The sequence below is a fragment of the Nelumbo lutea genome, chromosome 1 (assembly GCF_056320005.1).
Source record: "Nelumbo lutea isolate HS-2025 chromosome 1, American lotus-T2T, whole genome shotgun sequence".
In the NCBI taxonomy this organism is placed as follows: Eukaryota; Viridiplantae; Streptophyta; class Magnoliopsida; order Proteales; family Nelumbonaceae; genus Nelumbo; species Nelumbo lutea.
In genome coordinates, this window is record NC_142684.1 from 65,889,797 (window position 1) to 65,995,396 (window position 105,600).

At 37.1% G+C, this 105,600-nt stretch overlaps 3 protein-coding genes, 2 long non-coding RNA genes and 2 pseudogenes across 13 annotated transcripts in view; 3 read left to right on the forward strand and 4 right to left on the reverse strand.

The window, feature by feature from the left end:
* Positions 1–29,679: 29,679 nt before the first annotated feature.
* Positions 29,680–30,626, reverse strand: LOC148875001 (uncharacterized). Its single transcript, XR_016105129.1, has 2 exons — positions 30,447–30,626; positions 29,680–30,335 (listed from the first exon to the last, which is right to left on the reverse strand). It is a non-coding gene; the product is annotated as an uncharacterized LOC148875001 (long non-coding RNA).
* A 14,232-nt stretch (positions 30,627–44,858) lies between these two features.
* On the reverse strand, positions 44,859–49,379 carry LOC148875002 (uncharacterized). The gene is made up of 2 exons (XR_016104854.1): positions 49,274–49,379; positions 44,859–45,014 (listed from the first exon to the last, which is right to left on the reverse strand). It is a non-coding gene; the product is annotated as an uncharacterized LOC148875002 (long non-coding RNA).
* A 147-nt stretch (positions 49,380–49,526) lies between these two features.
* LOC148875003 (period circadian protein) lies at positions 49,527–56,966 on the reverse strand. Its single transcript, XM_088963996.1, has 4 exons — positions 56,703–56,966; positions 56,442–56,541; positions 54,050–54,442; positions 49,527–49,879 (listed from the first exon to the last, which is right to left on the reverse strand). The coding sequence occupies exons 1-4, from the start codon at positions 56,807–56,809 to the stop codon at positions 49,751–49,753; spliced, it is 729 nt and encodes a 242-aa protein (XP_088820122.1). The 5' UTR covers positions 56,810–56,966; the 3' UTR covers positions 49,527–49,750.
* A 7,294-nt stretch (positions 56,967–64,260) lies between these two features.
* ERV1 (Erv1/Alr family protein) lies at positions 64,261–84,558 on the forward strand. Of its 6 annotated transcripts, none has more exons than XR_016104855.1 (8): positions 64,267–64,704; positions 65,094–65,168; positions 66,874–66,921; positions 68,780–68,844; positions 75,436–75,513; positions 82,617–82,895; positions 83,393–83,572; positions 84,025–84,558. XR_016104855.1 is itself a non-coding variant. In XM_088963997.1 (6 exons), exons 1-6 carry the CDS (start codon positions 64,489–64,491, stop codon positions 75,907–75,909), a joined length of 591 nt encoding a protein of 196 aa, XP_088820123.1. In that variant the 5' UTR covers positions 64,261–64,488; the 3' UTR covers positions 75,910–76,167. The 6 variants fall into 6 exon arrangements, 4 of the variants coding, with proteins under 4 accessions (XP_088820123.1, XP_088820125.1, XP_088820124.1 ...); XR_016104856.1 differs by having other exon boundaries at positions 83,396–83,572; XM_088963997.1 differs by lacking the exons at positions 82,617–82,895; positions 83,393–83,572; positions 84,025–84,558 and adding an exon at positions 75,801–76,167 and having other exon boundaries at positions 64,261–64,704.
* On the reverse strand, positions 72,212–73,552 carry LOC148875005 (zinc finger BED domain-containing protein RICESLEEPER 2-like; annotated as a pseudogene).
* On the forward strand, positions 84,302–90,487 carry LOC148875006 (replication factor C subunit 1 pseudogene; annotated as a pseudogene).
* A 6,645-nt stretch (positions 90,488–97,132) lies between these two features.
* RNEE/G (RNAse E/G-like protein) overlaps positions 97,133–105,600 on the forward strand; it is a 16,642-nt gene continuing 8,174 nt past the window's right edge. The window contains exons 1-8 of one of the 4 annotated variants that reach the window (XM_088966855.1): positions 97,133–97,387; positions 98,618–98,721; positions 100,355–100,539; positions 101,711–101,954; positions 102,032–103,184; positions 103,271–103,588; positions 103,727–103,768; positions 105,228–105,352. In XM_088966855.1, coding sequence (XP_088822981.1) covers positions 101,851–101,954; positions 102,032–103,184; positions 103,271–103,588; positions 103,727–103,768; positions 105,228–105,352 — 1,742 coding nt within the window. In that variant the 5' untranslated portion in view covers positions 97,133–97,387; positions 98,618–98,721; positions 100,355–100,539; positions 101,711–101,850. Of the gene's footprint in view, positions 97,388–98,617; positions 98,722–100,339; positions 100,540–101,710; positions 101,955–102,031; positions 103,185–103,270; positions 103,589–103,726; positions 103,769–105,227; positions 105,353–105,600 lie in introns of all 4 variants that reach the window. The other 3 variants (XM_088966852.1, XM_088966851.1, XM_088966854.1) reach the window with 3 other exon arrangements.

Sequence of the window (105,600 nt, forward strand, 5' to 3'; positions counted from 1 at the left end):
CATCAAGTAGCAATTTGAGATGTTTCCTTAGCTCCTTTGGCTCTAGTGGGGCCATATGATAAGAGCCCATGGCTGGTGGCTTAGCCCCTGGATCCAACTCAATCTTATGATCAACCTCCCTCTTAGGCGGTAGTCTCTTGGGCAGTTCTAGTGGCATGATGTCTTGGAACTCCTTTATGACTTGCTCTACTTCAGATGGTAGGCTATCCTTAGCTCTATCATTGCTCTCCACAAGAGAAGCCATGTAGGTGTCATTGCCTTTCATCAAGCCTTTGGGTAGCTACAAGGCTGAAATCATCTTGGTCGTAGGCTTATCTCCTCAAATTGTAGGCACCAGGCAAAGAGAGGTTTCCTCTAGGATACACATAGTGTTCACAAATGGCATAGACACGATCTTGACTTGGCTTAGGGAAAGTCTATCCCAAGGACTACTTGAAAGTCGTCCATGGGCACTACTGACAGATCAATAGTCTCGCGCTAGTTGCCAATCTTTATGCTAACTCCCTTAGTAGTGCCATGGATAGCCTTGGCTTGAGAGTTGACAACTTTGAGCTAGCCCTTGTCCTCAGTTATGGGCAGACTTAACCTCTAAGCTTCTCCCAAGGACACAAAGTTATGAGTGGCCCAGTGACCACCATGGCCCATGTCATCCTCCCATTGATTCAAGCCTCAATATAAATGAGCCCCTTGCTCATGGTCTTGGGATGTGTGGGCTGCTTCTTGAGGGCATTAAGAAGTTGGAGAGAACCCACCCTAGCCTCTTTGTCGGTGTAGACATCCCATTTTTATGGCATTTAGTCTTTTTTGCAACACTTCAAACTTAAACCATGCTTTAACTAACCTCTCAACTGATCTAGGGGTATTTTGAGAATTTAATAAAAGTTTGAACTCTAGAATCCAACACATTAGGTACATAGAGTCCAAAATCCCAAATCCAATGATACCAAGATCACTCCAATCCAGCACTATTTATCCCTTCATCTTAAGACCCGAAATCGGAACTAATTCCAATCGTCCGATTGGGATCATTTTTTATCCTGAACTATATGTCACATGAAATAAAAATCTAACATTTTAGATGAATATAACTCCAAGTCCAATAATACCAAGATCATCCAATTCCGACACCATTAACCCCTCCATCTTGAGATTCGAAACTAGACTCAATCTAGACCCACACGACCAGATCTTTCTCCAAGCCTCTAGAACCATTTAAAATTTAAAATTTGATCAGCTAAGGAGCCTCCAATCAATCAAGCCAATCACCTAAACTTAGAATTTTCAGTTTAGGTAAATTGGTGAAATTTTCCATTTATTGTCTTGATTGATTGAGAGGATATCTCCCAAAGTTGTTTTGACAGCCCCTTCTCTCAATCAATCTCCCTCTAAAAATCCTTTAAACCTTAGTCATTTATCTCCTTATTCTTCATATCTCAGCCTTCTATTTTGTTTTGCATAATAATAAATCATTCATGTTTGTTAAAAATTTCTTACTTTTAGACTCATCATACCTGGACATATGGCTTGCATTTAATTACTTCCCTTTGCCACGTTAGTTAGTTTTGTATGCATGCTTTCATGATTTTATGATTTTCTTTACTATCATTTTGTTATTTTTGAAGTAGTCAAGTAGTATTGACTTTCCAACTAACTAAAGACGAATTTTACCTATTGTTAGAATTACTTCCGCTGTCTTGAAAAAGTAGTTGTTATATCTCATTTTAGTTTTTTTTTTCTTTTTTTCTGCAACACCTTAGTTATTGGTTTATTTAGTGCAAGTACTTTGATTATTGACTTGCTAGTTCGATTTCATATTTTGTTTAATAAGTCTTACTTAGATTTCATCAAAAGATTTTCAGCCTCCACTCATTTTCATAGCATTTCATCTCCATGCTTTAATAAGCCACTAGTGTAAATTTCTTCCAGTTGATTAGGGTCACTAGGTGTTAGCAAACAATTTGAGTTTGTAATTGTTAGTTTGACACATACATGTTCACATTCCCTTAGATGTTAGCCTTAGTTAACATTTGGCACATTCACTCCATTTATTACCTATTTATATTATTCGTGTGTTTACATATGATAAGAAAATCCATTGCCTTTAGCACTTTTAGCTTAAAAGACTCACTGGCTTATAGATAAGATTATTCGTTTAAGTATCCTAGATAATTAGTTCTACTGGAAGGGTTACGATCCATCATTTGGATGGTTGAACCATGCTAGATGGTTGGATGAAATTTCAAAAATTTTCTTATCCTTGTACGAATCAAATATCATATGTTTTGAAAAGTGCATTTTTAAAGAACGGTCTTATATTAAACTGGACCAGATTTGAAACCAAACAAAGAAGGAGATGTGTACCTAACACAGATACCACAAACGAAAATTTCAAGGTAAAAGTTCACACACAAATCAGTCCTAGCATTCATTGAAAATGGCATAATTTATGGGTGAAACTGATTCAGCAAAACAACAACACAACTGCTTTGGTTGAATCGGGGTAGGTGAGCCTAATATCCCTTGAATTTTTCTTGCAAAAATCAAAGGAAAAACTTATCTAAATCAGTCCTAGATAGAAGATGTCGCACTGGCAAAAAAACTAGGAGACAAAAGAGTGTAGCGAGAACTAGAAAACTGCAAAATTATGAAATTGTATTGGATTGGTCCGCTCCCTCCTCGTTTATAATCTCTTATGGAGCTATCTACTAATCTAATTAGGAGACAATCCAAATCTAAATCAGATATAGACTCTAATTAGAGATATACCTTACATTTTTATAAGATTAGGTACTCCATACCTAGATCCAAATTGAGATTTGCCCCATGTCACATGACAACTTAAACTGTCATTTGACAACTTAATTAATCATATTAATTATGGGGCTTAGACCCATTAGCTATAAGGATCACGACCCAAGGATATTGCATGGCCAACTTAGGTCTGATTTGTATAGCTTAGGACCCCACAATGACCTCACATAAGTCCACATGGGTTTGGCCCAGCCTCTATGAAAAAACTTGGCCGAATTCACTATTAAACATAGTGAACCCCTAAGCACATCACTATGGGCCCATCGTTTACACTTAAATGATCCATGAATTTAGCCTTCCTATGAAGATCCAAGGATATTGGACTTAAGTAAGATAAAACCCATCAAGTAATCAGCCCTGTAATGATCTCTTACACTTAACCTCTTGGCTCATAATAATCAAAAACTATCTGACAGAGAATGACCTCTCCCCTAGTTGCAAGGTGTAGTGTCACACTCTTTATTCAGATGGATCCCGGGAATTAAAACATTTTGCAAATATTTATTTATAAAACATTAATAATATATCATATAAATAAATTTTGCAAAACTAAATTCTCAAACATAGTTGAAATCCACTACTAACAATTTAGGTTTCTATCAGAGAGAATATATACTATGATCACTCACTCAAGTGAATTCTCATACTGTTTTAACATACATAGGATTTGACCCTTGATGGATCTCACTGATTGGCATATCAAAGACAATCCAATCCAAAACCTGATGCAATATCATAATCAAGTATAGGGGTTATGTGTAACTTTTCAGTTTTGTCCATCAATCTCTAAGGTTTAGGAAACAATTGAAAAATGGTTCGGGTTTAGTGTTCATCCAAACACACACAACATGTGCTTTGGGTCTGACCCTAATAGCTGAGACAAGTTGCCCCAACTTCTTTGGTAGTACATCAGTGTTAGCCTTGGTAAAATAAACTCCCCAAGTCTATCCAATGGTTGAGAACACTCAAAATTAACACAAGTCTAATAAGTGTTCAGTTTAAGGGGTAATTTCATAGAAATATACCAATATCAACATGAAACAACAATTTACTTTTATTCATTTACAATAAATGTATCTATACATCAATCTGATTGGAGATAAAGACATACACTGTCTAACAACTTCCACTTGCACTTAAGTCCAATCAAATATAAGCCTCAGTCCCATACTGCCCACTAGACCTGTTCACGGGCCGGGTGGCCCGACGGGCCGGCCCGGCCCGGCCCAACCCCCAAACGAGCTTGAACAAGCTTTTTGACCCGCGTGCTTAACCTCAGGCCAAAAATCCTAGATCCCATAAAATTCAAGCCGGGCTCAGGTTTTGCCAAAATAGCCCGGCCCGGCCCGACCTATAGTTAAACATAAGTAAAAACCCTATGTGATGTCTATTTGAATAAATTTTTTGATTTGAGAATGTTGTTGATTCACTTGTAGGCCCATTGTTCATTTAAATAGGGGAAAAAACATCTAAATTAAAATAGAAAATGTCCATTTGAATAAGGAAAATTTCGAATTTCTTTTATTAGATCAGGCTTCGGGCTCGGGCTTCAAGCTTTTTATTAGGGCCGGTCTCAGGCCTAACATTTTTCTATTAATAAAGAGTCAAAGCCCGGCCTGAGCCCGGCCAGACCCGGCCCATGAACAGGTCTACTGTCCACATGTTTCTCAAACACTTTCTAAGACAGTGGCTTAGTCAATGTGTCTTCCACATTTTCCGTTGATGCTACATTTTGAACCTAGTTGTCCCCTCTACTAACAATCTCCTGTAGATCCAATATTATCACACAATAGTGGAATAGGTGATATGGTAGAATTCCAAATTCCAAGAAGAATTTCTTCATCCATACTACTTATTAGGTAGCCTCATTTACAACAATCTGCTTAGCCTCGGTCATGGACTATTTTTTTTACTACACGGGGTCCCAAAGTACCAAGTATAGAATTTCTATCATCTGGATCAGGTTGAAAGTATGGGTTAGGTTGAAAATCGACATTAATATAACCAACCATCTGTATTAAACTACCATTGAAGATAAGATAATAGTCTTCAGTCCTCCATAGGTACTTTAGTATGATTTTCACATTGGTAAGATTGATATCTACTTACAATACTAACGACTTGAGCAATGTCTAGCCAAGTACACAACATAGCATACATGATGCTCCTTACACAGGGAACCTCTCTCATGTCCTCAATCTCCTTAGGGGTCTTAGGAGACATTCCTTTGGAGAGAGTGACTCCATGCCTGAAAGGAATGAATCCATTCTTAGAGTTCTACATGTATCTATTGACAATCATGTCAACATAAGTAGATTGGGATAATCCAATGATCCTCTTTGATCTATCTCTATAGAGTTGAAGCCCCAAGATATAAAAAACTTCTCCAAGATCTTTCATGGAGAATTGTTATGAAAGCCATACTTTCACCATATTCAACATTCCTACATCATTCCCAATGAGTAGAATGTCGTCTATATACAAAACCAAAAACATAACTTTATCTCCTACTGTCTTTCTATAAACACAGGATTCATTCAGATTCTATTCAAAATCAAACTATTTGACTTTTAAGTCAAATCGGATTGTTCATCTTCTAGAAACTTGCTTCAACCCATAAATGAATTTGTTCAGCTTACACACCATGTGTTCTTGACCTTTAGCAACAAGGCCTTGCGGCTACTGCATATAGATATCTTTAGTTAGATCTCCATTCAAGAACGAGGTTTTGACATCCATATGCTAAATATCATAGTTGTAGTGTGCAGATATAGCTAATAGTATCTTTTTGGATTTAAGCATGACCACTAGTGAAAAAATCTCCTCATAATTGATGTCTTCTTTCTATGTACCATTTCGCTACAAATCAAGCTTTTACAGGTCTCAACTTTTCCATCAGGGCCCTTCTTTCTCTTGTAGATCTACTTGCAACTGATTACTTTCACCCTAGGGGATGGGCCTACGAGAGTTAGACTTCATTGATTTCCATCGAGTTCATCTCGACTTTCGTGGCATCTATCAATTTTAGGGAGTCTATGTCCAACGTAGCTTCCATATAAGTCACGGGATCTTCCTCATTGACTGCAACTTTCATCAACTTTCTTGACCACAGTCATAATGAACTAGAGGTCTAAAAACCCAGGTAGATGTTCTAAGCTGGTTATTGTCATTTGGAATCTATGGGTTATCTCCCACCACTCTTGAGCTCTCTTCATCAAGAATAACTTTTTAATGGTGATTGTTCAGGATGTAGTCATCCTCCAAGAAGTATGCATTTCAACTAACAAACACCTTTTGTTCTTGTAGGTCATAGAAGAGATACCCTACGGATTCCTTGGGGTAGTCTACAAATAGGCAACGTTTGGTTTTGGATTTCAATTTGTTCGCACATGTCCTTTTGATGTGTGCTAGACAATCCCATATTTTTCAACTGTCTTACACTTAGTTTCTTGTTTGTCCGTGGCTCATAAGGAGTCTTAGGAACCGACTTCATTGGGACCCAGTTTAGCATGTAAATTATAGTTTCCAATGTATGCCCCAAAAGGATATGGGTAACTCTAAATGGACGAGGAGTGATCGGACCATATCTAATAGAGTTTGATTTCTTCTTTCTAATACACCATGTAGTTATGGTGTATAGGGCTGCAGATCAGGCCAGGTTAGGTCGGGTTGAGGCCACCCCTAAGTTCTAAACCCCCAACCCCAATCAAATAAAGAAGTTCTACAAGATCTGAGATTAAGAAGTTCTACAAGATTTTAAGGGATTAAGTGAAGCGATTATCTTAAAAGAAATAAATGATAGTATGTAATAGGTGTTATACAACTATCATGCATATGAACAAATTATTGTATGATGTCATATATATAACATATATTTTTATATATGATATATACTATAGAGTTGGGTTTGGGTTGGGTTGGGTTGCCTGAGGGGTTAATCCTAACCCTAACCAGAGCACCAACTCGATTGGGTTTGGGCCAACCTGGTCCAAGTTTGTAACCTTAGTGGTGTAGCATGAGGATACAACTGTGATATAATCTCATTATTCTTTAAGTAGTCATTGAATTTATTGGAGATATATTCACTTCCTTTATATGATTGAAGGGCTTTGATTTGCCTCTCCAACTATTTCTCAACTTGTCTAAATTCGTTGAACTTTTCAAAGGATTTGGACTTATGTCCCAAAAGGTACATGTAACCATATTGAGAATAATCATCGACGAAAGTTACAAAATAACAATTTTGGTTCCATACATTCATGTGACCACATACATCAATATGTATAAGGTCAAATGTGCCTGTAATTCTTTTAGGCTTACTTGTAAAAAGGCCTTTTTGCCATGTTGCCATTGGAGGCAAGGCTCACAAGTTGGTAAATCTTCCATAGTGAGAAAATCTAGAGGACCATCCTTCACCACTCTTGTGATATGTTCTATATTAATATCGCCAAATTGGTAATGCCACGGGTACACGGGATTAATTGTACCATACATTTTTTATTCTTGTGGATGTGTTCTGATAACAATAGCTACAACAGTTGCAGTTGTTCCCAAGTAAAATACAACATCATCATCAATTAGCATTCTGCTTTCCTTGAATCCCTTCTTTATTCTTGCGGGATTCTAGATATTGAGGACAATTCCTCTTCTACTACCCAGTCTGCCCATAGAAGTGACATTCATAAGATGACTTGTCTCTTTTCTACTTCTTTAGTTTGCCTCTTTTTTTCTGAGGATTCTTCTTGCCCTTTCTTTTCTTCTTTCTAGATTTTCCACTTTCAACAAGCATAGCCACTGGTTTATCCTTCTTAATCAGTTCTTCAGCACTTTGCAGCATATTACTGAGCTTTTGCAAGCTAACTTTTAACGTGTTCATGATATAATTCATGACAAGTTGATTGAAGGATGAGGCTCCAATTCATTTATATAAACTATCATCCGCATGACATGGTCATGAACTGGTTGCCTCTCGGTCATCCTCATGGTCATCAACAGTTTGAAGATCTTTTATCTTGTAGAACAATTATGCTTCTCATACATGGTTTTTAAACTATCTAGGATATCTTTGTAGATATCAATTTTGACAAATTATCTATAGATAGAATTATCGAAGGATGCTATGACATAACACCGGGCAAGATAATTTTTCTCTTCACATTCTTGACATTCCCTCATTCTTTCCTTAGAAGCCCTATCACTTGAACATTCTGGTGCTATGTTTTTGGAAACCTTGTCCAATTTTGTAGACGTGAGCACTAGGTTTAGGTTACGAAACCAGTCTGCATAGTTGGGTCCTTTCAATTTGTTATCGTCTAACAATTTAGTGAACTATCTGTGTGCTATTTCTAATAAAAGGCACGATTAATTAGTCCATGACCTTAATATTGTTTCATGTTATCTTTCATAGAATGGACTTTTATCTATATTAATTCATGTCCTTGGAAATGTAGGAAATCACATAGGCGCATGGGGTTAATTGTTTTAGTTGCATAACCCCATCACTTTCTTTGAAGGATCACATATCCACGCATACAATGAGTTTTCCCTTTGGCCCTTATCAAAAAATGTGTAATGCCATTTTAGGTTAAACTTTTCTAACTAGTAAGTGTAGACCCATCATATCGAGAGCCCCAAGGTACTATGGAAGAATATTCCATTTTAAAATATGCTCCTCCCACAAGTTTATGACACCCCTATCATCTCATAAAGCAATCCCATAGACTATCTCAATAAAATGAATAGATCAATTTTATGGTACATCTCCATCCACCAATTCAGCCCATTTTCATGCTAATGATGTAAGGCTTTTAGAGGTATCATCTTATGATATTACCTATCCTATTGCAATTATATTAATCATGAGAGAACATGTATGTTAGTCCCTATGTCATATTTAGGTCATACATAACAGGTCCCACTGACTTTCATAAAGTCAAACTTAAATGGGCCCTTAATGGGCTAGGGTTCCCATGAGGTTCCTCTTGGTGAGGAAGCTATTGAGGGGGTCCATTAGAAAAGGAGATCATGCAATGATCCATGGACATCAATAGGCTAAATTATCTAATAATTTTGTCTCGGTATATGGGTTAAACTATAAAAAGCAGTTCGACCCATATAGCAGTATATCAGTACATGCTAAAATGGGTCAATCTTGCTTTAAACTAACATATAAGGGTTTTCAAGTATGGGCCAAGCTGGTACATGCAATAGGCCATCAAACCCCTAGCCTAGGTTGATTTTGGGTCACTTAAACAATGATCTAAGGGGTTGTGATTAGACTCCAAAGAACCATAGGTTCAACCCAACAAGATTGGACCAAAGCTAGGTCAGATTGACCAAGGGTTTGGTGTCCTAAACATGAATCAATTCACATAGGTAATGATATGGAATTCTCAATTATGATTTACAATTAAATCAGAAAATAAATAGAAGATAATTAAAAACAAAAGGCTAAGGTTGATAGTGTGATGGTCAAAATCCAATTTGGACGAAAATTGCATCCCTGCAAAACCGCAATCTATAGATCGATCTCCATATCTGCAATCTCAATCTTCTCTTCAAGTTCTGACAATTTTTTTTGATATAAAAAATAGAAAAACCCAAATTTCTATTGCTTATATCAGAAAAACCAAATCATCTAGTCTAGTTCTCGCAAATTTGTGTTTTGGCTAAATCTGGTTTTGTTCAGTCCAAGGGCTAAACCTAATGCTCTGATACCACTGTTGGAAGGGTTATGATCTATCATATGGATGGCCGAACCATACTAAATGGTTGGGTGAAATTTCAAAAATTTCCTAATCCTTATAGGGATCGAATTCCTTGTGTTTTAAAAAACTGTATTTTTCAAGATCGGTCTTGCATTGAACCAAACCAACTTTGAAACCAAATGAAGAGGGAGATGTGTACCTGATATAGATACCACAAATGTAAATCCCAAGGTGGAAGTTCACACCCAAATCAGTCCTACAACCAGTCATCACTGAAAATGGCATAGAGTATAGGTGAAGTTGATTTAGCAACAAAGTTTTCAGCAAAACTACAACTCAACGGCTTGGATCAAATTGGGGAAGGTGACCCTAATATCCCCTAAATTTTTCTTGGAAAAATCAAAGAAAAATTTGATCTATATTAGTACTAGATAGTTGATGTCAAATTGGGCTCTAATTAGAGATATACCTTATCTTCTTATAAAGCCAAGTGCTCTATACCCAGATCCAAACCCAAATTCACCCCATGTCATGTGATAACTTAAGTTGTCATGCAATAGCTTAATTAATCATATTAATTATGGGCCTACAGCCCATCATCTATAAGGCTCACGACCCCAGGATCTTGCATGGCCAACTTAGGTCTGATTTGTATAGTGTAGGACCCCACAATGACCTCAAATAAGTCTACATGGGTTCAGCCCAACCTCTATGAAAAGGCTTGGCCAAATTCACTGTTAAACATAATGAACCCTTGAGCACATCACTATGGGCTCAATATGAGCCCATCATTAACACTTGAATGACCATTGAGTTCAACCATCCTATAAAGATCCAAGGATAATGGACTTAAGTAAGGTGAAGTTCATCAGGTAATCAGCCTTGTAATGGTCTCTTACACTTTACCTCTTGGTCCATAATGATCAAACAATGCCCGACAGGGAAGGACATCTCCCCTAGCTACAAGGTGCAGTGTCACAATCTCTACTTAGATGGATCCTAGGAATTAAAACATTTTACAATTTTTTTTATAAAATATTAATATATATAGGTCATATAAATATATTTTGCAAAACCAAATCTCAAACACAGTTGAAATCCATTACCGACAGTTAAGGTTTCCATCAGAGAGAATGTAAGCCCTATCATTCACTTTGTTCGATAAAGGGGCCGATCCTATCACCATGGTCACCAACTCAAGTGGATTCTCAAACTGCCCCAACATACCTAGGTTTTGTCCCTTGATGGGTTTCACTTATTGGTATATCAAAGATAGCCCAATCCAACACCTAGTGCAACACCACAATCAAGTCTAGGGGTCATGTGTAACTTTCCAATTTTGCCTATTAATCTCAAAGATCTATGGCATAACTAGAAAATGGTTCGATTTCAATGTTTCATCCAAACACACACTACATATGCTTCAGGTCTAACCCTAGAAGTTGAGACAAGTTGCCCCAACTTCTTTGGTAGCACATCAATATCAGTCTTGGTAGGATTAACTCCCCAAATCTATTAAACGACTGAGAATATTCTAAATTAACACGTGTCTCATAAGTGTTCAGTTTAAGGGGTAATTTCACAGAAATATACCAATACTAACATGAAATAATAATGTACTTTTATTCATTTACAATAAATGCATCCGTACACCAATATGATTGGAGCTATAGACAACATCTTTTTCTCCCGTGTTATTTTCAACAAACAAAGTAGGAAATCTCTTTAACAAATTTGCATTAGGATTTGATAGATCACGTTCTTATGGTTGCATTTAGAAAATTTGCATAATCATCTTGTTACGAGTAGGATATTTTGGTAGCTAGGTTTGTGCTTCTAGTTTGTTAGTCATCCAATTTTCCAACCAATAATATCTTTCCATTTTGAGTTTTCTTTTTTTGCAAATATTTGATTCACAATATTGCCAATCTCCTAATTTGTCATTATTATAGTTTCTTTTCCTTGTTTGTTTATTCATAAATCTTTTTTATGTTAGTCTAGATCTTTTGCTCTTACTTGTGATGTGTTTGTTAGTTTGAATTACTGCTCCTTAGAAATTTCTTTCTTTTAATGTCCAAAAATTATTAAATCTTCCTTGGAACATTGGTGAAGTAGAGTTCAATTTAACCATGTGTATATGGGGTGCCTAACACCTTCGTACACTGAACCTTGATCCTTAGACCCTTGGAACATTAGTGAAGTAGAAGTCAGTTCACCCTTGTAGCTTGGTGGCTTGTTCCCCTCCTTATAGGCAGTAGCCTTTCCTTTGTCTTCCTTATGGGTGGATGACCTTTCTCCCCCACCTTTACCCTGTATAGGCTTAGAAGACTTCCGCTTAGGCTGGTTAGACTTCTTGAACTCCACCAATTGCTTGGCCATGGCCATGGCTGTAGCATGATCTTGTACATTCCACCTATGTAGCTCCTATTTTGCCTATGGTTGTAGGCCATCCATGAAGTTGAAGAAGAGCTCCTTATTAGCCATATCAAGAATCTCCATCATCAAGGATGAGAAGTCCTTCACATAGTCTCGAATGGAGATTGTGTGCTTGATCCTCTTATGGTTCTTCTAGGCTAGATATTCCACATTCTCAGGATAGAATTGGCACTTAATCTTGGCCATGAAGTCTGCCCAGATGCTGATGGAGCATTGCCCCTTCTCCAAGGCCTTGGCGTCTCTAGCTCCATTGAACTGTGGTGGCTCAGGTTCCTTCACCCGTACTACCTCCTTAGGGGCTGAATACTCCCCCGTTGCCATGGCCTTCTTGCACAAGGCTAAGTCACCCTTCATCACCTCCAGCTACACCTTGAGTGTTTCCATCTCGTCCATGACCTTAACTTCCAAGGCGTCTTGCTTCAGAGTCTCCTCATACACCAACTCATTGAGAGTGGCAAGAACACTACTCTTGAGGTCTCTGAAGTCGTCTGCAATACCTTCCATGCTTGAGCTAACCTCATCCAACTTTGTCTCTCATGTCAACCACAACTAGCTCCATCTTGACAAGCCTAGCCTCCAAGGCTGAAAGAAGGTACCTCGACTTGTCCCTCTTCTTGGACCGTTGGGTAGCACATCCTCACCACAACCACATATTTCCACCTCCTTATTACAACCGCACATTTTACCTCCTTTGGTGGAAGCTTCTAGGAATCTCCTATGAATATTTTCATTCTAGAAAACAAGAAGAGACGTTCATCAACAACATGAATGCTAATGAAATGAGCATTGATAAAGTCGATTTGGATGCTAGAAATACTACAAATAACTTCAGCAAGTGGGCGCTTTGCCTTCATGCAATAGTCATGGGTGAAATAGTATTGATCAATGTTATCACTCATAGAGCAAAGTTATCTTGGAACATCACTAGTAGGCTCTCCATCAAGTCCTTGGTAATGGTTTCTTCCTCTTAACCTTCTTGGCTAAAGAAGGCTATGATAACATATTGAAAAATGGTCCATGGTTTATGATGGGAATTACAAAAGGAAGACTAATTTGATATCAAGGAAAAGCTCCTTGATTGCTCGGGGGTTCCAAGATCAAGTATCAGAGTTTATTAGAGAAGAGATTTTTTGGTTTTGAGCTGTTCTTGTGTTAGGGCCAAAAGGTTTTAAGGTATCAATGCCTGGGATTGAAGGGTCATCCCATATTTTTATTTGATCTCCATATCCAACCTTCCACAACAAACCTTTTTTCAGAACTTTTTTTCCCTTTCAATAATACCTGTCCATCCCCAAGACTGATTGCTCCTCTTTTTTGAGTCAAGGAAATGGGAATTTGGAAAATATTTGGCTTTCATTACCTTAGCCCATAACTCTGTGAGTCATGACACGGTCTCTAAGCCTGTTGAAAGTTTGTGGGTCTCTAAAGCCTAGTCCACCTTTCAGTTTGTTTTTACAAATTTGCCCCCATGAGACCCTTTGTGTAGCCTTGTGGAGCCAAAAACAAACAAACAAATCCAGAAAGGGGAAAAGGTTAAAGGAATGGTAAAATCTCAAAATGTGCTAAGTTCAGGGTAAATATAAATAAATCTACATACAAGTGGGCTTTTGATAAAAAAAAAATATATGGTTTATTGGAATTCGTGTTTGCATGCATTGCAACTAAAAATCTATTTGGTAAGAAAGTAAATTTGTGAGTGTAAAATTAACCCAATTTTATAATTTATATGAACCGTTTTACACTCTACATATTTGCATCACACTTATTTGCACTGTTTCCAAACACAACATTAATAGGAAAACCTCCCATCCAAAACCTACGAACAAAACAATATGATTTTGCCCACCACCACTTCTTCATTTAACAAACAAAGAAATCGGCTAGCCTACATGAAGAAAATGTCAAGAACCTCCCAAAATTATGTGATAACTGGAAGAGAAAAAAGTGAAACTTAATAGCAAGCGGGACCCGTTTTAATCCAAAAGGGACAAAGATTTTCAGGTTTGGAGGAGCCCATTAGAATTTCTGAAAGTAGAAAGAGAGAACTTGTGGTTTCTAATCCGATTCATTCACCCATCCACAGAACCAATATAGTAAGCACATGGGGAGTCTGAAGTAAACCTTTTTCTACTTACCTAACGTTTGAAATCAACGTTAGACTAAATGAAATCAGCTAGCCTAACTGTGGGGTGACCGGTGAGTGTGAATTAGAAAGAGAATTTCAGACAGTTTTTTTTTTTTTTTCTTTTGGGTGCAAAATTTTGTGGTCTTAAATCCAGCATCCACCCATCCAGAGTGGAGAACGCCAAGTAAGCACATGGGAACTGTGAAGTGAACCTTTTGATACCTAATGTTTAAGAGCAACGTTAGCCTAAATGAAATTAATACCTACCTAATGTTTTTTTTGTATTCTGTGCCATGCACCATTAATAATTTTTTCCTTGATCCCTTTTTTTCTAAATTACTGATTGCGGAATTCAACTCTACTCAACGCTGAAACAAATCGCAGATACACCAACCAGCAAGCCCTTGGTTGGTTTCCTAATGTTTGGGATGTATGTTCCCAAATCATATATAGGAATTATTTCAGCTAAAATAATTAGACTTTACTCGTTAGAGCTAGAAACATCAATTTCTAGAAACAGCCTCTCACACATAAATAATCTCATGATGAATTTAGATTAAGATAAGTGTGCGAGATTAGGAAATAGAATTACATGTAGACCTAGAAATTGGATTGGGTGGGTCAGGTTCAGGTTGGGTTAAGACACTTTGGATTGATTTTGGGTTAGGTTGCCAAACGCTGGACCCTAACCCTAAATGTTCAGGTTACGATTGACCCATGGGTCTCAATCTCAATTCAGGTCATCCTAAAAAATAATTAAAATTTTAAAAATTAAAGAAAAAATACATGAAAATTCCAAAATTAAAAAAAAATATTAACCTTAAAATTCCAAAAATAAAATAAAAACCTAAACATTTAACAATTCAAAGAATAAATAATAAAGAGTAAAGACTTAATAGTAAAAAATTAAAGAGTGGAAAATTCTAACAATACATAAATTGTCTCAATTAGACCTGACAATCAGGTCAGTAGGTTGATCCATGATCCAACCCAACCCAACCCATTTTTTTCCGGATCAGGTTGGGTCAGGTCATTCTCAATTAATTCATGTAACTAAATGTGAGTCCCTAATTCTGTTTTTTCAAGTTGGATTGAATCAAGTTTGTGAATTGGGTCACCTTTTTATCAGGTCTAATTACATGCTTAATCCCATCCAAGCATGTGGGTTGATTTTCTACACCCCCGTGCCATTTTCAATCCTGATGTAGAGTGATCTGGCTCGACCTCATAACACAGGGACACGTGGACATGACCTGGCATAAGTGACAACTCAGTGCGATAGCCTAGCCACAACTCGGCGTAACAAGCTTGCCGAGGCCCGACCAAACGACTCGATGTGTGTGACAACTCACCGAGAAGCAAGGCCCAGATCACCTCAAGCCTGATGGTGGAGCGCCCCGAGCTCCCTCCGTGCAAAGGGACTCGAGCTCCCCTTGAGATCTGACCTCCTCCTAAGGGGCTCCGAGCTCTCCCTCCCCAAGAAGGGAGCACCCCAACTTTTGGCTAAGTGTCCCGAGGGAGAAACACCTCGAGACAGCACCGTCGAGACTCCTATTCATACTTGCTTAAGGCTCACCTCCAGTGCGAGCATGGCGTACCTCGGCACCTTGGTGCAAGGCAACCCAGCCCTAGGCGGTTCGGTGCAAAGTAGCTCGACAGCATGTAGGGAAGATCCGCCTGACATCCGTACCTGTCAGATCTGGTGGCAGCGCCCACATCTCTTGCCAGGCGGCGTCGTGCCTACCGTCTCTGAAAAGCATGGCACGTCTGATGAGTCCGTACCCTGCAGCAATAGCCTGCACCTACCACCTCAGCCCTGGCAGTAATGGCTAGGGCAGTGGCAGTTATGCTTGATGTGACTGAGCTATGGTATAAGAGGACCCTGACCCTCACGAAGCAAAGGTATTGAAGCTAGCACTTTCAACACTCTTAACTCTCTATGTTTTCCTTGAGTTTTCCTTAGAGTTCTAACTTAGCCATCGGAGTGTTCCCGTCGGGAGAGCTCCCCAGGAACCCTTCACGCTCCTCTTCATCTCAGGTGTCGTCTGTCACATCTAGGAGCCAAGTTTCAACCAACTAGGAGTGCCCAGATCGTGCAACATCATTTGGCGTCGTCTCTGGGAATGCTTCAAAAGGCCTTCCTCTAAGTTCTGTGCAACTCTCTCCAAAGAACTCATCAGCACCACCGACACCTATGGCTTCCTCCAGCAACGCCGGACGCCAAAACACCCCTGAGGAGCAACCCTAGTTACCCATCATCCGCATCGGACAGTTCACCATCCTCCTCTTTGTGGACAGGGACCCCAGTCTGAATGTGCCTCAGACGATGGCACCCATGACTGTTCCACAGCCCTCTACAATCAGAACAACCTTAACTGAACCCACCATCCTCCCTCCGGTGGCTAGCCAAGGTCAGCTTGAGGATCTGATGTAGTGCATGCAAGCCATGCGGGCTTAGATGCAACAGTTCTAGCAACTTCAGTTCCACCAGCAACAAGTGTTGCACTAGGTTTCCCAATACCAGTATCAGCAATAGTTTCCTTCACTCCCCCCTCGACATCCAGCTGCGCAGCCAACAAAGCCTCACCGCCGAAGCGAACTTCCTTCCCACCGAGGAGAGACCTCAGTATCGTCTCATGGAAGGAAGGAAAGACCCCCTACCCTCGCCTCGCGACCTGCAGTTAGGTCGGGGGCTTCCTAGCCAGTTAGGCCCATATCACCTCAGCGTTCGCAGTTCGAACCTCCGCTTGCCAAAAACTAGTTCGAAGTGCTGGCCGATGACTTGGGACAAGGCCCCTCTGTTCGCAGCTTCCGACAACTGTCTGAGTCTTTCTATAGGCCCATCGAGCTCAGTAATACCAAGGCTAGCAGCACCAACGCCGAGCCTACTAAGAAGCAACGAAGGCGTCACCGAGCTCACTGAACTGCCACACGCGACCTACTCGAACTCAAAGGCAATGTAGAGGTAAGTTCGGGCGAGGTAAAAGCTACTCCGCTTCTTTCAGTTCCTTCCCCCTGTCACCAGAGCTCCTTGTTGTCCCCATGCCAAGGGAGTTCAAACTCCCCCCGCTGGACAAGTACGATGGGTCCTTCGATCCCAATGACCACATGGACGCCTTTCAGTCCTAGATGCATCTGGCCAGAGCGAGCGAGTCTTGCATGTGTGTGGCCTTCTCCACCACTTTCAAAGGAATAGCCCGCACTTGATACCGAAACCTTGCGCCAAGTTCAATAAGGAGTTGGGCGCAGTTCATACAGGTCTTCACCTCCCACTTCGTCACCAGTAAAAGGTGCCAGGGGACCCAAGAAAGCCTCCTTAGCATAGTCCAGAGGGAAGGAGAGTCCATCTGGAACTACATCAAGCGGTTTAATGACGCTTGCTTGCAGATCCCCGACCTAGACTCTACAGTTCGGCTAACTGCGGCCAAGCGGGGCATCACCCCCAAGGAGTTCAAGTGTCACGTGGTTGTCAACCAACCCAGGACCGTGACCGATTTCCTCGAACTTGCAGATCGGTTCATAGGGACAGAGGAGGAGATCAACCAGAAGGGCGAGCAGGCCCTTGAAAAAAGGAAGAGAGAACTGGAGCCCCCAACTCCAAGTGACAGCAAGAAGAAGAAGAACCAAGCTCGGGGGGCAAAGCCAATTCAGCCTTTCTGAGCTCTGGTGGCAGAAAGGGACTACACGCCCCTCAACGCAAAGCAGGCCGAGATCCTCATGGTGATCAAGGACGCCCCATATGTGAAGTGGCCACCTCGGCTTAAGGCTAACCCCAATGTTAGGAATAAAAATTTGTATTGGAGTTTTCATAGGATCACGGTCATAGTACAAAAAATTGTAAAAACCTCCACGACGAGATAGAAGAACTCATTCATCGCGGATATCTGAGAAATTTTGTACAGAACAATAATAATAATAAAGTAGGTCAGTAGGGAGAGCAGAATAAAGAGGCACCCGAGTCTGGGGGACCATCCATGTAATTGTCGAAGGATCAATTGTGGCAGGCTGCACTTCGGCTACAGCTCGGTCATCAGCCCTCAAGGCCGCCAGGGAAGAGCTTAACCCCCCAAAATGGACAAGGGTGGAGGAACCGATCTTTTTCACAGAAGACAATGTGCAAGGGTCCATTATCCCCATGATGACGCGCTGGTCATAAAGATAAAGATCAACGACTTTGAGGTCAGGCGCGTCCTAGTCGACTCGGACAGCTCGACAGACATTCTTTTCAAGGCAGCCTTCGATCAACTATAGCTCCAGGAAAGCGACCTGAAGCCCGCAAACACTCTACTTGGGTGATTCAGCAGTGAGGAGGTTAGGCCTTTAAGGAGAGTCATTGTACCTGTGGAGGTCGGCACCTGGCCTAGTGTGGAAAGGCTCAACCATGAGTTCCTGGTGGTCGTGACCCCCTCCCTGTACAACACAATAGTAGGTCGGCCCATCACCCACACCTTATGAGCAGTAGTCTCCACCTACCACCTGGCAATGAAGTTCCCTACAGACTTCGGAGTCGGAGTGATGCGAGGCGATCAGCTTGAGTCCCACAAGTGCTACGTAGCCGCCCTCAAAGGAAAGGCCAAGGTAGCAGACGCCCTCGAGATAGAATGACCTGCGGAGCAATTTGCAGAGCAAGCCGCACCTAACGAAGAGACCATCCCCATCCCGGCTTCGGTAGAGGACCCAGCTCGGGTACTTCGGATCGGTGCTTCTATTAAGGAACCCATGCAGTCTCAACTAGTAAGTTTCTTACTCGAAAATTTAGACGTTTTTGCATGGTCAGCGGCAGAAATGTCCGGCATAGACCCCAACATTATAACTCATAGGCTTAACATTGATCCTGTAGTTAGGCCCGTTAGACAGAAGAAACACAACTTAGCCCCAGAGCGATGGAGGGCAGTTGACGAGGAGGTCGGGAAGCACCTTGCAGCCGATTTTATCAGGGAAGTTCATTACCCGAGCTGGGTGGCCAACCCTGTTCTGGTGAAAAAGGCTAACGATAAATGGCGCATGTGCGTCGACTACACCGACCTGAGCCGAACTTGCCCAAAGGACTGCTTCCCACTTCCCAGGATCGATTGTCTAGTGGATGCGACCTCAGGGCATGAGTAGCTGAGCTTCCTGGATGCCTATTCGGGCTACAATCAGATCAAGATGGACTTGGCTGATGAAGAGAAAACTGCCTTCATAATCGAGTTCGGCTTGTACTGTTACAAGGTCATGCCCTTCGGGTTGAAAAATGCTGGGGCCACTTTTCAAAGACTTGTAAATAAACTGTTTGAGCCACTAATTGGCAAAAAAGTAGAGTGTTATGTAGACGACATGGTCGTCAAAACCCAATTTTCACATGATTTAATACAAGATTTACACTCAATTTTTGAAATCTTGCATAGATTTAATATGAAACTAAATCTGAACAAATGTGTCTTCGGTGTCACCTTGGATAAGTTCCTAGGGTACATCGTTAACTAGCGAGGCATTAAGGCCAACCCGGACAAAATCAAAGCCATCCTAGAAATGGGACCACCCCGGAAATTGAAGGAGGTATAGAAGTTGAACGACCAGTTAGCCGCTCTGAGCCGCTTCATGTCCAAGTCAGCAGATCGCTGCCTGCCCTTCTTTAAGGGCATATAAAGAAAAGGCTTTGAATAGATAGAAGAGTGCCAGCTCGCGTTCGATGAGCTCAAAAAACACCTTGCCAGCATCCCAGTCTTAACCCGACCTGAAGAGGGTGATGTTTTAGAGCTATACCTCTCAGCAAGTGACGAGGTGGTCAGCTCGGTACTAATAAGAGAAGTAGATCGGGTCCAACGACCTGTTTATTATGTTAGTAAAGTGTTGCAGGGAGCAGAGACAAGGTACCTAGAGATAGAAAAGTTAGCCTATGCACTAGTCATAGCAGCCCGGAAGCTTCACCCATACTTCCAAGCTCACACCATCATTGTCCTCACCAACAAACCTATGAGGCAAGTCTTGCTCAAAGCCCGAGGTCTCGAGAAGGCTGACAAAGTGGGCCATCGAGCTCAGCGAGTACGAACTCTAGTACAAGCCACGAACTGCTATCAAGGCCCAAGCCTTAGCGGATTTCATCGCATAATGCACCTTTAGATCCAAAGTCTCCGGGTCAGTGGAACATGAGGCCCCTAGGGCGAGCGAGCCCAGGGTTCCTAGGTCGATTGAGCTCAAGTGCCATGAAGTTGCAACCAGCGCAGCATATCTCCTATTTAGGCCAAGCGCGAATTGGGACGAGGAGCCTTGGATCCTTCACGTAGATGGCTCATCAAACCAGCAGGGAAGCGGGGTTGGGATCGTTCTGTACAGGCCTAGTGGTGCGAAACTGGAGTATGCACTGTGCTTTGAATTTGCGGCATCCAACAACGAAGCAGAGTACGAGACGCTACTAGCCGGGCTAGATCTGGCAAAGGAAGTGAAAGCCAAGCACATTGTCATTTGTAGTGATTCCCAGCTCGTAGTCAACCAAGTTACGGGAGAGTACGAAGCTCGTGAACCAACCATTATAGCTTACTTATCCAAAGCAAGAGAGGCTCTACTCAACTTTCAGTCACACTTCATCCAACAAATCCCAAGAACAGAGAACGCTGAAGCCGACGCCCTATCCCGGTTAACCAACATTGGTGATAACACCATGAGAACTGTGTATACAAAGAACTTTCCTCGACCTAGCATTCTTAGGGGGGCAGAGGAGGTCACTCCCGTCATTCAAGAAGAGCCGAGCTGGATTGATCCGCTCACGAACTTCCTACTACACGGGACCCTCCCTGCAGATCGTAATGCCTCCAGGAGGGTAGAGCGTCAGGCAGCCAAATATGTCATGATAGACAAACGGTTGTACCGAAGATCCTACACACTCCCCTACCTGCGCTACCTGCAACCCTCTGAAGCCGAGCTCATCCTCCGTGACACTCATGAGGGCCTGTGCGGTGGACACTTGGGGGCAGAGCCCTCGCTCAGAAAGCACTATGACAGGGGTATTACTGGCCAACGATGAAGGCAAATGCAACCGAGCTCGTCAAAAATGCAACAAGTGTTAGAAGCACGCCAACATCCACCATCGGCCTGCCACCGACCTAAAATACCTTACTATCCCGTGGCCATTTGCACAATGGGGTATTGACTTACTCGGGCCATTCCCACCAGTAACAGGATAAAGGAGGTTCCTGGTGGTGGCAGTTGACTATTTCACGAAGTGGGTCGAGGTTGAACCCCTTGCAACAATCACAACCCAGAATGTGCAAAACTTCTTTTGGAAGAACATAGTATGTCATTTCCAAAACTAGTGCCAAGACATGGGAATTCAGCAGAACTTCACCTCAATAGCGCACCCTCAAGCAAATGGTCAGGCGGAAGTCACGAATAGAGTTATTCTCTGCGGACTAAAGGCGCACCTAGACCGAGCTAAGGGACTATGGGCAAACGAGCTGCCCAATGTATTATGGGACTATCGTACCACGAAAAAGACCGCCACAGGAGAAACCCCCTTTAACCTCACCTACGACACCGAAGCAATCATTCCAGCCGAGATCGAAGTTCCCTCACTGAGACTAGAAGCATATGATGACAGGGAAAATGAAGATGAGCTATGTACCAACCTCAACTTACTTGATGAAGCACGGGATCTCGCATACATCAAGACCACGACCTACCAACAAAGGGTAGCTCGGTACTATAACACAAGGATCAAAAGGTGACTCTCTGCATTGGCAACCTGGTTCTCCATAAGGTTATGGTGCCTGAGCCCGGTGTTGGTAAGCTCGGTCTGAACTGGGAAGGACCCTACTGAGTAAAGCGAGTACTTGGGGAAGGAACATAAGAAATCGAAACCCTAGAAGGGAAACAAGTACCTCGGGCATGGAATATTGTCAACCTAAGGTAGTATTACCTATAAATAACTGAGTAGACCACATGTCACTCTCAGAGCCTAAGGGCCAAAATGTCGAGCTAACAAAGACCTCAGTGCAATAAAACCCAGTCGCTTTTACGCCATGGCGAACTCCAAGAGTAGACCACGAGTCACTCTCAGGGCTTAAGGGCCAAAATGCTGAACTAACAGAACTCGGCATTAGTACTCGAGTAAAAGAAAAGGAAGATGCAAGCCAAACAACTAAGGTACTAAGACTACCTACCCAGGCTCAAGCCGACCTGGATGAGCTTGCTCTCGGTGATGTAATCCTTGTAACTACACCCGATCTTAGCCCATGATTAGAATGTCTCCCTTGTCTTCTTGTCAAGGACAATGTCGGGGTCTTGGATAGCCGCCCTCCAATGAGTAGGGAAGGGCCACCCCGCGGGGTTCTGGACTACGAAGTAGTCCTGCTTCCAAGCCAGGATCTTGCTCGGAAGCTTATGCATCAACTTGAAGCCCGGGCGAGGGGACAAGTAATACGCCTTCAAATGCTCGGGGAGAACGCATGAAGTGCTCTTCTTTATTGTGAGGATGGAACAAAATATGTCCAAGTTCAGGGGGAGGACATACTCGTAGTAGAGGGAGATGGTCCCGACCACGTTACGGACCGTGTTTGGGTGAAGCTGGTCTATCATAATGTTAAAATGGTCCAGGACCTCCAATATAAGTGGATGGAAGGGAAGGCAGAGCCCGGCTATGAGCTGCTCCCAGAAGATCACGACCTCGTCAGGGTCGTGCTCCCATGGGAAGTTACCCGTAGGTAAACTATAGGTGTACTCCCCGAGCAGGTTGTATTGCCGAATAAGGTAGCGGAGCCTCTCTAGGGTCATAATAGAGGGTCCAAACCTGTCCAACATTCGACCTCGGTGAGAAGTGGACGCCAAGTTACCCAAGGCCTCCCGCGCCTCGAGGGACTAGACTCCAGCAATGTCACCCTGAGCCGAGGTACCCACCTCTGGCTCATCTAGCTGACTATCGAAGGAAGACATGACAGAATTGAAGAGGAGCTAGGGCAACTCACCAAAGAAAGATGAACCGGATTGGGAAGAACTGACCCGAGCTGGAGGCTTTGGACGCGAACTCAAGACTACAGCTGAGGATTTGTGGTGAAGGTAAAATTTCCAGGAGCCTCGCTATTTATAGCCACTGTACGCGGGCATCAACGGTTGAGATCGAAACGATCTGACAATCCTCATGAAAACCAGCTGCGTGACCCTCAAGGCAAAATCGGTTTAGCGTGTTTTTTGACGTCTGCGGAGTCCATATGTCGCGTGACGTCTGCGCGTAGACCGTACGTGACCCGAGCTGCGCTTGATAGAGTCAAGTAGAGAACCGGTCCAACCGATAAGCTGGCGAACAAGAAAGCTTAGGCTCCCCGCAGCCAACAGACCACTGACTACCCGCAGCTAGGTCAGAACCCCTAGCATGGGGAGTGGGGGGCAATTGATGTAGGGTGATCCGGCCCGGCCTCGTAGCACAGGGACATGACTCGGCGGGTGTGACAACTCGCCGAGAAGCAAGGCCCAGCTCGCCCCAAGACTGAGGGTGGAGCGCCCCGAGCTCCCTCCGTCCAAAGGGACCCGGGCTTCCCTTGAGACTCGACCTCCTCCTAAGGGGCTCCAAGCTCTCCCTTCCTAAGAAGGGAGCACCCTAGCTTTTGGCTAAGTGCCCCAAGGGAGAAACACCTCGGGACAGCACCGCCGAGACTCCTGTTCGTACTTTCTTAAGGCTCACCTCCAGTGCGAGCACCTCGGTGTACCTCGGCACCTCGGTGCAAGGCAACCCAGCCCCAGGCGGTTCGGTGCAAAGTAGCTCGGTAGCCTGCAGGGAAGATCCACCTGACATCCGTACCTACCGGATCTGGTGGCAGTGCCCACATCTCTTGTTAGGCGGCGTCGTGCCTGTCATCTTTGAAAAGCATGGCACGTCTGACGAGTCCGTACCTGCTGGATTTGGTGGCAGCGCCCACATCTCTTGTCAGGCGGCGTCGTGCTTGCCGTCTTTGAAAAGCATGGCACGTCTGACGAGTCCGTACCCTACAGCAGCAGCCTGCACCTGCCACCTCAGCCCTGGCAATAACGGCTAGGGCAGTGGTGGTTACGCCTGATGTAACTGAGCTCCGGTACAAGACGACCCCGACTCTCACGAAGCAAAGGTATTGAAGCTAGAACTTTCAGCACTTTTAACTCTGTGTTTTCCTTGAGTTTTCCTCAGATTTCTAACTTAGCCATCGGAGTGTTCCCGTCGGGAGAGTTCCTCGGGAACCCTTCACGTTCCTCTTCATCTCATGTGTCGTCTGTCACAGTTAGGAGCCAAGTTTCAGTCAGCTAGGAATGCCCAGATCGTGCAGCATCAAATCCCTTGTCACTCCCTCTTTGCTTCTCACCATAAGGGATTTCAGTTTCAACTTTGCCTTTTTGTAGGAGGCCATAGATCACCTCCCCCATACAGCCCTCCCCATCGTCCACAATCCCTGCACCACCTCCACTAATAGAATCTGGTTTCCCCATCGGATTTGTACAGAGATCAAAGTTTAGTTTCCATTTCGCAATTCACAGTTCACTTCAAAAGCGATTTAGCACCACTGTCACACTTCAATTTGCAATTTCACATCAGATCTGTAAGCGCTGTAGTGATTTCTGCACCTTTCTACAGGTTTAGAAGGCACAAAAACGATGAGTTACATTCTCCCCTTTCCTTTTATATTTACATCACAAACCTTAACCATTACTTTCTTTCTTATTTTCTTGCTTTTTCCAAGAAGAAAGATAATGGGAAAAGTAATCGAATGAGTTATCTCTGTCTCTCATCTCAAATTGTACTTGAGAATTGAGTTGTATTTGTAGGATTTGGGAGTTGCCGAAAAGCCTATATGCCAAAGATATGACATTCCTCTGAACTTCATATCATTTATGCATTTCTGAGTTTCTGTAACAATTTTTATGTTATTTATGTTACAAATCTCTATAATGAATTTCACTTAATACAATTTTTTATTATAGACAGTAAATAAAAAAACGTTATATAACTCAGCACCCCATAAGAAAATTGATGGCTATTGTGGGGGCATTATTACTAGTTGCACAATCTTTTGCTTGCAAGATTCAAGCTCAACAATTTTCCAAATGTCATTCCCTTTCATCAATTGAGTCAGGATTAGCTGAGCTTGATGGCTGTGTTAGGGATTGTGCAGCTGGTAAAAATGCCCCACAACAACTCAATCTTTCACTTCATCAACATGTCTGGTTTTTTATGGGTTTTGGAATTTTATAACTTGTACGGGTACAAGATGAATGCAATATTAGGGTAAACCCAACACTTCTCAATCAATATATTATTAGTAGGCATATGAAATTATGTAGAAAGTGTTGAATGTAATAGGCACTTTTACTAAAACACCACTTTTAGTTTCATGGATTTACTAAAACCTACCATTTGTTTGTATTTTACTAAAATGCCCTTATAGTTCACAATCAGTTTACTTTATCGGCCTTCCATTAGATGATAGTAGAAAATGATAACTTTGACCTTAATGTCCATTTGAAAAAAAAAATTAATCAAAAGAAATTAAAAATGGAAATATCATTTTTTCCCCTAATAAGACATGAGCAACCACTTTAGTTGGCTCCACTTAGTCAATTTTGTTTTCTGTACAAAAAGTGTAAGAGGTAATTCTGGAATAAACAATCATGGGTTCATGCTCTTGAACATCTTTAGTGAAAGGTTGATTAAGTAAATAGGTTACAAACTATAGGAGTGTTTTAGTAAAATAAAAACTATAGGGTAGGTTTAAGTAAAACTATGAATCTATAGGGGGTGTTCTAGTAAATGATCCAATGTAATATTTAACAGAAAGAATAATTGATATTTTATGTGTGTGTATTCACATGTTTTAATCAAATTATTAGAAATTTTATATCTGTTTGTGCAATTTTACTTGTTTATTGTTTATATATAACTAGAAATAATAGCAAGATGTAGGTTTTAGACCCAACCCACCAATTTGACCACCCCACCCTTGAATGCATGGAAAGTAAGGTCGAGGAGGGTTTGGATTCTAAAAATCAACCTGCTAAAGATTTCTAGATAGAGTATAAGTTGGGAGGTGTAGGGAGGCAGATAGGGTCTAGAATTTACAAAACCCTCATTGAACCTGCCTCATTGCCATCCCTAACCTAGACAAATTAGGTAGTGGGAACATAGAAATGAAATGATACCAAATGTTGTATTGATCTCTCAAATCATCTATATTGTAAAAAATTAGTATTGACCAACTTAAAACATTACCACTGGATGGTCGGACCAGAAAAGCCCGAAACCGGTCTGTTTTCTTCCAAAATTGCTTTTTCCTCAAAACTGTTGATTTTGGTCAGTAAACCGCTGAAACGGCCGATTAATCGTTCGAACGGTTTTGACCGTTTTCCAATTTTTTAATTTTTTTAATTTTTTATTAGAACAGATTGGCCATTCGGATCAAACCGGTAACCGAACCCCTGACCGGTTCGTTTTTAATGGCTATGGTATCAATCGTTTTGCTCCGAACCATGCATAAATGCGATTGAGAGATTGAGCAATTGCGGGCCAAGCATATACACTTTGTGCTGTAGTTGGAGAGGAGAAAATTGATGAATTCATATCTTTTCTACCAACTTAACGAAGTTTGTCCCACTAGCCTATCCGTTTCATTTGAAAATTAAAGTAATTTTTTTTAAATGACGTGGTAGATTGTTATTGATACGGTACAAAAACCAAGAGTGTACCCTTACCAATGGTAAGAGAGGATGTGATTTCGCATGGTCCAACAACCCTAAAAGCAGCTATCAAGTTCATCTATAGGGAATTGGTATGGGCGTGCTGTGATCCTCAATAAAAAATATAAGATTGGAATACACCGCCCGGCATATATATATATATATATATATATATATATTTATTTATATATCAAAATTTTACACACGGGAACGGACTATCTATTATTATGAGTGAACGTGCCAATATTCACTACGGGTCCCATTTGGGCCCATCTGTATATATCAGAACCGTTGCAAGTTTTATTTTGACATTTTTTATGAGTTGTTGTGGGAATTGTTGCTGAATCCAATTGTATAAATTGGCCGGTGATTCAATGCTATGTTCTATAGTGTGGATGAGAAGTTTGTGGATATGAAATGGTCCACATTGTACTAATAGGACCGATCTACATCATACTAATGTTCAAAGTTGTTCTGAATTGTGGACAAACTATGTAGATTGGTCTAGTCTACACCTATATTGGCATCCTGTAGGCGTGGTGTGGACTAATCTACATTACACTTTTTTATTTCATATATCTCATATACAATTTATGAAGTAATTTACACAGTCGATCATAAATGTCTAATTTTTAGAATTTATATGATAAATAAATTGGAAAATGGCATTGTCTTTAACTTAAAAAATATTAACTTCAAACATAATTGGTAACAAAATCATTTAAAATATAAATTATTATTTTATTGTAAAAATCTTAAAAAAAATATCTAAACAAACGAAATATCAAATTATTACAAAATAATAATCCATTGGATCCCGTATTGGTGAAAAAACCACCTACATTACAACTAATATTTAAATAGAAATAACAAAAACAAATATTGTAAGACAAGCAGATTGGTCCACTGGTTCCCTGAAGTCTTTGATAGGATCATAAAGTGCGCTGACAAAAGAGAAAAGTCATTCTTACTATAACTTGGGTTCCTTTTCTGCTCAAAAATAATGGAATTTCTTCCAAACTATTGCCAAAGGCACAGCTGACTAGAAGCATTTAATTTTCTTGTTCAAATCAGTAACGTGCCACTCGGTTACAAGTCTTTAACAGATTCAGGAAAGCACCAATAATATGTTGTAAACTTTAAGTATGCACCACCGAATTCTGGATGAGAAGCTACAGAATCTATTTTCAAACCCAAAAAAAAAAATGGTATAAATTTTAATTTTTAGGAAAACACCAATAATATGATATAAATTTTACTCTTCTTGTAGCTATCATATGTTTTCAATAATATGGTATAAATTTTCAGGAAAACACCAATAATATGGTATAAATTTAATTTTCTTGTTGCTGTCATATGTTTTCAAACCCTGCTCATTTATATGTTTGAAGTTCTTTAACATTTGCAACAACAATGGACTGGTGGAGCCTATGGCCATTGGCAGCATTTATATGTTTTCAAATTGGCTAGCCATTGTCGATTTATACTGTAGTATCAATTTGAATAGGTTGAGGGATTAGGTGCCCATAAGCAAAGGCTTTTCTGACCATTTCTAAGACCAATTCGATTTCTTAGTCTGTCACTTGAGTATTTCTAACCTATAGTATGGCTGGTTCAAATGTTAAGAGCTTTGGTAAGAAATTTACAATTTTGTGGAGAAGGTGAGAACCAGGGGGATAGTCTTCACTTGTATTTTCATCATTTCATGGCTTCTATCAAGAGAAAAGCTGACTGGTGCCTTTTACTTTTGGGATTAATTCCCTGAATCTTATTTGTAGCTTATGCATGGATTAATCGGTCTGGCCATGGGTACTTTGTGAAGGTATGGAATACAAGCATTTTTTGTGATCTGTTTAAGCTTCTTACACAGTACACAACATTACCAAAAACAAAGAGAGAAAAGAACCAAAAGAAAAATAATCTAAATGCGCAAAGCTTTTTCCAATATATGGTTCAGAAACACTTGGTTTAATAGGCAATTAGGCATGACATAATCTGTGCAGTTGAGCTATTTACACAAGTGATTTGTTGATTTCTTCTTGGTATCTGTAAATGTTGTGGCTTATCCTAGCCATACCAGTTAATAATTCTATTATATTTTCTTACTTTTATCAGGGTGATTTTATTCTTGTGCTTTAAACATTAATATAAATTGTTTCAGTTGCTCAGTTGCTCATTTATGCTTCTCAGGTTGGGGGCAAATTGGGGGACTTTCTATCTTCTTCTGCACATTTGTACCCTCTGTTGCCTTGCTCAATTTCTTTACACTCATTTTGTGTTGTTATATCTTTTGGTTCTTTATTTGTTCTGATGAGATTAACATTTTCTTAACACGCAGGTTCAAGCAATGAATGCAAATGGTCGAGGAGAAAACACATTCAAACAGTAATCACTGAAAAGTGTTCTGTTCGTGGGTTTTAGCTCTTGCAGCAATGGAGGTTTAAGGGAAGAAGGAAGGTTGGAACGAAACAGAACACATTCAAATGAAAAAAAAAAAGCACAATTCCGAGAGGAGAGATTCAACAGAGAAGTGATAGTTCAAGCTGCAGCTGGGGAAGATCGTCTTCCTCCTTTTGCGGCGAAGCACAGCAGCAAGGAGAGCTCCGGTGCTCAACGGTAAAATGTGGCACATATTATCAATAAAAAATTGTATAGTACCCGGGGATTGAATTCAACCACAATAAAAAAGTGGATGAGGCCAATCCATGATATACAGTGAACCAATTCGGTTCACACCAAACCGAACTCTGTATTTATCCCATGGCATAGATCCATTCACGAGATGAAAACGCCTCCAAACGCCACCTTATCATAGCTAGTTATTTTAGATGAACCGACAAGGACACTTTTCCTTTTTATTCTTTGTCTCCGACCATTTGCCCATTTACTCTCTCAAGTAGGAACGAATAAACAGGAACTGAAATGGTAAGATTTTGATACTAAGCTTAGGTATTAATTAACATTATGAAAGAAAGTCCCATGATTAATTATCAGAGGTAAAGAAGCTGTTACCTCCCGAGAATTGATGAAATTAAGAAGGTGATACAGATAGGGATATATATATATATATATGGTTCTGTACCTTTAATTACAATAAATGATCTTCACTACTCGCTATTCTGTTCTTCGATTGTTGGAAAAACAAGCCCCAGCTCGCAAATGGAAGCATCGTAGTAATCCTCCATGCAAGGGGATTCCAAGAGAAATGACCAGATCTGCGAGAGTTCCGAAGAGGAGGGGCAGCCGGAGTACCGAAAGTTGATCGGCGCCGTCTTATGTGCGGAGGAGGTATTAGAATTAGAATCACCGCCATGTGCATTCTTGTCGCAGTTTTGACAAAGAGAGATGTTCTCTTGAACGCACCTGACATAGGCTGCCTGAGAATTGCATTTTTGGCACAACAAGACTCTGGAATGGCGCCTAGAAATGACGTTTGCCGAATGAACGTATCGATCACACAGTAGGCACAAGCAAGCCATATCCGATCTGCAGTACACCATGGATCTCCGCTCCCCGCAGAAATCGCATATGAAGCCCATGCTTTCTTCCGAGCTTCCCTCTCTGGTAACTGGTCTCCAACTCCAATTCTCCGAGCGTTATTCAGGCAGAAAGAGAAATAATAATAGCTCAGTATAAACCGAATCTAGCCAAACAAAATAAAAGCATATAGAAATAAAGAAAGAAATAAGAGAGAATACCAGATTTACGTGGTTGGGCCAAAATGTTTATCTCTACGGGCAACAACTTCGAGCTTCTTTCTTACCAGGAGAAAATATAAACATGACCTTACTAGAATCACACCCGTACCCAATACTCAATACACCCAAACACAATACCCCTCTCAACACATTGTATATAAAATGAAATGGAGTATGTATTAAATAACATAGGGGGACCCCTATTTATACTTGAGTTGAGGGGTATAATGGGGTTTTTAAAAAAAAATTCTTCAATGTTAAATAAACAACAAAATGGTGTGCCACCATTCAATATGGTGGGCTCAGCTCGGTGGGTAGTATTGTAAATTCAGTGAGCCACCGACTGGCTCACCTTTTCTTTTTTTTACTTTTCAATATTCTCCCACTTGAAGACAATTGTCATAGTGAAAAAACTTGCTCGAGAATAACTACCGATCATCTCTTGCTATGTGGCTTTAAGTCCTAGAGAAGTTCTACACCAGATGAACTTCTCTCCCATCACCAGCTTTGTCAATATATCAGCAACACTGTTGTTAGTGTGGATTTTTTGTAATGAGATTTGCCCATCTTCAACTACCTCACGGACAAAGTGGTACTATACATCAATGTGTTTAGTCCGTGCATAAAAGACAGGATTTCTTGCTAAGTGTAATGCGCTTTGACTGTCACAATGAATAATCACCATTTCTTTCTTGATGTGGAATTCTTCAAGCAACCTCTTTAGCCAAATACTTTCTTTGCATGCTTGTATAGCTGACATATATTCTGCTTCTGTTGTAAATAAAGGTACTACAGATTGCGCATTTGATGCCCAGTTCACTACACCATTAGCTAAATAAAACACATAACCAGTAGTTGATTTTCTATTATCGAGATCTCCTACATAGTCTGCATCCATAATCAACTAGTTTTAAGCTTTGGCCACTATAAGAAATAGAGATTTCAGAAGTACCCTTCAAATACCGAAAGACTCTCTTCACCGCAGTCCAATGATCTCTTCCTGGATTTGCCATAAACTTACTGACTGCTCCCATTGCTTGTGCAATGTCTGGTCTGATGCACACCATGGCAAACATAAGGCTCCCTACTACTGATGAATATAGTATGTGGGACATCTCTATCTTCTCAGCTTCAGTGCTAGGTGATTATTTCGAAGACAACTTGCAACCAACAGAAAATGGGATACTGACTGGTTTGGAATCTTGCATGTTGAAGCACCGCAAGACCCTTTGAGCATGACTCTTTTGAGTTATCCAGACTTTCCTGTTCTTTCTGTCCCTATGTACCGTCATCCCAAGAATCTGATTAACCGGCCCCAGATCCTTCATGTCAAACTCCCTAGCTAAACGAGCTTTTAGTGTTGAGATACTTCCTTTATCAGTACCTCCAACTAGCATGTCATCAACATATAACAACAAAATAATGAAGTGATCATTACCAAAGTATGTGTAGGCACAATGATCTACTTCGCATTTGCTAAAGCCCAAGCTCACAATGAAGGAATCAAATCGCTTATACCAACAACTTGGTGCCTGTTTTAGGTCGTAAAGTGATTTGGTCAGCTGACAAACCATATCCTTTTTGTCGTTCTCGACAAAGCCTTCAGGTTTAGTCGTATTGCCATGCAAGAATACAGTTTTAACATCTAACTGCTCTAGCTCCAAGTCAAGTACTGCAGCCATACTCAATAGAATACGAATAGTACTTAATCGAACAACAGGAGAAAATATTTCGTTGAAGTCAATACCTGATCTCTGAGCATATCCTTTTACAACTAGTCGAGCTTTGTATCTTTCGATATTCCTGCTAGTATCCTTTTTGTGTTTGTACACCCATCTACAACCAATGGCCTTTCGATTCTTAGGTAGTTTGACTAAGTCCCAAGTTTTATTTTTCTTCAGAGCTTCTATTTCTTCCTCTATTGCCATTTTCCAATGACGAGCATTTGGACATTTGCATGCTTCCTAGTATGAACAAGGCCCATGTTCTTCTCGATCGACTTTGATCACCGTGAGTTTCTCCTTCAAAATTGTCAACGTGCTCTTCAGGTACATCAACAGTTGTATCAATTTGTTGCTCTTGAATCTTTTGAAAAGATTCCACTTCAATTTTCTCTGTTGTCTTAGAGCTTGATTCTTTCTGCATCGAATCTTTACTGAAGACAACATCTCGGCTAACAACTCTCTTATAGGCAGTAGGATCTCATAATCTATATCCCTTTGTACCTTCTACATAGTCAAGAAAAATATACTTTTTGGACCTTGCCTCTAGCTTGGTCCTTTGCTCCTTAGGAATCCAAACATAAGCATTATAACCAAATGTACGTAGGAAAGAATAATCAATAGGGTTTCCTAACCATACCTCTTATAGAATTTTGCAATCAAGTGCCACAATGGGAGAGTGATTTACTAGGTAACATGTCGTATTGACTACTTCTGCCCAAAAATATTGCTCCAACCCAGCTGCACTCAATATGCTTCTAACTCAATCCATAAGTGTACGATTCATCCATTCAGCAACTCCGTTTTGTTGTGGAGTTTGTGGAACCGTATACTGTCTCAGAATGCCATGCTCATTGCAAAATCCTTCCAATTCTTTCGAGGTATATTCTTTCCCATTGTCAGTTCTCAGACACTTAATTCTTTTCCCCTTTTGATTTTCAACTAGAGCTTTGAATTTCTTAAAATAGGAAAAAGTATCACTCTTTCGTTCGAGTAAATATACCCATATTTTTCTAGAGAAATCATCAATAAAAGAGACAAAGTATAATGAACCTCCAATAGATTCCGCAGTAGCTTCCCACGTATCAGAGTGTATTAGATCTAATACCTCTCTACTCCTAGCTTTAGACTTGTGAAAACTAGCTCTATGGTGTTTCCCAAATAAACAATTCTCACAGAAATTCAAATCAGTAGATTTTAAACCAGGAAGTAAATTTTGATCAAGAAGTACCTTATGTCCTTGCTTGCTCATATGACCCAAACGTCTGTGCCAAATCATGACAGAATCGGTTACAGCATTTGCAACGATGGCATCGCCGACCATGGTATCCCCGATCAAGTGGTATAGCTTCCCTTGTAATTTTCCATTTGCAATTACTATAGCTCCTTTACTGATCTTCAATTGGTCCTTTTCTCTAGAAAACTTGTAACCGTCTTCATCAAACATTCTTAGTGACAAGAGACTCTTTCATAGTTCAGGAACATACCGTACACTAGAGATTGTACGAGTGATGCCGTCAAACATAGTAATTCTAACGTCTCCAATTCCCACTATTTTGCATGTATTATTATCGCCCATATAAAAAGTCCCACCATTGCACGATTGGTATGTGTAGAACCAATCTCTGCATGGCGTCATATGGAAAGAAGCACCAGAATCTAATATCCAGTTATGCTTTAAATTTTCACAAGAATCAATAGACAATACCTCACCATCTTCTGATGAACCACTTCCTTCTGTGATGTTTCCTTGGGAATTATTTGAAGTCGGATCTTTGTCAGAGTTGGGCCGATTTTGCTATGCTTTGGGTTGCCAACAATCTTTTCGAAGATGCCCCTTCTTACCACAATTCCAACACTTGAGTCCTTTCTTGTTTCATCTTGACTTTGATATCGTTTGATTTTTGACAGAGTTGTTTCTCTCATTCGATCTACCTCGTACCATCATTGCATCACCTCAAGAATTCTCACAAACTTTTCTACGAGATTCTTCCATCAGTAACATAGAAATAATAGATTCTAATGACAAATCTTTAGTATTGCTCAAATTCATTATCAAACTATCCCAAGAGTCAGGCATAGAACAAAGCAAAAGAGCAACCTTTTCTTCGTCATCAATACGTACCTCTACAGCTGCTAATTTGCTTACTAGAGTGTTGAACTCATTCAAGTGTACTTGCAAAGAGGCTCTGTCTTTCATCCTCAGATTGTAGAGTTGTCATCGGAAAAAAGATTTTGTTGGACATCGATTTTCCCTCGTAGAGATTCCGCAACTTATCCCATAAACCTTTGGTAGTGGTTTCTAAAGCAAGAAGAATATCAGCCATGGCTATCTGGTTTTTCTTCTCAAAATCTTCGTCTTTCATATCAGTAGGCTTCTTTTCTTTTACTTCTAAGGCAATTGCACAATTTTCTTTCACCAACATAGCATGCATCTTCAGCTTCCAAATTGCATAGTTGGATTCGTTGAATTTTGGTATGCCGAACCGGGTAGAGCTCGAACTCGCCAGATTCAACACGTGCAATACCGGAATAGCAAATACAGATTTTGGCAGAATCCCGGAATAGAACCGTGTGGCTTTGATACCAATTGTTGGAATTGCACAGCGGAAATAATATAATCTGTACGTGCACGGAAACAAAATAAAAGCAGATAGCAATAAAGAAAGAAATGAGAGAACACCAGACTTACGTGGTTCAACCAAAATGCCTACGTCCACGGGTAGCAACTCCGAGCTTCCTTCTTACTATAAACAGGAGAAAATACAAAGATGGCCTTACCAGAATCACACCCGTACCCAACATTCAATACACCCAAACACAATACTCCTCTCAATATACTGTATACAAAATGAAATAGAATATATATTAAATAACATAGGAGACCCCTATTTATACATGAGTTAAGGGGTATAATGGGGTTTTTTTTTTTTAAAATTCAACGTTAAGTAAACAATAAAATGGTGTACCACCGTTCAATATGGTGGGCTCAGCTCGGTGGGCCACCGATTGTAAATTCAGTGAGTCACCGACTGGCCCACCCTTCCCCGCAGAAATCGCATATGAAGCCCATTCCTTCTTCCGAGCTTCCTTCTCTGGTAACTGGTCTCCAACTCCAATTCTCCGAGCGTTATTCAGGCAGAAAGAGAAATAATAATAGCTCAGTATAAACCGAAACCTAGCCAAACAACAGAGTGAAGCGACGCACTCGTAGATGTGTCCAGAAGAATGATATATATGTTCCGTGCATGATGATCGGGGGGAGAGAAAGTAAGAGAGAGAAAGGAAAATTATTATAAATTAAAGGAAATAGAAAAAAAGCCATGTTAGAGGTCGCTGCCCCTCCCCTCAACTTATAACCATTTACCACACGGGATAAGACGAAACCATATGAAATCAAATGAGCCCTCCACCCACAACTTCCCACAGCACATCTCTGCTGTGTATTAAGAATATCTTTCAATAATAATATCATCAATTATGGTATTATCATCTACAGTTCTACACAGCAAGGATGTATGGTAAGACGTTGTGGGGAGTGATCTTGTGGGAGGTTGATTTGAATTCTTATAACATATCAATTATCAAATTCAAACCAAACAATACACGTGAAATAAGCCTTGCCCTTCGGCAACTACCACCTCAAGAAATAAAAGTGAACTCACTTAGGGGTGTATAAAGTAGAATTGAAGACATGATGAAACAATTTGGCTTCTAGCAACTTCGGTAGGGAATGTAAATGATTGCAAATCATAGTTACAAACAAACATATGTAAAATCAAATAGAGTGCAAAATTTGTATCAAGTTCAGGTTTGCATTGCAAACATTCAGAGCCTCAATTACCTAAATCTTTATGCTCGGTTGGGAAGATAAGTGTATTAGGCTCAGTATGGAAAGAGTATAGATACCAATATGCACAGTATAAATATGTATTAAATAACATAAAATACAAGATTTTGCATTCGGTTTGGAAAGAGTGCAAATACAAATATGCATAGTTCTAGATCCTTGCCTTTTCTATTTAATTTGGGATTGTTCACTTTTTATCAATATTTGGATGGTTTATAAAGAGAATTAGATGATACTCGAAGGGCATTCGTGTTTTTTCAAATATCACAATGGTTGGTTAACAGATTAATTAACAGCAGTTACTAAATTGACATATTTTGGAAGTTCGTGTACTAAATTATTGCATTTTAAAGTTCGAGAATCAAAGTGACACGAGGCCCAAAGTACAAGATATTAATCAAGAATTTTCCCTTTATATTTACATCACAAACCCTACCTCTACTTCCGTTCTATTTTTCTTGGGTAAGAACTGAGTAGTATTTGTGAGATTTGGGAGTTGTCATAAAGCCTATAAGCCAAAGATATGACATTGCTCTCAATTCACTAAATATAAACCAAAGAAAAAGTTATATAACTCAACCCCCCCCCCAAAAAAAAAAAAAGAAAAAGAAAATTGGTGGCTCTACTAATGCATGTACATGAGATATTCCAAATGTACGGGTGGATGTTATATGCACCGAGTTTTTACTTGCAAGAGATTCAGTCTCAAACTAATGTTATTCTCTTCATCCAATTGAGTCAGGATCAGCTAAACTTGATGGTTGTGTTAGGGATTGTACAACTAGTTATAGGGGTGATTACAGTTCTGTTAATCAAATCATGGGCAATTTTCTAAAGCCAAATTGGTCCTACCGGTTTTTGCTTTTTCCAAATCGAAACCGAACTGGTACCACCAGTTGATCGATTTGGTTCTTCGGTTTTTATATTTATACTATATATAATAAATAAATAAATATATATATATATAGTATATTATAAATACTATGAATATATATAATACATATGTTATATTTATATTATATTATATTATATTGTATAGATAGATTATTGTAAATAGATAATTATAAATAAATAAATATATATACCAGTATCTGTCAGTTCGAGTGACCACTACTTTTTTCTTGGTTAATTGAAAATCAAACCAGTCTTTTAGTTTTTCAAAAATATCAAACTAAAACTGAACCAATCAATTTAGTTAACTGCATTTTTCAGTTTGGTTTTCTTAGTTCAATTCAATTTTTTGGTGTTTTAGGTTTTTTATGAGCACCCGTTGTAAGTACATGTAGAACAGCATCATAAGAATGCGCAGAGGACCATGAACCACAAGAATACACAGGGTTAACCTTGCGATGAGAGCTTCAATGGCATGAAAGAAGACACTAAAACACTTGTGACGAGAATTGTACTAATTTATGGTTTTGACGACCAAATGTCGTTGCAAATCCTTGTGATGACTGAGGATTGCCCCAAAACGACGAGCGTGGCCATTTACACCTGTGATGTGCTATGTACATAGTTCATAACCGTTTGAAGCCTCAAGGAGTAGAGCATTTCTCCATGTTCTCCCCGACAGGCTACAACGACTTGCCTCGTCCCAATGGCCAAGTCACCGAGACATGTTACTACCCCCATAAAGACTTAACCCCAATTCGTGATTGCGGGTGAACTTAAAAGGGCTATAGCTAAGACATACCATGTGAAGATTCCAAGGGAAAAAGTGAATCCTGATCCTCACTATGAATGTGGCAAAATCCTAGCAAAGTTTACTCGCTAAATACTAGAGAATCGTGATTCACTTTCCTAACGACAAAAGTCTTTATTTGTACATTTCTCGTTATAGCTTTGGTATTCTCTCTATAAAAAGGGGAGACTCGAAGGTCTCCACACGAGATTAGTCTCAAGAATCCCTGCCTCTCAGCCTCTTAAGTCCTTGGCTTCCTGCTTCCCTGTAATCATTTCCTCCAATTCTCCTACACCCCTACTTATACATAGACCTCCGATCATCTTTCATCTTTCAAGGAGACCATCCCTTGCCTCTCACCACCCTACCTACACCCCTAAGTAACTACTAATTATGTCCCACAAGAGCCATTAAGTGCATATACCTATATGGCCCACATCAGCAGGGGTGAGCAAAAAAAAACTGAAAAACTGAATCGAAAAATTGGTTAATCAAATCGGTCGGTTCGGTGTTTTTAAAAACCAAAGGCACTGATTCGGTTTTGGTTAACCAATATAGAAAACCGACAGTTAATCAAACCGACCAGTATACATATATTTCTATGTATTTTATATATATTTATGTATATATTTTATATATTATAAATTAATAAATATGCATTATATATAAATACATATTTATAATATATGATATATGACCCATCCAAAGCGCCAATATAGTAAGCACATGAAGAGTGTGAAGTAAACCTTTTCCCACCTACCTAACGTTTGAAGCCTAAATGTGTAGTGACCAGTGAGTGTGAAGTAGAAAGAGAATTATTTTAAAAATCACATGAGAGAATTATTTCAGCTATGATAAGCAGTGTTTTAAAGAACGGGTTATCGGTTCGGTTGAACGGGTTAGACTGCCATGTCAGCATCCATTATATATATATATATATATATATATATATATATATATATATATATATATATATATATATATATATATATATATATATATATATATATATATATATATATATGTATAAATACATATAATTATATTTTAAATATGATATATACATAGTGTGTGTATGTATATATATTATTTTATATTTAAAATATATTTTTTAATTTAGTTTTTTTACTTTTTATTTAAAAAAATTAAAAATCCCGATTTGAGGCCTTAAAGGAATTTTTTTCACAAAAGTAGTGGAGTGGCACGTTGGGACACATGGATCTCGCAAAGTTACCCAAAATCGAAAAAAGTCACATCAATCAGACATCGGAGTGCTAAGTTATAGCCTTCCAAAATTTGCATATGCAACCCGCAACTCAGTCACCGAGCCGACTGGGTCAGCGGTCCAACTGTTCGGGTCGAATGGATTTTGACCAAGTCAATGAGTTTTGACCTTTCTCCAATTTTTACTCAAACCCCAAAATCTTGACTGGGTGATGATTTGAACGATTCAACCGGCCAAATCAACAACGGGTTGAAAACACTAATGATAAGGCTTCACCATCTGGAGCAAGAAACAACAATACGATGTTTTTAGAAACAGCATGCCAATCATAAATAGCCTCAAATCTATATCTATCTATATATTAAAATGGAATGTACAAAACTGGCACTTTCTTGGTTTTTGGTTTCTCCTCAAAGTCACTCATCTTTTTTTCTTTTTTTTTTGAATTTTTCAATATTAAAATTGAAAAAATTAACTCAAGTGACCAATCACCTTTAAGACTTTTAAATCTCTCTCTCTCTCTCTCTCTCTCTCTCTCTCTCTCTCTCTCTCTCTCTCTCTCTCTCTCTCTCTCTCTCTCTCATGAACTCTTTTAATAATCTTTCATCATTAGTTATGCCATTAGATCTCACTCCTTCAATATATATATATATATATATATATATATTAGATATTTTATATCAAACTATAATTATTAATAAAGATTAATTATATTGAAATTGAGATATTCAATGATATATTGTTACTCTAAATAATCTACTTTCGTTTAAATATAATCTATTTATATTCTATTTGAAAATAATAAAATTTAATTAACCATAATAAAATAATTTAGTAAGTTACTTAAAAAAATAAAAATAATTATTAATTATTTTTATTGATAAAAATATTTTTTAATATAATAAAAATAATTTAATTAATAAAAGGAATAAGATAAATTAAAAATTAATATAAAACTAATACAAAATTATCTAAAACTATTGTTTCATAATTAATTTTTACTAATTCAAAACCAACTTAAGTTATACTAAAAAATAAAAACTTAATATACTTAATTAAATTTAATTTTTACTAATTTCAAAAATTAATATAAATATTAATTTTAAATATAGTTTAATTGTTCTAAAATTAATTTAATTTCCATTTGAAAATAAGGAAAATTATAAAAAACCCTTGGGTTTTCTAACAACTCTATGAAATTCCCTAGTGTTTTGACCTTAAGAAAAACCTCCCCTATTGTTTTGAAAAATGGTGCAAATACCTTTCTTTTCATCATCGTTCCAAAAAAAATTTGTTGATGTAATGCATTAATTTTACTTCACTTCTGCCTTTTTGTCTAAGAAGAGTAAGGAGAATTATTCTTTGAAAGTTGCCTAACAAAATATGTTAGTGAAGGGTAAAGTTAAAACTTTAAATTATGTATGATAATGCCTTAACAATGATAAGGGTATTTTGGTAACTTCAATTTCTTTGTTACTGAAAAGTCAAGGGAAATGAGGTATTTGCACTTTTTTTTCAAAACTATAGGCACGGCCGTTGTTAGAGTCAAAACACAAAGGTATGTTTGGCTCAACTTGTCTCAATTGGTGTGCTACAAAACTAGTGGAGCAGTTGTCTCCGCTGCTACGTTTAGACCCCAAGCACAATTAGTGGGTATTTAAAAGAAACATTGAACCTGAACCAATTTCTAGCTATGTCTTGGACCTTAGAGTTAAATGGGAAAAGCTGAAAAATTACACTTAACCCCAGACTTGATTATAAAACTATACTAAGTTTTGGACTGAACTGTCATTGATGTGACAACAAGTTAAATCATCAACATACAAGATTCTACCATGAAGGTGTTGTATGGAGAATCTTGTATGAACTTGATAATTTCAAACAAATTTTGCATTGGGAAAATTTTGAAGAATCTTGAATTGCATTCATAACTACACAGTCTGTTGAATCAATGTTTTCTAAAGTAACAAAATTATATGAAGTTCCAAGACGAAAAATTGGAAGAATTAAAAGCGTGTGATCCCAAATAGGAAGAAATGAAAGATGTTTCCTTGCTTTCTAGTGCAGAAAATGCAGACATGCAATAATCTCGTTAAATGTGTGCTTTTGCAAATGTTAAATAATCCGAAACTGAAATCACTCAATTGATTGTGTCAATATATTTTTGAAGCCGTAACAGAGTACGAAGGTGATGAGAACTGATGAGGGCAGATTTGGCCCTCCAGTGAAATTGTGACACGTGGTACCTCGTGACAACTAGGAAAACACCCAGCCAACAAACTTACGAAGTTGGTGACCCATCCGGGCACCAGTCTGGCCGGCCTGGCGCGACCTGCGCACGGCCTGACGCGTGGCACATGCGACCTGCGCGAGCTACGTGTGGCCTGCCAACCTGGACGACCTGGACCAGCCTAGCGCATGATCCGGCCAAGGCACCCACCAACGAACCTGGCCTAGACACCGACCCGTCGACTGACACAGGCGCCAGCTTGACGACCTGGTCTAGACACTGACCCGCCGACTGACACAGGCGCCGACCTGACGACCTGGCCTAGACACTGACCCGCCGACTGATGCAGGCACCCCTCTGACAACCCGGCCCAGGCGCCGACCTGGCCGCCTGACACAAGCGCCAGCCTGACAACCTCGAGGAGTTCACCACCGTACCCCGGTTTTGACAGGATGCGACGAGTCTTACCGTTTGGAGGCTTTTCACCCACCTAACCCGCGAGGACTCCGGTATATTAAGACCTCACCCACCAAAGGGGAGAGGGATGGAGGAAAAGGGAAGTAACCCCTGCTCTCTAGCTCTCTCATATTATCTTCAAAGCTCTCTACAATAAAAATGCTAACTTAAGCGTCGGAGAGCCCCCACCAGGAAAATACCCCCCGGAACCTCTGATTCAGTTCTCGCAGGTCCTTCATCTCCCACCGCCTACAAAGAGGAGGAAAAGATGGAGTTCTCGCAGGTCTCTCAGCTCCCGCCACCTACAAAGAGGAGGAAAAGATGAAGTTCTCGCAGGTCCCTCATCTCCTGCAGCCTACAAAGGAAAGAAGACCACCTCATGCTGAGGGCAGTCGGATTGCGCCGCACCAGGGAGCTCCAACATTCTCTAAGGCATCAGCCGCCTAGTAGGCAGCTCGCCACCAGGCAGTTCACCATCAGGCAGTTCGCCACCAGGCAGTTCGCCACCAGGGAGCACCACCAGGCAGTTTGCCACTAGGCAGTTCGCCATCAGGCAGTTTGCCACCAGGGAGTTCACCACCAGGCAGTTTGCCACCAGGCAGCTCGCCACCAGGCAGCTCGCCACCAGGCAGTTCGCCACCAGGCAGTTCGCCACCAGGGAGTTCGCCACCAGGCAATTCACTTAATAAAATTATTAAGTCTTTCAAATTTTCCCATACGTCACATGGGTCCCTGCTAGTATAGATATATATATATATATAGAGAGAGAGAGAGAGAGAGTTAATTTATATGCACTAATGTGGCATGGCTTGAACCATTCTACCCGACTGGTTGAACCGGTGACTCGCAACCCGAAGGAAAAAACGGTTTGGCCTCTAGGTCGTTTTTAAAACATTGATTCAAACAACAAATGGAATCACTTCTACTCTTGAAACACAAATTAATGGATGGTAATGGAAAAAGGCGCATTCAAACGCAGCATGAGTCAGGTGCAGATAATAGCCTAGTAGCGTAAATGGTAATGGCGAAAGACACATTCAAACACCTCCACTCCCTTTCACTCTGAAACGATGAGAAAGAGATGCAATAAAGTAAATAACAAAAAAGGAAAAAAAAAAGTCATATGGTCTTTTAGTTGAGAGTAATTTTGTCTTTAAGGCTGCGTTTGTTTACGATATAAATACTGAATTGGGGTATTTATGCACCCCAATTTGCGTTTGCGAGCGTTTGTTTGAAATGTAAAAAAGTAATAATTATCAAAGTAAATTTGCATTTTCTGACACTTTTGTATTCTAAAAAGAGAGCATTATTGAACATATTTTTTTGATACAAATTTGTATTCATTTGATAATTAACTTTTTGACCAAAGTTGAAGCATTGGAGCATAAGATAGTTGGAACAATTAATGATGAGCCCACACCTTTGCACTAATTTCAAACAAACAGGATAAATGCAAAAACGGTTTAAAATGTGAATCGTGTTTGCATTCATGAATCAAAAAATGGGTAAATATGTAGTATACACATTTGCGTTTGCATTGCAAATAAACGCAGCCTAAGGCTGAGTTTGGAAGGAGTACAAATATAAATATGTAGAGTGCAAAACCTTGTATTTTGTATTATTTTGTATACATTTTCATTTGTACTCCTTCCAAATTCAGCCTAAAGCTCAGTTTAGAAAGAGTATAAATACAAATATATAGGGTGCAAATACTCATAAAATATTATTACAAAATACAAAGTTTTGTACTCTACATATTTGTGTTTGTACTCCTTCCAACCAAAAAATTAAAAATCCTTTTCACTCACTGAATTTGTTATTATTTTAAAAAGAGCAAATTTTTTAAATTACTCTTTAAGGTTTAGGATATACCCTATTATTTCAGTATTGTCTTAAAATACCCCTATTGTTTTTGACAATTATTGCACCTCTCCCTTCCCATTAAGTCTCTATCACAAACCGCCTTCGCGTGTTTAATTTAATTCAAAATTATACCCAAAATACTCTTTCTAGTAAAATCACAGAGAATACGAGAAAATCGCCGGAGAGCCATGTCCTTAGATGCAGTCATCGCATGATCACACGATGATCACGAAAGGGCCTCCCAATCATTTGTAATTCACTTCTTTTCCTTTTTCCTCTCTTTAATCATTTGTATTTTTCTTGATTTTATTTCACTAAAAAAATATAAGGGCAAATTTCTTAAACCACTACATTACTGAGATCTCTCTTTCCTTCTCATTTTTTTCGCTGAAACTATCAAAACCGCTGAAACTACCGGAAAGGCGAATGATAACCGAATCTCAGATCTCAGATCTGGGTTCTTTCAGAGATCTAGGCTCCCTGCATATCTGAGAATCTGAGAGATAGCCGAGTTAAAAGGAGCAGTGGTGGCCGTGAAAATGTCTCGGCCTGCCTGCAAGCAAGGATCTGAGGTGCAAATGGGTTCTGGAACGAGTTCCGAAAAATACTTGGTTGCTGCCTCCCCTTCCCCCTTCCCTCTGCTTGAAGCAGATCTGGGAGCTGCAGATGAATCCCCTTCCCTCTGCTCGAAGCAGAGCTGGGAGTGTATCGCCCAGATCTAGGAGTTGCAGATGAATTCCCTTCCCTTTGCCTAGATCTAGGAGTTGTAGATGAATGCCCTTAACCGGATCTCAAATCTAAGTTTCTTAAACTGTCGGAACCGCTGAAACTACCCTTTGCTCGAAGCAGATCTGGGAGTGTATCGCCCAGACCTAGGAGTTGTAGATGAATTCCCTTCCCTTTGCCCAGATCTAGGTGTTGCAGATGAATGACCTTAACCGGGTCTTTGATCTGAGTTTCTTGAACTTCAAGAACCGCTGAACCTACCCTTTGCTCGAAGCAGATTTGGGAGTTATCACCTAGATCTGGGAGTTGCAGATGTATCAGCCAGAATTATGTTTTTGTCTCTCTCAGTCAACCACTCACCAAGATAGATAGTCTTGTCTCTGCGATGCTTCCTTCTTATTTTCTTCTTCTGCTTTTCATTGATTTTACTCAAAGTCTGAATTCTTCTCACCCAATGGTTACGTTGTTTGTGACCTAAGAGGGGAATCAATATTTTATGAGTAAGAGGTGACAGAGGTGGAGGGGGTTAATGCAACGGCAGTTAAGGACCTAATCATTTTGGTTTCCTGTAGAAAGGAAGGAGATCATAAGGGTAAAAATTGGGTTTTAAAAGAAAAATATAAGTAAATTAACGGATGCAAACAGTAGCGATAGTGTGAATCAATTTTCAAACAGTAGGCGTATACTTAATCAATATTAAATAAACCATATGGATAGTTTAAGAAATTTATCCAAAATATAAACTAATTCAAAAAATGAATAATCCCCATCCTCCTGACGCAGTGACGGAACACCACACCCCCTTACTCCTCCGACCTCTCTTATCCCTCTATCTTTCTCTTTCTTCCTTTCTCCTCCTCTTCTTCATCCTTCTCTTCACCTTCTTCAACAAGCTTGCAACACTAAACAGAACCAGTAAAGAGCCTTGCTCTGATCTACCCTCTCTTTCTTCCTCTCCCTCTCTCTCTCCATTTTTTCCCTCTTCTTCCTTCTTCTCTCTCTCTTCTTCTTCCTCTCCTACCCCTCTTCATCAGTGATTTCTCATCATTTTCTTGGAGGTATTCCGCCATCGCCACTGTATCACGAGTTCTCAAAACCTACCACTCAGTCCTAGCTAGTTCATTCTCTACTCCCATGCCCCCAACAGTCACCTCCCAAAACCCACCGTTCAATCCTACCAAAACCCACTGCCCCAGTCCTGATCATTTTCTCAAACCGAACCCTAATCGAAGTAGCTGGTTGGGCGAAATGATTGATGATGGAAGAAACTACAACAGAAGATGATTTACGGTGGAAGAAACAACAGCAGTAGCGGCAGACGTGAACAATCGGCGAGAACGAGAGAGAACCAGAGGGGCTTTCAGAAATACCAACAGTAACAGAAATTTGTTATTGACCACCAGCAACACCTCCGAGATCTGTTATTGACCTCACAACCTGTTCTTCTCGAAAAATAAATAAATAAAACAGAACAACTTCGTGTGTCCCAACGAACGGAACAGGAAGCCCTTGTTGCCCCGATCGAAACCCCTTTGCTCACCGCTCAGTCCTAATTGTTTTCTCGCCACCGCTGGTTTGCCACTGTCTCGGATCAGTTTCCCATTGGGTTGATTCTGCTGTCAATTTCCGCCTATGCTGACTTGCCCGCTACTCACTCTCTTACCTCTCTCTCTTTGTATCAAAAAATAGAGATTTTCGAAGGTTTGTCTCTTTGGAGAGAGAGAGAGAGAGAGAGAGAGAGAGAGAGAGAGATCTGCATTCGTGCGATGACCGGGAGAAGTAGCTCTGTGATCATTGCCGTCGTCTTCGACATTTTAGGCCTTTATTCAGGGTCTATCCTCATCTCAAGGTTGAGGACGATGTAATTTAAGACCGATGGCAAAATAGTCTTTTTTCAATACTGTTAATAAACAACAGGAGTAAGAAACAACAGGAGTAAGACAATATAAAAATAGTAGGAATATAACTAATTTTTCAAATCACCAACTTAATAAATACTTGTTTTTAAATACTCATTTTTAAAACAAGTATTGGCAAACATAATGGTCCGTTTGATTGCAATGGAATAAAAAAAGATGGAAAGAGAAAAGATGGGATAAGACTAATTATCCTATGCTTGGCCGTTGATACTCATTTTTAAATACTCATTTTCTCATTTTGGTATCCTATGCTTGGCTGTTGAGACTAATTATCCTGCAAAATTTGTTTTCCGGTGCTTGATTGTTGAGAAAATTTTATAAAATGATTGATTTCATTATCCTTCAATAAATCTATACATTTTTTGACTCCACAACATAAACTTAAAATCCTAGAATATTACTGATCAAAACTTGCCACATGGCATACTAACATGGAATATTACTAATTGAAGCTTGCCACGTTGCGTGCTGACACGACATATTAGGACATAGTTCTGAGTTGTGCCATTTTTTTCTCAAAAGAGGCTATAGTTTTAAAACTCTTAACAAATAAGATTTTTAGATTTAGGAGCTATTGGGTTGTGTTATTTGGCTTTTAACTAAGAACTGAATATCCAACCACATATTTATAAAATATATACCATTTTCACCCACATTCCAATCTGTTTTCATACCAAATAACAGAAGCACGAGAGGGTGAAAATTTTAAAATAACAAATAGCAATTTAAAATTAAGTATAGGGCTCTAAATCTACTACAACCTACTATGGTCGAAGAAGTGGAAGAGGACCACTAAAGGGTGGATTAGATACAGCTGCAAAGACAGAAGGCTTTGCAATGGTCCTATGTGTTGCAATTTGCAAAAAGATGAGGCCATATTATGCTATCTTATTTCAACTTGTCTTTGAGGAGACCATGCCCTACTATCTTATTACACTTTCTGCTATGATATATATCAGAGACAACCATTATTGCATGGTTTGACACAAGAAACATAACTACCTCTCATTTTACTTGGCGTTATTGTGGTTGCTTAGCTACTGAAGAAAAGCTACATAAGAAATGGCTAATGATGATCATGCAAGTCATCTTGTCTTTGGGGAGCAAGACAACCAAGATTCAAAGTATCGACACATATCGGCCTATACGTATCATTCCGGGACCCCTCCAATACACTCCCATAATGGGTGTATTGGGTGTCTGACCGGTTTAGGGGGTAGATGAGCCCTAAACCAGCCCCCCTGAACCGGTTTAAGAAAAAAAAAAAAAAAAAAAAACAGTATCGATTTGCCCGATATACTCCTACCGGCGTATCGATATTTTGAACCTTGAAAACAACTACAATACTGGATTAATTAGAAATTTAAAGAGTAGTGAAAATCATTAAATATGATAATGCAATTACGCAAGCACCCAAGCTACATATGCATGTTTAGCTTGTTTGTTCTTCTTCTTTGATCATGCAAGACTGAAGATTATCTTGTCATTCCCTTTTCACTCAATCATGGGGTTAACACTTCTGGAGTTACAAGACATATAATTCTTCCCACCCAAATAGAAATCTAGTTAAATGATGGGATATGAAATGGAACATGATCACAGTAGCCAAGCAGTAAAGCACAATGAAACAACTATTGCAACTAATTTGTGCATATAAAAATTGCTAAAATCAGAACTAAATGGTCTGCACACACAAAAACATATGGTGAAATTAACTGGAACATGGGAAGGTGTATTCATTAAATTCTTGATTTCATTCAGGAAACCACAGCTCACTCCTCATGCTAATTTTGAAGCGGACAAGCGTACCCTTGCAAAGCATTCTATGATATCTCCTGTACCTCAACTACTAACCCCTTTACAAGTCCCTTATATAGCATCTTAATAACATCAATTATACTCACGTTTCAAGGTCACTATTGGACATGGATTAATAACCATTAACAACAGTGGAACATGAACACCCATGGTTGTCTCCTATATTTTGATGGTCAAATTAAAGGGGTATTGGTTATTAGGTAAATCCAAGGGGCGGTAATCATATTGGACCAAAAGGGGTATTGATGATCAATGATGATGACAAAAATTTAGCAAAGGTTTAGATTTGCAATAATAAATCGTTCTACTTAATGGTAGAGGTTCAATGATAACAGATATGCAACAGAGGTTTTAGCATATCTGCAACGATGGTGATGGCCAAGAAATCAGGGATGTTCAAGAAATCTAACCAGAATATCATGAAAAAAATTATGAACTTGCTTGATCTGCAACGATGAGAATAGAGGTGTAAGTAGATCTACCAACATTTGGTTGTCGACTTTGAAAGGCTAAGAAATCAAGGATGGGAAGAAAAGCAACGAAGTTTAGAAGAAAAAAAAAATGTTTAACGAAGAGAAACGGATTGAGCATAGATAGGTCTTACCTTCTTTGGAGATGAAGAAGATGATTGGACTCTTTAACAGTTGGGGTTGTGAAGCTGAGCTAGGAAGAAAAACAATGAGGTTTTTGAAAAAAAAATACAAAAAGAAATGGTTCAATGAAAGAAAACAGAGGAGATTCTGTCTTAATTTCACTGGAGATGAAGACGATGATACTCAAACACCCAATTGTGAGGGTCTGAAGCTCGACTGGGAAGATCAAAGATAACGAGTTAATGGCTCAAAAATGTGAAACAGGGATGGAGATGATGATCAAAGGTCTTAACTTCATTAGAGGTGAAGAAAACAGTGGTCAGCTTCGACCATAGGGGTGTAAAGCTCAATTAGGATGAATAGAAGAATGCCGCCTTTTACATTTTTTTCCCACTGACTTCTCGCTGTTTTAGTTTCTTAGTGGGGCTGCACCTATTTGGTGAAACCCCATCCCATTGCTTCAACCAAAACAAATGAGAGAAAATAGAATCTTATGCAAATATTCCTATTTTCTCATCCTGGTCGCGGCAACCAAACATACCATAAGCCATATGCATTAATCTGAAACTAAGATACCAACTGTTTGGCAAATTATAGCTACATTTTTTAGGCCAAATTCTTAGGCAGAGAACTTTTTAACCGCAATAGGTGAATCGTCAAGTTTCAGTCTGAATTCTCAATTCTCATACCAAGCTTGAAAAATACATTTGGCAAAAGAGTTAGAAAATTGAAATCGAGCACCCACAAATTAAGCGTATCTACGGCAATTTTGAGACTTCGAAGACTGAAAAGATAGATCATCCGAGTTCGGATCTAGTCCAACAAACAGCCATTGCAGCCATGCATTGGTAACATCTCTCTTTCCTTCATGGCGAAATGTTTCAGCTGCGATTGCAGTTGGGAGAGACAGTTGAGACCCTGTTTTGGGACAAGATCCGGACTCAGATCATCCCCTGTATCTGAAAATGTGTAGCCAAAAGAGTCACACGTGAAAAGAGTTAATGCTGTCTGAAGCCAAAAAAGAAATTCCTAGAAGAGAAGGTTTGTATAAAGACTTGATAGATATTCGAAAAAAAAAGGTGGGGTAAAAAGAAGACAAATGCAAGAAAAAAAGATAGGAACTTGATGAAGACCCAAAACTCTTTTCAGTAAACCGTCCAGAACCTGGTTCATCAAATGAAAGGCTGCCTTTTAAATCTTGTTCGTTATCACAAACGAAGTTTTAACCATACAGTGCTCGCCATGGCTCCAAATTGTCCATCTGCTTCTTTGTTGGATTCCAATGAATTCTATCCTTCAAAAAGCACAAGTTAACACTGCTCGCCAAGAACTCTCCCAACTCATAAAGTGTCTGCAAACAAAGGTCAGTGGGACATTAGATAGTTTACATTTATTAATTTAACGATACAACAATACTGCTGCAGTAACGCTTCACACATTTAAACATAGAAACAGAGCTAAATAGTTCAATAAATTATTTCACAGCCATTTTGGAAACCATGAACTGAATCATTGCATTCGACTTGCAAAGCATTAAATCATCACATAAAATGTAGTGGTCACTGGAAGTCTGGAATGTTGGGGAGGGGGGAGAGAGAGAGAGAGAGAGAGAGAGAGAGAGAGAGAGAAAGAGAGAGAGAGAAGTCAATCCTAAAATGACCTACCCTATTTTTATTAAACATTTTTCTTTTGACTCATAGTGGGTAATACACAAGGGGAAATTTTGAAATTAAATTAATTCATTCAATGCCCAACTATTCCTTTGGATGTCAAGGACTGAGTGCATAAAATACTAGTATTGTAACTTCCACAGTTAGAGCTCCCAAGTTAGCGAAGGTTTTCTACCATGAACTTGGTTCCAATGTTGCAAATCTATGCAGACAAAAAGAATGAGCATCAGGTGGTTTTAAGTGAAACCCTTCCCCATGATGGTTGCATGCACAAATGGGCCAAACACCATACATGAAAGCGTCTATAACAGAAAATTTAGTTATTCAATGGGATGGTGGCCAGGTGCAGGAATGAGTCAGAGCATACAAGCCCTTAGGGACTAATTAATCTTCTGGGCTTTGAAACAAATTATCTACTAGTGGCAATTCAGATCAAGGAAAAGAAATTATCTTGATAGATGGTTAGCTGGTGTGCCTTCTATGCTATTACCCTGCACATTAATTCTATGGGCATATGGTTACTTATCATCATTCTAGCTGGCAGCCTCAGTTAAAGCCCGCCTGGAAGCTTGGCAAATCCAAGGGATGACTAAGAAAGGAAAGATTTGCTGGTCTTCTATTCCCTTAGCAATTATGTGGGCGGTTTGGACAGAAAGGAAGAGCAGGGTCTTTGATCTTAAAACCTCTACTGAAGCTTTAGTCATCGATACGGCTTCAGGTTGTGTTAGAAGTTGGTTTTCAATATTTACTGACTTTGAAGAGGTTACTTCTGATTGTAATTTTTTGAGGATGACCTTCTTTTGAGGTCCTTCTGATTTGGTGTGTACAGCTTCTCTTTGTACAAAGGACCTTTTACATCAATACAATTATATTTTACCTTTGCTCAAAAAAAAATTGAAATTACATATATGCCTCCGTAGTGCTACTTTTGGACTCCAAGTGGTTTAAAGGTTTTATTCCATTCAGTCATGAAAATGATAAAAAGACACAACTACCTTTCAAACCTACTGACTTCTCAAAGAAATTCAGATAAGTCTTCAGATTTATAAATCAGAACCAAGTTTTCCATGATATGCAAAACTCCTCAAATGCATCCAGTTCTACCTTGTAAACTTTCTGAAATCTCAAATCATTTATAAATTATAACCAGGTTTTCAATGATTTACTAAACAACCCACATGCAATCAATTCTACCTGAGCTTAACAAATGATGAAAAGAACCACAGCAACCGTTAAATGTATATATGAAAGAATACACAAGAAATAACACATAACTGAAACCTTAAGAAACAGGATAGGTGGGAATTCTACAACAGATGCCACTATATAACGCTTGCCTGTGTGTTGTGTTACTTCATTAAGTAACACCTGGAAGCAGTGTTCTTAGAAGAGGAAGTAAGAGCTGCAATTGAGGAAATGGAAGGTGACAAAGCACCAGATCCAGATGGATTCACAATGGAATATTTTAAAAGAAGTTGGAGTTTCATGAAAGAGGACCTAATGAAAGTTTTCTAGGAGTTCCATCAGAATGGGGCGTTCGAAAGAAGTGTAAACTCTACTTTTTTGGCTTTAATTCCCAAGAAGAAAGGGGCGATGGGATTGAAAGATTTCAGACCAATAAGCCTTGTTAGCAGTGTCTATAAGGTGGTGGCAAAGGTGTTAGCTAAAAGATTGAGAGGGTAATGGGAAAACTAATATCAGAATCTCAGGGAGCGTTTGTAGATGGGAGGCAAATTATTGATGGCATTCTAGTGGCAAATGAACTCATCGACTCCAAAAGAAGTGGGGAGGAGGGGGTATTGCTCAGAGTAGACATGGAAAAGGCGTACGACCATGTAAATTGGGAGTTTTTGGATTAGGAGATGGAGGAATTGGATAAAGGTGTGTGTAACAACATCCAGCTTCTCTATCTTGGTAAACGGTGTTTCAGTAGGCAGATTTCAAAACTTGAGGGGTCTAAGGCAAGGGGACCCCCTCTCTCCCCTACTATTTATTTGTGTATTGGAAGCCCTAAGTATGATGGTGAATAAGACAGTGGAAGGAGGATTACTTGAAGGCTTCAAGGTGGGTCAAGAAGTGGAGATAGCACTGCTGCAGTATGCTGATGATACTCTTTTCTTTGTCAATGCAGCAGAAAATCAGGTGGAAAAAATCAGAATGATTTTGATTTGATCTGAAGTGGTCTCTGGCCTGAAAGTCGATATGCATAAAAGTGAGCTAATGGCAGTGGGGAATGGTCCAAACGTGGAAGTAATGGCACATATTGTAGGATGCAAGGTTGGAAAATTGCCAACAAAGTACTTGGGGATGCCGCTTGGGGAAAAATGCACTTCTAAGAAGATTTGGGACCCGGTGATGGAAAGAATGGAAAGGAAACTTGCATCTTGGAAATCAAGGTATCTTTCAAAGGGAAGGAAACTTATGCTATTAAAAAGTGTTTTGTCTTCTCTTCCTACCTTCTTGTTGTCTCTCTTCTTTATTCCAACTAGTGCGGCTAAGAAGTTGGAGAAGACAATGAGAGATTTTTCTTTGGCAGGGATGGAAGGATGAGCTTAAATTCCATTTAGTCAGTTGGAGTAAAGCTTGTAAATCTAGAAAGGCGGGAGGCTTGGGTTTAAGGAATGTGAGAAAGTTTAATTTGGCTTGTCTTGGGAAATGGTATTGGAGGTGGAATGAGCAGACCACAAGTCAATGGAGAAAAGTTTAATGTGCGGTCTGGAAGGGTATTCAGAAGCCAAAGAAGGATTTCAGACAAGGTTTAAGAATGGAAGTAGGAGATGGTTCTAGAGTCAATTTTGGAAGGAGGTCTGGTGCGGGGATCACCCTCTTAAGGACAGATTCCCAACCCTCTTTGATATTGGCATCAACAAGGAGTGTTTGGTGTTGGAGGTGTTTTCTCAGGTTGGAGGGGCAGGTGTATGGTGTCCCAGTTTTAGAAGGAACCTGAATGATTGGGAAGTGGAACAATGGGAGGAGTTGATGTAGACCCTGAGCGCGATAAGGGCAGATAGAACAAGGGGGGACAGGAGGATTTGGGCAAAGGAGAAATCAGGTAGTTTCTCAGTCAAATCTTTTTACAGCAGCCTTTGCAGGGGGGAGGAAGATAATTTTCCCGAAGACCTCATTTGGAGGACGGTGGCTCCTCTAAAAGTCTCCTTCTATCAATGGGTGACGGCCTTAGGGAAGTGCTTAACAGCTGGCAATCTGACAAAGAGAGGCTGAGTGGTAGAACCAAGCAGATGTGTCCTATGTGGCAACAACTCTGAAAAGTTGGAGCATCTTTTCCTGCACTGCAGATTTAGTTGGGTAATTTGGATGAAAATGTTAGAGGTTTTTGGAGTTCAGTCGTGCCTCCCAAGGAATGTATTGGATCTGTTACAGGGTTGGGGTCTAAGGGGTCTATCGAGAAGAGGTAAGATTGTATGGAAGGTACTTCCAGCGGTGGTGGTGTGGTCAATCTGGTCGGAAAGAAACAAGAGACTCTTTGAAAATCAGTTAAGATCATAGGAGGAAGTCTTAAGAAGCATTTGGGGAAGGTTACACTCCTGGATGGCAACGCACAAACTGTTCAAGAATTGTCCTTATAGTTCTTTTTTGGAGTATAGAAATCTTTTTGTATGATGTTCTTTTTTTTTTGGTTTTTCTGAGTGGTACAAAGTTTGCCTTGCTCAGTTCCTCAGTGGGCAAGGCTGGATCTTTTTTCAGTCTTCTGTTAATGAAATACTTTACCTTTTATCGAAAAAAATTAAATAATCCCTGAACTTCAAGTTTCTCACTGGCAATATTAAATATTAATAGAAAAGGGTGAATTTTCTAAAAGAAGACAAAATTGATGATTGAAGAATGAATACCTCAATGTCTTCATCAGGAGTTCTTTTGGATTGGTGTTGAGCAGTTGGTCCAATGAGAAGAAAACTTGGTAGCTTCAAGACACAGACCAACTGAAGCAAGCAAGCCAGAGGTTCATAATGAATCTGTAATGAAGGCGGTGCCTTCTGGATTCTAGCAATCATGGCCCGAGTAAAATCTGTCTCTGGACCTATTTGAACACCAGACAATGCAACTTTGTGGTTACCCGGTATTGAATTTTTCATTTCCTTCTCAAGCTTTGATGCAGCCACAAGAAATGGGAGTATGAGTGTGAGCATGGAGGAAGAGTTTTCTCCCATTATTGATGCCAAGAGTTCATTAACAGCACAGGCAATAATTGGCGGATCATAGTATTGTAGAAGCAAAAGAGACACCTGGAAAGATGAAAAGATTCTTTTGAGCAATGGTTGGACAAATTAGTTAGTACATAATGATCAATGAACCTGCTATAAATGTTTATTGTGGCAAAAGCTTTGCAAGTTGAAGAGAAATAATCAGAAAAGAAAACTAACTACTGTTGAGGCTCCACACTAAACAGCTTTCCCATAGCATTAAAACATAGAATTTTCTTGTCTTTTATTTTTTCTGATTGATCGTAATCAATCACTAACAACCACACATTGCCTTACAATTTTTATTTTTCCTCCCAGACAAGCTACTAAAACAGTAAAAGTCGAATTCAAATCTCTTCATATACAGGATAATATGTACAATGTTTCACCCAATGGTATTACTATTATTTGTAAAAAAGAATAATGTATGATCTACCAGACAGACAAAAAGATGACAGCACCTTCAAAAATGGCATGTATGCTACAGAAAATGTTCAAGGCAAAAGGCATTGAAATGCATAGATGCATCAGAGTCCAGAATAGATAAGCAGTGGATCTACATAGGACCCATGGATAGGAGAGGGGTTGAGGTATTCTGACTATATGATCCCAGATATCATATTTATGGTCATTTTTACCACATAGTCTAAACAAGGAGTAAGACACTTCTAGGGTGGATTGAAGTTCTGCCTTGGACTTGGCTTAGTATTCAATGAAAACGTTTCCAGTGCAAAGTTATAGTAAATGTCACTTAGCATGTCATCAACTGCCCCACCTACTAGCCATACCTCCCCCGTTCTCTTTCCAGAAGGTGATTTTACACGTCCCTTCCCTCCTGTAATAAAACTATTTCATACAAAACAAACACCATTTATTTATCAAAAAAAAAAAAAAAAAACACTATAGACCCCCATGGTCTATACCTGACATTTTCATGGGTTATGCTTTGATATGCTCTAGCCCAGTCTCTGAAGCAGATCACAAAATCAAATATCTTCCAAGTCTCAATGGTGAAACTGTTTTAAGGTGTGATCTGTTACAGCTTGCAACATCAGTAACAATGGATATGGCACTGAATAAAACAGATTGGCATAACAGGATTCATATAGCTGACTCCATACAGTTTCGACAAAGATTAGCAGATGATGTTGACGATTAAGGAGTATAGGCAATTTCTAGATACAGTGGAACAACTAGTTGCCTAGGCAAAAGAATTCTATAAAATTAAAACCAAAAAAAAAACATATATGTTTGTGGTTAGTTTCCTAGTTTTGTATACAAATTGACATGCTTATAAATTGAAAAATAGCAATTTCATATCAAATTAACAACTAGAGAAGACCATAACTGTATATAGTAAAAATTTAAGATAGAGAGTAAGAAAAGAAGAAAAAAAATAAGGAGTGGAGCCACTGTTTAGGGAAAGGGGGCGGACTCTTTCTCTTCTTTCATTCTTTTTCTTTGCTTGAGTATATCAATATGCATACTAATACAATGCAACATATCAATACTATTAAAATGTAGCACCTTGCATTTTGTTGCCTAGGCGGGCACCTACTCACCTAGATAAGCGCCTTTTATATACAAGTGAAGGTGTTCAGGCTGGGCTCCTAAGCAACCCTTTAATAACTATGGGTCAAGTATGTGGATTAATATATTCTTGGGACTCTAATGAGTAAAACACATTCGGTTATCGCCTTTGGGTGATGATGCATAATCAGTGGAAGGTCATGACCCTGTATAAAGAGCCATACGGTAATCCATTCGTTCAGAGGCAAACGGAAATCAATGGAAGGTCATGACCCTGTATAAAGAGCCATACGGTAATCCATTCGTTCAGAGGCAAACGGAAATCAAAAACCCTAATATGAGTTTGCACTGCTAACATCTTAAAGAAGCATATGTATCTCTTATACGAAAATTTATTAGCATTCTGTTACAGTAGGTCATCAATCTGAAACTTTTACAAATAAGCTGTATCCAGACAAATTTAAGCAGATAACAGCATCTCAAGGGAAGAGAACTGGTGGCACCTGAATACCTGATACAAGCCCTCGTGATCAATAAAATGAATGGCGTCTCCCGAAGCTTTGACATCTTTGATCCCGTACCTATCCAACGATAGCTCGAAAGAAGTTTTTCTGTAAGAAAATTAAAGTAAAATAAATAATAAAAGAAAAATATAATAGGACCATCCGAGTCTGATTAACGAGGTGGTGACAAGTGAGAAAAACATGCTTTTCCTTTCATTTCTTTGATAACCTTCTGTTTACCTCTAGAGGAGCATGGGAGGAAGGCTTACGTTCTTTGAAGAGTAGAATTGTGGTTGGGTTGCAGGGCGTCGGCAATTGCAGATCCGACGCCGTCGGCGTCTCTGAATAGCAAAATAATCTTCGGAGCGGTCTTCATTTCTCGCACTTTTTTTCCTCTCCCGTCTCTTCTCTGTTCGAACGATTAAATTATACCTCCCTTTTGCATTCCTTAGGCGATTCTCAGGGGATGTTTGGAACCGTGGCCGTTTTAAAAAAAAAAACGGTGCGTTAGAATCCAGAGAGCGTTTCAACAAATGCTTGGTTCAGCCAATTATTAAAAAATCGGGCGTGCCTCGAAAATCAGGAGCCTACCGATGCATGAAACGTTAATGCATCAGTGAACCGTTTCCCCTAATGGTTGACTGATATATAGTGCTTACCTGGCAGTACATAAAAAAACGGTAATGAAAATTATTTTACCAAACAGTATATTGTTGCTCATTGCCAATGTGGTAAAAGTGTTTATTTTTTTGTGAAAAATAGGTCTTGAAAGTATGAGCATTTTTTATTGAAAATGGGTCCCAAAAAGCGTTTACACTTCCAAACACCATGTTAATTTAATGATTGTAAACACCTGCCTTACGTTTTGGTTTGGGTAAAATATGTAGTCAAATTTCTTAAATTACCCTTGGTTTAGTTAATTAACTTAAATATACCCTTTTAATTATTGCTTTAAACCACCCTTACTGTTTCTGTATAATGGAAATGATGAAATGTTCCTTTTGCCCTTTTATGTTAAGAGAAAAACTGCATGAGAGACCAATGTTCTCTCTCCAAGCAGCAGTAGGAATGGTGGAGTTCACATCCCCGCCTCATAATATCCCACAGTACATTCTCACCGTGTACTGAGAACATCTCCCAATGATAATATCAAAACTGATGATGTTATCATCGAGAGATATTCCCAATACACGATAGAAATGTACTGTGGAACGTTATGGGGCCAGAGATATGTACTCCGAATGGTGGCGGTAATGATACATTATCTGTATGTCGCCTTGACTAATGAATTATTAATGTTCATGAAGATGTGAGAGAACAAAAGCCACAAATAGAACCTTTCTAGCACAAAGTATCCCAAATCAGATTCCGACTGATATTATTCCTTAATGATTTCTGACTGAGCAGTTCATAAACACGTAACTCATGTTATATTCAAGCTTGTGTTATTTAGAGAATAATGTTTATCTGATTAAGGATTGACTCTTAGGCTAATCAGACAAATGAACATATCAACCTTTGAAGTCGATCAATTTGATCATTTTCTGTCTAGCAAATCAAAAGTCAGCTTCTGTTTCAAAAGGGATGTCTATAGAATTCATAAATAATAAAAATATACAACTGAGTATGACTCAGAATGAGTTAACCATGTTATCATCACAGCTGGGAAAATCCAATAACTAAACTAATCTATATATATATATATATATATATATATATATATATATATATATATATATATATATATATATATATATATTATCACCATCAGAAGACCACTATGGAAAAGAATTATTCTCTCCTATACCATTTCCAGTCCATACTCTTTGATTAATACTGTCAGCAGGCTAGCTACGGGAGAAATTAAGAACAAGTAACACTTGCCAAGTTTAACAACTAAATTATTTGATGACTTCAGTCCTATGCCTTTCATTTCACTTATTTTTTCCTTTGATGAAGCGAGTATATTTTCAGTCTCCTAAAGTTTTTACAAGTCTAATGGTTGTTTGCCATATTCATAAAGCTTTAACACTCATTAGGCCATCAATTTTAGCTTTTTTTAATTAATGATTAGGTCAGTAAATTGTTTGAACCGTCCAACGGTTTGGCTGTTTTTATTTTTATTTTTTTGTCAAAATAGGCCATTCGTTCTATTCGAACGGTCAGACCGTTTAACCCAAGAACCAAACCCCTGACCGGTTCAATTTTAAAAACCTTGAATTCTACAAAGGCTGACATTTTAGCTGCACTTAAAGGGCTCCTAACTGCAAAAGAGTTGGGACTGTCTTTCGTATATTAATACTATAAAGTGGCTAGAGGAGAGGATGGCAGCCCTTAGGAGGATAGCTCAATTAAACTCTTTAGATGTCTACAAGGAAGATCTGTCTAGTGATAAATTTTCTTACTTACTTTGTACATCATCTCATGTACCCACTTTGATTTCTTATTATGTAAATCCATTATTTATTCTGAAAAAAGTGTATATTACATATTAATTTGAAAAACCTTTGCGTGCGTTTTCCACATTTAGCTTTGTACGTTAGTTTCATGAGTGCATTTTCTACTATCTCTTAATGTCCACAATTTGATTATAGGTACATTGCAGCTGGGAATGACCTCACCTGATGCTTGGAAAATAATTATTTTCTTTTTGGATTAATTTTGAAAAGAAGTGTGATTTTGCACAAACTTGCTTTTATTTATAAGGACATACAAAATAAAGTTGAAAAAAAAAATTCTTATTTTATTTAATTTTGCATTTTGCCATTTACACACAATTCTAATTCTAAGTTTTTTCTTAGCAAGTGGTCCAGAGGCAAATTATCCTGTCATTAGCCTTTCTAGTTTATATTATTATGTATATAATTATAAATCATATAATTGTGCATATTATATAATATGATATATATTATATAAATTAGATTACATTACATTATAATATAAAATGAAATAAAGCAATATGGTATGACAGAATATAATTATATATTTTGAATATATTAAAATATAATATATTATATATGTGTGTGTAATAATTAGAATTTATATATTTAATAATAAATTATATATTATATTATAATATATTCAAAATATATAATTATATTCTGTTATAACATATTTTTTATTTTGTTTAATATTATAATCTAGTGTAATATAATTTATATAATATATAATATTATGTATAATATATATATATATATATATATCAAATTCTATAATATCCACAATTATATGATATATAATTATATTAACTATATGCATATATTCAAAATATATAATTGCATTCTTCTATTACATATATATTTTTGTTTTAATTTCAAATTTCTATATTAAAAATTAAGATTTGAGGCAAAAAAGGCATTTTTTGGCAAAAATAGTGGGGTTTGGCACCTTAGGAACATGTAGATCTTGAAAGTTACCCAAAACAAAAAAGATCACCCCAATTTGTCATCCGAGCGCAAAGTTATACCTTCTATAAGTTTGCATTAAGTACTAAAAAATAAAATTAAAAAAAAAACAGCTGGTTTTCTAAAACTGTGATCGGGTCACCAGTTTTTCCATTCAACCGCAGTTTTGGCCAGTTTTTGAACCATTGTGGTTTTGGGGTGATCTTTTCGCTTCACACACGTGTGTGTAATAATTATAATTTATATATACAATATAATATAAATTATATAATATTATATTATAATATATTCAAAATATATAATTATATTCTATTATAACATATTTTTTGTTTTATTTTATATTATAATGTAATGTAATAGAAATTCACTTAATAAATAAATTAAGAACTTAATTCACATCCATACCACCTGAAATTAATACAAGTTAACTAACTTATTTTTATTAATTCAAAGTCCATTTAGAGACACTCAAAATAAGTAAAAATAATAAAGTTAAAACGTTATTAATTTAAATTGCATTTGAAATAATAAAATAATAAAATATACTAAAATTTAACACCATTTAAATCAAAAGTATCCAATAATTATTAAAAATAATACAAATTTATGTAACAATATATAATTTAGAAATTAATTATTAGATTGCACCCAATCTGCCTTGGCCCAATTAGGAATGTGCTAAGGCTCGTTTAATTTTCTCAATTTCACTTAATAAAGTCCATACGTTGACATATCTCCGCTAGTAAATCCATTACACGTACAAACTCCTAACACACAAATAGAAAACAAAGGCCACGCACAATCACACGAGTCCGGCTTCAGTCCAGGTAGCTTCAGTCAGGGCACCATTCGTGCAAAATGAATAAGCACCACGCGTCCTTCAATTCATGTAAACATTTGAAGCATGCGGAGGAGCTTCATGCCATTAGTTTGCAAGTTGCAAACACCGCCAGTGACAATTTAAGGTTGGTTTGGGGCACCTCGGATCAAACATCATCAGATAAGATCTAATTTTCTCAAATGTTACCAAAGAATTTTAAATTTCAACGACAAACTCAATCTCTACTAGATGTTCAAGCTTCTTGAAGAGCCTGTTAGTTGCATAAAGTAGAATAGTAACATTATTGGAAGAAGTCTGCGAAAATTGGAATGCAGAAGGGGAAAACGATAGCAAACCCTAAATTGTTGCCGATGGTAATGGTTGTTAAGTCTCCACCGGGTAAATGGGAGGAGAGAGAGGGAGAAGAGAACCTACGACACTCGAGTGAGAGGAGAGGAGCGGATTCAAAAAAGTGGGAACCGGTCATCAATCCATGTCTGGCTCTCTCTTTATTAGAATCCTTTGAAAAGATGCAAGAAAATGTCCAAAATACCCATGCAGCTACTATTGAAGCTCGTTTCTACAAAAAAGCAATAACAATAAAAAAAGAAAGAACTAGAGTTGTAGCTTTACCTTTAAGGCATTAACAATTAATATGAAAAGCAAATTTGGAAAATAAATCAATTTAAGAAAAGAAATTGAAAGGGTTTGAGCTAATGATTTATATTAATAGAAAATATGAAAATAAACATTTTGGTGAAAAGTAATTGCATGGGTATTTTGGACATTTTCGTGCCTCTTTTTAGAAGATTTTAACAAAAGGGGTCTACTTGTAACCATATCACAAACTTAAGTTGTTCAGGGGAGGCAATTGCAATTATCAAACTTTAGGGGAGGTATCAGCAATTTACCCTATTTTTATTGGACTTCCTCTAAATGCAAGAAGCTAGACCTTAGAGTACTTTTTCAATAAATGCTTATATTGTGATTTTTTAGGATGTTTTTAACTTCTAAGATGCAAGATGTTGCAAAAACCCTCTCAAACACATCCTTAATTCAACATACAATGATGTGAGCTCAAGAGTCAAGATGTAATTGATGAACAATTTTTCCCAATGTTTAGGAACCGGGCCGAGCATGACCCAGAAAAGGGAGAGGTTCACAGGTCAAAGATTCAATCGGGGTTGAACCGTGTATATCTATCTATCTGTGTGTGTGTGTAATAAATAATATATATATATATATATAATATTGTAAATTATATATTATATTATAATATATTCAAAATGTATAATTGTATTCTACTATAACATTTTTATTTTATTTTATATTATAATGTAATGTAATATAACTTATATAATATCTAATATTATATATATTATACATCATACTATATAAAATGCATAGTTATATTATATATAATTATATACATAATAATATTAATTACATGCATCTATTCAAAACATATAATTTTATTCTTCTATAACATATATTTTTATTTTAGTTTCAATTTTTATATTAAAAAAATAAGATTTGAGGCAAAAAAAAAGTGTTTTGGCAAAAATAGTGGGGTTTGGCACCTTGGGAACACGCAGATCTCAAAAAGTTATTCAAAATAAAAAAAAATCATCCTATATTCCTATTAGACATCCAAGCACAAAGCTATGACCTTTAGAAATTTGCATTAATTATGTAGTAAAAAATGAAAAAAGGTTGATTTTCTGAAACCAAGACCCAGTCACCGGTTTTCTGGTTTCACCATCCGAGTTGGTGGTTTGGCCGGTTTTTTAACCAATGCTTATGTGTTTGTGTAATAATTATAATATATATATATATATATATATATATATATATATATAATATTATAAATCATATATTATATTATAATATATAATTATATTTTGTTATAACATATTTTTATTTTATTTTATAATGTAATGTAATACAAATTAACTTAATAAATTAACTAAGAACTTGAAACAGATTTAACAGAAAATAATATGAATTAATAAAATGTCAAAACTTACTAAAGTTTAACACAATTTAAATCAAAATCATCTAATAATAATTTATACAAATAAAACTAAATTAAAATCAAAACCATGTAATAATAATTAAAAATAATTCAAATTTATGTAACAATATATAATTCAAAATTAATGATTAGATTGGGCTCAATTTGACTTGGCCTGACTTGCCCGATCGAGAATGTGAAAAAGCTACACTTACCTCAATTTTACTTAACAAACTCCATACATTGACATATCTCCGCTAGTAAAACCATTACACAAAATAATAAAAAACAGTCCACTCTAACCATCAAAGACATAAAATTGAATTTACATTTCTTTTATGGTTTTGAAAATCAGGTCGGACCAAACGGTCAGACCAGTTGACTTGGGAACCAGTTTGGGTCTGGCTTTAGACCCCAAAACTGTCCGATTTGGGTTTGGACCAGAAGTCAGACCATTTTGACCAAAAAACTGATGGCCAAGGCGGTTCTATTTTTGGTCTGATATTCAAAACCATGTTTTCCTTCCTAAACTGGTTTTTAAATGAAACACTTGAGTTTTTGTGCGATGCTTCTAAATGGGCTTTTTTTTTTTATTATTTAAAAAGGGCGCCTCCAAAATGCAAAAAGTTAGAAGCTAGAGAGCACTTTTTTAATAAATGCTTTTTTTTTGTACTTTTTAGGGTTTTTTAACGTTTAAGACAAAATAAGCCACATAAACCCTCCCAAAATAAGTGGATCCACATATGAAGATAGTGTACTATGGAGTATGGGCAAATGAAAACTCACACGGTCACGCCCATCCAAATGGAACCCTCTCCCGAGCCAAGATGTGATCGATGAATAATTTTTTATTTTTTTCTAATGTTTGGAGAACCGGATCAGACATAACCCAGAAAAGAGAAAGGTTTACAAGTCAAAGGATGCAAATGGATCGGATTAGATTCGAATCAGGATATATTTGAATCTAATTTGACACTGTTCATGTTGGATCTGATCGATTCGAAGATTCGATCGGATCTGATAGAACTCGATTTGAATTCAAATCCTATTGATAAGTTGAATTTGATCCGATCCAACTTGTTTTTTTAATTAATAAATTATTAAAAGAAAATAAAATATACTAATTTAAATAAAGTAAAAACAAAAAGAATACAAATATTTTTTAATTATTTTCATCATTATATATATATATATATATGTGTGTGTGTGTGTGTGTAATAATTATAATATATATAACATTATAAGTTATATATTATATTATGATAAATTCAAAATATATAAATATATTCTTTTATAACATATATTTTTTATTTTAGTTTCAAAATTTTATATTAAAAATTAAGATTTAAGGCAAAAAAAGGCATTCTTTGGTAAACATTAGTGGGTTTGGCACCTTGAGAACACATAGAGATCTTGTTCCAAGCACAAAGGTATGAGCTTTAAAATTTTAAATTATGTACTAAAAAAATTTCAAAAACACCAGCCGGTTTTTAATGACAGAGACCCGGGTTCGGTTTAACCGTTCGGGTTGACGGTTCGTCCGATATGATCTGGTTTTCTAAACACCGGTTTCCCCGATCGGGCAAAACGCCGCAAAAGAGAGGACTTGCTTGAAGCCGCAAAAGCAAAACAGAGAACTTGCTTCAAGGTGCAAAGGAGAAAACTTGCTTCTTCTTTTTATTTTTTTTATCTATAAAGTGAAAGTCAGAAAACAAGCAGCAAAATAGCGAACTTGTTTCAAGGCGCAAAACAGAGAACTTGCTTCAAGGTGCAAAAGAGAAAACTTGCTTCAAGCCGCAAAACAGAGAACTTGCTTCATGTCAGATAATCAGTTGTTGCAGTTGATCCTTAAAGCTTGCGACAACTTCGCACAATGCATTCAGACACATTTCTCACATTTCATCGGTAACGCAATCCACACTTCCCCCGTAAATCAACGACCTCTCTTCTCTCTGAATTCATCGCCATCGTCCAAAATATTAGAAAAAAATGATGGTTCTAAGCTTCTCCAACGCAGAGAAGATTTAACCCAGGTAGGCTCTCCTCTCTCTCTTTCTGGTTGAGTTTGGCTTCTTTAATTCATCAAAGCAATGGCCATTATAGCCTGCCAATTGCTTGACAGAATTCCCGGTAGAACATAATATTACTAAACTAATAGCGATTTGGGGCTTGGGGCATCCTTTGCATTATCTGTCTATTATTGTAAATAGCAACAAGGATCAAAGGGTACTAATAAATCACCTCAAAAGAGTTTAATGTTTTGAAATGCTTCTTTTATTTATCTGATATTTTCACTCCTAACCTTTGGTTTATCAGTTACAATTACTTAGGAGCTTTTATCTTGATTAGTGATACCTATGGACTTTTAGTATTTAGATAAGAAGTCTGTGGATTGCTATTCTTAGTTTCTTTCTGTTTGCAGGAGCAAGCCAAACCTTTGACTAAAGAAGAACTGGGACGTGCTACTTGGACGTTGCTGCACATGGTTGCAGCTCAGGTATTCATTTCTTGCCGTCTCTGAGATCTGTTTCTTCCAGTCAACTGTTTTTTTGGGTTAACTAATACTTCTTTATAGACAAATGCTCATTTGCTTGATGAAAGGTCATGTAGTGCACAAAGAAGTTAATGGTCAAATACTATAAGAAGTGGAGATAGAGCCAGGGAAAAAAGGTGTAGGGGTCACCTTGTATTGTAATCAAAGAAGTAATGGGTCATCCTATGTGGGGGTCTTTTTGATAGGCGTATTTTTGTAGGGTTTTCAAACTAGCTTTTACCATGAAGCTTAGGGGTCAAAGTATGGGATAAAATTCAAAATACAAATATAAGACTTGTTAACTTCACAGTGAAAGGAAAAAAAATGTTACAATCTATGTCATTCTCTAAGATGGTTCTTTTAATTTATGTTGATTTGTTTTCTTCTTGAAAGGGAAATATGTTTGCTAGTTGAACTTAGAACTTTGGTGGTTTGATGATAGAGTTAGGTAACTTGGTCTATACTTTTGATTTCACATTGATTTTTATGAAACTTATATTGAAGTTGGTTTAAGAAATGCCAGGCTTAGTTAAGTACCAAAAATGATATTTAAGCCTTTTATGTTTCGAAATCCAAAAACGTTTCAACGTTTAATCACTTTGCATAAATATGTATGTGTGAGTGAATTCCAGTGCCATGTCCAGGAGACTGATTTAGTCATGCTGGGATGCGTTTAAGGTTTCAGAGTTGTCCTAATAAGGTGTAGGGACATTCTAGTTGTTCTGCATTTACTTAGGCTAACTTGTGATGCAATTGTGTGAATAAATATGGCAAGCTGATTTTTAGGGATGCAAATGGACTGGATTAAATTCAGATTGGGGTATAACAAAATCTAATCTGATCCAATCCAAGATCCAAGCAGATCTCACAAAGGTCAATTTGAATCTAAATCTGATCTGATCTGATTTAATTTCTGTAAAACTTAACAAATTATTAAAGCGAAAGGAACACAACAGTCTACATAAAGAAAAACAAAAAATACATTTTTTTCAACTATTTTCATCATATCTATCTATCTATCAACTATTTTCTATATATATATATATATATTGGATTGGGGGTGATTCAAATTTGATCTGATTTTTAATCAGATCCTAGTATCCAATCTGATCTGATCCGAAAACCTGATAGGGGGTATCTGAACCCAACAAAATAGAATCAAATTCGAATTCAGATCGGATGATGATCTGGTCCATTTGCACCCCTAGCTGTTTACTTTTTTCCTTCTATAGAAAATCACACATGGTAGGACAGGGGTTAAACATGGATCCTTAATGATTCACCGAAAAGGAATGGCAAAAGGGAAGGGGGAGTAGGTTGGAATTCCATGCTCATCATGAAATATGTCTGCTCTTTAACAATATATTTTTCTAAGCTGTACATCATGACGTATATCTATTATTTACAAACCTGTAGAGAAAAAAGGAAGTATATCTTAAATTTCTTCATTCATCAAAAAAAAAAAAAGAAGTATATCTAATCTTTCACAAATTGTTTCCCATGCTAAGGATTGGCATAGCATGAATGATATTGTAAACATTATTGTTGATTTGATTTTGTTGCCTTGTGATCTTGTTTGTATGTTTCATTTGTTAAAGGCTTTCAAAATGTTTGCTTTCTATTTATTTGGAATGGATTATTTTTCTTATAACATTTTTGTTTGTTTCAGTATCCTGATCATCCAACTAAACAACAGAAGAGAGATGTAAAGGAACTGGTAAGTGATCACTCACTGTGTGTGTGTGTGTGTCTGTCTGTCTCTCCCTACCCTTCTCAGGGATACCTTTTTTATATGTATGTTTGATTGAGTCAGCAGTTCAAAAACGAAAGCAATGAATTGCAATAGTCATTTTTTACAAATCATGAGGTGGATCTACAAACAAACTTGCAATATTGTATGGTGGTTGGTTTGTACAAGGCAAATGTCAATCTTGGCAATTCAGAATCCAGAGTTTTCTTATTGAATGCTGATTGGGTAACAACTCAAGGAGACAAGGAGTGCTTGCACACACTTTAGTTGACAAAGCACAGCTTAATAGGGTTGCAAAGGCTAATATCTCAAGTGGAAAAGGTATACAAAGGCTGGACTGAGTAGGGAAACATAGGTTCTTTCAATAATGAGGAGTGTGGAATATAGGTATAGTTCGGCTGGAACCTAGCATTATTAAAAGTGTGCAAGTGCTATTAATTGGAATACCTGTTAAAGGGAGAAGTGGGAAAATATGATTAGTTAGGATTGATAGAGAATTGAATGAAGAAAGAGGGAATAGGGAGAAAATTGAAAAACTAGAGTGGTATATAAATGTGACAGAGAACATGAAGAGATGATCAAAATCAGAGAAGACTAAAGATCTGTAGTGGTGTTAAGCAGGGAAGCTTCAAGTTGGTTGAAAGGGTTCATTGATGGCACTTTATTTGCCATCACATAGACCAGATGGAAAGGGGAACTATGCTTGCAAAAGAAAAAATTTATTGTGGAGAAGAAGAACAATGACAGGGGAGATTTCATTCAAGTGACAGAAAAGTTTGGACTTGGTAAGAAGCAAATGGTTTGTATATTCCTGCCGGAAAAGAAAAACAAGGGTGGCTGATGTTTGTGGAGGCCCTGGACATTTATGAACAGAGGAATTGGCTTCTGGAGAACCGAGCAGAACACATGAAGGCTCCTATGGTAACCCCAGAGTCAAGACACTTGTCTGAGAATACCTATGACATGAAGAAACTGGCAGGAGGAGGCATTTACAGAAGTTCCATATCCTCGAAATTGATGGCTGAGGGAGTATGGAGGAGTGGAGAAGAAGAAAGGTGGCTGCCTGGGGAGGAGTTTTACAGGATACAATGGCTTCTATTACGGTGATGGAAAGGGCATCTCTTCACCCTTTTGGTGAAATGCAGCGGTATTAGATTTGGATAGCCGATTTGAGAAATACTCAGAGCTGCCACTAGAGAGGGAGTAGCAATGGTAGAAAACTGGACCCCCTCTTGCAATGAGGTGGAAGTAGAGTGCGATGCCATTAGGCTGAAAATTGTGGGACTCCCATTCAATCTTTGGACAGAGGAATTTTTTTATCCAGATTGCAGTGTTGTGTGGAGGTTCCCTTCAAGAAATGGATTTGTTTGATCTTTGTCAACAATTTATATAGGTTATAGGTGTCGTTAATATTGTTGCTGATAAGCATGGCATATAAAGTCTGAAATTAATATTTTCTGTAGCATTTACACAAAGAACTTTAGCCAGCTTAGATTTTTTCTTTCTATAAAAGTGGCAACATCAAAGGAAGACACTTTTATCAAATAGGAAATATGCTGTTTATTTTTCTTTTAAGGGAAAAATTTTGGATAATCAATTAAGAACGGTCAATCTATGACCCAGTAATTGAGAGGGTCGTTTTTTAAAAGGAGACATGGGATCAAACCCATGGAACTGCAGGCTCTTCATGGTATGGCCAGTGGGCTTCACATGCACCCTGCTCTGGCCCCTCCCTTGTACCCCCACTAATGTGTATTACGTACTACCCAAATAATAGTAATAATAATGACCAAGGGACTAATACCATACTATGCTTGAAATGCAGATGGCAATATTATCTCGGATTTACCCTTGCAGGGACTGTGCAGATCACTTTAAAGAAGTTCTAAGGTAAAGCATTTTGACATATATTTCATGATGGCCTGATTTCCACAAATAAATCTGATTATATATGATAGGAATATCGCCTTGTTGTAGGCATGGCATTTCTCTTAGTTTATTAGGTTAATAGGAACCATACAATTATACAAATCGTTAAATGCAAAACTATAGCAGAAAATTGGACTTGGATTATAATGAATCATTCCTCGTATGGAAGGTTCATCCATCACTTATGGAATTGAAGGGAAAAAAATCTACTTGAAGATGATAGTCTTTAAGCACTAATAATTTAACAATAGATATGGCTTTAAATAGAACGGATTGGTGAAACGGGATTCATGTAGCGACCCCATTTAGTTGGGATAAGGCATGGGTGATGATGATGAAATAGGGCTGTCAATTGGACTTGGTTCAATCCAATATTGGTCCATTTACAAATGGACTGGACCCAATCCAGTCCAAAACCATACAACCAAGTCCAATCTAATCCAATTTAAAGGCAAATGGACTGGATTGGGTCCAATCCAATCCAAAGTAAATCAAACACCAAAATAACATGAGAAACCTAGAAAACATATAAAAAAACTACAGCGCTTGCCGCAATCCAATCCAATCCGATTAAAATGCAAATGGACCGGATTGGATCCAATCCAATCCAAAGTGAATGAAACACTAAAACTACATGAAAAAACCCAGAAAATATTATAAAAAAAAAAACAAAAAACATCTTTTGCAATCCAATCCAATCCAATTAAAATGCAAATGGACCAGATTGGGTTCAATCCAATCCAACTCCAATTCATCTTTAATAACAAAAGACTCATCAATAAGAGAACTTTGTCTTCTTTCCTATTTACCTTGGTAGCTGAGGTGTTTAGTAGTCTTATTGTAAGAAGTGATAAATTGGGACTATTTAAAGGTTGGAGGGTTAGGAGAGAAGGCATGATTGTTACACATTTGCAGCTTGTTGATGATACAATTATCTTTTGTGAGAGTGGTGATCCTTAGAAGGCAAGTAATTTGAAGCAAGTGAATAAGCTGTTTGAATTTGTCTCTAAGTTGAAGATCAATTTTGAAAAGAGTTGTGTAGTGGGACTGAACTTGGAAGAGGAGGAGATGGATGGGGTTGCAGAAGCCTTAGGTTATCCTACTGCTAGGTGGCCTTTGAAATATCTAGGTATGCCCTTAGGAGCCAACCCATGGGAAGGAAGCTTTTGGAGCCCAATTCTTGAAAGATGTGCCAAGAAATTGTCAACTTGGAACTTGGAAGAGGAATTATGTATCTCTAGGAGTCGTATTACTCAATTAAGTCTACTTTAGATAACCTTCCAGTTTTCTTCCTCTCAATATTCAAGATCACAAAGGGAGGTATTGAAAGTAGAGAAGATCATGAGGGAGTTTTTGTGGGAGCTTGGTGAAGGAAGGAGAGATCACTTGATGAGATGGGATTTAGTTTGTAGAAGTAAGGAGCAAGGGGGTTTGGGGTTAGGCAATATAGGGAAGAAGAATGAAGTTTTATCAGGTAGATGGCTATGGAGATGGCCATTTGAGAGAAAGAGGCTTTGGCACAAGGTGGTGGTAAGTATTCATGGTTATGCAGGAAATGGTTGGAATGTTAGTGTGTCTCGGTGGGCTACTCTAAACTCTCTGTGGAAGGCTATTCATGGTATCCTTCCCCAATTCTTCAGCCTTATCAGGTACGGTGTGTGTACTGACAAGATTCTCTTTTGGAAAGACACTTGGATTGGTAATTCCACCCTTAAGGACCTTTATCCATCTTTCTATTCCCTCTCCCTTTTTAAAAGTGAACCCATTCAAAGATTTGCTTCTTTCTCCCAATCCTCTGGATTCAGTTAGAATTTGGGTTTCAGAAGAGATTTAAGAGATTCTAAACTTGATCAAGCTGATTTGTTACTCAAAACCCTAGACACTATTTGTTTTGACTTTTCTAAACCTGATGCTAGAATTTGGACCCCCAACTAAAATCATCTAGATGCTCCCAACTGAACTCGATCAAGAGGAGGTATCAAAACAAGGAGTATATCCCATATTCAAACAAAAGGAGTGCACTTAAAAATTATTATGTTCCCTTTTTTCTTTCTCCATATATTCCAATATATGGGAAAAGGTTCTGAGTTCTGACTTTACATAGATTCTTGAGCGACACTTCTGCAGATCAATTCCAGATATGTGCTGGATTAAGACTATCTTATCCGTGTCCATCTAAAACTGGATTTCAACTTCTCAAACTTGTCTTCTTTGAAATGAATTATACAGAACAATACTTATTGGACTGTTCCAAACTCTCACTATCCCACTATCTATCTAGCCATGTTATAACTCTTTACCATCAAGCTATTAAAACTGGATTGGATTGGACTGGTCCAATTCACTGTCTTATTGGACTATATGCTCCCTCTTAGTTAATGAATGATCATATTGTATGTCTAATAAGATCAGGTTTGGGACTTTGGGTTCAGTGGGATTGTGCTACCTGATCCCTAGAAAAGCGAACATAAACCCAACCTAAAACCTGATTTGACTAGTCCAAATTGGATGTAACCTGACTAAATTGCACCCCTACTTGTATTTCATTTATGCATTTTGAATCTTGTATTTCATTTCTAACATAATTTAGTTCTAAAACCTGTTGTTAGAAGCACAGTCACAGTAGACTAGCTGATCCAAGCATCAACAAGAATTGGTTTTGGTCAAGCTAAATAAAGTATTGTTACAGCCTACAGAGTGCTTGAGGTTACCCAATGTCTTACTGGACTGTACCAATCAAGGGCTGGCTCGTTGGTGTGTTAGCTGGGTTGTCCTAGCATGGACCCAGATTCAAATCTTACAACCAGCACTTTGGGGAAAAAAGGGGGAGTGTAAAGGGGAAAGGGAAAAGTTATTGCTGATTAACCAAAAAAAAAAAGTCTTACTGGACTGTTCAACATGGACTGGATTGGACTGGTCCAACTCAATGTCTTATTGGACTGTCCAAGTTGTTCAAATTGGTTTTAATTTAGACTGTGTCCAACCCAAACCTGGTCCATTGACAACCTCACTCTTATCTTCAGTCAATAGATTGGTTCAACCCAACCCAATCCAATATAAACCATTACAAATGGACTAGGTCTAGTCCAATCCAATCCAAATTTTATAAGAAAATATTTTATAAAAAATTATAAACAAAAGTATAACTTGTGAAGCAAAACTGTCCAACCTAGATGCATGGCATATGCCTAATCATTTGCTCAGATAAATTAGATAAACTCCAACATTTTGCAAATCAATAAGCTAGTTATAGACCATTTGTCATAGCTTACATGTTCGGTTAGTCTAAGTTGTAGAAGTCACACATATAGGAGAGGTAGTAGTTGCTTCAAGATCCAATTTTTAACTTACTTTTTGTAGTTGTTGGAGCTTCTAATTAGTCTTGCCCACAAACTAAAGCTTCCATAGTCTCTAGAAATAATGAAGTATGATCTTGATTGACTATTCTACCCCCAATACTGAATGTTCTTGTGGATGCTATAGTGGATACTGGAATTTCAAAAATATCATGTGCTAATCTATAGAGTTTTGGAAACTTGGGACGATCAACTCGTTACAACATCAAAATATCATAAATTTCACCTCTAGAAAATAGTTTTTCTTCAAGATACAAGTTCAACTCTGATTTTTGAGTCCTTAGATAATATTCTAAATGCTCTTCAGTTAACCACTGATCAAAACCGCTCAAAAAATCTTCAACACCATGAATCTTTACTGGCTGAGATGCAATACTAAAGCTAACAGGCGACCTCTCCTTCGTATCGACACCCACATACTCTAAATACAAGTCATTCAACGCCTCTCTAACACTTGTACATGCCTTTCAGCAGTCTCTCCATAAATGAGATTATAATAATATGTTACAATCTCCATCTTAAACCTATGATCAAATACAATGGCAATCATAAGCACCAAAGAACATTCATTCCAATATTTATTAAAATTTTGTTTTATTATATTTGCTATTCAACAAACATACTCATGTTCACTACAAACCCCACTAAAGCAACAAAATCTTGATTGTGCAAATATCGAGAAAAAAAACATTTGAGGTTGGGGAAGTAGTAATTGAGAATTTTTTTGTGCAGATGTAAAAAATCCAGTATCACTACTCTCATCTCCCATTCCTTATCAGATGGCAAACTCTTACAGTCACGGTCGAGTTTAGCTAGTCAACAAAATGCTTCTTTCAACTCTAAAATTGTGTCCAACATGTCATATGTGGAATTCCATTGTGTTGGACAATCAACAACCACCCCTCTTATGCTATACTTTTGCTTGGCTTCTTGCATTGTCAAATTTTGCTTTTAATGTGGTTTCAACCTTACATATTTAGCACTTTCTTGAATCTTATGTATGGTGATATTTCTTTCAACCTATCTTGCATAGTAAGGTTCAAGATGTGAGCAGTACATCTCACATGAAATAGGTCACCATGCAATGGGAGCAAACCCTTAACATAGAGTCGATTTCTAAGCTCTCTAACCATAACAACATTGTTAGGGGCATTGTCAACTGTAATAGAACATATTTTTTTATCAATGTTCCAATTCAACAACCTCTCCATAACAACTTCATACAAAGTGTTTCCATCATGGGAACAATCAACTGCCACAAATGCAATAATTTTCTTCTTTAGCTCCCATCCATCATCTATATTAGCTCCCATCCATCATCTATAAAGTGTGTCATTAAACAACAATACTACAACTTTTGCTCTAAAGTCCACATACCAATGCTTAAGCTAATTCAACAAGACAAACCATCAAAGTATTTATATAACTTCTCCTTTTCATCTAAGTAAATCTTCATGACATCATTCTTTATTGTATTTCTCAAAACAAACCAAAATAATGGCTGAAAATTATTAATAAATATCTGGAAAAACACTTCAACTATGCTAAAAGGATGTCCATGCATCATTATCATCTTTGCTAAGTCTATTTAGCTCCTATCTTGCTCAAATTTAAAGTCCCCTTCAACCTGTTGTTGACTAGTTCCCATTTCCTTCATTTTAGGACATCTTGGTAAATGCCCTAATAAGTGGTTTGTCCCTTCCTACTTCCTCCCATATACTGTTTTCCATAATATTTGCAAACAACTTTTTCCTCCCCAGAATCCGATCTTATATTTTTAGCGTTCCTAAGCTTTAGATCTAGTCCTCCTACTAGAACTTGATGCCATAAATGTTTCATTGACATCTTCAGAATTGCTTGCATTTTCAATGCCAGGTTCATTCATCCTTGATACATCAAGATTAAAACAACAACAACAACAACAACAACAACAAATAATAAGATACATAATTGTAACAACTAAATATTCAACTAAGAAGATGGAAATGAGAATGCAGATGCTATAATCAACTAGAGACTTTATTAACTTAGCCACTTAGGACATACTTTAAGCCATTGTGGACTTTGTATTTGGGCTTGATAGAAAAAGTTAAGAAAGTTAAACCTAAGCCTTTTACCCAGCTCTCGACAAAAGGTATCTGTTTGTCTACAGTTGAATTCAGATTTAATCTGGTTAAGGGTGATCAGATTTCAATCCATTCATTAATGTCATTCAATATCCAATTTCAATCTGAGTTTGATATAAATCAAATTAGGACTAGGTATATCCAATTTAATCTAATCCATTTGCTGCCCTAAGATCTAAAAATTGAACCTTTAAAACAAATTGAATTACTTTGGATAGCTTGATATAAACATATGAATATATTTATTGAAGATATCATATCAAATCTACGACATATATGATGTTTTACATTCAAATCAACAACTGAAGAAGAACACACCTCTTTGATTAAATAAGTTACTCTAAAAATGGAAAAAAGCGTTGTAATATTCCACCAGATAGAGAAGCTGCTGAAGATAAGAGATATCATTTTCTAGTTAGAATGTACGTTGGAGAGAAGAGCCACCAGAGAGAATGGTTGTCGGAGGCTGGGAGAAACTTGGTTCCCCTCTTCCAGATTTCTAGAGTTCCAGAGAAGGGCTGGTTTCAGCGATCAAACAAGGATTTCAGCCTTCAAACCTCAAACAGGGGTTTCAAATGTTGAGCCTTCAAAGGGTTTCAAACTTCCAAAGTTTCGACTTCAGTTTTGATCAGTTTCAAACTAGACAAGGTTTTGGCCTCATGATCGGATTATTAGGAATTTGGCTTGGTCTGACTCAAGCCAATAAGAACATGAACCAATTTATTTTGGATTGGTTCAACCCAATAATTATAACAGACCATCCAAATCTGATTTGATAAGCTTTGGATCAGATTGGATCCAATCCAAAACCGATCCTTTGGCACCCCTAATGATGATTATGATGATTGACCCTATTACCTAGCTACATTTTATGTGCTAGTTGAAGAAGGAAGGTTAAGCTTTTAAATCAGTTCTAAAAGTTAGGGGCTAATTGGTGAATTGCTTTTCATGCAACATTTCCTCTAAAAGAAGAACATAGGATGCTTCGGTGTCCAACTTGTTTTAATATGTTTTCACTCTATGTTATTCTTCAGCTGATTGCATGTTCTTTTGTATGCAATATTTGACAGAGCAAGCCCTGTACAGGCAGAATCACAAGCTGAGTTCTCACAATGGCTGTGCCATGTACACAATGTTGTCAACAGAAGGTACCTTGTATAATTGGACTATTGGTGATTAAATGTAACAATACCACATTTATTTCAGTAAAGAGAAACTAAATGATAAATATTGGCTTATTGTTTACTTGAGCCCTAAGCTCAATACGGTGGTGTGGCCCATTGATTCATCATTCCAAACCAGCCAATCAATGAGGGACATCCTAGATATGGAAAATGGATTGAAACTCCAGGCTAACTAGGTCTAACCACCTTAAGAAGCTAGCAGAATTGACTATTTGTAATGTGCATAAACCTTTTCTTTTTGTTTTCAACAGTCTTGGTAAGCCCATATTCCCATGCCGGCGAGTGGATGCAAGGTGGGGTAAACTGGATTGCAAAGAACGTACATGTGATGTTCAAGGTGTTACAACAGAGTTTGATTAGGACATTATGGAATGGTATTATTGTGGTCAAGTAAATTGTGTGCAAGTTGTGTCTAACATGTGCAAAGATGAACAATTATGTTTTATTTTCTTTGTCCTTCCCTCTTTCGTTTGATGCCATTTGAACATATTCCTCTGTAGTAGAGTCATATCACTAGTCATTTTGTCAACCTTTATACTGGTTCAAACTAGTAACTCCATTCTGGTTTCTAGTGGTACAGTAAATTCTTAAGTGATTTTTGGAATTTGCTGAGAGAAACACAGAGGTTATATCATTCAGAGTTAGATGTGGCAATCTGTCAATTTAGATGCTTGGATATGAAGTAATCCAGAACAAAACTACCATACCTCTATGGAAAAGGACCCTAACTCGGTTCACCTCAAGAATATAATTCTCCATCTTGCAGATATGAATTCTTACTTAACACTTAATGAAATAGATAGCCTTGAGTTGAACTGTATTATTTTGTATAACCTACTGCTCTATCAAAAGAAGAAGAAGAAGAAGAAGAAGAAGAAACTAAGAACTTGCTGTAGATGGAGAAATGGAAATACTTTGACTGGTCAAACCAATGATATACTCATATACCCTGTTTTTTGGCCTGACTCAGGTTCCTCACAGACAACACCATATTATAAAACGATATGTTAAAAAAGGTGACTAATTTAGAGTTCAGAGCGCTTGATTGGTCAGCCAGCTCTTCAGATGGGGTGTCCACGGTAGAAAGAATTGCGAATTCTCATTAGCGGTGGCAATTGGGTGGGTTGGGTTGGGTTTGGTTTGGGTTGAGCTTCAACTAGGGGTGTCCATGGTTCGGTTAATCAAACCATGGGCATATTTTGCAAACCGAACTGGTGGTACTGGTTTTTTCATTTCTCCAAACCGAAACTGAATCGTCACCATTGGTTAACCGGTCCGCCAGTTTTGGTTTTTATATTTATAATATGTATTATATAAATATATGCATAATATTATATTATAAATAATAAATGATATATAATATATTTATAAATAGATTATTATAAATATAATATAAGTATATATTATTATATATAATGAATATATATTTATATATAATATACAGAAAATATGTGACATATATTAAATATATATATATTCAGTTAATTGCCGGTTTTTTGTAGGTTAACCGAAAATCAAACCGATCGGTTCGGTTAACCGCATTTTGCGGTTCGATTTTCTCGGTTTGGTTCAATTTTTCAGTTTTTCATGGACACCCCTACCTTCAACCTAATTCATCTAACCCACCAATCCATTAATGACCCAGTTATGTAAAATTAAATGGGTTGGGTTCAACCCAAACCCGTCTTGACCCAATCCAACCTACCCAAACCTATTAATCTTATATTTATGTACTTAAAACAAAAAGCTAACTCCCATTTGACAAATAAGTTAGTCATAGCTTGGTGATAATAGTAGTTGTTATTTGGAAAGTGGGCTAAGGACAGTTAAAGAGAAGCTAAAAGTTTGAAAGTGGAAAATAACCTGAATGCAGAAACAGAGAAGAAGGCTTGTCTAGGTCTTATTACTGATATCGATAGAGCAGAGGAAGTTGGTCCAATTTCTGAAGAGCTTAAACTTAAAAGAGTTCAAGAGAAGGCAGTTTTTTACAATTTGGCAGTCAAAGAAGAATTAAAATGGAGACAAAGAGCAAAATCTAAATGGCTGAAAGCGGGAGATAGGAATACTCACTATTTTCGCAAGCTGACAAATGCAAAAAAAAAAAAAGAACAGAATATCCACAATCAGCAAACTTATTTGGGATGATAAGGTGGACCACAGATGCAGAAATCAAAGTAATAGCTACATCTTTTTACAAAAATCTCTATAAGGAGAATTGGAAATACATACCTTTCCCCATAGGCCTTCCTTTTAAAAGGCTAAGTGAAGATCAAAGGATTTATCTTGAAAAACCATTTTCTGAGGAGGAGATTAAGATGGCAATCAACAGCTTGGACAATGATAAATCCCCTGGATCGGATGGCTTTTCCAACTTATTTTATGTTAAGTGTTGGGATTTTGTGAAGCAAGATATTCTAAATGCCTTTCGGTCATTCCATTATAATACCTCTCTTCAAAAGAGCTTGATGTCTTTATCACTCTCATTCCTAAGATTGAAGGGGTTGTACATGTTAAAGATTTCAAACTAATTAGCCTTCTAAATAGCTTTTACAAGATTTTGGCTAAGGTTTTAGTTGAAAGGATGAAAGGGGTTTTGGATAGTGTGATCTCGAAAAATCAAAGTGCTTTTGTGTCGGGTATGCAAATGATCGACTCATTTCTTATTGCAAATGAGTTGTTGATTCAAGGATGAGAGAGAGGAGTTCGGGTTTGGTTTATAAATTGGATATTAAAAAAGTCTATAATCATGTTAATTGGAATTGTTTAGACAGAGTTTTGGAAAAGATGAATTTTGGGCAAAAGTAGAGGAATTGGATGAAAATTTGTGTTTCTTCCCCCAAATTTTCTATTATGATTAATGGTCAATCTGCAAGCTTCTTTGAGAGCTCTGGAGGGTTAAGGCAGGGAGACCCCCTTTCTCCCCTTTTCTTTATTTGTATTGTAGTGATTCTTACTCTATTTAATCAGAAGGCAACAACATCCGGTCTGTAGGAAGGGTTTGCAATTTCCCTAGGGGGTGAAAAAGTGAACATCCTTCAGTTTGCGGATGTTACCTTATGCTTTTTAGATGCTTCTCTTGATCAACTGGATAATCTGCTTGGGATCCTCAATTGGTTTGAAGTTGTCACAAGTTTGAAAGACAACTCGAAGATTGTGCTAATGTTTTGGCTAGTCAGGTGGATCAGCTTTCGGTAAAGTTCCTGGGCCTTCCATTGGGGGCTAAATGTTCCTCTGTTGCCATATGTGATCCAATAATTGAAAGATTGGAAAGGAAACTGTCATCTTGGAAAGCTAAGCATCTCTCTTTTGGTGGTAGAATGACCCTTCTAAAAAGTACTCTCTTTAATCTCCCTACCTACTTTTTGTCCCTTTTCCCTATCCCAAATAAAGTGGCTAGGAAAATAGAGACTCTTCGAAAAAATTTTTTGTGAGGGGTCGGGAGAAAGAAAGGAAAATCCACCTTGTGAATTAGAACCAAATATGCCTTCCTAAGGAACAGGGGGGTCTTGGTCTGAGAAGAATTAAGGTGACAAATTCAGCTCTGTTGTATAAATGGATATGGAGATTTACCACTAAAAGGAAAACTTGGTGGAGAAGCCTAATTGCATCTAAATTTGGGGTTGAGTGGGGTAACTGGAAAACTAAAACCCCCCACCTAATTGGGGTTATTCCTTATGGAAAAGTATCATGAAAGTTGCTCTCTTGTTTGATGGGGGAATCAACCTCAAAATCAGAAAAGGGGATAGAATCAAATTTTAGAAAGATCATCGGTGTTTGAATCATTCATTGGCTGAAAATTTTCCTCTTATCTTCCAGTGTGCCTCCAACCAGGATGCCTCGGTTGCTGAAACTTACTTAGTTTTGGTCTCCCCAGTTCAGAAGAGGTCTTTTTGACTGAGAAATTCAAGAAGCTTCAAATCTGTTGGAGACTCTACAGGCTTAAATCATCGACAACAATCAGAATGACCAGTGAATTTGGTCCAAAGAAGGTGTTTTCTTAGTTAAAGCAATGACTAGTAGACTTGGTAGTAGAGCAGCAATGGGAGATTTCCTTGCTAAACAGATTTGGAGCCCAACCTAATTGGGGTTATTCCTTATGGAAAAGTATCATGAAAGTTGCTCTCTTGTTTGATGGGGGAATCAACCTCAAAATCAGAAAAGGGGATAGAATCAAATTTTAGAAAGATCATCGGTGTTTGAATCATTCATTGGCTGAAAATTTTCCTCTTATCTTCCAGTGTGCCTCCAACCAGGATGCCTCGGTTGCTGAAACTTACTTAGTTTTGGTCTCCCCAGTTCAGAAGAGGTCTTTTTGACTGAGAAATTCAAGAAGCTTCAAATCTGTTGGAGACTCTACAGGCTTAAATCATCGACAACAATCAGAATGACCAGTGAATTTGGTCCAAAGAAGGTGTTTTCTTAGTTAAAGCAATGACTAGTAGACTTGGTAGTAGAGCGGCAATGGGAGATTTCCCTGCTAAACAGATTTGGAGCCCAACCTGCCCTTCTAAAGTTAATTTTCTGGTCTGGACAATGGCATTGGACAAATGTCTGTCTTAAACCAATCTTGGGAGAAGAGGTTTGCTGATTCTTGAAAAGTCCTTTGTCCTTTGTGATGATCAACTGGAAACTACGGATCATATATGCATTCATTGCCCTTTTGCTACTCGGGTGTGGCATCACTTCTTGAAGGTGGTGGGGATTTGTTGGGTCATGCCTAAATTAGTTAAGGAATTACTATGTTGCTGGAAAATCAGTAATTTGAAGAAAAGAGGGAAATTGGTCTAGACCACTATTCCGACGGCTATGATTTAGGCCATTTGGTCTGAGAGAAACAATAGAATTTTTAATCAAAAAGTTAGAGGGGCCGAGGATATAGTTCAGTTGGCTATTGGTAAACTGCTCTGTTGGATCTCAGTCACTCCTGAATTTAGACACTCAAATGTAACTCATCTATTGAGAACTTAGTCAATCTGGTGCTTGTAATGGGAGTCCCTCAAGCATGTCCATTTATGGGCAGGTTCTGTTTTGTACTTTTATGAGTTAGTTTTAATAAATTTATCTTACCTTTTCAAAAAAAAAAAAAGGATAATAGTAGTTGTTATTTACACAAGTGGTGAAAGTTCAAATCACATTACATGTATGTTATTTTTACACAAGTGGCAAAGCCATTTGACTATGTTCGGGTAATGGGTTTGACCGAACCACTTAGGTTTAAACCGATCAGACCAACTTGAACTATGTAATTGGATTGTCTTCGAGCTAATCACATCAAGAGTGGTTGAACCATTTGGATTCGGATCAGTACAGTCAAACCAAACTGGACTGGTTCAATCAATGGCAGATTGACTTGGACCAGCCCATATCAAGTTGTGCACATGTTTGGGACTAAACCGGTAGGTCCAAAGCGGGTCAAGGGAAGCAAATTGGGTCAATCCAGTTTCGGGTCAAGGTAGGGGTGATCATGGGCAGGCCCAGGCCGGGCTTTGCACTTATGATAAGGGCTAAAGGTTAGGCCTGGGCCCAACCCGACCCAGGGTTTCGGCCCTATAATATAAGCCCTAGCCCAGGTCTACACGGGCTCGGGCCAGGTTGGGCTTGATTCCAGGCCAATGTCTTTTATATATAAAACATTATATATCTATAATATTTTATATTAAATGACATAACATGCATATAAACTTTTATTTTATATATCATATAATATAAAATATTACATATTATATAAATTATACATGTCATGTTATAATATTTTTATATAAAATATATAATATAATGTAAAATAACAATGTATACATATGTATACATTATACACAATGCGTAAGTTTAAATATATGCGGGCCGAGCCGGGCCTAGGCCCGGGCTTGAAGTATTAAGCCCAAGCCCGACCCTAAAAGTTGCAGGCCTGATATGGGCCCGGGCCTGAACACAAAACCCAGGCCCAAGCCCGGAATTTCCAAGCCGGGTTGAAATGATCACCCCTAGGTCAAGGTGTATGAATACGAGTTGGATCGGGTCTAGATCATAACTAGATCGTCCGACTCTATTCGGTTTTGGGTCAACCCATATCAATATGGTTTGGATCGGGTTGAGTCAGGCTGGGCTGACCGACCCAAGCGAAGCAAGTCAAGGTGATCGGGTCTATTCATATTTAGACTGAACTAAACTGGTCCAGACTTGGGTCTGATTGATTTGGATTTATGTTGATTTGGGTGAAGTGTGTTGATTCAAGGCAAAACTAATTTTAGTTAATAATTAATAGAAAATTAATACATTAATTATAAATTATTTCACTCAAATGAAGAAAATTTAAAAAAATGGCTAAAAAATTTATAAAATATGATGATAAAAGGCGGAACCCTACCAACAGATCTCCATTGCAATTAGAAAGTCCCAAAAATTGTTGGCCAGGTATTACGGGCCCTTTCAAGTGATTGAACGAATTGGGGTAGTAGCCTACCACCTTGCCTTGCCAGAAGGAAGCCGGCTTCATCCCATCTTCCATGTTTCCTATCTGAAGAAGCGACTGGGAAAGCACATTCCTACCTCAGCTACATTGCCTTCCCTTCAAACGGATGGAACACTCAACCCCCAGTTGCATGCCATACTGGATCACCGCATTGTCAAGAAAGGAAACAGGCCGCGAGGCCTGCGATTGAAGTATTTGTTCATTGGGAAGGGACGCAAAGAGATGGACGCCACCTGGGAAAATTGGGAATCCTTTCAATAGAAATTCCCAACTGATAACCTTGAGGACAAGGTTAATTCCAAGAGAGGGGGAGTTGTCATGTAACCATCCACCTGGACATGTGGCATCTGTGTAGGAATTCTTTATGGGCCACCAAATATTGGGTAAATTTTTTAAACTACCCTTATGGTTTAACTAATTGACTAAGTGTATCCTTATGTTTGAAAATTGACTAATGCTACTCCTATTGATTTTGGAAATTAACTAATACTTCCCTTACCATTAAGGTTCCCTCATAATCCATTCAAATGTGCATCACATGACTATTATATTTTTTTAAAATACCCAATTTACCCTTATTATTAACTTCTGGCACCAGCCCCGGCATTTGCGAAACCCTAACCTTTCAAAGCCTTCCACGTCGGAGGAATGGACGGAACATCTGAGGAACTGACAAAAGAGGGAAACAAGAGGTGGCGAGAGGGAAGTACCAAATCCGTGGTGCAAGAACAGAAGAAGTGGAAGAGGAGGGGACAGAAGAGGACGATCTAGAGATGCTAAACAGGAATGAGTACCCTAATATCGGTAGCAATGAGCACCGTCAAGTTGCCTGTCGTGTCGAAAGCAGAGGGCGGAAACCAGTAAAAAGAAGAAAGAGGTGGTGATTCTCTCAAATCCATCTTTCATTTTTCCGCAATCCCTTAACATCTTCAAGGTAGAAAAATAAATCTATCAGGGCAGAGATAGAGGATAGAGGGCTTTGGCATGTCAGTGGTTAACAGTATCTCTTTCTTACTGCACCGTATGTGCATCGCAGGCAGACACGCGGTAGCGTTTGCGGTGATGCTTTAGCTCCAACATGTTTTGGAGCTTGGAAAACCTTCGTGTCCCAAATTTTTGGAACACAATTAAACGCTATTTACGTCCAAAAATTTGGGACACCATTTGTTGTCCTATGAATTAATTTTTTTCTCATGGGAAGCTGCTTTGTGATTTGTGATTTAATGGGTGTCCTGAGTCAATGATTAGATAAAGCTGTTTTGATTTGAGGCATCATCTATTGTCCTATGATTTTATGTTGTTTTGTGATTTAATGGGTGTCTTGAATCAATGATCAGATGATAACTAATTTTGCTTTCTTGAATTAATTTTAAGAAGGAAGAGAGAAAAATGACCGAGAGATTGAGGAAAAGAGAAGACCATCGATGAAGGTGGTGAAAACAGTAGGAAAGTGGAAAAGAGAAGAAAAGAGAAAAAGGAGAGAAAGAGAGAGATCACTGGAAAGATAATGGCAATAGAAGTTGATCCACCAGCATCAGAGATGGGATGAAGAAGGTGGTAACTAGACATGTACTCTCTTTCTCTATTTTTCCTTTTCTTTTTGTTTAATTTTAAAATTTTGAAGAAGAATAAAGGTATAATAGTTTTTTTCGTATTTTTGTTAACGGAATATTAAGGGATACTAACAAGAAGTATTAATTAATTGTCAGAAACAATAAAAATAGCGTGAATCAATTTTCAAACAGTAAGTACATTTAGTCAATTAACTAAACCATTAAGAAATTTAGTCCCAAATATTCAAGAATAAAAGCTGCAAAACCATTAGAATCCGTTTTAATTTATTAGAAAAGGACAATCATTGTCAATCATTGCAAATAGAGGCGGTTACATCACTTATAAATGTACCCCTGATGAATTAATGAAGCATCTTGAATTTGCCCATTTTCTTCTTTTGTTTTCGTTCGAACGACTGCCCCTATGAACCATGTTCTTACACTATATCTCAGGGAAAGGCAGCCAGTTTTCTCTACCCAAACAATTTGGAAGAGATCCATGCCACTTCACTAGTATGATTCTTGTTAGAACAAATCAGACCTATTTTGAAGAGATATTCTAGATTGCTACCAGTCGATCGCTCTCTTCTAAAATGGCTTGGGCCTGATAACTATTTGTAGTCCCTATTAGCATGGAGTTGAAAATTAATATTGCTGGTGAGACAGAGATGAGAAAAACGAAGAGCTGATTACCTTCGGACAGTATGAACGCCGGAACGAATAACGGAGAATGAAGTGGATTCTGATCTACGATGGAAGCAGCAGGACAGTGAACAGGAATATACTAGTCTCTCAAGTACAGTCAAGAGAAAGGGATGTACGGGAATGGGGGCATTTGGGTATTTTCACTTTTTTTCTGGGTAAAATTTGGAAGCCAACGGGATGAGTTAATACATTTTATTATATCATTTATATTGTTGTATCTTATTAATGTATATGTTAATACATTTTATTATATGTTATATATTTTACTATTGAAATTTAAAAGATCAAGGCGTTTTGAGGAGAGAAAAAGAAAGAAAAAAAGAACATAATTATAAAGAGGTTCTTATTTTTCTCTATTCTCTCTTTCTTTCTCTCTCTCTCTCTCTCTCTCTCTAATTAAATAAAAAAGAAACTCCATCCTTGTTTTTCTTTTCTATTTCACTTTCCATCTTGAATATATATTTATCATATAAACTTAATAACCTTCTTTAGCTGCTAATTGACATAAGCAACTTGGTGACTTCTGTAGAACTCCTTTTTTGATTTTTTGATTTTTGTTTTGTACTTCTGTAGTTATCATTTATAGTTTTGATATGAACACCAACTCATTGAATTCAACCTAAGCTTAACTTAAGCAATTTTTTAGCCTTTCTTTGTGGAATTCTCATTGTATGGGATGCAATTATACTCCATTTAGAAACATGTTCAATGCAAATACAAGGTTTAGAAATATAAATATGGATCATATACAAAGCATTGCAACTGAACAAATTTGTACTTAGATTTCCAAAATGTATCACATTGGGAAAAGAAAAGAAAACTTCTATATGGATCTTCTGCCACAAATATTGTTTTAGCACACTCCAAGAAGTTAGAATTAAATGTATACATTAAGGGTTGTGATGGACATTTGTTAGGTTGGAGTACTTTGCAAAAGGCTCTACTGCAAGCCTTCTCTATTCTTTGATTCTTTCTCAACAATATTGTGTGCTCATGTAGATGTAATTGTGGATGGGAGTGCGACTGTACTTCTTGGATATGGGGCGGCTTAAGGCAAATAACCATGCAAATAATGGTCCAAGAGACTGATTTTTTGTGACGCTTCCTCAATAGGCTTTTTTTCTCTTTACAAAAGGGCTTCTCCAAAATGCAAGAAGCTAGAAGCTGGAGCACTTTTTCAATAAATAATTATTTTGTGATTTTTAGGGTGTTTTTAACTTCTAAGGCGCAACAAGCCACAAAAATGCTTATTAGAAATTCTCCCCAATAGGGGGTGTCAACAGTATTCAAAAATTCAATTTTAAATTTGAGATTCGACATAATCGATTTGAATTTGGATATAACCTTATTCGATTCGATAAATATCCAAATTTAACCGATTATTTAATTCTTATATCTAATATATGAAATACTTAAATGTTTTGTATAATTTATATATATAATAATTAAATTATATAAATAATTTATATATTTATGTACTTTATATAAATAAAATATTTATTTGATATATTTATTAATTACTTAAAATAATTCATTAATCGAATCAATTATTCAAATATTTAATCAAATTCAAATTCGGATATTACTTGATTTGATTTAAATTTGATCCGTTTGCACCCTTAGAGTCCCAACGGCAACCTTTTGTGGAATAACTTTTTTATACGAACTCATCTTATTGGTCGGTACAACTAGATTCGCATATAAAGATCACATGCCTTGACCCAAAGAAAACTCACACGGTCATGTCCATCGGAATGGAACCCCTCTCAATAATCAAGACGTAATCGATGAACAATTTTTCTTGATCGAGCAAAAAGCCAAAAAAAAAAAAAAAAACAATTTTAGAGTTTATTTCCCACACATTCCTTCGTTCTAGCTTCATGTTAGATAATTCGTTGTAGTTCAACACATTTCTCACATTTCATTGTTAACGCGAACCACCGCTCCCCCTTAAATCAACGACTTCTCTTCTCTGTGAAGGTGAAGGTGAAGGCATCGTCGGTAGGCTCTCTCTCTCTCTCTCTCCCCTATCTATCTATATATGGTTGAGGTTCAACTACACTACGGGAGCTTCTTTAATTCATCAAAACAATGACCATCATAGCTTACCAATTGCTTCATAGAATTCCCGGTAGAACATTCTTACCCTCTTCTCATGAAGAATAAAGTGGCTTGAGCCATGCACATTGTTTGAAGTTGAAAGTGATAAAGCTATGTTTCCTATAATTTGGGCTCCTATGTCAACTTACATGTGAGACATGTTGGGGTTCCTCCTTATGAGGTGGGACCCATTAATAAAGGTAGAGAAAAAAATGAAAAGAAAGGAATGAAAACTAAAGAAATTTTTTGTATTATACGTCATTGGCTAACCAACCTATTGAAGAGATCTCACTTCTACTCTTTATTCTCTCAACTTCAATAGCTCTCTATAAAATATCAGAGAACAGAAAAGGGGTTTGGAGAATAAGGTTTTTGAGAAGAAGAAGAATTATAAGGGTTGAAACAAAGAAGATAAATCCGTATTCAACATCTTCTCTTGCTTCCATTGCTGTGCTTCCACCTTTGGTGAGAGATTTCATATTTGTTATTCATCTTAATGATATTTTCTGTTATTGATATCCAAGAGTTTTCTTGATGTTCATCATCTAATTGTAACTAGATAGAAAAACATTGTACCCCATTACTATTACTGATAGTGGATGATTTGAAGTTTAGTCCCGTGGTTTTTACCCTCACATTGAGGGGTTTTCATGCAAAAACTTGGTGTCTACTACTGTTGTTTGCTCTGTTTTTGGTTCTTTGTTTTATTACTGTTGCATGCTTGATATTTGTGATTAAAATATTTACGATTTTTCACAAGAAAAAAATATAGGGATTATTTTGTACAGGACATACGATATTAAACTAATAACCTTCTAGGCCTTGGGGCATCCTTCTTAGGCCATGTTTGGGAGTGTTTATTTGAAATAAGTGTTTATTTGGGCCAAGACCACATCATTAAGCACTTATTGGCGTTCGGGAAATAAGCCCAAAACAAGTGCTTATTTTAAAAAGGGAAAATTCCCAATAGGTACCCTGTACTTTAGGTTGAGTGCCAATTTAGTATCCAAACTTTAAAATGCGACAATCTAGTACCTACATTAATAGACCATCAGTTATGTATGTCACATGACCTCATGTGCGATTTAAGACTTTTAAAAATATCTAAATTATCCTTAAAAATAAAACATATTGTTCATCATCTTCTTTCTTAAGAAAATGAAATAGAGCCCAAACTCTCAACAATCAAAATTTCCAAGATACCTATCATCTGTATCTGTAATGATTGCTATAGTCAAAAGCTGAAAAGCCTTATCAACTATTATAGTATTGTTTGGTTCTTACTTTCCAGAAATAGACAAAACAACAGATGGCAAAAAGGCTTTTTTTTTTTGCTGCAAACGAAGGACTTCAAGTTAATGAGATTGTATTTGAAGAACTTGCAGAGAGAGAGAGAGAGGGAGAGAGTTAATAGTGATATGCCAATGACACTCAGTTGCAGTATATGAGCCTCTCAATGTCTATTAGAAAATACGATGACATAAGAAACGGTCTTCTTAATGGCTTAAAGGATGAAGGCATTTCACCTTTTACTTTCGTTGATAAGCTATTTGGCTTTAATGGGGGGAAGTTGAGAATGGATGAAAGAATTGACTTAAGCATGAGCAACCCTGATCTAGTCCCTCTTATTATTCAGGAAAATTACATCAATTATATACCTAGCTTTGCTGGTAAGGATGATAATGGGATCAACAGAATGAACTTGCTTGCACGTGTAGCAGAGTCTATTGCAAATGGCGATATAATCAATGTTCAAATTAGAAGATATCAACAGTGGCAACTCTCCCAAACTAGCTGCTTTGCGCTGCATGGGAGAAGAGAGACCCTTGAACAGGGGGAGCGCATATTGAGGCTTTTGGAAGATGTGCATGCTCATCTTCTTGCATTTCGTGAATACAATTCTGATTGGGAAACCTTGTGAGTTGATTACTTCACTCTTCTTCTGAAACGATTAACTGAGCCTCTTTAGACACTCTCTAAGGCTGAAGCAGTTCAGAATGTTGTTGAGTTAATGGATGCTTACTCTATAAATCAGGACAACTTGGACACAATCGTGGAGTATCAAAGTTCCGGGGGCACTGAAACCCATTAGGAACAGAAACAGAGTTTTTGGTCAGCTTAAACAACAATTTCTGGTCATGGGTGTTGATGGAGCACGATCCGGCTGGTCTTAGCTATCCGTTGCCTTGCTTCCGAACGGGGTAGCAGGGAACCTGAAACGGAGGAGATGGGAAAGCTCCGGGGGGAACCCGGTGTAGAGGCTCCGAAGCTCAAATTAAAATTCTTCAAAAGCAAGGTAATACCAGATAGCGCAAAGTTTGCATACCTCCGTTGTCGGGGGGCAGGGGGCTCTTATAGTCACTTCGTGTACTCGTCCCGAGGCCCTTGTCAGATCGGGTATGATTACCCTTGTGCTTGTCAATTCGGCCGTCGTCCTTTCTGCTGAGACAGAACCGTCACTGCCTAACCGTCTAACTGGAGATGGCGGCGTCAGTGGTGGTGGCAGGTGGCCGTTTAGAGTGCTGCTGCCAAACGTCAGATCCCAAGTCAGTCAGGCGTGGCGCCCTCGGGCACGGACTTCCCTAGTGTCAGGCATGGTACGACTTGTTTGGCTTTGGTGCCCAGAAGGTGATGCGAAGTGCTGAGCGAGGCGGTCTTGAGCTCGGAGGTATCTATAGGGCAGGTCAGTTTCGGCAAGGTGTATCCCGAACTGTTACAATGTGGGTCAGTTTGGCGAAGTGTATCCCGAGCTGTTACAAGGTGGGTCAGTTCGGCGAAGTGTATCCCGAGCTGTTACAAGGTGGGTCAGTTCGGCGAAGTGTATCCCGAGCTGTTACAAGGTGGGTCAGTTCGGCGAAGTGTATCCCGAGCTGTTACAAGGTGGGTCAGTTCGACGAAGTGTATCCGAGCTGTTACAAGTGGGTCAGTTCGGCGAAGTGTATCCCGAGCTGTTACAAGGGTCAGTTCGGCGAAGTGTGTCCCCTTGTTCCTGCCTAGGCTTGGCCCCTTTTGCCGAGCTATTGTTTCTGTCACGTGTCACATGAGAGAGGTCGGGCCAAATCTTCCTTCATCAGGTGTAGTCGTCGGTCTTCACATCCCTTCTATGCAAGTGTCTGACGGTCTGAACTTGACTCAGCAGAAGAGATAGTTTGGCTTTGCCTTTGCTTCTTTTGCCAAACCATGTCATGTGAATAGGATAATAGAGGAACTATAATATAAAATTTCAATGTTTTAAAAACGACCCAGAACCAAAGCCATTCTGGCCACTGGTTTCTAGGTCGGCGGTTCAACTGTCTGTAGGTGCTCAACCTTCCTCTCTATAGTTGTTGCAGACTTGCATGTTTGGAGATTGTAGATGGTTGAAAAAGAAAATTAGATAACACTTGAAGGGCATTTGTGTCTTTTCTCATGACACTTAAAGGCTAGTTAAGAGTAGGTACTAGATTGTCGCATTTCAAAAGTTTGGGTACTAGATTGTCATGTTTTAAAGTTCGGGTGCTAAATTGGCACTTAGCCTAAAGTACAGGGTACCTATTGGGAATTTTCCCTTTTAAAAATAAGGGTATTTTTTAAGCCCAAAATTTTAGCTTTTTTTAAGTGTTTATACAATAAGCACTTCTTCAATTCTTTTCTTCCAAAATTGTCCATAGTTGAATTTTAAAATACCACTTATAAAATTATTCCTAATTGAATTTTATAAAAGTACTTTCACAAAAGTACTTCTATAAAAATGCTTTTATAAAAGTACTTTCATAAACTATAAAAGTGCTTTTATTGGAGAAAATGACTGCCAAACGCCCAATATGTATTAAGCACTTAAAAAAGTTGAGTGTCAAATACAGATAAATGATTATTCGAATAAACACTTGTTTTTAAACACCTATTCAATAAACACTTATTTTTAACATAAGCACTCCGAAAACATGGCCTTAATATGTATTATCTATCTATTATTGTAAATAGCAACAAGGATCATAGAATACTAATAAATCGCCTTCGCCTCAAAAGAGTTTAATGTTTTCAAATGCTTCCTTTATTTATCTAATGTTTTCACTCCTAAGTCCTAACCGTTGGTTTATAGGTTGAAATTAGTCAGGAGCTTCTATCTTGATTAGTGATACCCATGTGGACTTTTAGCCTTTAATTTCTCTCTAGTTGTGGAGACAATCAGCCAAAAGTTTGACTAAGAAGAACTGGGACGTGCTACTTGGATCTTACTGCACACAATCGCAGCTCAGGTATTCATTTCTTGCCGTCCCTAAGATTTGTTTGTTCCGATCAACTGTTTTCTAGGTTAATTAAACTTCTTTATAGATAATGTTGCTTTGCTTAATGAAACGGCACGTAGTGACAAATAGGAACCTAGGTTTGTATGAAATTTGAAAGTAAGAGAGAAACGAGATAACAATCATGCTATAGCACAAAGAAGTTAATGGTCAAAGACTATCGGAAGTAGAGATAGAGCTAGGAAAAAAAGTGGAGTAACCTTGTATACAAAGAAGTAATGGGTCCATCTCTGTGGAATTTGGCTTCGGTCAGGGCAAAGTCCGTTTGAGCAGCCTTTATAGCCTTGCATTGATAATACCTCCCTGCTTATGTGCTTTATTTCATGGGGAGATATTCCCAATGCAAGATTGTAAAGGGCAATTGAAAGGAAGTGGGCAAGCCCTAATAGAAGTCCGTTTGAGCAGCCTTTATAGCCTTGCATTGATAATACCTCCCTGCTTATGTGCTTTATTTCATGGGGAGATATTCCCAATGCAAGATTGTAAAGGGCAATTGAAAGGAAGTGGGCAAGCCCTAACAGAAGCCAATCTCATCTCTGTCTGCTTTATGGGCTCCATAACATGATATTGGTTCTCTTCAAGGATGTTCAACTTGAAGCAGATTGTTTATGACTGTCAAGATCCCAAAACGTAGTAATATATCAGCTAATTGGTTCTATGCCTTAAAATATGGAGCAAAAAGAGTTTTTTTTTTTTTGGCTAGTTTAATTTATAAGACCTATATATATATATATATAATTGGATGGTTCATGTCGGTATGTCTCTCCTTTGAGAGAAATTACTTATCTATTTTTTCATTTTTTGTATTTTTTTATTTTTAAAATATAAAAAGTAATCATTGTTTATTTTGATTTGATCAATAAAGTTGTACACTATTAAAGGGAGAGAGAGAGAGAGAGAGAGAGCGAGCTTTGGGTTTTTTAAAACTTCTTATTTTAATACATGTTATTATTACATTTAAGAAAGAGAGTGAGAATAATAATACAATATAATAAAGTAAAATATTAATAAATCAAATAATATAAATAGGTTGGGCTTAAACAATCAAACATTAAACAACAAAAATAAAATATTATTTAAACATTAATTTAAAAATCCACTAAACTTCCACTTAAAACTAATAAATACTAAAAATATTTCAATTCCACTTAAAAATCAAACTTAATAAACACTAATAAAAATAAGAAATTTAAGTACACAAATATTAACTAATAGTTTTAACAATATTATGATTTCAACATGGGTTTGATATTTTGCTTTATTTATTCTTTTTCTTTTATTAGATAACTTTGTATTAATGTATTTTAATTAATTAATTAATAATATTATTAAAATTAATAATTTTTATGAGTTGAGACTTTACTGTGCATAGTGTCCATACTACATAAGAGACTTATATAAAATAGAGGACCCAATAAAAATGATATAAAAATAAAAAATTAATGGAATTTTAAAATGTAAAACCTATTTTATCACTCAAACAAAGAAGACAAGCTAAATGGGTCTATGTTGACCCATTTTCAAAAATGGTTCTAGTTTGTCTAGAAACCTATAATGTGTGATGCATAATATGATATATTTCAATATATACAACAACAACAACAACAATAATAATGATAGTGATGTATATAATAAATATATCAAATAATAATAGTAATCTATATAAAATTTGAAACCTAATAACTATAATTAATAAGAATTACTAAAGTTAATAAAAATATTAAAATTTAGCAAGTTTTTATCTATCAATTGTTAAAATATAAGAAACTGGCAAAAATTAATTAGTAGCTCATAAATTAAAAAACTAAAATACAATTTGATTACTTTTAAATATAATTAACTTATCCTAACTTTGGGCTCAAGCAAATATTTTCTTCTAAGCTAGGTCTAGTTCAAATCTTCACCAAGCCCACACATAATGCGGGCAGTAGGGAATTAATAAAAATATTAAATTTTACCAAGTTTTACCTAAAAACTATTAAAAATTAATAGTAATGGGATAAATAAAATTAATAATAATAAGTAACAAATCATTTATAACTTAGCATAACCCGATTAGATCTATAAATTTACAGGCTCAAGCAACTATTTTCTTTTGAATTAGGTCTAGCTCAAGTATGCACCAAACCCACACGTAATGTTGGTAGTAGGGTTGTAAACGAATCTAATTCAAATCAAATCCGACTACATCCTCAACAACATCCAATTATGAAAATTTTAGATCAGCATCAACATCTGATTATTATTATTATTATGTTGGATTTTGAATTTTAAAAATACAAGTGCACATATGTACAATTACAATAATTATACTACATATATACAAAATAATAATTTTTTATTAAACATGGACTTTAATCAAATTGGATGGGGTTAAATCCACATTCAATTGAATTATTAACCATATGCAAGTTCTAACATCCAAATTTGGGATAACCAAATTCGAAGTCTAATTGGGTATCAAACTTTTAGAGTCCAATGATAGCCCTAGCGGATAGGGCCCAAGCTTAAGCTCAACTTGGAAGTTCTATGCATATATCATAAATATTATTATATAATATTTAGATAACAAATTTTATATTAATATATATATATATATATATATATATATATATAGAAATGTTATATATTTTTTATAATAGGCTAGAATTAAATAAAAAACTAATTACCAAAAAAAAATAATTAAATAAAAAAATTAATTTGTAAAAAAATCAAAGCCTATAGCCCCAAACAAATATTATTACACTTAAGGTGTGGGCTTGGGCTAGGCCAAACAACCTTAAAAACTACCAATACACTATCAAAATTAGCTCGAGATTATTGTTTTTTTTTTTTTTTTGTTTTATTGGACTATATAATGGAGGTAGCCCATCCCTTGTAGCTCCTTTGACTTCAATATTATCTAAAATGAGTTAAAAACAAAAAATAATGCACTCATGGGTTGCACTCGGTTTGGTCTAGTCCAATTATAAATTTTACGATGCGTGCAACTTGGGTGGGTTTGGCTTAGGTTAATTTAATTATGACTAAAAATGTTAACTATGGATTATTTGAATTATGACTATAACCTAATTATATATATTTATCGATATTTAAGTGTTTTAATTATTTAAGTGATATTCATAAAAAATGAAACATTTAATCATTAATATAATAAAAATAAAAATAAAAAAGAAAACTAACAAATAATATGGAAAAATAATTATTTTATTAAATAATTAGAAATAATTTATTATTTTGTTAAAAATGTTAATATAATTTATCCAAATTACTAAGTTAGTAACAAATTATTAAAATAAAGATTTAATGATTTTAAACAACAGTGCATAATTTCCTTAACTATAAGTTTTGGTTATTTCACTTTCATTAATAAATCCCCGCTAGTATATATAATAAAACAAGACCGTCCATGTCAGCAACCCTCTTCTTTTAGGATAGGTAATAAAGTAAAATATTAATTAATTAAATAATCTTAATAGGTTGAGGTTAAACAATCAAATATAAAAGAATAAAAATAAAAAATTTATTAATTTAAAAATCCACTAAAGTTCCACTTAAAAATAATAACAATTGACAAAAATGAGTAAAAATTAAAATACATTTATCAATGGAACAAAACTTCTATTTAAAAATCAAACTTAATAAATACTAATAAAAAAGAAATTTAAATACAAAAAATTAATTGATAGTTTTAATAATATTATGATTTAATCATGGATATGATTTATTGCACAAAGAACTTGTGTTCTAATGTTGTATTTTGTTTTGTTTACTAGCGGGGACCTATGCGATGCACGAGATTTATCAAGAAAAGAAAATTAACAAAAACTTATAACTAAAGAAAGAATGCAATGTTGTTTAAAATAATCAAATCTTTATTTTAATAATTTGTAACAAAAATGTTTTACTAATTTAGTAATTTGGGTTAATTATATTAATGTTTTTAACCAAAATAATAAATTATTGCTAATTACTTAATAAAATAATTATTTTGTACATATTATTTGTTAGTATACTATTTTATTTATTTTACTTTATTAATGATTAAATGTTACAATTTTTTGTAAATATCACTTAAACACTTAAAATATTTAAAGATCAATAAATATATAAAATTAGGCTATAGTCATAATTAAATTAATCTATAATTAACTTTTTTTCGGTTATGATTAAATTAATCTAAGCCCAAACTTATGGTTTAAGATTTCAGATTAGGCTTGGATAGATCCCCATCCTAACCCAACCACCTAAGTTGCACGCATCATAACATTTGTAATTGGGTTGAATTAAACCGAGTGCAACCATGCATGCATTGTGTTTGGGATTTTTTTAACTATTTTTAGATAATATCGAAGCCAAAGGAGATATGAAGGATGAGCTATCCCAACTCCCACCTTAAGTGTAATAATGTTTGTGCTTGCCCATGTTAACTACAAAACTACGGTTTTTTTTTTCAAAATAAAGTTTTTATTTAGTTCTAGTATAGTATAAAAATATATATAAAATTATGCACTCATTAAAGTTTTTATTAGATAACTTTATATTAATTCATTTTAATATAATAATAATTTTTATAAGTTGAGACCATTACTATGCATAATGCACATACTACAAAAATAAAATATTATTTTAAACAATATTAATTTAAAAATCCACTAACTTCCACTTAAAAATAATAACTATTAACAACACTTAGTAAAAATTAAAATACATTTATCATTGGTTTCCTTAAAATGTTAATTCAAAAACATTTCAATTCCACTTAAAAATCAAACTTAATAAACACTAATAAAAATAAGAAATTTAAATACAAAAAAATATTAATTAATAATTTTATAATATTAAGATTTAAACATGGGTTCGATATATTGCACATAGAACTTATGTTCTAATGTTGTATTTTGTTTTATTTATTCTTTTTATTTTATTTGATAACTTTATATTAATAAAATTTTTAATTAATTATATAATTAATAATATTATTGAAATTAATAATTTTTATGAGTTAAGACCTTTTACTGTGCATAGTGCACATGATACATAAGAGACTTATATAAAATAGATGACCCATTTTTGAAAATGGTTCCGATTTGTCTAGAAACTCATAATGTGTGATACACGACACAATATATTTTAACACATACAACAACAACAACAACAACAACAACAACAGCAATTTATATATAATTTGAAACCTAATAACTATAATTAATAAAACAATTACTTAAACTAATAAAAATTAGTAGTTCATAAATTATAAAATGAAAATACAATTTAATTCTATTTAAGGATAATTAGTATTGATAGGATAGTTAAAAGTAATAATAAAAAATAAAAAATTTGAAAAATAACAAAATAAACCATTTACATTCAATATAAATATTCTAAAAATAATTAAAATAATAGAGCCAATAATTACCCAAGTAGAAATGTCATAACAATTCTTCTATTTAGGGATAATCATTTATAACTTAGCCCAACCTAGCTAAACCTACAGATTTTCAGGCTCAAGCAACTATTTTCTTCTAAGCTAGATGCACTTGAGATATACACCAAGTCCACACATAATGTGGGCATTAGGGATATAAAATTAATAACTAGTTAATAAAGTTAATAAAAAATATTACACTTTAGCAAGTTTTATCTAGAAATTGTTAAAAATTAAGAAATTAATAAAATTGAGGGATTTTTTGACTGCAATCCCCCTAAAAAATCTGAATTGCAGCCCTCTCCTAGTCTACTAGTAGCCACCCCTAAGTGGAGCTCTAGATTTATAGGGGTGGATTGACCTATAAAAGCCCAAAAAATTAATAATAAAAAGTAACAAATCATTAACAATAAAAAAGTAACAAATACTATGCATGCATTAATTTTACTAATCAAATTACATATATATTATGTGTATACTATATAATTTGATCTGATTTCTAAAATTTAGAAAATTGGACCAAAAAAAAAAATTACAGTTTGAGAAATCTCAAACCAAATCAAATAATTTTTAAGGCCACACCAAGCCAAATTTCCAATTTCAACATTCTTTTTTCATGAAATTTTCATGGTTTTTCCATTTTTTATGTAAAAACCCATTTTGAGCTTTTGCACTAAACAGATTTTTTACTTCCCCTAGGCCACATAAAAACCCACTTACAGGTGGAAGAGTATTAAAAGATAATCCACGATTATATGTTATTTTCAAAATTTTTCTTATTGTTTCTTAACCAAGTGGAATAATCAAAATTAGATGCTCGAACCATGAAGACAATATTTTCCAAGCGAATTCAATTGGAAGTCTACTTGATGAATAATACATTACCAAATACCAATCATAAAAAATGCCACGTCATTTCCAAGTCTGGAACGCACGTATTAGGTACGCGTGTATCTTATTGAGCCAATATTACGAGTAGAACCGTAGGGGATTCGAACTCCTGTTTAGGCTACAAAACTATTGAGGAATGAGAACGTTCTCTGCTTCTATATGGCTATATCTTCTTTCAGCACAAAATCTATCCATACTGGTTTTCGTATAAATCCTTAAAATAAAACCCAGCTACCTCTAATTTACACTATCCGCCATGAAACTTGAAGCCGTATTTCATGGTAGGTTCAATTTGCATTCTATGCTCGCCTGAGCTTCAAAGCTTCCCGATGGAAGTCTGTGAAATTCGTCCTCGGCTTCTTATGCTCGGCCGACGAGGTGTCTTTTGCTCGTCTGTTTTGTTGCCGTAAGTTTATCCTCATTACTACATCTTCTGGCTTGAGGCTTCAAATTTTCCCATTTTTAAATGGTTTGGACTGAGCTATCTTTCTTCTTTCCTCTGTAATGTTCTTTTATTATTTCTTGCGATATGATTTATCCAGAAAAATAAAAGGAAATTTGTGTTGGGATTTCTTCATTATCCTAGTTTTTAGTTACTTCGATTAAATTCTGGGTTTTACCGAGTTTTTTCAACTTGGTCTTCTTTTAGTTACAGTGCTTCGGATTCTTCAGTAGCACTTTCTGAGTGACTTGGTCGAAATGGAAAACTTTCATTGCTATATTTAACCTGGTATTGAAATCTTGTAGTTGTTCTCTTTATTTTTCCCTACTTGCTGTAATGATTTCTACTGTTTTGTTTTTCACTGCAATATATATATATATAGATATTTTATCTTGAATTACAAGTTTCTCTTCTTTGGTTCACAAAAATTCATTTTATCCTCTTCCCCTGCTTTAATTTTTGTGTTCGTTAAACTTAATGAGTTCATGTTATTATGCTTTAGGTTTATGCTCACCTTTTCCCCCTTCCTTTTTTTTTTTTATTCAATTTCATTTGAAAGCTAGGGGTGAAAAGGCCAAAATTAAGAGAGTTCACACTGTACAGTTCGTTTTTGTAATAGCTTAACAAAATCATTACCACAATGGACAGTTTATTTTGAATTTTCAGTTTGCAGCTACTTGTCCATTAGTGCATGCTTATATCGTTCTCTGTTTCAAGGGCTCATCTAGAAATTGAAAGAATACTGTTAGGCGTCTCTCACTCTGCTACTGAGAATCAACATTAAGCTTCATTGAGACTTTGCCTCCCATGTGAACAATGGAGAACTTGACACTGTTGCCAACTGGACCTAAATGCTGCGTCCAGCCTTGATGGTCAGGGTGCTTGACAGTGAAAAAATATTGCAAATTGAAGCTTTGATATATACAGAGATAAATATGTGGGGCCATTTTGGGCCTCAAACTAATTTTCCACATTGAAGATTCCTTGGTCGTTCAACATTCTTTTCCAAATACATATACATATACATAAACATATGTGTATATGTGTGTGTTTGTAAGGTTGATGCTTGTATATATTTTGCTAATACTTCGACATGGCTTACATATTCTTTTATGCTCTTTCTTCAACCCCCTCCCCCAAGAAAAGGATCATGTAACTCATGGTTGTGTTCTTATGCATTCTTTATTTGGGCAGGTATATATGCCATCAGTTGCCCTCACGCAATGCATTCAAGATCACTCTACATATAAAGGTTCATAATTGTCTGATGAAAACACCTATAAAGTCTTTGAGAAAAGGTATTATAATTTTTCCCCACTTGTTATTGCACATCTGGATACAAGTATGATGTGTCCCTACGTTGAACATCTTATATCTAAATGGCCAAGGAAGAGAGTCTTAAATCTTGTATCTAAAAACTACATCTTCATAATGTTTAAGAAAAAAATTCCTAAGTTTTCGCTTTGGAAAAACTTATCAGAACAGTTTGGTTTATCACTTTTCCTGTTTCCAACTGCAGTTTCCACTTACAACATTGATACCTATGTCTATCCTGATATATTATTTCTCATTATTTGTTTGGAGGGAAGTAAAATGACACAGTCCTGATTCTATATGGAAGAGAATAAGAAGGGGAACAAAATTTCATATCTCTTTTTGGGATGCAAATTTTACACCCCATGGAGATGAAAATAATGTGGTCCCAACTCCAATGTAAAGCTTGATTCCCAAATGTGCAAAACAAACAAAAGAAAATATGAACTAGATGCTAAATTTACACCCAGTCCATTTCTGCTTGAAATAAATACAGCCTTAAGAAAAAAAATAAAGGAAATAGAAAAGGACAAATAAATAAATAATATAAAGTTCACTGGGTGAAAACCTTGGACTTCTTTTAACATTACGCTATGGATGATATTATTGGAGGAAGGCACATGGGAAAAACATTGCAACGTTTTCCACGGCTAGAAATAATATCAGCATTAGTTGGATATGACTCTTGCATCACAACTCATCAAATTAAATTTTGATTTTGATCAATGTAGTTTGGGAAATCCAGGTAAATCAGGAATTGGAGGAGTATTTAGGAATAGATCAGGGACAGATATTGAACATTCTCAGGGTCAATTGGACAGGAGGTTCTACAAGGGCAGAGTTGTTAGCACTTTGGCAAGGATTAAGATTGGTGCCCTCTCTGAAATATAGAAGGGTAGTGGTTGAAGGAGACTTTAAGGTGGTAGTGTGCTGGTTCATAAATGACAATACAGGAACTTGGCAGTACTGCTATACTGTGAAGTGAGAAGACTAGCAAGGATGTTGGATGCAACATTTACATGGGTACCATGATAAGCCAATAGCCTGGCTGATGCATTGGCTAGACAGGGGGTACAAAGAAACAATCTGTTTTGGGAAGTTGTTTCCATAGGACTGAAGATTGTAAGTGTAGTGTCAGGTGGTTGAAACCAACCTAGGTTACCAGGATAATTGTGCACCATTTGTCAGTTACCGATAAAAAGTCAAAATTTAGACAATTTTAAATAGTTTATATTGAAAAGAATGGGGCATTTGATCAAGGGACTAGTGGGGTTGAATTATATTCCAGGAATGGTTGATGGTCTGGACAGTTCAACCATCTGATCATACCTGGCTTTTAAATCACATGGTATCATCATGTGACTTTAGGAGGGAAGTGTTGCCATTTTCCAATTCAATGTACTTTTTAAGTAGTTTTTCAGTGGCTCTTATTTTTGTTTTCTAGTATCATATAATCTGCTAGAAGGGAAACATCTTTTTTCGTTGTAAACTAAGTATTTAAATCTGGTAGTATAATTCTTTTTAGAACTTCTACTGAAGCTGTCACATTATCATTTTAGAAAAATCTTTCATTTACTCTATAATGATTGATATATCTTGAAGATCCTGGTTTCTCAGGGAACTCAGCTACAACCTCTCAAGAACTATGCAAGGTGCTTTGGACCATCGAAGCTGATTTAGAAGATGGTGAGCTTTTGTACATAACTGGAGATCCAATTGTCTTGGGTTGCTGGGAGCCAGAGATGGCTGTTCTCATGTCTCCTTCCAGTGAACATGCTAACTTGTGGAAGACTGAAGTAAAGGTAGTAACCTAATAACATTATTCAAAAAATTATAATAGAAAGTATTATCAATGTTCAGAGAACTGGACCAGGCATAGAACTGGAGAAGGGAGAGGTTCATGGGTCAGAGGTTCAAGTGGGGTTGAACATATACATATATATATATACTATGGGTCATACAAATACTACATATGACATATTTTACAACTTTTAATATATTTAAATGTCGTGGATCATGGATGGCAAGTTCTTTAATTTTTAAAGCAAATGACTAGGGTTCAAGTCTTGTAATTTACATTTTTTTTAAATACGTGCGTAATAAAGTAAAATGCACAATAAAGTCATTAATTAGCACAAGTAAAGAGGTGGATGGTAATCAAGCAATAGATAAACACAAGAGGTCATGGGTTCAAATCTTGTTAATCACATTTTAAAATTTTAATTGTTTAAGGACCCAGGCAGTTTCATGAAACTGGGACTGGTTCACTGGTTATCCGGTTAAACTGACTGGTCAGCTGGTTTTCACCACTTTTTAGCAAAAACGATTATTAAGGTATGACCAAACCAACCAAGGTACCGGGTCACAGTTTAACTAGTCTGGCCAGCTGGTCTGGTCTGGTTTCCTAAACACTGAATATTATAATTTCATGATAATGTATTTAGTCAGTTACGCTTTTATATTGATTATCAAGGATATAAAATGTTTGAACTTCAATGGAGAAAGGTAGAATGTTACATTCTAGGTTTAAAGTATCAATACACCCAAATGTATCAGCAGGGGTGTATTGGCACTTTAAACCATGCGTGTTTTATCTTTTTTATTTTTTTTCAAAATTTCATTTTTTATAGATGTTTTATATTATTTAATAAATAAAATAATGATTTCCTGAAAACACCTTTAAACAGGTGTATCAGAACCCTAACGATACGATATGATATGCCCGATACAGGGTTCATTGTATTGATACTTTGAACCTTGGTTACATTTCTAAGTAGCTAAGTAGCTTAGCGATATTCTCTTACCGCTGCAACAAAATGCATGAGTATTTCATTCTTTTAGAGAGCTCTTGTATATGAATGGACTCCTATATAGGTGGATGCATTAACAACCTGATCTACTTTATGTTTGGAGAATGTACTCAAGCTAATTGGCTTCTGTTAAGTTTATCTTTAAACTACTTAACTTTGGCAGGTACCTTGTGGGATGAATTTCAAGTACAATTATTTCATAAGAGGAGATAAATGGCCTTCCTCTGATCTTGTTTGGAGACCTGGGCCTGAGTTTTCCCTATCAGTGCCTGTAACTCACAATCAAATTCTGGTGAGAGATTCATGGGTGACGGCTCGGATGGGAATCCCTCCTATGCACTCATGGGGATCATGGATTGGGGAAGCGTGCCTTCCTGCACATTCCATAACATCAGCTGCTGCTGGGGGTAATTATTCCATAATGGTCTTTTTCCTTCTGTAACTTCACCTGTTCTTATGTTGCTGAACACTTAAATGCTTCCAGTGGTTTGACAGATGAATATGGGATTTTAGAAAGTCCTAAAAGTGATTCTTTAGGGAGAAAGGAGTTCTCAATTGATGTTACAGCTGAGGATGAGTTTCATTCTGTTGAAAAGGATTGCACACTTAATAATGGTGTTAATGGATCAGATTCTGGTGAAAGAACTTCTGACAGAGACAACCCTATTGAGGAACCATGGCTACTCCAATATTCTCTCGTTTCCCTTGATTTTAAAGGTGAGGTGGAATCTTCTATGCCCAAGGAATCTGATCAGGATATGATAACTCAACTGGAATTTCCTGATAAGACTTATCAAGATACAGCAAAGTTATTGGGAGAAGAAAGAGGTATACTAGCCTGCATTGAGTTTGTTAACACTATTATATTGATTAACTCTTCAATATGTACCATGCAAAGGATTGCTGTCTTGGAAGATGGGAAATTGGTTGAGTTATTACTGGAACCAGTAAAAAATAATGTGCAATGTGATAATGTTTATCTTGGAGTGATCACAAAACTTGTTCCTCACATGGGTGGTGCTTTTGTAAATATTGGCATTTCCAGACCTTCACTCATGGACATTAAGCAGAATAGGGAACCATTTGTGTTTCCCCCATTCCGTTCTAAAACTAAGGAGAAACAATTTGATGACTTCGTGGTCAATGAGCTTCAAGAAGAGGTTGATGCTCATGAGAGTGAACCAGTTTCACATGGTGACATTGATCTAGGTTATGATTTCTCAGAGATTGATCTTCATGAAGACCAGGCACACTTTATGCATGTTGATTTTGAAGAAAATGAAGTTGAGGGTGATTTCGTTGTCCCAGATGCTCTTCAGCAGAATCTTAATGGTGGTATAATTGGTTATGATGGGGGAAAAGCCAATTTAGAAGACCACTTCGATATAAATGGGCATTATGTAGAAGACAAGACTGTTGGTGAATTCCTTCTTGTTGAAACAGAAGATCTTAATGATACTCAGCTATCCCATCATATCTTACAGGATATGCAGGACTCTGAGGATGCACATCCTGATGAAAACAAATGGACCCATGTTAGGAAGGGCACTAAAATAATTGTACAAGTTGTTAAGGAGGGTTTGGGGACAAAAGGTCCTGCATTGACTGCTTATCCAAATCTAAGGAGCAGATTCTGGGTATGTTATGCTGTTATGATTTTGATGTGCTCACTCACTTACTCACTCACTCACTCACTCACTCACTCCTTTTCTCTGAATTGCAGATATTGAGCACTCGCTGTGATAGAATTGGTGTCTCAAAAAAAATTTCTGGTGTTGAACGTACACGCTTAAGAGTAATTGCAAAGACTTTGCAGCCTCCTGGTTTTGGTTTGACTGTAAGAACTGTTGCTGCCGGCCATTCCTTGGAGGAGTTGCAGAAGGACTTGGAGGGCCTACTTTCCACCTGGAAAGACATAATGGAACATGCAAAATCTGCAGCTCTTGCTGCAGATGAGGGTGTGGATGGGGCAGTTCCCATTATTTTGCACAAGGCAATGGGTCAAACTCTATCCGTTGTGCAAGATTATTTTAATGAGAAGGTAAACTTGTTCTTAATAATTGACTTTCATGTGTATTTGCCTTTTCTTTTTCAATGATGCATTTCCAAGTTCCCAAATTAGCTTTGTTTGGTAGTAATTTATCTCTTGATCCTGATTCTTAATGTTACTAATTTTCAGGTTAAGAGCATGGTTGTTGATTCTCCTCGTACATATCATGAGGTACAGTATCATATGCACTCACTGGAGATGTAATTCCTAGAACTATTTGAGTATGGAATCTATAGGTGATTTTCTTCCTTGTTTATGTATGTGTTGCACATGGGGGGCATGCTAATCTTCCTTGTTTTTGTTCTCTCTTCTATGTGGCCACACTAGTTGTTTTTCATTGTTTTCCCAATTTCAATGTTAATTGGAGAAAATCCAATTAACAGTGGATCATAAGTTATGCAAATTAGACAGTTTAAATGGTTAAACCACTGTTACATAGAAGCATTTAACGTGAGGATTTGTAATTTTGGAGAGTAGACACAATGGGAAATTTGGTTTATCTGCTTGGTTCATACTGTAGCTACCCCCCCCCCCCTGCATGTGTGGTTATTATGCAGGTGGCCCCAGTAGAACGAAGAGCTGACCACTTCTTATTTCTTATTTTCAAATGGCTTTAATGAATATCATATCCATTGTATCAACTTATCTTTTTTAGTTTCCTATAGGAATGCAATACCCTTTTATCAACCTGCTCATGCTGTTCTTTATTACTTGGAGAAATATAAATATTAGATTTCTTGGTCCTTTTTTGGTGGTTAGGAAAGATTTATATTCTATTGCTGGAAGATCAATAATGGTATGGTAGAATTCGTTAATAATTAGGATTAAGTCATTAAGACTGAGTTGAGTTGGTTTGAGTTGTATTTCAATGTGAACTTGGAAAAGAGAACAAAAACTTTCTAGATAATTTTTTCTTGAGAGAAAGTAAAGTATAATTTCATTGGAAAAAACCAAAACAAGTATAACAAGCTGCTATACAAAGGGGGAAAACTTTCTAGAGAAATGGATGCAGTTTTCAAGAGATTTTTTTCTGTTTTGTTTTTTATGTTTCTGATAAGTTCTTTGCTGTTCTTTCTTTTCTTTTTATTTTTTATTTTTCGAAGAAAGTAAAGATAAAACACAGGGTACATGAGGAGATGTACACCTGCAAGCAATGAGTCTCCAATGATATTACAAGGGTAACATTCAGTCACTAAACAAAGAATCCCAATGAACCCCTGATTTTGCTAGACCATCAGCTACAGAATTTAGTTCTCTAGGGATCCATCTATTCCTGATAAGTTCTTTGTTGTTACCATTTACAATAAAAAAGCTATTCTTTGCTGTTTTCGCCATCTGTTTTCATCATTCATTCATGGGGGGCATGCTAATCTGGGCACATTTCCTGTGTAGAGATTGGGATGAGATTCCCTGATTGTGCCTTTTCCTTACTGAATTTGTTCTTGCTGATAAAAAAATTATTCTTTCTGCTATTTTGTTCAATCATTTTATACAGTTTAGTACCTTCTGCATTTTGACCATGATTGGGAACTGAGGATGATAACCATTTGTTTTTCAAATTTGATGAATTTAACTAAATTTCTTTTATGATTGTTGATTATGTTTTACTTTTTAATCATCTCTTTTTCAGGTTACCACTTATCTTCAGGAAATTGCACCTGATCTCTGTGATCGAGTTGAATTGTATAATAAGAGAATCCCCATTTTTGACGAATATGGCATTGAAGAAGAGATCAATAACATTCTCAGTAAAAGGTACAGTTGTTAATACTAAAGCTTACAAGTCACTAATCAACATGTGTAAATTAGATGCTAGTTTTATGGGAAGGGCTTGAACTGCCTCATTATTAGCTTTTGTGATAAAAGATTAAAGACCCTCATACAAGGAAATGGGGGTTGCAGGATAAAGTGTAAGGTGGTGAGGGTGCTTAGATCTTTTCTTTTGATCTTTTCTTTTGTGATAAAAGATTAAAGACCCTCATACAAGGAAATGGGGGTTGCAG

Coding starts and splice junctions, on each gene's coding strand:
- LOC148875003 (XM_088963996.1), bottom strand. CDS start 56,809: ATGAAGACCGCTCCGAAGATTATTTTGCTATTCAGAGACGCCGACGGC. Junction 56,542..56,702: donor AATTCTACTCTTCAAAGAAC/GTAAGCCTTCCT, acceptor ATTTTCTTACAG/AAAAACTTCTTTCGAGCTAT. Junction 54,443..56,441: donor ATCACGAGGGCTTGTATCAG/GTATTCAGGTGC, acceptor TCATCTTTCCAG/GTGTCTCTTTTGCTTCTACA.
- ERV1 (XM_088964000.1), top strand. CDS start 64,489: ATGTCAGATAATCAGTTGTTGCAGTTGATCCTTAAAGCTTGCGACAAC. Junction 64,705..65,093: donor GCAGAGAAGATTTAACCCAG/GTAGGCTCTCCT, acceptor TTCTGTTTGCAG/GAGCAAGCCAAACCTTTGAC. Junction 65,169..66,873: donor TGCACATGGTTGCAGCTCAG/GTATTCATTTCT, acceptor TGTTTGTTTCAG/TATCCTGATCATCCAACTAA.